The sequence below is a fragment of the Cannabis sativa genome, chromosome 6, assembly GCF_029168945.1.
Source record: "Cannabis sativa cultivar Pink pepper isolate KNU-18-1 chromosome 6, ASM2916894v1, whole genome shotgun sequence".
Lineage (NCBI taxonomy): Eukaryota > Viridiplantae > Streptophyta > Magnoliopsida > Rosales > Cannabaceae > Cannabis > Cannabis sativa.
Window position 1 is genome coordinate 31474389 of NC_083606.1, and position 141548 is coordinate 31615936.

Below are 141548 nucleotides of genomic sequence, written 5' to 3' on the forward strand. Positions count from 1 at the left end.
GTGAAGGCAAGGAAGGCTATATTGCGCTCAAATTAGATCTTAGTAAAGCTTATGATCGTGTGGAGTGGGGCTTTCTTCGAGCTATGATGCGAAAATGGGTTTTGACTTGTGTTTCATTGATCTTGTTATTGCTACAGTTAGCTCTGTGAGGTATAAAATAATTCATGGTGGTCATGAGCTGGGTCCGATTGTTCCTGAGAGGGGTATTAGACAAGGTGATCATCTATCACTTACTTATTGTTGGAATTTATTTTACAAGGATCTTAGATCTACTCACAAGTATGTTGTTTAACACCCTAAATATGAACTTTCTAAAGCGATAAATAAACACATATAAAGTTAAGAAAACCTTACATTGGTTGCAGCGGAATAATGTCTCCTTCCACTTAGATCTCTAACCCTTGTATCCTTTCTGTCGCAGAGTATTATCAAGATCTAAGCCCAAATGTCCTTCTCTTTGTGTGTGATCCTTCACAGTCTTCCGATCTATGATTGAGGTACCACTTGATGTGTGTGGGCACTACTCTATCACTGAGGGTTTCAAAATTATGAAGAGGAAAAGAGAGAGGGTTAAGTTCGGCTATAGAGATAGAGGGAAGGCTCAGTTTTCTGAAAAAGCAATTTTTGTTTTTCTGAGAAAAAGGTTGAAATACTTGTTATTTGACTGAGCCCTCACTTTCTATTTTTAGGCAACTCTAGGTTTAGGTTAGTAATTATTTGGCATTAAAATAATGAAAATATTAATTGGAAAATCTTGCTTAAGTGGCCGGCCAAGGTGTCTAATGGGCCTCACTTGGTTTTTGCAGTTTTCACAATTTTTATTTTTATTTTTTCAAAAACGCCAATTTTCCAATTCTAACCATTTAAATGCCAAAACTAATTATTTAATAACTAAAATAGATTATTAAATAATATTGTCATTTAATTTAATTATTAATTAGACATATAAAGTCTATTAATTAGTAAATAAACCTAGAATCTCTTTTCTTTACAATTTCACCCCTGCTTAGTGAAAATTCACAAATTAGACATAGTGTAACTTTAGAATTATAATTGATTAATCAAAAATCAATTATTGAGTCTTACAAGCAGTATAGTCTCAACTAGAATGGGGACCATGGATCTATATGCTGAACTTCCAATAAGTGAACCGAATTTACTAAGAAAATTCCTACTTATTAATTCTTCGTTGAATCCACTCTTAGAACTTAGAATTGCACTCTCAGACTTATATAGAGCATATTATATGTTCCACAATATAGATATGCTATCTCATTTAACAATTTTTATAATCTTATTGTGATCAAATATCCACTATATAGATGATTTACATCGAGATGGGATAATTTTACCGTTCTCACCCCTCAATGTATTTTGCCCCTTAAAACACTTAGCTACCTGTAAATGATGTTTAGTGATCTAAGAATTAGTCACTTAAACAAGAGCTCATCCATTTACTTCTATTTAGCTAAGCTCGAAGGGAATCATCACTTGACTTCTATACACTAGTAGAAGCTATAGATTCCATATTTATGTTCAGCACTCCCACTCAATCATACTATCATGTTCCCAAAATATACGTATCACCCTAACCCAAAAGTAGACTTAACTAATAAATCAAAGAACATGAATAGTACTCCTGAATTGAGCCTAAGCATATCAGGATTTAGATTCTTTTAATCTTAAGATCAACTACTAATATGGACTTGGAAAGATATGACGGTAAGTTTATAATATCTTAACTAAGTTCAATATCGGTCCAGTCTAATGTATACTCCATACATTCGAAACTAGTATACTTTACCAATGTCCTGGAAAGAACATAACACTTACTCCAAGTGTAAGTACACATCATCGCTGATTATCACATTAGTGTAAATCCAAAATACTGATGAAACAGGGACTTAGTCTTTTGATTCATATAATCACAATCACATTCCACTGTGTTGACGATACTGTAATTGTGAATAAACATATGATTTGGACTTAACAGATTTTGTGTGTAAATGTAATAAACATATTAAATCATTAGCATGTAAAATTCATGCAAACATAAATCACTTCAAATTTCTTATATTGACAACTAATCAGATTGTAAAGGGTTTTATTTAGGGCACAAAACCCAACAAACTCCCACTTGCACTAACATAAAACAAACTGTGCAAATAAATCAATCTGTTGTCTTAATCTTCAGATCAAGTGTAGTATATTTGAATCCAACCAAACTTTTGGAGACTAAACAGAAGACATATCTCTCATATTTTAAAATATAGAATTGAGATAATACAGTGTAGACTTTTCTTCAGTAAAATAACTTTCTGGTAATTTTGAATTTACAAAGTTATAAATCTTCTCTGGTAGAGCTTGAATTATTATAGTATAACTCCTCCACCCCAGAGTAACCACCATCTCAAAATTTGAATGAGTTGGGATAGATACAAGGATAACTGATATACAGTTCCTTAATATCTAACATATAGATCACTTTCATAAATCTTTCTTGAATATCTTCTAACGTTCCTTATTTGATTACATCTCAGATAGCTCCCACTCAATAGTAGATGTCTGGTTAAATAATACTTTTAACCTATTATTGTTTGGAGAGTTATCTAGTTGTGACTTATTGTATTAGTCTGAAACTATATGTTTATTTTAAGACTAAATCATCAACATAGCAGACTAGTATTTGAAGTGAAAAATACTTGCCAGAGATTAAGTAATCAAAATTAAGATACCATAAAATTTTATGAGGATTAAGAAATCTTGCCTCAAGTCATTTGAATAGATTGAACTAGAATTCTATTATCTTATTCTCATAATTCTGATAAGTTATATCTATCCACATGAATGGTTAGATTTGCTTTTCAATAGTGTTCTTAAGTTCCTATCAGTGTCAACCTAATGAAGATGGGTAAAGAATTTTAAAATTCTCCCACTCAATTAAGGTAGTGTGATACATTATCAAAGCACTTTTATAGGTATCATTATTTACTACAACAGTAAAACTAAATTGGAACATATAATCAAGATCAAGGATTTATACTGATAATAGCTAATTCATTATATTACTTCCATGTTTAAAGAAAATATGTATTACATAGGGTATTGTGGATAAATTCCACCCCTAAGTATATAGAGATTATGATCCACCCCTAAAGGTTATAAAGATCATGATTCTTTAAGTGTTATAGAGATTATGTGGAGTTGAATACAATCCAGAGTTCATTAGATATAAAAGATCGTTGAACTGCATAGTTTTCTTAACTTTTCTCCACCCCTATTAGATCAAAAGATCCTTTTATTAAAAAAATTCTCAATAATTGTATTAGAATTAACAATTAATAATAAACATAGAAATGATGTCTAGTGTTTATTTAATATAACTCTATGAAGAGTTGTACATATTATAGAATTTGTATCAATAATAAAAATACTTACACATACAAACATATAAATATAATGTGGTAATTGTAGTATAAGATAAAGTAAATGAAGCTCAATCTCATAAATTGCAATTTGTTTGAATAGAAAATAAAATAATATTAATAATAAAAAAAATGTATTGCAACAATATGAGAAAACAGGGATAAAAATCCCTAACTAAAATTCGAAATCCAAATCGTCTTTAAACTAAAACAATTAATTCAAAAATTGATAAATGAGCTTCATCTTCATCTTGGACGATCTTCACCCTTTGTCCAGCTTTCCGATCCAACTCACTAAGATAACATCTGAGTTCAAGGAGCTTGGCCTACAAGAAGAAGAAACAAATAAACAAAGTTAGTCCAGAATCAATAATCCAATTGGATAATAATTCACTAAAACTTTTAAAGTTTATAGAAAGAAATACCTTGTTTCTTTGCAAGAAGTTTAGGACATTGGGGTTTCCAATGACCTTTTTCATTGCAGTAGAAACACTTTCCTTTGAGTGCATCACCAGAAGCAGTAGCCTTTTTGTTTTTCATGGCTTTGGCACGCTTCTTGGTGTTTCTCCACTACTTCTTAGATTTTGGTTTAGAAGTAGAGGCAACATTTGCCTCAGGTTTGACCGTCCCATTACCATTGCCAGAATTTTGAGGTTTACCCCCTTTCTTCTTGGGGCCTCCAATCAAATTTTCATATGTCTGAAGGTCATTGACTAACTCATGAACGTCTACGTCTTTTTTATTCATGACATAATTTGATGTATAGGGCAGAAATGATGGAGTCAAACTATTCAAGATAAGGCTTACTTGAGTAGTGTGATCCATTTCAGCACCATGATCCTGGGCTTCTTGGAAATAACTTTCCATTAGGAGAGCATGATCACGCACATTTTGATGGGGTTCCATCCGTGCATTGATGTATTTCTGAGTCGCGTCAAAGCGAGACTGAAGAGATGCCCTACCGAATAGCTCAGTTAACTTCGTCATAACTTTAGCAGCCTTTTCGGTTTTAGAAAACCGAGTTTTAAGGGTGTCAACCATGCTGGAAAGCATGAAGTATAGAGCTTTGTCGTTAGCTTTCTACCAACGCTCATACTTTTCTTTCACAACTTTGGATGCATTGTCCCCCGGCACTTCAGGAGACGGCTCAGTTAACATAAACAAGGCACTTTCTCCTATGAGAGCAATATTGATGCTCTCATTCCATTTTGGAAAGTTAGATCCATTTAGCTTATTTTCGGTCAAGAGTGATAACCTGGAATTCATCATGGTTATACAGGATACTACAAAATAATAAATAGAAATCAATAATGGTTTAACACAAAATCCAATTCAGAAATTATAAGCACATAGCATGTAGGAATGATAAGAGAAAATACTAAAAAATACAATCCTAAATAATTTCTAAGGTTTTCAACAAACTGATATTAGTGTCCTGTTTAGGCGAGAGTCAAAGCTACCATCCATTGAATAGAGTTGTCAGCTCATCTAAAATGTTAAACATTCTAGCAACCTTTTATTCGATCAAGATTAGAATCCAGCGTTGTCCCGTTTAGGCGAGAGTCAATGCTATTCTTGTTGGGTTTTATGCCCTAAATAAAACTCATTTCAATATAATCAGATTTACTTATTAATATAGATCAGAAATAACATTTAATGTTGCATGGTTCACATGATTTATTTCATGATTATATGTATATAATGTATAAATTCATCTGAAACCCTTTTCACATACTTCATCCTGTTTATTGTGCCGTCAACACATTGGAAAGTAAACATGACTATGTGAATAAAGTTTCCTAGATTTACCAGACATAGGGTTTTACTGATATGATAATCTACAACAAGAGTTTACTTGCATTTGGAGAAATGCTATGTTCTTTCCAGAGCATTGGTTAAAGTAAAGCTCAGGTTGGATGCATGGAGTATGCATCGGAAGGGACCGATATTGAACTTTGACTTAGATTTATTAAACTTACCGTAATATCTATTCAAGTCAATATCGCCTAGTTGATTCTAGATCAAATGATCTAAATCCTGTTATAATTAGGCTCAATCTTGAAAAGCTATTCGTGTTCTTTGATTTGTTAGTTAAGCCTACTTTTAGGTCAGGGTGATACGTACATTTTCAGAACACAGTAGTGCAATTGAGTGGGAACGCTAGCATAAACATGGAATCTATAGCTTCTATATGGCGAATAGTAAGCAAAGGATGATCTCCTTCGGGCTTGACCAAACGAACATAAATGGTGGAGTACATATTTCACATAAGCTGAAATATCATTTATACGGGGTCGTGTTTTAAGGATAAAATACATTATAGGGTGTAACGGTAATTTAATCCCTTTACAGTGTAGATCATTCATATAGAGGATCATTGATCACATTAGGATTATAACAATGGATAACTAATGATGCGTCTATATGGCGGAACATATAGAGTATTCTATATACTGAGAGTGCAATTCTAAGTTCTATGCGTGGATTCAATGAAGAATTAATAAGTTAGTGAATTTTAGTGCTAAATTCTTGATCTACTTATTGGAAGCTCGGTTATATAGACCCATGGTCCCTGCACTAGTTGAGATAATATTGCTTGTAAGACTCATGTAATTGGTTTTGATTAATCAATTATAATTCTCAAATTAGACTATGTCTATTTGTGAATTTTTCACTAAGTAAGGGCAAAATTGTAAAGAAAGAGTTAATAGGGGCATATTTGTTAATTATGATACTTTGTATGGTTCAATTAATAAATATGATAAATGACAATATTATTTATTAATTATTTATAGTCATTAAATAGTTAGAATTGGCATTTTAAATGGTTGAATTAGAAAATTGGCGTTTTTGAGAAAATCAGATGCAGAAAAGATAAAACTGCAAAATTGCAAAAAGTGAGGCCCAAATCCACTAGTATAGGGCCGGCCACTTTTATAGGAATTTACCTCTGATATTTTCATTATTTTAATGCCAAATAATTCAAACCTAACCCTAGTGGAATGCTATAAATAGATAGTGAAGGCTTCAGGAAAATTACACTTTCTTCTGACACTTCTGATTCAGAAAAACCTGAGCCTTCTCTCTCCCTATCTTTAGCCGCCACCTTGCTCTCTTCCTTCTCTCTTCAATTTCGAAATTCTTAGTGTGAGAGTAGTGCCCACACACAGCAAGTGATACCTCAATCATAGTGAGGAAGATCGTGAAGAAAGACTTTCAGCAAGAAGGAGTTTCAGCATCAAAGATTCAGAGAAAGAGATCCAGGTTCAGATATTGATAATGCTCTACTACAGAAAGGAATCAAGGGCTAGATATTTGAACGGAAGGAGTCATTTAATTCCACTGCACCCAATGTAAGGTTTCCTAAACTTTATATGTGTTTATTTCATCGTTTTAGAAAGTTCATATTTAGGGTGTTAATCAACATACTTGTGAGTAGATCTAAATTCCTGGTAAAATAATTTCCGATAACTGGGCTCAGAGCCATGGTAATTGATTTACTTGCAAGAAATTTGGACTTTAAAACGATTGTTTGTTTGTTTTGGATGGTATCATGTTGTATTGAGTGTTATTTGATGATTGATTAATGTTTGTAAATTTTCATGAAAAATAATTGAATATCTGTTTCTGGAATTATTTTTATTGGATAGTATGGAAAAAATTAAGCAAGTTACTTTTTTACAGAACTCAATTTTGATTTAATTTGAATTAGTTATGATTTTTTGAAGATTCGAAAAAATCGGAGTTGTGCTGAAATTTTCTTGCGATCGCGAAAATTGTCCGTACAGCTCGTAATTTTTTCGTTTTTCTTCAATTTTTCATGCTTTTTCATGGAATTAACTTCCGACTTTTTGTGTAGTTCTGTATTTATACGATTTCTATTCCTAATTCAATTCTAATTATCATAATGAATTAATTTAATATTTTTTAAATTTAATTCAAGATATTAGTGTAATTTAAATTTAAAATAGTTAGTATCTATCTTTTTTGCTTAATAATCTATCTTATTTTTAAATTTGATTATATCTTATCTTATTTTTAAATTTAAGGTCAGATTTTAAATATTTTAAATTAATTTTTTTTTTAAATAATTTGACCTTATTTAAATTGAAAATAAGATAACTATAATCATGTAATTTTAAAAAAGTGTAAGATATTTTGCTAACTTTTAAATTTTGTTATTTTATTTATTTAAATTACATTTAAAATCTGAAAAAGATATTCATTTACCTTTTCTAATTTTTTATTTAATTTTTATTTATAAAATAACATTTAAATTTTAAAAGTAGTTAGCAAATTTTGAAATGATATTTAGGTTGGTTGAAACCTAATTATTCAAAATTGTAGGTTTAATTTTAAATTTAATTTTTTTTTAAATTTTCAAAAATTATTTTTTATTTAAGTAATTATTTCGAAATTAATAATTTAATTTAAAATTAAATAAATCCTACATCCAACTATCCAGCTAACCTTGTTGCAGGAGTATGTGTTTTAGCTTGTATGTAAGTTTTCAAAACCTATTATTACTTGATTGACAATAGCCATGGTTACCTTTTGCCAGATCTATTGATCTGATGGCTCCCTTGGTCAAGATAATAATTTGTCACGGGTAAATTTACAATCTTCTTTCATCTGTGTATGACCTAGCAACATGATAAGACCCATCCAAAGTGTGCCTGTGTGAGCCTATGTGTTTAATTTAATTATAGATGCATATAGGTTGCTGTTGCTAAATAAATTATCATAGTTCTTGATAGAATTTATTTAGGCCCATTTAGATTTTGGGCCTACTCAATTAATAACAGTTGTTCTTATCAAGGTTAAATTCCTCTCTTTTGGGCCTTGTGTGAGAGTTGGGAGCCATAGTAGTGGGTACGACATACTGAACCCAGCACCCCCTCACATGAACCACCCCAATTGTGAAGGTCCATTTGCCTGATTTGAATAACTGTACTAGGTTAATTAAACTAGTTTAACCTAATAACATTGATTAGCAACATAATTAATTTCATTTATTTTGAAGTTAATTTAAGAAAATTATAGTTTAAAGAATTCTTTATTCTAAGCTAAACTATATGTATTTTCTTGTATTTAATTAAATATAGAATTATAACCATCTAAATTCTTTCTGGAGCTTAATTTAAATTTTTCATTAAATATTCCTATTTAAGTTGATATTTAGTTATCTACAACTAACCAACATAAATCTGAATATCTTTTGAATTCAAATTTCAAAATTAAGTTGAGGAATTTTAGGCATTGGTTATTAAGATTCTTTAGATATTTTTTAAGTTAATATCTTTTCGAATATTAACTTAAAATGGAATATTTTAGATATTTTTTAAGTTAATATCTTTTCGAATATTAACTTAAAATGGAATATTTTTTAAATTAAGTGGTTACAACTTAATTTTTGATATTTAATTAAATTTAAATTTGAAAATATTTAAGTTCTAGATTTTTTCTAATACAACTTAAATTAGATATTTTTTTAAATTTTGAGGAAAAGATACTTAGTCTAATAAAATATTTTCTAGATAGTTATTTCTAGACTACTTATTATTTCTAATATTAAATAGGAAAATATTATACATTGTGAAATTAATTATTTATATAATTAATTTTGGTACAATTTTTTTTAAGTATATTTTTTCGTAGTATTAAACTAGAGATTAATAATTAAGCCTTCTCTACACTTAATTATTTATTTCTTGAATTTAATACATTTAATTAATTTGAAAATTAAATATCTAAGTTGATTTTTATCATGATACTTAAATATTTCTTTTTCATGACACTTAATTAAATAGAAAATTATTTTTAGTTGAAATTTATTTTTTCAACTAAATTTAAATAATTTTCAAAATATATTTTTTATTTATTAATCAAATTTCGAAATTGCATTTCTTAAATGCTGGAATTTCGAATTTTATTTGAAAAATAGATTAAAGTTGTAAATTATTTATTTTTAATTTTGGACCAACTTAAATCGATGATTTTTTCATTTAATGGTTAATTAAAATAAATGAAGTAAAGTATATTTTTCTTTATTTTATTAAACAATTTTCGAAATTGCATTTCATAATGCAAGATGATTTTGAATTTATCTTGAAAAATAGATTAAGTTGTAAATTAATTATTTATTTTAATTAATTCTTGGATCAACTTAAATCAATGATTTTTTTTCATTTATTGATTAATTTAAAATAAATTGAATTAAAGTATATTATTAGAAATTGAATTAATTAGTCAAAGGAAAATCTAGATAGATTTGGATCAACTTAAATCAATGATTTTTTTTCATTTATTGATTAATTTAAAATAAATTGAATTAAAGTATATTATTAGAAATTGAATTAATTAGTCAAAGGAAAATCTAGATAGATGATATTTTTGCTTGAAGTATTTTTCTAGTGTATTTAATTAAATAGAAAATTAATATTTAAGTTGATTTTCATCATCATACTTAAATATTTAAAATTTTTCTTATATATTTAATTAAATAGAAAAATTATATTTTTTGTTGTAAATTAATTTTGGGCCAACATTAAATTAGAATAATTTTTCTAGGATTAATTTTTTTTATTTTAATATGCATTTTCGAAAATTTTGTCCTTGAATACTTTAATTTTTCGAAATGCAATATATATTTATAGAAAATTAAATTTGAGTTGTAAATTAATTTAAACTAATTTTGTAACAACTTAAATTGAATATTTTTCTAAATATTTATTGGAAATTATTACTAAGATGGAAATAATTCATGTTATTTTCATATCCATCTAAGTAAAATTTATTAATATTAAATTAAAATTTATATTTAGAATTTTTCATTCTAAATTGGAAATTCTAAATAAATATATATTTAAAATAAATAGATTAAATAAAGAGAATCAAAGAAAATACAACTCACTTTAAATAATGAGCTTGATTATTATTAACATATTCGATCTCCATTGTTGGTCTTACAACAGTTAAATGTTTTCAATATAACCTCGAGACGCTAGACTTCGTCCCCCTATGGATGGTTATTCGTTGAACGCATTTAACACCGTAAGATCTCCTTTGATAAGTGTTCTGTAAGTTTTCGTCTCTATTAGACTCTCCCCTACGGTGACTACTTAGAGATAAACTTATAAAACATGAAACAATGGTGGAAGCTCATAAAATGAGAATAACCTTGACTCTCGCCTACCGGGACAACGTTGGATTCTTATTTTGATCGAATAAAAGGTTGCTAGAATGGTTTCTATTTTAGATGAGCTGACAACTCTATTCAATAAATGATACTTTGACTCTCGCCTACCGGGACACTGTATTAGTTTGTTGAAAACCTTGGAAATTATTTAGGATTGTATGTTTTAGTATTTTCACTTGTCATTCCTACTTGCTATATGTTTATAATTTCTGAATTGTGTATGAATTTATATTGAACCATGTTATTTTCTGTTATTAAGTTGTAGTTTAATTTCGAATCTTCATTGTTGGTCTAACATGTTTGTTTTTCTAATGAGATAAATCCCTAATGGATTTTCACCATTAGACATACATAATAGTGTAAGATCTCATAAGATAAATATTGTATATGCAACATCTAGCTGTTCATCAATTGATGACACCTTAGACTAGTATTTTTACAATATGAAACAAGAAGATTATATAAATAAGATTACTTTGACATTCGCTAATCGAAGCATCCTTGGATTCTTATTTATAAACAAAATTATCCTAATTCCTCTTAGCTTATTCATTTTGAATTAGCTTCAAAACATATCATTGGATGAATGGTCTATAAATCATTTCATGTCATTCTATATTTTCTCTTAAGAAATTAAATGACGCATATGATTATAATCCCGAAATTTTATTCCCAATTGATATAAATCCTCAATCTTAGCAATCTCCTACTTGTATGGGCAAATCAGACTTAGAATTAAATAGTAGTGGTGGTCCAAGATAGAATTACTCATTATATTTGGTATAAATTTTAAGTCTTTGACTTTAATTTTAGATTCCAAATAGAAATTTTCTTATATTTCTAATTCCAGATACAATAGAGTTACACTTTCTCAAGTGTTTAATATCCATCTTTTATTAATGGATTCAAACTGTATGGAATATGAGTTAGGTATTCTGTGACCAGGATCCACTTGCACTATTCTAAGAATTCTTTTATAAACCTAAGTCATCAAAAGACACTACCACATTTTTTTTAATCTATGGCATTTGTATCTTGTTCATAGTGGATTTGACAAGATCAATCTCTACAAAGAGTTAATATGCCTATATCCACTGAAAGTAGTTCATCTCATTTGCAGATGGATGTACATTCAGGGGTGGATATGAGTTTTTCGTTGTATTCTTAAAACGATCACTCTAGATTATACCTTATGCTAAGAAATTTGAAATGTTTGAAAATTTTCATTAATTTCTAGCAATGGGTAAAACCATCAAGGTAAGTGGTTAAAGATCTTGCGAACTGATAGGGGTGGAGAAATAGTTAGTAGATATGCAGTTCAAAGATCATTAAATTGAATTTTGAATTATATCCAAACTTACCTCCCCAGAAATTTCGATTTTCATATTGATGATTAGTTACTAGTCGTTGCCTAAATCCTTCTATGGTAATACAATTTCAGAATGATGTAATGGTTGTATACTTAATGTAAATCATTACTAGATTCATGGATGACCTAATCAAAATCTTAAGAAAAGCTAGAACTATTAACCATGGTTTGTTAGCTATTCTAAGTGATTAGGGGTGGACTATCCCATAGTCAATAGATAAGAAAGTGTTTGTTCAAACAAATACTACTTTTCTAAGATAATGACTAAGTCTGAAAACAAGTAGCAAATAAAGGAGATATTTTAATTCTTGATTCCAAAAGTGTTCTATCATCTTATTTGACATATGATGATCTCACTGCCTCTGTTGTCTTGTCACAACCAAAGAGGTTAATACCATTTAGTTTTCTTAGACATAATTCACGGTACCTTGTCATAATGGGAGAGTTTCTAGGAACTCACCTTCTTATGACTTGGGAGACACTAGTGATTAAAATCCATTGTGAGTTTAAACAAGTAATGGATTGTCAAGATAAGAAACTAAGAAGAAAGTCAAAAGAACTATGGTTTAATCCAGTCACATGGAATAACCTAAAGTTTTCTATTACAAGGACATAAAAGGAAATTTTCGTTTATAAGTCCATTCAATGGACTTAACAAAACTTCCTGTTCCTAGTATTATAGGTTTGAGTTTATCTAAACCTATGGCTTGTGGTATACCTGGTAATTACTTACTCTAATGCAAGCAGCTTACTTTAGTAAGATGCTGAAGCATTTTCTTTCTAATGGCAATCTATAGAAGCTTCACAACTTCTTAGGCATAAATTTTATTTATCTAAGGAAAAGTCTCAACTATTCCAGAAAAGATAAAGCCATGAAAGAATTTCTTATATCAGCAGTGAGAGGTCTTAGATATGCTTTTGTATGCCTTAGACCAGACACCTGCTATTGAGTGGGAGTAATGAGTAGGTATCAGATTAATCGAGGAGAAGAACATTGGAAGACAATCAAGTAAATCTTAAGATTAAGAAGAGGAACTATATGTTAGTCTATAAGGGTGTATTTAAAACTCTTAGACTACACCACATCAGATTTCGAAATTTGCCTTTGTGCTAGAAAATCTTTCTGATAAGATGGTGGTTACTCTGGGGTGGAATAGTGATTTTGGAGAAGTGTAAAAACCTATCTGAAGTCTCTAGGTCTACCAGAAAGGGACTGAATGTTAAAGTTGCAGGAAAGGTACTTATTCAGTCTAAGGAAAGTTCTATACATTTTTGGCACCATTCCAAATTGCCTAAACTACTAGTGTTAATTTCCTGATTAACCAAAAGTAGTTGCCAAAGGTATAGAATCCAGTATCCCAAGAGAGTAGACATATAGAGAAGAATTTCACATTATCTATGATTTTGTGATTAAGGAAGAGTAATAGTGGAGGAAAGGTTGTGGTTAATTCAACCTTTCAGATCCTATTACGAGGAGTTTACTACTACTACACTTGATTTATATATCAAGGTGTTAATGATTATTTGAAAGGCACATTTTGTTTTATATTAGTGCAAGTGGGAGTTTGTTAGGTTTTATGCCCTAAATAAAACTCATTTCAATATAATAAGATTTACTTATTAATATAGATAAGAAATAACATTTAATGTTGCATGGTTCACATGATTTATTTAATGATTATATGTATATAATGTATAAATTCATCTGAAACCCTTTTCACATACTTCATCCTGTTTATTGTGCCGTCAACACATTGGAAAGTAAACATGACTATGTGAATAAAGTTTCCTAGATTTATCAGACATAGGGTTTTACTGATATGATAATCTACAACAAGAGTTTATTTGCATTTGGAGAAATGCTATGTTCTTTCCAGAGCATTGGTTAAAGTAAAGCTCAGGTTGGATGCATGGAGTATGCATAGGAAGGGACCCATATTGAACTTTGACTTAGATTTATTAAACTTACCATAATATCTATTCAAGTCAACATCGCCTAGTTGATCCTAGATCAAATGATCTTAATCCTATTATGATTAGGCTCAATCTTGAAAGGCTATTCGTGTTCTTTGATTTGTTAGTTAAGCCTACTTTTAGGTCAGGGTGATACGTACATATTGGGAATACGGTAGTGCAATTGTGTGGGATCGCTAGCATAAACATGGAATCTATAGCTTCTATATAGCGAATAGTAAGCAAAGGATGATCTCCTTCGAGCTTGACCAAACGAACATAAATGGTGGAGTACTCATTCCACATAAACTGAAATATCATTTATACGAGATCAAGTGTTTTAAGGATAAAATACATTGTAGGGTGTAACAGTAATTTAATCCCTTTACAGTGTAGATCATTCATATAGAGGATCATTGATCAAATTAGGATTATAACAATGGATAACTAATGATGCGTCTACATGGTGGAACATATAGAGTATTCTATATACTGAGAGTGCAATTCTAAGTTCTATGCGTGGATTCAACGAAGAATTAATAAGTTAGTGAATTTTAGTGCTAAATTCTTGATCTACTTATTGGAAGCTCGGTATACAGACCCATGGTCCCCGCACTAGTTGAGATAATATTGCTTGTAAGACTCATGTAATTGGTTTTGATTAATCAATTATAATTCTCAAATTAGACTATGTCTATTTGTGAATTTTTCACTAAGTAAGGGCGAAATTGTAAAGAAAGAGTTAATAGGGGCATATTTGTTAATTATGATACTTTGTATGGTTCAATTAATAAATATGATAAATGACAATAATATTTAATAATTATTTATAGTAATTAAATAGTTAGAATTGGCATTTAAATGGTTGAATTAGAAAATTGGCGTTTTTGAGAAAATCAGATACAGAAAAGATAAAACTGCAAAATTGCAAAAAGTGAGGCCCAAATCTACTAGTATAGGGCCGGAAACTTTTATAGGAATTTACCTCTGATATTTTCATTATTTTAATGCCAAATAATTCAAACCTAACCCTAGTAGAATGCTATAAATAGATAGTGAAGGCTTCAGGAAAATTACACTTTCTTCTGACACTTCTGATTCAGAAAAACCTGAGCCTTCTCTCTCCCTATCTTTAGCCGCCACCTTGCTCTCTTCTATCTCTCTTCAATTTTGAAATTCTTAGTGTGAGAGTAGTGCCCACACACAGCAAGTGATACCTCAATCATAGTGAGAAAGATCGTGAAGAAAGACTTTCAGCAAGAAGGAGTTTTAGCATCAAAGATTCAGAGAAAGAGATCCAGGTTCAGATATTGATAATGCTCTGCTACAGAAAGGAATCAAGGGCTAGATATCTGAACGGAAGGAGTCATTTAATTCCGCTGCACCCAATGTAAGGTTTCCTAAACTTTATATGTGTTTATTTCATCGTTTTAGAAAGTTCATATTTAGGGTGTTATTCAACATACTTGTGAGTAGATCTAAGATCCTGGTAAAATAATTTCCAATAATTCAATCTTATGAGCTTCGACCATTGTTTCATATTTTGTAAGTCAAATACAGTCGCTACCATTAGGGTGATCCATACCATATAAAACACTTAGAAAGCTACTTATCTTTTGAGATTAAACGGTGCTAACTTGCTAATGAACGTTCCTCCATTAGGGAGGATTACTCACTAAAACAAAAGCTATATAAAACCAACAATGGGGATCGAAGATCATAATAATAATAAAGCTCATTCTTTAAAATGTATTTTCTTTATTATTTATAATAAAATATATTCATTAAATATCGAATTTAGAATTAAAATTCTAAATTAGAATTTAATTTAATATTTATAAAATTATACTTAGATGGTGATTGAAATAAATTGAATTATTTCCATCTTAGTAGTAATTTTTATATATAAATATTAAGAAAATTATTTAAGTTGTATTAATTTAAATTAATTTGCAACTCAAATTAAATTTTCATGAGAATATATTTATTTTATTTTGAAAAAGAAAGTATAAAAACTTTACTATTTTCGAAATACTAAATAATAATTACTTAGAAAAAATACTTCAAGCAAAAATAACACCTATCTAGATTTTCCTTTGACTAATTAATTCAATTTCTAATTATATACTTTAATTCATTTATTTTAAATTAATCAATAAATAAAAAAAAATCATTGATTTAAGTTGGTCCAAGAATTAATTAAAATAAATAATTAATTTACAACTTAATTTATTTTTCATGATAAATTCAAAAACATCTAGCATAATTAAATGCAATTAGAAATTGATTAATAAAATAAAGAAATATATATTTTGAAAATTATTTAAATTTAAGTTGAAAAAATAAATTTCAGCTAAAAATAATTTTCTATTTAATTAAGTGTCATGAAAAAGAAATATTTACGTATCATGATGAAAATTAACTTAGATATTTAATTTTCAATTTAATTAAATGTATTAAATTCAAGAAATAAATAATTTAGTGTAGAGAAGGCTTAATTATTAATCTCTAGTTTAATACTAGAAAAAAAAAATATACTTAAAATAAATTGTACCAAAATTAATTATTTAAATAATTAATTTCACAATGTATAATCTTTTCCTATTTAATTATTAGAAATAATAAGTAGTCTAAAAATAACTATCTAGAAAATATCTTATTTGACTAAGTATCTTTTCCACAAAAATTTGAAAAAATATCTAATTTAAGTTGTTATAGAAAAAATCTAGAACTTAAATATTTTCAAATTTAAATTTAATTAAATATCAAAAATTAAGTTGTAACCACTAAATTTGAAAAATATTCCATTTTAAGTTTAAAACTAACTTAAAAAATATCTTAAGAATCTTTAATAACTAATGCCTAGAATTTCTCAACTTAATTTTAAATTTAAATAAAATATTCAAATTTAAGTTAGATAAGAAAAATCAGTTAATAAAACTAATTTATAACTTAAATAGGAATATTTAATTAAATAAGCTTCAGAAAGAATCTAGTTAGTTAAAATTCTTTATTTAATTAAATACAAGAAAAATACAAATAGTTTGTCTAGAAATAATACCTAAAACTAAGAGTGTTTTTCTTAAAATTAACTTTAAAATATTAAAATGAAAATAAATTTCATATATTTTAAAAGTTAATTATGTTGCTAATCAATTTTATTAGGTTAAACTAATTTAATTAACCTAGCACAGTTATTCAAATCAGGCAAATAGGCCTTCACAATTGGGGTAGTTCATGTGAGGAGGAGCTGGGTTCAGTATGTCGTACCCACTTCTAATGACCCCCAACTCTCACACAAGGCCCAAATGAGAGGAATTTAACCTTAAAATAAATAACTGTTATTAATTGAATAGGTCCAAAAACTAAATGGACCTAAGTAAAATCTATCATGGTGTGAAATTTTATTTAGCAACAACCTATATGCATCTATATAATAAAATAAACATATAGGCTCACACAGACACACATTTGGATAGATCCTATCATGTTGCTAGGTCATACATAGATGAAAGAAGATTGCAAAATTTTACCTGTTACAAATTATTTACTTGACCTATCGTCAATTGAACCATGGGTTAAAATCAGATCATTGAATCTGTCAATAAGTTAACCGTGGCAATTTAGATCAAGCAATAATAAGTTTTATAAAACTTACACATAAGCTAAAACACATACTCCTGCAACAAGGTTAACTGGATAGTTAGATGTAGGATTTATTTAATTTTAAATAATTAAATTTCGAAAAAAAATAATTAAATAAAAAAATATAGTCATTTTTGAATTTTTTAAAAATAATAAAATAATATTTAAAATTAAACCTACAATTTTAAAAAAATTAGGTTTTAACTAACCTAAATATCATTTCAAAATTTGCTAACTACTTTTTAAAAAAAATTAATGTTGTTTTATAAATTAAATATTCAATAAAAAATAAAAAAATAAATAAATATTTTTTTTTTCAGATTTTATGATTTAATTTAAATATATAAAATAATAAAATTTAAAAGTTAGCAAAATATCTTATTTCTATTCAAAATATCATGATTATAGTTATCTTATTTTAAATTTAAATAAGGTCAAATTTTAAAAAAAAAATATTTAATTTAAAAAAAAATTAATATCTAACCTTGAATTTTTTTAAAAAAAAAGATAAGATACAATCAAATTTAAAAATAAGATAAAAAATCAAGCAAAAGATAGATTTTTACTTGTTTTCAAATTCAAATTACACTAATATCTAAGATTAATTTAAAAAAAAAATTCAAATTAATTTATTTCTGATATTAGATTTGAAAATTGAAAAATGAAAAATCTAAATACAAAACTACACAAAAAATCAGAAGTTAAATACATGAAATAGCATGAAAAATTGAAGAAAAACGAAAAAATACGAGTTGTACGGACAGTATGCTGTGCATACTGCCCGCGCGCGCAGGTGGGAGTGCACAGCCGAGAAAACTAGGCGTAGGGGGAATCTGCAGCACGTCAGCGCGCGGAGAAGGGGTTTCAGACACCCCTAGGCGTGTTGCTCGGACAAAATCTTGTCCGAACACGCGTATGACCGAGGATCACTCGGTTCCGTGCGCGTGGGTGAGTGCTTCATCCCGATATTTTTTTCGAAAATTCAAAAAATCATAACTAATTCAAATTAAATCGAAATGGAGTTCTGTTAAAAAGTAAATTTCTTAATTTTTTCCATACTATCTAACAAAAATAATTGCAGAAACAGAATTTCAATTATTTTTCACGAAAATTCACAAACATCAATCAATCATCATATAACACACAACACAACATGAAACCATCCAAATAACAAACAATCGTTTTAAAGTCCAAATTTCTTGCAAGCAAATCAATTACCATTGCTCTGATACCAGTTGTTGGAATTTATTTTACCAGGATCTTAGATCTACTCACAAGTATGTTGTTTAACACCCTAAATATGAACTTTCTAAAACGATAAATAAACACATATAAAGTTAAAAAAAACCTTACATTGGTTGCAGCGGAATAATGTCTCCTTCCACTCAGATCTCTAACCCTTGTATCCTTTCTGTCACAGAGTATTATCAAGATGTGAACCCGAATGTCCTTCTCTTTGTGTGTGATCCTTCACAATCTTCCAATCTATGATTGAGGTACCACTTGCTGTGTGTGGGCAGTAATCTATCACTGAGGGTTTCAAAATTATGAAGACGAAAAGAGAGAGGGTTAAGTTTAGCTATAGAGAGAGAGGGAAGGCTCAGTTTTCTGAAAAAGAATTTTTGTTTTTCTGAGAAAAAGGTTGAAAAACTTGTTACTTGACTGAGCCATCACTTTCTATTTATAGGAAACTACTAGGTTTAGATTAGTAATTATTTGGCATTAAAATAATGAAAATATTAATTGGAAAATCTTGATTAAGTGGCCGGCCAAGGTGTTTAATGGGCCTCACTTGGTTTTTGCAGTTTTCACAATTTTTATTTCTATTTTTTCAAAAACGTCAAATTTTCAATTCTAACCATTTAAATGCCAAAACTTATTATTTAATAACTAAAATAGATTATTAAATAATATTGTCATTTAATTTAATTATTAATTAGATATATAAAGTCTATTAATTAATAAATAAACCTAAAATCTCTTTTCTTTACAATTTCACCCCTGCTTAGGGAAAATTCACAAATTAGACATAGTCTAACTTTAGAATTATAATTGATTAATCACAAACAAATTATTGAGTCTTACAAGCAGTATAGTCTCAACTAGAATGGGGACCATGGATCTATATGCTGAGCTTCCAATAAGTGAATCGAATTTACTAAGTAAATTCCTACTTATTAAATCTTCGTTGAATCCACTCTTAGAACTTAGAATTGCACTCTCAGACTTATATAGAGCATATTATATGTTCCACGATATAGATATGCTATCTCCTTTAACCATTGTTATAATATTATTGTGATCAAAGATCCTCTATATAGATTATTTACATCGAGATGGGATAATTTTACCGTTCTCACCCCTCAATGTATTTTGCCCCTTAAAACACTTAGCTACCTGTAAATGATGTTTAGTGATCTAAGAATTATTCACTTAAACAAGAGCTCATCCATTTACTTCTATTTAGCTAAGCTCGAAGGGAATCATCACTTGACTTCTATACACTAGTAGAAGCTATAGATTCCATATTTATGTTCAGCACTCCCACTCAATCATACTATCATGTTCCCAAAATATACGTATCACCTGACCCAAAAGTAGGCTTAACTAATAAATCAAAGAACATGAATAGTACTCCTGAGTTGAGCCTAAGCATATCAGGATTTAGATTCTTTTAATCTTAAGATCAACTACTGATATTGACTTGGAAAGATATGACGGTAAGTTTATAATATCTTAACTAAGTTCAATATCGGTCCAGTTGAATGTATACTGCATACATTCGAAACTAGTATACTTTACCAATGTCCTGGAAAGAACATAACACTTACTCCAAGTGTAAGTACACATCATCGCTGATTATCACATTAGTGTAATTCCAAAACACTGATGAAACAGGGACTTAGTCTTTTGATTCATATAATCACAATCACATTCCACTGTGTTGACGATCCTGTAATTGTGAATAAACATATGATCTGGACTTAACAGATTTTGTGTGTAAATGTAATAAACATATTAAACCATTAGCATGTAAAATTCATGCAAACATAAATCACTTCAAATTTCTTATATTGAGAACTAATCAGATTGTAAAGGGTTTTATTTAGGGCACAAAACCCAACAAACTCCCACTTGCACTAACCTAAAACAAACTGTGCAAATAAATCAATCTGTTGTCTTAATCTTCAGATCAAGTTAATTTCAGTAAGTCCTCTGTCTTCTTCAGTACTAATGTGCCTAATGCTACTCGAGATCGATTGTGTGGGACCCTTAGAATGAGACCTGCTGATGAACATAGTACTTACCTTGGCCTCCCTTGTGTCATGGGATGAAATAAGGATGCCATCTTGGGGGTTTTGAAAGACAAAATGCAGAAGCGCATCCTGGGAGGGTCGTTTCTTGTCTACTGTTGGGCGTGAGATCCTAATAAAAACTGTAGCGCAAGCGTTGCCAAGTTTTGCTATGTCTGTGTTCTTATTGCCTCTGAAAACTTGTTCACATTTGGAAAGCCTTATGGCTAAGTATTTGTGGAGTTCGAGTGGTAGGAAAGGTGTCAGCTGGTTTAGTTGGAGGAAACTTTACAAAAATAAGAAATCTGGTGGGATGGGTTTTCAGAGTTTGCGTGAGTATAATCTTTCTTTGTTGGGTAAGCAATTTTGGCGGTTACTTCTGTACCAGGATTCCCTTGTGGGTCAGATATATAAGGCTTGATACTTTCCTAAATGTTCATTCTTGGAGGCCAAGTTAGGTGGCAATCCGAGCTTCATATGGCGCAGTGTTTTTGAGTCACAAACGCTGCTTAGGGATGGTGCCCGTAGGAGAATAGGACATGGTTCATCTACTGAGGTGCTAAACACACCTTGGCTTTTGTTTGAGGCTAACCCGTGTGTGGTATCTAATCATCCGGCACTGGTCAATTGTAAAGTGTCGCAACTCATGCAGCCAGGTAGTAGACAATGGGATCTGGAGCTTATTGAGGACTTGTTTGATACCTGTGATGTTGAGCTCATCAAACAGGTTCCTTTGAGTGTTAATCTTGGGAGTGATAGTTGGTTTTGGAATAAGGATCCAACTAGTTTTTTCACTGTCAAAAGCGCCTATGCTCACTTATAGTCGGTCAATGGTAGTTGGAACTCATCCATGGAGGAGGATGTTTGAATGATGCCGTGGAAGAATAAATCCCCTCCTAAGGTTTTACATTTTGCTTGGAAAGCTCTTTCGGATTGTTTGCCTACACGTACTCAACTTCATAGTAAACATGCTATTGTGGATTTACATTGTCTGTTATGCAACTATCGGGAAGAGTCAATTTTTCATGTGTTGGTTCAATGCTCCTTTGCTCATTCAATCCGATCAGCGTTAGGTGTTGGCAGTTTGCAGCAACCAAATTTTTTGACTAGTTTATGGAAGTGTTGGCAATAGGCAATATGGAATTGGTTGAAGAAGCTGTCATGGTTGGTTGGGCAATTTGGAAGGCTCGGAATGATATGCTTTGGAATGGCAAAAGTTGTAGTGCTGCTGATGTTGTTTGGCTGGCTCGTACCACTCTTCGACAATGGACGTGTGCTCAGGCTAAGAGGCTGAACTCAGTTTCCCTGGCTTCTAATCGATCTGACACAAGAGATCATTGGTCCAAACCGGCTGCTGGACAGTTAAAAATTAATGTGGATGGGGCAGTTTTTGAAGACACAAATGAGGTCGGGACTGGTTTTGTCGCACGTGGCTGTGATGGCCAATTAATTGAGGCATTTTCAACTATTTCTTCTGTCAGTTGCCGGCCCCAAATTGCAGAAATTTAAGTATCAAAGAGGCACTTATTTGGATAAAGAAGAATAACAAGTCGAATGTCATTTTAGAGACGGATTTCCTTTTAGTTGTTCAAGCTATTCTTAGTTCACTATCCATGCCTTCTATTTTTGGTCTATTTGTTCATGATTGTCAATTTATTTTATCTTCTTTAAGTAATGTTTCTATTGGTCATGTTAAACGGTTTGCTAACAAAATCGCGCACTGTATGGCACGTGGTGCTTGTTATTGGTCAGGTCGTCGTTTTACTGAGGGTGATGTTCCCATTGCTCTTCAGTCCATTGTGTTAGCGGATGTTTCTATCTAATAAAGATTATTTTCATTCAAAAAAATAAAAATAAATACACAATAGGAGTGTTCATAAAATAGTCGATCCAATCCAATCTGCACGATCCTATCCAATCCAATCTGCAAAGTGCAGATATCCGCACTTGTGCGGATTGGATTGGATTGGAAAATTTAAAATCCGCACTTGTGCAGATTGGATGTTGATTGACATGTAAAAGTAACCGATCCAATCCAATCCACACATATTTATAACAAAATTAAAAAAATATATGTACAAATAACATTTTTATATAAAGAAAATAGTAATTTAAAAGTCTAATACATATAATACAATTATATTGTAAAATTTAATCGATAAAATGTATATTCTATTCTTATATATATTTATTCCACATGGAATTTAAAATAAAATAAAATATTTTTTTACATATACAATTTTTTTTTCTTGCTTTAAATTTTTAATTTGTTGTTTTATTTATTTAATGTGTTGTTGGAGACTAAAATAACTATAATTTGTTTTATTTTGTTGCTAGTTATGTGAAAAAAAAAATATTTTTTTCATAAAAATTAAATAATTTATTATTAAAAAGTAACCAATCTAAAGTAACCGATCCAATCCGCACTTTTGCGGATTGGATTGGATTGGATTTGAGCTATTGTGTTGATTGGATTGGATCCAAAAAAATAAAATCCGCACTTAGTGCGGATTGGATGTTGTTTGACCAAAAAAGTGCGGATTGGATCGGATGAACAGCCCTAATACACAATACTAAATAACTACTATTGAAAATATACAATACAAAAGGGACTAGTATTCTTCTTTTTTCATTACTTCTTAACACAATTTTTGTCTTTTGCACACACTTAAGCCTCTTTTACAAAAGGGAAATGGAGATCCGCCGTTGCTCTTGTCAGAAACCCTCGCCGAAGGTTTAGACACGTCGCTGATCTCGTTAAGCGTTCCGAAGCTCAGAAGAAGAGGAAGAGTATCCAGGTTCAGTTCTTACTCTCTCTTTCTCTCTCTCATGAATGATTGTATTGTTGATTTTGTGTGATTGAGTATTGTTAGATCTGCAATTGTGTCCTCTTATAAAAAATTTGAGTTTCTTTTTCTTGTGTGGCTGAGAAAAAGCGGGAAAATCGAAAGCTAATAAAGCTTCCTTTGTTTTTGGCTATGGAAAAGATTATTTAATCTTTGTTAATTTAGCTTATAGGAGAATGACATCGATTCGAAATTGTTACCTAACAATTTTAGTAGTTTTGATGCTCTTTTGGCGTTTTCTTTTTGATTCTTACAGTAAGGAAAAAAACAATTGAGAAGATTTCTGTGCTCTCCTTTTTATTAGATCTGAGCTTTACATTCTTTATTATTTTCTCGGTACCCAAACAGTGAGGAAGGATAGTCTCTGATGATGAGTAAAAGTTTCTCTGTATTTTTTTGGGCGAGTTTCTTAAACTAGGAAAATCGTGAAATATAGCAGTAAATGGATGTTTGGCATTGAAAAAGTACGGAGAAAACTATGAAGTTTTTTCAAAGAATTTGTTGTTCGAAAATTTCTTATTTCTGTAAAGTTAATTTGTTATAATGGGATATATTGTAATCTTTTTGTTATTGGTTGTTCTATATTTGCGCCATTTTTATGGCTTTGGCGCCTTACAAGGCTATAGCGTCTATTATATGGCTGGACCCTAATTATTTAGGGTAGTTTGTTTAAAATTTTCACGGCTTCTTGTATTGAAAATATAATAAAATGTTCACACAATAAAATGGCAAAATAAACAAGTTATGCACTAGACAAATTTTACTAGTTGGAATATAAGGGTTATTTAAGTTAAGGTATGATGTAAAGAAAATTTTAAAATGATATTTTAAAAATATTTTCAAGTGAAATAAGGTTTAAAGAGGATTAAATTTAAACGATAATAGCTTTTAGCTATGGTTGGTTCATATTTTTAGGAATTATTAGCAAAAGGGAAAGTGGTGGAATTTAGTTTTCAGATTCTAATATTATTATTTAAAATTAATCAAGTAATTTAAAGAATAATAACTACGAAGATATTGTATTAAAAGGAGGTGGGAATACTAATTGTCAAATGCGAATTTATTGTATTCAGATATATTTGAGAAGTCAAATTTTATGGAATTTGGTTTGTAATCTATGTCGTATAGGAATGTATCATTATAAATGTTTTTATGGTAACTTAAAAGGATACAATTTTTGGAAGTTTTACAACTTTTCTATTGGAAATTAAAATAGGAATAATTATGTCATAATAATTAAATTGGATTATTTTAAGTAATTTCAATTCAATATAGATTGATTTGATTATAATAAAGTTTTACCATAAATAAATATGTATAAAAATTACTTTTTTGGGATAAGTACAATAAAGGAATTTGTAATATTTTAAAATGGGGACATTAATAATGAATTAATATGGTTGATTTCGTTTATTTAGGGAAAGATTATGGAATTAATGGGTCATTAATGCTTAATAATCAAGGTTATTTTGTTTCATTGTATTGAATTACACTAATCATTAATAATCAAGGTCATTGAAGTACATTATTCGGTGCTTACTTTATTATTGCGATAATTTTCAAAGTAAATTTTTGATATTCTATGGATGGGAGCATTGCAGGATTTTGTTATTACTAGATTACATATCAAAATCTTTAGGTTTTAGGGTCTTAGTAAGGGATAGTAATCCTAAGATAATGATGAAATAAAATACAAGAGTTAAGTTGCTACTAGCCAAAGGGTCTCCCTTTGGCTAGTTATAGTATTTTATATGGGGATCTAGTTTTTTCAATTTTTGAGTTTTGAGTTTTGATCGGATTGATTATTTTCTAATAAAAATTTTTGGTTTTTTGATTTGTTTTCAGTTTATTCATATTCGTTAGCTTTGGTGACGACTATCACCAATGGGGAGGTGTATTTCAACAAGTTAGGAGCGTTGTTTGAAGATGTTATAGCTTTATTGTCTAAATTTCCGGGGGCAGTTTTGTCCCATGTGGCCCGCTCTGAGAATTTAGCGGCCCATGGCTTGGCAAAGCATGTTCTGCGGTTAGACGATGAGCTATCCTGGTTCGAGGAGGTTCCAGCGCCGGTGGCGGACGTGGGCGTCGTAAATTCATGAGTGATTTTAATCACTTTGTCAAAAAAAAAAAAAAAAATTTGTATTATTTTTAACTGTGATTAAAATCACTAAAGAATGATAAAACATAAAATAATATATTTTGATAAAATACTAAATATATGTCAATAATAATATATTGTCTAATACTTCGAGTTAAAATAATATAATATTTAAAGCTAATAAATATGAATTTTCACAATTTTCAAACATATGTTTTATTTTTCAATAAAAATATAAATTTCATTCTATTGAGCATACATATTTTGTAATTAAATATTAATATCCTTAAGTATTTATTTATTTTTTATAGTTAATAATATAATATATATATGTTTAAATATTAGCGTTTAATTTTTATTTTGTTGCACAATATTATTTTTTTCTGAAATAAACAAATATTAATAACAACATCAATAATAAAATTAATGTATACATTTTATTTTAAACAAATTAATCATCAGCATAAAGCTTTGTTATCTAGTTATATTATATTTATTATAGATTCCATTTAGCATTTGTTTTTTTAGGGTGTGTATTATAAAATTGCCAAAACATTTAATAGGAAAGAACATATTTATTGTATTTGTTTAAACCGTTCCATTTGCAAATCTTGGCACACATAAATGAAAAAGTCTAAGGTTTCCATTAGATTTCCTCATTATTCGCCAATTATTTTTCTTTGATAACATTTTATCTCTTTTCTTATAGAAAAGTTTCTCAGTTCTGCTTTTTTTTTTTCCTCCTTCAACTTTCTTTTAAATCGATCTCATCAGGTATTTTGAGTTGCATTTATTCTATTTGTAGCTACAATTTTTTTTTTTTTTTGTGGTATATGCTATATGGCCTCAAAAGCATAACACACTAATTTGATCAACATTTTAATGTTGATTTGATTTTTTCTACAAACTTTTTCTTTTGAGGCATGATTTCTTTAACAGATAACATACGCTTGGCAACAATTGTGTCAAAGATTATGATACATTTGTCTCTTGAGATCTTATTTAACAATTATTGTTCATTTTATATAAAAATTAAGCCTTGTCTAATCTGTGAGAATGAAACCATTGGAAAAGATGAAGTATCAAAAGAAATTCAATTTGTATTGATGTTTCTAAATCTTCTTCTACATTTTTTTTTTTGATAAAAATTATGATTTCAAGGAAAGTAAATGCTGATGAATTATGATTCCCATTTTACGGGCCATCGTTTGTTAAAGTGGTATTAAATGCTATAATTTAGAATAGACCTATTAATTTGGAAGCTTCTGATTTCTATTTAGATTCTAAAATAGTTGCAGGAAAGAAATTAGTTACATATTGTGTATCATGTTATATACAAGAAGGACTAAAGTGGCATCTTGTTTCATGAACATTATTCTTAAACCTCTAACTGTTTTATTTGGTCTCATGTTTTAAACCAAGTATTCTACATTTAAGGAACAATGGTTATTGTTCTAATTTTCCTCTTAGGGAAGATTTTTGTATTTTCCTTTCAAAAGTTATACAAACATTTTATTTGTTTGGTAGTGCGTTACAAAACAGTACATATTTGGTTTTTCTGATATTTGTGTTAACGATCCAGAATGGGAAGTAAGAATGGAGATTCAAAAGAGCACATATTCTTGCACGGTGAGCTAGATTTTTGGATTTTAGAAGCTAAATCACTTCCAAACATGGATTTAGCTTCGGAAAGAATGAGACGATGTTTCACAATGTTTGGATCTTGTTCTTCTCCCCTTTCGAAAAAACCAAAGGTGCGTTCAACCAACCATTCAATCATTACGAGTGATCCTTATGTTTCTGTTTGCCTAGCAGGTGCAACTATTGGTCAAACTAGAGTAATATCAAACTGTGAGAATCCTTTGTGGGATGAGCATTTTTGTGTACCTGTGGCTCACCCTGCTACCAAAGTAGAATTTCATGTTAAAGACAATGATGTTGTAGGAGCTGAACATATAGGAGTAGTGGAGATATCTGTGGAAAAAATCATTTCAGGAAATAAAATCAATGATTGGTTTCCAATCATTGGTAATTCTAGGAATAAGAATAATTGTCGTAAGCCTTATCCTGAATTACACCTTTCTATTCAATTTAGAGGAGTTAGAGATAACCCTTTATATAAGGAGGGAGTTGGAGGTGGACCAGACTATGCTGGGGTTCCTAATACTTATTTTCCACTTCACAAAGGGGGAAATGTGACTCTTTATCAAGATGCTCATGTACCTGATGGAATGCTACCAGAGATTTCACTTGATGATGGTTCAATTTATCAGCACAGGAAATGTTGGGAAGATATATGTCATGCAATTTTGGAGGCTCACCATTTAATATATATTGTTGGATGGTCAGTTTATCATCGTGTGAAGCTTGTGAGGGAGCCTACAAAGCCATTACCTACTGGAGGAGAACTCACTCTTGGAGAGTTATTGAAGTTCAAGTCACAAGAAGGGGTTCGTGTAGTTTTGCTCATTTGGGATGATAAGACTTCACATGACAAGCTTTTGTTGAAAACGGTAGGTATATATAAATATATATATATTTTGATCAAGTGATTTTAACTAAAATTAGATGAGTACTAATGCTTGTTAATATACCAAATTTTGTCAAACTTTTTCACATTTTTGTTGTGTTATATGTGGGTTGAAGTTTAATTATCACTAGCAATGAACTTATGAATGTTATGATTAAATTAAATTAATTAGTTTGTTGACAAATATTTTAAAATCACTACAAATAATGAAATGCACCACACACACACACTAAAGGTGGTGGTGGTGTATATATTAAATTGGTCTATATTTACGGTACTAAAAACTGAGCATTCTACTGAGAAATCAGAGAGCATATTCCTACGTCCTTTGTATTGATTTCCTAGCCTATCATTGTAAATTCAAAACTTTGTCCTAACAAATAGTTCATTTAGTTCATGAGTTTTTTTGCCACTATATTGTAATTATGATGTCTTTAACTCTTATTTCAATTACTGGACATGTGGAAGTAGTTAACGATATACATGACAGTCGATATGTTAATATGAGTTCTATGATCATGCAAGTTCATTAATCAAAGAATTGTACAAATAGTAATACTATAGTCTCTTAGATAAACTTAAAACAAATAGAGTAGTGAACTCTTTTGATTATTGGTCACAATTCCAATGCAGGATGGAGTCATGCAGACTCATGATGAAGAAACCAAGAAGTTCTTTAAACATTCTAGCGTTCATTGTGTACTTTGTCCACGCTATGCAAGTAATAAACTCAGCATGTTTAAGCAGCAGGTAAGAAATTTGTGTTAAAATTGATTGATACTTCTTAATTTATTCTTGAATCTTTATTACCTCTTGTGATATAAGAAATTGATAGGCCAACAAGCTAACAGTTAGCTATTTGAGTTTGTTATGCCTTTTTACTTCTTCTCTGATTATTTGAATCGATTCCTCTAGTTCAGGTTGTGGGAACCCTATTTACACATCATCAAAAGTGTGTAGTTCTTGATAGTGCCGCAGCTGATGGAGCCAACCGAAAAATAACTGCATTTATTGGTGGTTTGGATTTGTGTGATGGAAGATATGATACTCCAGAACACAGACTTTTTCGTGATCTTGACACAGTCTTTGAAAACGATTGCCATAATCCCACTTGTCAAGTAAGTGGCTCCTGAAAAAATAATTTATTTTTATTTTAGAAAAAACATACCTAAAGAGAACATTTCCAAGTATTTAGGAACACAATTCTAAGTCCATTAATTGTATGTAACTAACCAATAAACAATACAATGTATAATATTGAGAGAAACAAAACAAACGTACATAATTATCAAACAAGTATTGCTATTGGGCACCAGTAGTCCCCAACATCTTTTATAAGTGGCATCCCACAGTTGGTTAACAATATTCTTAAAAAATTATTTTCTTAAGTTATATGGGACCGAATACTTAATTATACCAATAGTAATATGATACCGAGGAGGGTGGTAGGCACCAGTAATGTCTTTTACCAATTCTCTTATTAAACGGAGTACACATAGTTGTGCCACAATCATACCAATAAAAATAAACACAGTGGAAGGGGAAAAGTTGTAGAGAAAAAAAACTAGGACGATAGAATTCCTTGGAAACAGAGGGAGCTAGGAAGTAAAGCTTGCAAAAGCTTTAGAAGCAAGACAATTGAAAATTATGATTTTATTTTCTATCCTACAAATACAAAAGTACTAGAATTGCATGAATTTAAACAAATGCAAATAATTTAACCACACAATTACAAAAATATAGGGTACACTGATGAATTGGTACCTAGTAAGCAATGGGACAATATTGGTTAAGTTAGACTTCAACCAATGATAGTTTCAGTCAAATATAAATATGGCAGACTCAAACATATTCTCTAGCTCACAGTCTTGCTTCTTTGCATGAGGACCCAGTTAATCCACGTATAGTTCTCCTCAATATATGTCTTATTGTCTCTATGCCTCATATCTTGGTGATATGTCGTTTGATTGATTGAAAATAATGCTGATGAACAGCATCGTGATCAATCGAATTGGATTTTTGCTAGTGATGTTTTTTGTAATTCTCAAGAGTTGAATTGTGGTTGCTTTTAAACTATTAAATTGTAGATTTTCTTTTTAACTATTATACTTTATTTTTAGACAATATACTTTATTTTTAGATTAGTTATTAATTTTTCAGTTTAATTTTGCTTCGATGCAACTAGCGAATATCCCTTGCATCTACTTTGTTCTAGTAGCTACAAGATAATAGTCATTCTTATCATCTCTACTTTTTTGTTTTAAAGAATAATATTTAAGTGTAATACATACTTTTCATTTAAGAATACATGATTGTTCATTGTTGTAAAAATAAATAAATAAATGATATTTTACATGTGTAGGATAATGCTGAAGGTCCAAGACAACCTTGGCATGATTTACATTGTAAAATTGATGGTCATGCTGCATATGATATATTAAAAAATTTTGAACAAAGATGGAGGAAAGCAAAATGGCGTCTCTCTCGACTTAAAAAGATTACAACATGGCAGGAAGATGCATTATTAAAGTTGGATCGAGTTTCATGGATACTAAGTCCATCATCAAATCCTAGTGGTGATCAAAATTTATCCCTCTACAATGAAGACGATCCTGAAAGTTGGCATGTACAGGTTCGAAGAAAATGCTTCATTCCTTGTGTCCCTTAAAGTTTTCCAATTGTGTTTTGTATTAAAATTTCCTATAGATATTGTGCTTCGTGTTCATTTTCATTTGATAGGTATTTCGCTCAATCGATTCAGGATCAGTGAAGGGATTTCCAAAGGGCATGGCTGAAGCTGATGCTCAGGTTACAATCTACAATTTAAATTAAACGTATGCATTACTATTTATTTTTTTTTTTTTTTGGTCCTTTATTGATTGAAGCCATAGAGGCTTTAGCCTAGTTAGATGATTATTATTAATTAAGAGAGAGGAAAACCAAATAGTAAAAATGACATTACTTTGATTAATGGTAAAGTTGATGAACTAATTTATAGACATGGAAAACTTATATGTATTATATCTATTGTAAATGATAGGACTAGATGATCTCATCTGTAACTCCAGATTCACAATTAACAAAATAAGATAAATGTATTGTGTTGACGGTGAGAATTCGTCAACGAAATATTAAAGAGCAAATACAATATTAAAAATTTTAGTTAAAAAAAATCAAAGAAAATTCATAAACTCACTCCAAAAAACTACTCTTTTATTAATTTTTTTTCTTTCAAAAAAGTCTTCTTTACAAATACCTGAAAGGACCTATTTATAGTGTCTCTTACAATTTTGAATTCCATCTAGTCCATTAGTTTGAGAGTGTCAGGTCGTTTTCATATTAGGTAGACGCAGTACCTCAGATAGTCGGATGTCTCTGGCATTCTTTAATAGGACAAAAGCTCTCATCTCCACTTGTACTTCAGGTAAGGTAAGTTTTGTCTCCATTATTCATACTTATCATGTAGTCGTTATCTTGCCTGCGACATTCTTGTTTAAATGACCCTAGTCTCGGTCTTCTCTCCTCATCCCTTGTGTTCGCGAGGTTATGTTCACATTCAAGGTGTCCAGTTGAGTTTAAGTGCATGAACCATTTGTATGAGGGAAAGAAGTGTACAGGGGGGAAGAGGCTGGGCGCGCAGGGAGGGCTGCTCACGGGGAGGTTGGGTGTGTAGGGAGGCTTGGTGTGGGGAGGATGGGCACGCCGGCGTTGGCCTAGGGAGCTTAGGTACACGGGCGTGGGCGCGGGGAGCTTGACTAGTGCCTTCGATGCTCCTCATAGCAACACATATCCTCTTGTGCATTTGGAATTTACACTTGGTTAACTTTTGGGCATAACACTAATGACTCCAAAAATTACACTTTCCAATTTTTAGGGGTCAACACTTGCCTCCTAGTCTATAAGAATTCTTTCAATTGTTGGTAGACTAATTTTCGTGAGCTTTGTCTTCATCTCTTAGTCCCGAGACTGGTGCTGTGGGCTATTTGTAGGTCTTTAAGATTTAGTCTAATTGTTCTCAATCCCCTTATCATTGTATTAAGGTGTCGGTGTGCTTACGAATTTAGAAGTATGCACAACTAGCTAATGCACGACCAACGAAAGGACAACCAACCAGCTGTCAAATATCTAGTTGAGGTACAACCAATTGACAGGCACGACCATCTGGTGGACGGCCAGTTGACAAACAACAAGCTGAAGGAGGATCAACTAATGGACAATTGGCTGAGGGATGACTAGCTGAGGGATGACCAATTGGTGGAGGGCTAGCTGAGGGACAATTAGCTGAGGGACGATCAGTTGACTTGCCAGTTGTGGGACAATCAGCTTAGGGACGACCAGCTGAGGGATGACCAACTGACTGACGACTAGCTTATAGAGGGCCAGTTGAGTGACGACCAGCTGACAAAAGGCTAGCTTTTAGATGACTAGCTGAGGGATGGCCAGTTGAGGGACAACCAGCTGACGGAGAACCAGTTGAGGGACAATCATATAAGGGATGACTAGCTAACGGACGACCAATTAACAGAGGGCCGACTGAGGGACTTGTCATTTATCGTATATTCCTTTGGTTCTTCTCCCGCTATATCTCAAGCTCATAATGTGGCACTAGCCTATAAGAATTATTTTAAGCGTTCTTGTAGACTAAGTTTGGTGAGCTTCATCTTTACGACTTATAAAGAGATCGTCTCGAAATTCTTCATCATATCCTCTTTAAATTTATTGATCAGATCCTCATTATTTCGTATGTAGATGAGATCATCAACGTATAAAGAGACAATAAGTGTTTCATTCATACCTTGAGTCTTGATGTAGAGTGTTGGCTCACTCTTGCTCCTCTTAAATCCTTGCTTCGTTAAATAGTTGTCAAATCAACTTCACCAGGCTCCCAGAGCTTTTCGTTAGGCCATATAAAGAAGTTTTTAATCTAATAATTATCTTTTTGTTCTTGCACCACTAACCCTTGAGGTTACTCCACATAGATTTCTTCTTCAAGATAGACACTGAGAAATGTCGAATTTACATCGAGTTGAAAAACCTTCCATTTCTTTTGTGCGACTAGAGCAATCAATGCCCTGATTGTGTCAAGGCAAGAAACTGGAGCAATTTTTTTATTTTAGTTGACTCCCCATTGTTGCGTATCCTTTTGCAACTAATTTTGCTTTGTGTTTTTAGATAGAGCTATCTACGTCGAGCATTGTCTTATAGACCTACTTGACTCCTAAAATGTCTTTGTCTAGTGGTCGATCTACAAGCTCTTAGGTCTCATTCTTCTCAATCATCTTTATCTCATCATTCATAGAATTTCTCCATACTTCTTACTTTTGTGCAACTTCAAAGCTTTCTGGTTCCATAATCACTACGTTGCATGTCTCATAGATCTCAGCTAGTGATCTTGTTCGCCTTACTGTGGGGAGTGAAAAACATGTGTTGGTTCGATATGGTTGCCTAAGTTGAAACTTCATTTTGATTAGGTTGTTATCTTGGCGGTAGAGGAATATTGATTGTCTTTCTTTCAACTTCTTCTTTCTCCCAATTGTATATATGTAACATCTTTATCAAATTTTACATCTTGGTTGATTATAAGCTTATTTGATTCTAAGTTGTAGACTCAATAACCTTTTGATTGATTATTATAGCCAAAGAAAATTCTTTTCTTGGTTTTTTGGTCAAGCTTGCCTCTTTTCTCTTTTGGAATGTGAGTGTAGCACATGAAGCCGAAGTCTATAAGATGTTTTGTTGAAGGCTTACATCCTCTCCAAGCATCAATCAACATCTTATTCTACACAGCTTTGGTTGGGCATCTATTGAGCAAGTAGACTGCAATGCTAATTGCTTTTGCCCAAAATCTTTTTGGGTCGCTTCATCATGGTCTTGTTTTTTCTCTTAGATACATCATTTTTTCCTGGTGTGTATTCAACCGTGAGTTGGTACTCCATGCCTTTATTTTCACAAAACTTGTTGAATTCATTAGAAGTGTATTATTTTCCTCTATCACTTCTAATTGTCTTGATGTAGTGGCTTCTTTGTTTTTTGACACGGGTTTTAAATTTTTTAAAAATATCAAAGACGTGCAATTTTTGTTGCATAAAATAAAAATATGTCATTCTAGAAAAGTCATTGATGAAGAGAATGAAGTACTTGTTTTGATCATGTAATGGAGTGCGCATTGCTCTGCAAATGTCTCTATGAATGAGCTCCAGTGGCTTTTTGGCTCACCAAGCTTTGTCGCATGGAAAAGGTTGTTGATATTGATTCTTGAGCATGCATCCCTCTCAGACTGTGTTAATCTCCTTAATTGCTGGAAGGTCTCACATCATATTCTTCTCCTTGAGGATCTTTAGCCCATGGAAGTTAAAGTGACCAAAACTTCTATGCCATAGCCATGACTTGTATGTTTTCGCTTGCATTGCCACACTGCTTGCGTATCTCCATAATATAGGAAATCATCTATTTTCTCTCCTTTTTACCTATAAAATTTGAAAGAATTTATCTTGCTTATTATAGATTGTGCAAGAATCTCCTTCAAAATTCAAAGAGTACCCTTTTTTAATCATTTGACCTACACTGAGTAAGTTTTGATCAATGTTTGCTACCAAGAGTGATGTATCTCTTACCTTTTAAAGTGTCAATGTCAATGGTTCCTTTATCGATTTCTTCCATGAAGTCACCATTACCAATTTTGACTTTAGTCTTGGTTTTAACAAGACTACAAAATATGCTTTCATTTCTTGTAATGTGGTTACTGTAAATACTATCAAGATACCAAGTATCTTTAACTTCTTCTATTGTAGTTGAGCAGACAAAATATATTATTCCCATATTCTTCTCTTTAGTAAAATTAGCTTCATGAGATTTCTTTAAACTATAATTTTTTTCTTTGTGCCTAAATTTTTACAATTTTGGCATTGTGATTTTCCTATAAACCAAAACTCTTTCTCCAAGTGACTTTTTCTTTTTCAAGTTCCACATCGAGAATACTTGTCATTATTTTTCTTTTTTCTTTTTTTTTTTCCTGTTTTTCTTGTGTCTTTTTCCCATCAGTTTTTTGTTTTTGAGACCACGAATTTATTTTAGAGTAAAAGACATTTTTCTGTTTCATTTTCATTATGCCTTTCTCGTCTACTTTTGTATGCTTCAAGAGAACCCATTAGTTCAATTAATGATAGAGTTTTTGAGTCTTTCGTTTTCTCTATCACAAAAACTATTGAATCATATTTTTTGTGCAAGAAATTAGTATTATTTTGTAGTATATTCTTGAAAAAAATTATTTCCCCATAGGCTCCTTGTGAGAGTCAGAGTCACGTGATCCTGAAGGGAAAATACCGGGAGTTGTGCAATCCCACATCGCCTAGGAGTTAAATGTGATGATTCAAAGACTGTGTAGATATGAGATTTCACAGTTGTAGAGAGTTTCAATGAATTGATTGATATTGCCTATATCAATAAAATTCATCTTCTTTTTGGTAGTCCATCATTAAAGAACTCTAAAGTTAAGTGTACTTGACCTGAGGTAATTTCAGGATGGTCGACCTCTTGGAATGTTTTCTCAAGAAGTGAGCGAGTGAGGACAATCCACGCTAAAAATACTCTTGTTGGTCTGTAGGGCCAGTCATCATTCCATGCAGCAGCCAAGAGGGACATATCCGTGTATAAGAGTCATTAATCGTGAAAAAAGGCCCAATGGAGGCTTGAAGCGGGGACGTTACACTCTCATTTGATTTACTATCTCTTTAATTCTAGAATAGTAATCTTTTGCGGTCTCATTATCTTTCATTCTAAGATTTTCAAAGTCCCTTTTAAGTTTTTGTAATCTAACTGTGTGTACACTGTTCCTTGGAACTCCTCCTACAACGTGTCCTATGCTTCTTCCATCGTTGTTGCGCTCATAATTCGTGGAAAAAGATTGTTTGTCATAGCTTGCTGCAAGCAGTGTAATGCATGAGAATCTTTTTATTGAGTATCCTTTATTGCCTTCTTCTAATCTTCCGAATAGGATGTAATGTCATCTAGAGTAGTGACTCCCTCTTCAATAGTTTTCTAAAGATTTTGTGATTAAAAATAGCTACTAATTTTAATTAACCAAAAATCATAGTTTTATCCATAAAAAATTAGAAGAGGTAAAGAAGAGCGGTTGGATTCGGAACTCATAGTGATGATGAGTAGCAAATATTATGCCCATTAATGATCGAACAGAGGTCTGATACCACTGATGGTTTGAGAATTAATTTTTATTAGTTTAATTAGTTTAGAATATATGAATATGTAGGATAATGTGTTTAATGATTGTTGTGGTAATGTGTTGTAGTTTTGATATTGATGAGTAGTTATTGATTTAGTATATGAGAATTATTTGGCTTAGAAGACAGAATTGTATGTAGAAAATAATAAGCTTTATTAAGAGTTTGTAGTTGTTTGGTTTGGATGTTGGTTACAATTTTGAATCCTAACTTGATGGTATTTATAGTAGCTCACATATTTATTCTAGATCTTTATTCTATTAAAAAGAACTTTATCCATACAAATGTCTTATTTCTAAAATACAAACTAGAATTTTCTACAATATTAATTTTTAGAAATGTTTATAAGAAATTCTTGAATAAATTTTTTTACACGTACCTAAATAATTTTTGAGTAAACTTTTTCTTCAAATGTGTAGAAATTTCTAAATTAAAGTATTGTAGAAATGTGTAGCACATTTTGAATAGAACGAAAGGGGCAAATACAGAAATCAACTAAAGAAAAGACAGTTGACAAGGGAATGTATCAGCTATTAGTGGGAGAGCTGATCTACTTATTCCACAGAAGACTTGCATTTGTTCCCAACAACATGGATAGTTTTACATGCATATATCATTAGAGGAAAAATTGGAGTTTGTGTATAGAGTACATTACATAAAGGGAATACTTTAAAATGGATAAATATTCCTCAAGAAAGAAAAAAGAGGGATTGAGGCTTTTACAGATGCAGATTATTGGGCAGGTTTAGTGTGATTAAATTTAGAAGTGTTTGGTTAAGGTGCATGAGGTTTCATCTGATCAAAATCAATTAACAATGAAAGGAGTAGTCCATTTATCTTATATATGACATTTTATTTTTTCAAATGAAAAATGTGGGACAAACTCTAATACACACTCCTCTCGTTTAGGCCTAAAATGTGTGAGTATAACGAACGACTTTAAAGAGACTATAGGGCCAAATGTGACATTTGAAAGAAATTCACAAGGCCAAATCAAGTTCTCAAATGGTGGTTGAAGGGAAGAGAGCAGAGGTTTTTTTTTTTTTTTGGCTCTGATAGTATGTTAGAATTTAGGAATATATGGTAAGGGATATAGTGTTCAATCATCTCAAAAATAATTAGCAATAAGAGGAGTTGTCTATTCATTTTATGTATGATATTTTATTTCCACACATTAACAATGTAGGAGTAACTCTAATAATTTGTAAGAACATCAACAACTGGATTTTGTACTCATGTATTAGGGAGCTTAGTCACATGGAGAAGCAAATCAAAAAAAAAATCTGTGGTAACTCACAATAGTGTTGAAGCTAGCATAACTGAGGGCTCTTGCTTAGAGAGTATGAACTGTTATGGATTAGAGGAACATATGAATAATTAAAGCTTCAACGAATTGGGCCTTTAGAGTTGTACTGTGACAATAAGTATGCAATCGACGTAGCACATAATCTAGTTTATCATGATTAAACATGTTTGAAGTATTCAAACATTTTATCAAAGGAATGATTGGAAAGGAGTTATAAGTGTGTATATTCCTAGCAAATGTTAACCGAAGGCAAAAGGAGTACTGTTTAACTAGCTAGTTTGCAAGCTGGGCATGTGGAAATATTTATGCACCAGCTTGAGTGAGGATGTAGAAAATATTTTATATGTAGCATTTATTCGGTGTTATTATTATAAAGAAACCTAGCTGTATAAATTTAGAAATTATTGTAATTAGATTATACTGTTAGGGCTCGTTTGGAACGCCGTATTAGGTCGTATTGTATTGTATTGTATTATATTGAATTGTATTTTATGCAATATTTTTATGTAAAACTATATGTGCTATTGACTTTTATGGACACCTAACTATATAATATTTTAGTATAAATTAAAGCTTAACATAGTATTATATAAAAATATGATATATAATCAAATTCAATATAATACAATACAATACGACCTAATACAACGTTCCAAACGAGCTCTTAAAGGTTAGAACATCTGTAATTACTTTTGTATATTTTGTATTAAGTACTAGAATTTAGGGCTGTACAAAGAATTGCTAAACTACTAAGCATGTTTTGTTCATGACTAAGAGTTAATTGACCTTTCTTAGAAGCCCAATACCGTATTGTGTTACTTTTGTTTAGGGAAATTTATATGGTATGTTAACTTTTGTCATTTTTTCACAAAAATACTGTCAAGCAGTATATTTAACTTTTTTACTGTGTTTTTTTATAAGTTTCATACTGCAGTATACAGTGTTAAGTTTTCACTTGTGTTCTACAGGTATTTTTTAGTTGTTCTACTGTTGTTTTGAATTGTTATGTTTTGTATTTTACTAGTGTTTTATAAAAACACAATATTTTTGAAAAATTTTCCGATAGTATTTTTGTAAAAGTTAACCCAAATTCCAATATTTTTATAAATTTTCCTTTGTTTATTGTTGTACGGCAACTGGCCACGAGTTGTTTGTTTGGTTTCTAATCATCGCTCGGAGCTATCTCAGCATTGAATTGTCATTTTTATTATTATTATTATTATTTATTTTTATAGAACCTTATGGGAGGAAAGAATTTGAAAGTGGATAAAAGTATCCATACAGCTTATGTTAAGGCGATAAGATCAGCTCAACACTTCATATACATAGAGAATCAATATTTTCTTGGATCTTCATACTTTTGGCCATCATACAGAAAAGCAGGTGGATGACACTTTATATTGTTAAGTTCCCTTGACTCTTATAAATCATGCTAATATTATTATTTACTACTTTATCGTTCGATCAATTATTGTTGTTTTTATTTTGTTTCAAATTTTTCATAAACCAGATCAGTGAAAAAAATATAAAAGTAAACAACTTTGTTAGGAATAGACTATTATGTGTAGTGGTGTGGGGAAAGTCATCCGATTCAATTACAATTCATTGATTCAATCCTAACCGATTTAATGGATTCGAATATCCATTCGTAATTGGATCGGATTGGATATAAATTTTAAAAATCTAATCGGATCGAATCGGTTGTTGGATGGAACATCCAATATAACCGAACCGAACCGATTTAATTATCATCCAGTATTAGTCATCCAATTATATTTATATATTTTTAAAATGCATTTATAATTTTATATATTTTATTTTAAAAATACATTAATTAATTTAATATATATTTTACACATAAAATTAAAGAAAAAAAAAAACTTTAGATCTAAAATATTAACTTTCATCTTCCTAAACGCTAATAAAATTATGAATGTGTATTGAATAAATTAATTTTTTGACAATTTTATTATGGGATCATAAAAATTAGGTTTGACTAAACTAGTTTATTATGTATGTTGGATTATTAGGTTTTAAATTATGTTTTTTTATATATATATTTTTCTTTTTAGTGAAATTAATTTAAATGGTAGCTAAAATAGATTAGATGGATCCAATCCAATCCAATAGAAAATCAGTTAATGCATCTAATGGTTGGAACCGACCCAATCCAATACATCTAATGAATCAGATCAGATCAGATGACTTAATTCGATTGGATTGGATCGGGTGACAAAATCAAATATCCAATAAATAATTGGATTGAATTGTTGGGTCCAAATCTATTGGATATGATCCAATGAACACCCCCGTAAACTTATTAACTAATTTTATGTCTCAATATTCCAACAATAAAAATACTAATGTTATGACACAGACTAGTTGCTTTAAGCTTAAGGCTAATTAGTAATTTTTCCCCTTGAACTTTGACATGTAGTAAACTGTGCCCCTAAACTTTTTTGGCCGTTAAAAATTCTCCCCAAACTATTGAGATTGTTAAATTTAAGGACTTTTGTCTATTTCATTCAATTATATTGTTTTAGTGATTGTTTATGTACAAAACTATGCTCCCCAAACTTTGATATCTACCAAATCATGCTCCTCAAACTTTGATATGTACTAAATCATGTCCCTTGAACTTTCATCCATGTTAGAATTTTTTTACTAAAATTAGACAAAAGTCCTTAAATTTAATAATCTCAATAGTTCGAGTAGAATTTTTAACGACCAAAAAAGTTCAGGGGGCACGATTAGTATATGTCAAAATTCAGGGGAAAAAATTACTAATTAGCCAACTCATTATATTCCATGCATTTGAATATATTGTAAAATCTAACTAATGTGATCATGACTATGACTAGAATAATCGTTAAATAAATTGAATAAGTTGGTCCCAATAAATGTGATTATAGACATTGTCTAGTGGTTCCAAACTTCTCCTCACAAAGAGAAAGTTCTAAGTTCCATTCCCACCTCTCTAAAGTCAAAAAAAATTTGTCCCAACGAATTCAAAAGCATATGAACTCATTTGAAATTCAAATAATCTGTTATAGAGAGTTTGCAAAACATACCTTTAGAGAGCAATCTAGGAATTTAAATATTAATTTTTCTTATTTTTGATGATAGTATTTATTGTAGCCATAGCAATTGTTTTGCTAATTTACTTAATTTATTTATATGTGCTGAAAATAACTTATTCAACTTCATTTTAATAATTGAATAAATATAATTTTTTTGATTAAATTTATAAAAAAGAAAACAACTTATATTCAACCCTCATTAGTGCATAGTAATTAATTGACTATAATAAATACTATCATAATTTATATATTCTTTTCGTGAAAACAAAATTTAAATGTCTTCATTAAAGTCAATCCCTGCAGTAAAAGGCCAATTTTTGCCCACTCCACAATAAAACTCTCATGTATAAGTGTATAAAATTTCAATGTAGAAAAGATCTCTCATAAATCTTATGCTCCAATCTAAAGCTCGGTACCTTAAGGTTAAAGTTGGGATATGATAGCTTTTATTCTCTATTAATTTACTTCATTTTTTTTTTTTTTTTGTCGGAGTAACCGATAAAGGTTAAGATAACAACGGTAACAAAAGTTACACGGAAGGAAAGGGATTTCTTCCATCCAAGAAAGTTCATTTTCTATCCTAAGGGCATGCTTAGCCAATCTATGAGTCTCAACATTAAAGTTGCGGCTAACATGAGAAAGAGATGCCCCAGGAAAACTAGACAATAGGACTTTAATATCAGAAAAGATAACCCCCAGTTCATCTAAATATACAGTCTGGCCCTCCAAAGCTGAGACCAAAGAAAGTGAATCAGAAAAAACTTTCTCCACGGGAAGTCCCACATCTTGAGCCCAACGCAATCCTACTAATAAAGCAACGGCTTCTGCCTGGAAAACTGAAAAGGAACCTGCGAATGAGATAGTTAAACCAATAAGTTCATTTAAATATAATTATTTGGAAAATTATATTTAAATGAACTTATTGGTTTACTATTAATTTACTTTTGGAAAATTATTTGGAAATTGGAATTAGATATAATTAGAGGTAATTACATAGTTTAGCGTTTTTATTTGATCAAATAATTACACGGTAACTATGTAACTAGAGGTAATTGGGAAACCTCAGTTACTCTCCTCGATCATACTGTCAGGATGAGCTCTAGGCTATGGTAGATATGTAATATCCATAATTTTAGTAGTCAAAGATCACACTTTAACAATTGTTGAAAGATAATACTTGCAAATAATCTTTTAATTTATACTACGAAATCATATCAAATACATATTTAAAATAATACTCATAAATTAAATAGAACATAATTTTAATAAAATAAGACAATTCGTTAATATATACAGAACAATAATATCCCCACAATTATATAGTCACTAAATGATAGATTTAATAATAATTTGTAAAACACTGAAATAATACTAAGCATCCATCATATTCCTCATTATTAACTGCTAATAGCTATGTAAATGATACAAACAATCCATTGATAATTAGATACATATTCAACTTTTAAAAGAAGAGTTAATTAATTATTAAGATATGACTACGCTATCTTATCGTTCTCCATCAACGATTCTCTCTTATGCACAAGTACCAAACTGAGTTCTTGAAAGGGGAAATATTGGGGGTGAACTTATAAAATCCAATTAAAACCCTACACGGTTAGCTTCTTAAAAAACGAGACAAAACATATTATCTACATCATAATGTGTAAATATAATGAAGAGAGAGAAACTACCCGTGCATATCACACTGTTCACTAGACTCCTAACTCTCAATAACAATCATAGAAAATGACATCCTAAAGCGGGTAATCGTGCCTGCTAACCACCATGATACCATAGCTTAGATTCAATTCACTTCCTATACATTTAGGTCTTTCACCTACAGGTGGGTAAGAGTGTTCATTGAATCACATGCAATTGATTTGGACCCAAACGATCCAATTCAATTATTTATTGGATATTGGATTTTGTCACCCGATCTAATCCAGTTGAATTGAATCATCCGATCCGATTCAATAAATGTATTAGATTGGATCGGCTCCAACCATTGGATGCATTAACTAGTTTTCTATTGGATCGGTTCCAATCCATTTTAGCTATCATTTAAGCTGATTTCACTAAAAAATATAATTTAAAACTTAATAATCTACCATACATAATAAACATTAGTTTAGTCCAACCTAATTCTCATGATCCTATAATAAAATTGCAAAAAAAAAAAAAAAAAAAAAACTTATTCAATTTTATTCATATTTAGAAAGATGAGAATTAATATTTTAGACTAAATGTTTTTTTTTCTTTAATCTCATGTATGCATGTGAATAAGAATAAAATCAATTAAGATATTTTTTTAAATAAAATATTTTTAATATATGAAATTATAAATATATTTTAAAAGTATATAAATATAATTGGATGACCATTGGATGATAATTGGATTTTGGATTGGTCCGGTTATCTATTGGATCGGATGTCTCATCCAACAACTGATTCAATCCGATTAAATTTTCAAAATTTACACCCGATCCGATCTAATTATGATTGGATATCCAATTCTATTGGATAGGTCGGTTGTAATTAGATTGAATGACTTTCTGGACACCCGAACAGGTGGGTGCACACCTGATTTACCTATGATGATAGGGGGACTAGGTCGTGAAACAACAATTTGCACAAATCATGATCACATGATTCTCATCAGTAATGATCAATATAACTAAAAGCAGGTAAATAAGAATAACAAAAGCCATATTCCTTTTTTATTTTAGAAAATACAATAGCATAACGATTATAATTTGAATAAACTCAAAAATCATAACCTGCATAAATAATTGTACACAAATATATTTGACACTCAGTGCCCCAGAACAGTTCATAAAAATATGTAGATTAAGTTTTAAATTTCTTTCAGCATTTATAAATCATAAAAAAATGGGAATGTGTCTAATGCTATTCAACACATATACAATCAAGTCCAATAATCAAGTTAAGTTCCTAACAATCACTGATGAGTGGATCATAGATACAACTTGTTATATCAAAATAACCATTGATCCCCTCGAAAAATGCTTCCAAAGAGCGTCGACACCAAAAATTTTATCACAGAAAAGTTCTAAGTTGACCAAAATGACTTAGTAGGTGATGTTCTCCTCATGACGGTGATTCCAACGGTACCAACCATTCATCAAATGGTCGCTGGAGTTTGTCACACTATCGACTCAAAGTTTCGACGTCAAAACTTAACACCACTATATGAGTGCATCTTAGCTCTAATTTCCACCAAACATGAGGTGTGAGATTACCACTGTTCGATGGTCGTGCAGCTCCGCTGCATTTCGAAAATGGCAGTCCAAATGGTTGTAGATCTAAGCTTGGTTGTGGTGGTTTGGTTGTGCATCGTCGATAAGGAAAAGAAAAGAAGAGGACGTCGAGGACAAGAGAAAGAAAGGAGAGGAATAAGAGTCATTTGTGCGTCCCACCAAATAAATTATATATATTATTTATTTTTTTCTTTTGCTGTTTTTCCATTGATTCTCACAATCTTCCCATTCAAAGAAATTTTGTCCTAAAATCTTTCTTTGTGAGGATATTTCATATACATCCTTGACTCTAATTACCAACTAGCCTACTATTTTTTTGTGGTTCTACCACAAGACCTTGACTACGGAAATCTCTCGATTCCTTAACACCTTTTATTTTCTTGCTAAGATTCATACATGTTGTTCTTTACAGGTGAGGAATGGCCTCATACTCATTAATGATATGTGATGGATTCAGAGTATATTTGTAACGTTCCCGCTTCAAGCCTCTATTGGGTCCTTACACCCACGGAATGAATGGCTCTTATACACGAGTACGTAACTCTGGCTGCTTCATGGACTGATGACTGGCCCTACAGATTAACACGAGAGTTTCCAGCGTGCTTTGTCCTCACTCGCACGCTTCCTGAGAAAACTTCCTAGGAGGTCACCCATCTTGAAATTGCTCCAAGCCAAGCACGATTAACTGTGGAGTTCTTTCATGATAGGCTACCGAAAAACAAGATACACCTTGTTGATATAGGTAGTACAAATCAATCCATTTAAGCCCTTCTTTAACTGTGTAGTCCCATACCTACACAGTCTCAGAATCATCACACTTGACCTACCCTAGGCGGTGTGGGATTGTACAGCTTACCCGGTATTTCTCCTTACGGATCACGGGACTACTGACTGTTACAATATTTCCTCAACATAAACACATAAAACACATTATAAACATGTCCTTACAACACTGATAACTTTAATTGATAAGTGACCTCCCCAACTCTCTCAATAACCTGGAAAGGTCTAACATATCTGGGGCTAACTTATCCTTAACTCCAAATCTTCTCACACCTTTTATAAGGGTAAGTTTTAAGAAGACATAGTCATCTAGTAGGGGTGAGCAAAAAATCTAAGAAACTGACAAAACTGAGTACACCGACCGTCCGAACATCAAAAAAACCAACACCGAAAAAATTGAAAACCGAAAAAATTGTCTTTGGTTAAAACTGTCTTTGCACGGTCAGTTTTAGTGTCAATGGCAAACCGATTGATTAAACCGAGAACCGACCGAACATATATATTATACACTATACATATGTATTATAATTTTTTTTTTGTACATATTTAATATACAATTTTATTAAATTAGTTTTACTTATCTTTTTTATTTAAAGTCTCAATTATTCAATGTTTTACTTTATTATAATTTGATATATTTACGTATTCTATACACACATTCATAAATTAATACGAGTTTTTTAATATAACTCATTACTATATTAGTAGTACAAGTAATTTGAACAAATTTAAAAAAGTTTATTTTACATTATTTATTTAACTAAGAAAGTTTAAGAAAGTTTTTGTTCTTAAATAATATGATATTTGATACAATACTCTAATTTTTTTAGTTTTTAAATAATTATAGCAAATTAAAAGATTTTTTTCAAAAAAAATGAAGCTCGGTTTGGTCGGTTTAAATCGCCCAAACTGTGGATTAAAACGGTTGGTTTTTTTTTTTTACATTTTTATCAAGGTCAGTTGGTTTTCAGATTATAACCATGAAAACCAAAAACTGAATTTTGGATTTTTTTTGTATAAAAAATCGACTAAACTGACCGTTTCTCACCCCTATCATCTAGTTTAGCCCAACACAATGGTGATCTGCATGGTTTCTTAAATAAATCCTCATGGGGTCATGCCTATACTGGCTTAGTAATTGTTATAAGTGAATTTCCATCAATGACATGTGTTCTTCCCAACCACCTCTAAAATACAAAACGTAAGAACAAAACATGCTATATCATCTTCAATTGTTTATTTATCTGAACATGATGAGCGAGAAGTGAAACTTAGTTTTTAAAGCTTGTTCAAGTCTTTCCAAAATTTTGTCTTAAACTAAAGATCTACATCAAAAATAAGGGTTGAAGGTGTTGTGGACATTGTCCCACATAGAATAAATGGTAGAGAATTGAGCCATATATAAGAACATGGGCTACTCCACTCATTGCCAATTGATTTTGAGATGGAACCCCATGATTATCAACATTGTATCAGAGCCATATCCCTTGCGAGCAAGTGATCCTATCCGATCCGCACCTATACAGATAGTGACCATGTCCACTCTGATACGGTTCAAGATTGATGAGCAAAAAATAACCATCATCTTGAGGGGGAATGTTGTGGACATTGTCCCACATAGAATAAATGGTAGAGAATTGAGCCATATATAAGAACATAGACTACTCCACTCATTGCCAATTGGTTTTGAGATGGAACCCCATGATTCTCAACAGAAGGTACCTCAAAAAACTATGTTGTCCACATAAAGTCAACTAGCCTATTAAGTTTTTAAACAAAATAAAATGAGCAGACTTACTCAAGTGATCAATAATCACCTAGACAATCGCATGTCCTAAGGGCGTGTCAATGGTAACCCAGTTACAAAGTTTATAGTGATCTTATCCCATTTCTACTCTAGTATAGGTATAGGTAGAAGCAAACCTAAAGATCTTTGGTGCTCAACAATAACCTACTGACAAACCATACTCCTAGCAACAAAGCTAGCCACATCTTGCTTCATACCATCCCATTAGTATTTTCCCCTCGTGTCCTGGTGCATCTTTGCACTACCACAATGTACAATAAACTTGGAGCTACATGCCTCGATCATAATAGACTTTCTAAGATTACAGGTATTTACAATAATCAATCTTCTCTTGTGGTATAAGTACCCCATAGCGTTAACTGTCTATCTATCTAAATGTTCTTCATCATGGATTTGATTCTAGATAAGTCTTATTTTCTCATCTTGCCACTAACGATGCTTAACTTGTTAAAGAGACACTAATGTAGCAACTACATTAGAGGCACAATCTATCTCTTCTCCTTCATATGATTGCAAATCATGATCACCCATTGTAATTGTCCCTTTCTAGTCTTCAGGAGCTGAACATACAAACGTACCGTGAGATTTCCTACATAGTGCATCTACTACTACATTAGCCCTTCTAAGATAATATTGTGAAGTGAAATCATAATCTTTCATATACTAAATCCATCTTTGTTGCCTCAAATTCAAGTCACTATGTATAGAGATACTTTAAGCTCTTATGATTTGAATATGACTTCATCTTTGCATCATACAAATAACATCTCCAGATCTTTAAGTCATGAGTGGGGTAATTTTCCTTATGCAACGTGCATATTTTTTCTCAAGACCCGTAGGAAAAAACCTTGTTATTTTTCACAAATACATCCTAAACTTGTATCTATAACATCGACAAATACCACATATGCCTCCTTATTATTTGAATCACTGAAAATGAGTGTCACGGTTAATCTTCGCTTTAATTTATGAATGCTTCTTCACAACTTTCATTTCACACAAATTTTACTTTCTTCCATGTCAAATTTGTCGAAGGCATAACAATTGGAGAGAAAAATCCTCTACATAATGACAATAGTAGCCTACTAACCCAAGAAAACTTGAAATATCGATCTTATTATTTGGTATTTTTCATTGTATAATAGAGTCAACCTTCGAAGGATCTATAATGATGCGATTTTGAGATGTTACATGTCCTAAGAATTTGACCACATTCCTTCAGAAGTCACACTTCTCTTCGTTAGCATATGAATGATGATCCCTTAAGGTTCGTATACCATAAATTAATATCACCACCAACTTATCCAAGTAGGATCCTAAGACTATTCACGAGATCCATAAATGAAGGTACCTTCGTTAATCCAATAGCATCTAAAATTGTCCATTAGGTGTCTTTGGAGAAATCTTAAGGACATCTTCTTCCCTAGTCCTCAACTGATAATAGCCTGACTTCAATTCAATCTTTCAAAAGAATTTGAAACCTTCAAGTTGATCAAACAACTCATCTATCATCAACTAGGGTACTTTTTCTTAGCTGCATACTTTCCTTGTTTCTCTTCCCTTTGTATGCGCCTCCTCCTCCTACATTTTGCCTTAAATGTATTTTCTTTGCTCTTTGTATCAAAAGCTAACAAGTTAGTGATGAATAGATTCTCTTTATATTTAAGCTTTAATATACCAAAAATACAATGATTAATTTATTATTATTATTTGAAGAAAATCTTATCAATTTGGTGATACACTCTGAGATTTTGAACCCGGTGCTTTGATACAACTTCTGTCACGACCTAAGCCTTAGGTTGTGGTAGATACAAATAATCCTTTAATTTATACGAAATCATATCAAATATATATTTAAAATAATTGAATAACTCATATATTAAATAGAACATAATTGTAATAAAATAAGACCATTCGTTATTATATATAGAACAATAATATTCCCACAATTATGTAGTTACCAAATAATTAGATTTAATAATTTTTAAAACACCGAAATAATACTAAGCATCCATCATATTCCACATCCCTAACTGCTCATATCTATTTAAGCGATATAGACCATCCATTAATAATTATATACATATTAAACCTTTAAAAGAAAAGATAATTATTAAGATATGACCAAGCAAATCTCACCGTTCTCCATCAATGATTCTCTCTTATTCACAAGTACCAAGATGAGTTCATGGAAAGGAAAATACAGTGAGTGAGCTTATGAACCTAGTAGGAAATGAATTAATATTAAAGGACCAATAGTTTAATAAAAACCTTGCATGGTTAGCATTTTTAAGAAAAAAACGAGATGAAACCTATCATCCTCATCGTCATGTATAAACAAAATAGAGAGGCCCTAAATAATCACAAGAGACAAGCTATCCATGCATATCACATGTCCACTAGACCACTAGCTCTCAATACCAATCATAGAAAATGACATCCTAAATCGAGTAGTCGCGCCTAATAACTACCATAATACTGAGGCTTAAACTCATTTCACTTTTTGTACAAATTCTAGGTCTTTCACTTATAGATGAATGTGCATAGTGGTGGATGTAAATTTTGTTGTGCTGGTTTAATTTTGTCCTATCGATAAGGAAAAGAGAAGAAGAGGATGTTGAGGAGAGAGACAAAGGAAGGAGAAGAATAAGTCATTTGTGGGTCCCACCAAATAAATTATATATATTTTATTTATTTATTTATTCTTTGACATTTTGTTTTAGATCAAATCTCACACACACCACGAAAATTGGGTGTAATTACATACTAAAAATAATTTTAATTATTTCGTTGATACAATAATTATTTAATATGATTTAGGTTTTTATTTTTATTTTTTTCTCATATATATATATAATTTTAATTTTTGTCCTATTAAGATGTTATTTGATAACTTTTTAGTGTGCTATATTTCTTGTATTGTTTGTAAATAAATAACAACAAAAAAAAAAGAAAGAAATTAATATGCAAATATATGATATTTTATTTTTTTAACATTATTTATGATGTAGCATAAATTTTGATTGATGAATTATATATCTAATGGATTTATTTATGATGTAGCATAAATTTTGATTGATGAAATATTTAATTTGTTTTATTATTAAATTTTATTCAACTTGACAAATGTTTAAACTTCTAAGACTGTAAAATCATACAAAGAAAAATAAAAAAGCTGCAAATACCCAAGCTTTTCAAATCCAACATTCTAAACAAATCCCTTCTCTTATGATTTACAACATTTGATGCTGAATTTGCAAAAAAAATCATCTTCTTCTTGAAGCTTCCATCCAGGTTTTCTCTGGTATAGTGAACGAGCATCTCCGTCTCGTCTTCTCCCCCCTAAATCTCACCTTTCAACCTCTTGTCTGCATTAAATTGCCCTATGTCATCCTTAATCATTGCAAAAAGCCTCCGAATTTTTCGTGCTCAGTCCATATTTAATGCTCTCCTCCTCTCTCAGTTACATTTAATTCTGACGGCACCCTCTTTTGGGCATTTAATGTTTGCCCAGACTTTCTCTCTTCTTCTCTTTCTTCTCCAGCCCCCTAAATCAACCCACACCATCTTATCCATCGTCTCAAGCATTTACTCCTTTGCAATCATTCCTCCTCCGCCTCTGCAGATAGCCGTCCCAGCAATCGAAGCGATGGTTCAGAGCCACTCCCCTCCCTCGACGCGCCTTTCCATCTCCAGGTATCTTCTTTCTCCTACCCTTACTTACTCTGTCTATTTAATCCCCCACACTTTATGTTGCTCGACACCTCCACCCTCTGTTATCACCATTGCTGCTCTGTTTCCTTCCACTACCTCAATGGCGTCCTCTTCCACCAACCCTAACATCCTCACTCCTCTCTCTGAAGAAGAAAGCCTCATCTATGACTTCGATCACATCTCCCTCTCTTCATCCTCCGACCCCAACTCTTTCTGCCTTATTTTCAAAACTTTATCGCCTCGCACCGCTAAGCCCGCTTGGATTGAAAAGGCAATGTCTGAAGCCTGGACCCTCCGCTTCCCTGTCCAAATCTCCGAGTACCATTCTGGCCTCTTCTTAGCCACCTTCCAATGCGATGGGGACCGTCGACGAGTCCTGGAGGAACAGCCATGGCATTTTGACAAATTCCTTATTGTCTTCACTCATCCTGATGTTTCTCCCACTCCCACCCCTGAAAGTATAAGATATACCCCTTTCTGGATCCAAGTTCACCGAATTCCTTTTGGTAGAAGGAGCCTTCAGCTGGCCCAGTTCATAGCTGATGAACTGGGTGACCTCATTGAAACCTATCCCCTCTCTCTCCTTGAGAATTCTGGCCCCTTTCTCAGGATTCGTGTTCTGTTGGACATCACCAAACCCTTGCGTAGAGGTATGACAATTCGTTTCAGATCCATCCCTGAGCCAAGATGGATTAGCTTCAAATATGAAAGCCTTCCCAACTTCTGCTACTTTTGTGGCCTCCTTGATCATACTTATAACCGCTGCACCCGCTACCTCCTTCGTTGTGATAACTTCCCTTCCCCCCCTCTCTTAGAATATCGTGATACTCTTCGTGCTCCGACCCCGTCCCTGTTCAAGAAGAATCCTTTCGAAATCTCCAACGCTACCCCTTTTGAGGAATTCCTTCCTCCTATCTCCTCATCTGACCAAAGCCTCCAACATGCTGTCAATCAATTTCTGCGAGTTCACTCGCCCCCCCGTACTATCACCAACACTACCACCATTCCATCTACTCCAACATCTCCTCATTCCCAGACTTTCCCCACCACCATTCCTCCTCCGATTATGACAACTTCCACTGTTACCCACACTGCAAAAGGTAAAGGTGTTGCTTTACCATCAACTACTCCCCCTCGTACTCGACCTATTGGTTTGGTTATTAATGACTCCAATCCCCAGCCCTCACCTATCTCTTCTGCTGGCACCAGGACTCATTTCACTCGCCAGACTACCCAAGTGGGGGATTCCGTCAGAAGCATGTTGAAGCGTGCTCGTGCGGCCCCTACTGATGATGCCATTGTTCCCTCCCTCTCTGATGACGAACCAACGGCGGGTGCCGCATCGCGGCCCCGCCGAGAAAAATGAGTGTTTGCAGCTGGAACGCTCGAGGTTTAGGGAGTCCTCGAGCGTTCCGTCACCTCTCCCTGTTGGTCAAGCAGCATCAACCAATTATGCTTTTTGTGATGGAGACTAAGCTGCCTGCTGGCCGTGGACCTGCCTTGAAGTACAAGCTTCATTTTGATAATGTTTTAGAGGTTCCTAGGCAAGGTTTAGGGGGGGGTCTTTTGCTTTTTTGGAACAATTGTATTGATATTACCGTTGTCTCTTACTCCCTCAATCATGTAGATTGTTTTATAAATAATTTTAATGATAGACAATGGCACTTTACTGGTTTCTATGGTTCCCCTTACATTGATTCAAAAATTTTTACTTGGACACTTTTAAATCGATTATATGACACTGCTCCGCTTTTGCCTTGGCTGGTTATTGGAGATTTTAATGACTACTTATCTATTAGTGATCGTAACTCCACCACTTCTCCCCCCTCCCATGCTATGCACCAGTTTCATAATTTTTTACGTACTCGGAACATGTCCCCCCTTCCTTACTTGGGACATAAGTTCACTTGGCGTCATGGTACTATTTTTGAGCGTCTCGATTGGTGCACTTCCACCCCCTCCTGGAATAGCCTTTTTCCCCATGCTTCACTCACTCATTTGGGGTTTTATGGATCGGATCACCGAGCCTTAAAACTCCTTTTTGAGGACACTGCTTCTAAGTCCCACAAACATTCTCGTTTTCACTTCGAAAATTTTCTACTTAATGACCCTTCTTTTCCTGCTATGGTTCAGGACTCCTGGTGTCTCTCTCCCTCGTCCTCTCCCTCCCCCTTACATTTCTTTCTGGACAAGCAATCTTCCACTCTCTCCAATATCAAGCGTTGGCAATCCTCTCAGCCTTCCCTTAAACTCCAAATTGCAGGAACTCAGGCTGAGCTTAATCATTTACTGAATGATAGTTTGCCCACTCCTGCCTCTTCTCAACGTATCTCCCATCTTCACTCTAAGCTTAACAATCTTCTTCTTAAAGAAGAAATCTTCTGGAAGCAACGATCTAGGGTCAACTGGCTTCGGGCTGGGGACAAAAATACTCGGTTCTTTCATCAGAGAGCCTCAACCCGAAAGCGTCTTAACCACATTCGTGGTTTAACCCTCCCTGATGGCTCCATCACTCATGACTCCCAAACCATTTTCTCCCAGTTTCTTTCTTTCTACACTGACCTTTTCTCCTCCCAAGGTACCTCCCCCTCTGCAATATCTTCCATTCTCCAAGGTGTTACTAATACCCTATCTCGTGCCCAATATGATTATCTTGATGAGGCTTTCACCACTGCTGAGATTAAAGATGCTATGTTCAGCCTATCTGGTGACAAGTCCCCTGGTCCTGATGGGTTAAATTCTCTTTTCTATCAGAAAAATTGGGACACTATTGGACCTGATCTGTGCCAGGGCCTTCTACATATCCTTAACAATCAGGGTGACCTCACTCCTATCAACAACACAATTCTGGTCCTTATCCCTAAGAAGAAAAATTCCAAAACTGTAAGAGACTTTCGTCCCATTAGCCTCTGTAACACCTTGTACAAATGTGTGGCAAAAGTTTTGGCCAATCGTCTCAAATCGGTCCTTCACTCGATTATTAGCCCCAACCAAAGTGCGTTTTTAACTGGTAGGCAAATCTCTGATAATATTGTTATTGCTAATGAAATTATCCATGCCATTCATACCAGGAAATCTGGAAAAATTGGTTGGGCCGCTATCAAACTAGATATGGAAAAGGCTTTTGATAGAGTCGAATGGTCCTTTATCTCCTGTTTCCTCCACCATATAGGAGCTCCTTCCACTTTTATCTCTCTTATAACTAAATGCCTCTCCACTGTCACCTACCAGCTTTCCTTAAATGGTCAACTCTCAACTGTTTTCTCTTCTTCCCGTGGCATCCGTCAGGGTGACCCCCTCTCTCCCTATCTCTTCTTACTTGTGGCTGAAGGTTTATCTGCAGCCATCCGTATTCATGAGGATGCTGCTCTGTTCTCAGGCCTCAAAATTTGCCGAGGTGCACCCTCAATCTCTCACCTTCTTTTTGCCGATGACAGTATGATTTTTGCCCCAGTCACCTCTCACTCCACTGAAGCCATAAACAGAATTTTGCTTCTTTACTTCCAAGCTTCGGGCCAATCTGTTAATCGTGATAAATCCTCAATTCTCTTTTCTCCTAATACCAATCCTGCTTCTCAAGGCCAATTTCGAACTTCTCTTTTGCTTAATGGTGAAGGTTTCATTAGCAAATACCTTGGGGTCCCCCATTGCATTGGCAGAGTTAAAAACTCTATTTTTCATTACCTCATCCAAAAGGTTTCCTCTAGGTTAAATGCTTGGAATGGAAAGCTTTTCTCCAGGGCGGGCAAAGAAACTCTCATCAAATCGGTTATTCAAGCAATTCCTTCTTTTGCTATGTCCTGTTTTAGACTCCCTAAATCCACTTGTGCATCTATTCAAAGTTTATCCGCAAAATTCTGGTGGGGTTCCAACACTAATCGCAGCAAAATTCACTGGAAAAGCTGGTCTGCCATCTCTGCTTCTAAGTTTTTTGGGGGCCTTGGTTTTCGATCCCTCACTTCCCACAACCAGGCTCTTCTGGCTAAACAGGCTTGGAGGATATGGTCTCATCCGGATTCCCTTCTTCATTCCCTCCTGAAGGCCCGTTACTTTAAGACCACTGATTTTCTCCATGCTCCAATTGGCCACAATCCATCTTACACCTGGAGAAGTCTCCAGTGGGGCTCTCAGCTTCTTAAAACAGGGCTTACCTGGAAAATCTGTACAGGTAGTAATATTCCTATAACTGCTCCCAACTGGATTCCTCAAATTTCCCATCCTACTCTTCTTCACCCTATTGACTCTTCCCTGGCCAATGTCTCTCTTTTTGTTAACCAAGATAGATCCTGGAATGCTGATCAACTGTATCACTTTCTCCCCTCTTATCAAGCCAAAGCAGTCCTAAACATTCCTATAGCTCTTGGTCATTCTGACTCTCTCATTTGGGGTCATCACCCCACGGGAATTCTCACTGTCAAATCTGCCTACCATCTTGCCCAATCCATTGTCAATAATTCTGCCCCTTCCTCTTCAAATCCTAACCCCTTTAAGGATTGGTGGAAATTTCTTTGGACTCTGAAAATCCCTCCCAAAATTAAGCATTTCACCTGGAAAGCTTTTAACCACCTTCTCCCTTGTGCTCTCAACCTTTTCCATAAGCATGCTATTCCCAGTGCTTGTTGCTCTCGTTGTGGGGGTGGAATTGAGACGGTTTCCCATGCTCTTATACACTGCCCCAGAGTGAAGACCATCTGGCATCAGTCTCAGTTTAAACAATTTTTTGCTGACAACAGTAGGCTTGATATCAGAGACTTTTACATTCTCAGCCTTGATTCAGTTCCTAAGGATCAACTTCCCTTATTCATTGGAATCATCTGGCAAATATGGAATACCAGAAATGCTCATATCTTTCAAAGGCAAAACTTATGTACCAATGTCCAAGATTATGTTTCCAGTTTTTTGCAGGATTATCAAGCGGCGCAACTTTCCCCCATTGTTTCCAATGCCTCTAGAAGCTCTTGTTCTGCAGCTCCAGATCAGATTTTAACTCAGTCAACCACTGCTCTTTTTGTTGATGCTGCCCTCAATCAAACTGCTTCAATCACTGGTTTTGGCTTAGTCTTCATGAATGGTGTCTCCCACATTTCTCAATCTGCAAGTTTCACTAAGTCAGGGACACCTTCCCCTATTTTTGCTGAAGCTCAAGCCCTTGCTGAAGGAATACAGTGGTGTTTAGCCTTAAATTTGAAGCCCCACTACATTTTCTCTGACTGTCTCAACCTTGTTACAAAGGTAAATGGAAATTGGCAAGACAATTCTCCTTTGTCGTCTCTCGTTCATCAGATCAGAACCTTCCTCTCCAGATTCCCTGAAGCTTCTTTGCTGCATACCCCACGCCAACACAATGCTCAAGCGCATTCCCTTGCAAAGCAAGCCCTCAGGTTGCGAGATGAAGATTAGGGACTGTTCTTTTTCAGTCCTCCTAGGCTGGCTGTTTTTTCGGTTGTTTTTTTTCTTATCAGCCTCTTTTACTCAAAAAAAAAAAAAAAAAAAAAAAAAAAAAGACTGTAAAATCATACACCAAATGGAATAGCTCAAGATGTATAGAACGTAACAAAATCTTTTTTTTTCTTTTGAGAGCAGAATGCAAGAGCAATTAAATAGGCTTAATACATAAAAATTATTTTAAATATTTGTTACAAAATTGTTATGAAATTTAAGTTTGTTTTAGGAAGATATTTTATTTATTTTAAATATTATTAAAGCAAAATTTATTTTAAATATTTGTTATAAAATAATATATTAAATATTACATTATATTAATTTATTGTGTGGTTATCAATTTTACAATAAAAATTTACAAGTAATAATCACTTCGCATCTAAAAATATAGTATATGGGGTAATTTTCTAAAAAAATATGTTGTATTTTAAAATAAAATGAAACTATTCTATAATAATTACATAAAATATATTGTATTTTAAAATAAAATAAAATTACTTCATAGTGATTATTATATTCTATACTAATTAGACAGTTACTTTCAACCACATTATTATCATTGACTAGGTACTAGGTAGTCAACAATACCATTGTCTGTGGTCACAAAATTCGTATCCTCCGGAACATTCTTTCTTCTTCAGATTTTCCTCTGTAATTACATTGTTTTTTCGCTTTTATACAGATAATGGCTACTAGTCTTTTTCTACTGTTAGTTTCGTGTTTGGTTTTGCCATTCTCTTCCAATGCTTTTTCTAGTGATCATTGCATTTAAAAATCATTGTGTTTTTGGTTCTTTAATAAATAGGTGCTGATAACCTAGTGCCCATGGAGTTGGCTTTGAAAATTGCCAACAAAATCAAAGCCAATGAGCGTTTCAGTGTGTACATAGTAATACCAATGTGGCCAGAGGGTTCTCCAACTAGTGCTGCCGTTCAAGAGATTCTTTTCTGGCAGGTACTATTTTTTCATTTTGTAACAATAGTTCCATAAAAGTTCTTTATATTGAGATGAGATGTTTAACTTAGTTAAGTCATTCATAATTCACATGCTTTTTTACTTTAAAGTTTCTCCACAAAAGTTTGAATAGAGTTCATTCTCGAAAACTAGCTTATATCTGAGATAGAGTTTTGATGTGTCATCCTTAAAACAATACTACTTCAGAAACACTACTATGCCACTTCTCTTGGTTTAATATACACCTTTTGTGACCTTGTAGAAGATGCCCCTTACCATGACATTCATTTCACAAGGTTGTGCTAAAAATTACTCGCACAATCACATAGACTAGTAGTTTATTATATGAGGATGGTGTCAAAGTGGAATTACCATTTAGGTTGATAGTTTGTCAATGTATAATCCTAACAGGTTACCCATAAGGAGAATTTTTTCTCTTGGTTCTTTTTCACTTAATTAACACATGCAACATTATTTTTTAGTCCTAAAAATTATGTTGGTATGATGGAATATTGAAATAACTTTGGATTATGGATGGTTGAGCCAATTTCATTTATTTATGACCACAGGGACAAACTATGGCTATGATGTACAGTGTAATTGCTCAAGCTATTAAGAATGCTGGCCTTTCTGATCAGCATCATCCACAAGATTATTTGAACTTCTTTTGCCTTGGGAAGCGCGAGGTTTCATCATCTCGCAGAAGTAAGCCAACTGAGAACAGTGTGTTGGTATGACACCCTTCTTCATATAGTACTCTGAAAGAATACATTTATGATTATATATCAAATATTTGAGTTAATATAGTGTATGCGTTGACTAAATTGAAATTATTTATTTGAAGAATATAGTGAGTACTACCTCGTTCATTCTTTCTCAATTTACTCTTGTCAAAGTTTAGTTGCAACTTTTAATATCAAGACTGAGTTAGTTAGGTTAGGCAGTTAGCCTGACTCATAGTACACTGAGTTATATAAACTCCTTTTTTGTCCCTTTTTCCAAATTAATTAATGCAGAGTATTCATTCTCAATTTTCTCTCTTCGGCAAATAATATGGTATTGGAGCAAGTTCTCTGAGTAAATTCCAATACTTCTTTTTTCTTTTCTTCACCATGGCTGGAGGTGATGGTGTCCAATCGATTCTCTGTTTTGGACTCCAATGTTCGATCCTACTCTAATGAAGCTCGAAATCCTTGTTTTTTGTCCAACAATTATCATCCTGGAGCTAGTTTAGTTCCAAAAATTCTCATAGGTTGTGAGAATTATAGCTCATGGCGTCGAGCTATGATAGTGGCTCTTGTTTTGAGAAACAAGCTCAAGTTCTTCAGTGGAAAGCTTCGTACTCTTTATGAAGATGATCTCAACTTTGAGTTGTTGAATCGTTATAACAATAGTGTGATCTCATGGATTTTCTATACCATTTCTAGTGATATTGCTGAAAGTATCATGTATATGGACAATGCTACACATATTTTGTCTAATCTTGAGGAAAGATTCAACCAGAAGAATGCTCCTGGTGTTTTTGAAGCCATACGAACAAAAAAATCTATGGCTCAAGGATCAAATACTATTACAAATTACTTTACTCGACTCAAGGCCTTTTGGGATCTGATCCAAGAATATCGTCCACAACCTACGTGTACTTGTGGTGGTACGAAGACGATTCAAGAATATCACGAAGTAGATCGTGTTCTAGAGTTTCTGGTTGGGTTGAATGAGTCATATAGTGGTACTCAATCTCAGATCATGATGCAAGATCCTCTTCTTACATCAACAAGGCTTATGCCTCTGCTATTCAAGAGGACAACCAAAGGTGTTTGTCGAATGTTCCTACAAACAATGATAAAGAAGGATTTAGATTAGGTTTAAACTTTGGCAATTTACTGGAAGTGTCTAACCACATCACCCAAAAATGGTATGCTCTCAGTTTCCTTTTCCTTTCTTTTTTTTTTCCTATCGGTTTCCTTTCCTTTTCTTTCATTTTTTTCAAGACAACAAATTAGCAAGTTCGAAATTCTAGCTCCTTAATGCACAAGGAAAGCAAAAGGAAACCCAATTAAACAAGCTTTGTGAAACAATTTGGGAAACAAAAAAGAAACAAAAAAAAAAGGAAACAAATTTGTGACACAAATAGGGAAACAAAGAATTCAGCAATAACAAATTAGAGTTTTTTTTTTTAAAAAAAAATTGAATTTTAATAAACAAAAGCGAAACTAATGACAAAGTAAAATTCAAATACAAGAAATCAGCAAAAATCAAATTATGGCTCTAGAATTTTAATTTCAGAATTAGTTTTTTTTGTTTAAATTTTGGATTTTTAAGAAGAAAAAAAAGGAAGAAAAAATTAAGGGAAACTGACACACCAAAGAGACGATTTTGACACAAGAGAATTATCAAAATCAATTGGTGGTTCTAACAATTTCGGATTTCACAAAGAGAAACAGAGAATTTGAACACGAATTGACAGGAATATAGAACACAAAGTTAAACAAGATTATAGAACATGAATTGAATAGAAAAACACAAAAGAAGATTAGGCCAAACCCAATGATCCTATGCTCTGATACCAAATGATACGAACCACACCAACAATTGTGATGAAACCCGACACCAAATATGGTAGCCTCCAAGAATTCACGAATTTGGGATGTGGAACCACAACCCAATGCTTAGTTAAGCATGAACCTTGGTATAAAGGAGGACGCAACAAATGGAGATGGAAAACCGTTTAATAAGTGAGGTTGAACGCCACAAGAAATACTCCTTGATAAGTTCGAATAGTTTTTTCAAGAACTGAAGAAGAAAATCTCTCAAAATTTTATTGAAAATAATCTGATTTTTCAAAGTGTTCACAAGGCTTTATATAGCCAACTTACAACCAAGAAAAAAGAAAACTAAAAGAAAGACAATTTTTCAAATAAAACAAAGATAGAATAAAGAACACAAAATTAAAAAAGAAAGCTGCCAATAGCCTTGAAAAAGTGATCAACCACAAAAATACTTCTAAATTGAGTCTAACTTGAGTCTACTTTGAAGAGAAGCACAAATTTATGTTCTCTTTCCGTGTTGACCACAATCTCCTCTTGTTTTAGAATTATTTGGACTAGGATGTTAACTTCCTCTTTGAATCTTTTGGCTCGCGCCCTTGTCACCGGACTAACTAGAACTTGACTTGTATCTTTAGCCTTAGTGTCCTCATCATGTGTATTTTTTCAAACAGAGGGTACTAATTGATCATTATATAAAATAGAGGGTACCAAGTGTGTATTTTAACAAAACACAAGGAACCAATTAAGTATCTTTCCCCACATATCTTCGTACTTGCTAGACACGGTAATATCCCTATTTTCATGGGATAAATATGCAGTATCAAAGAAGAAAAGGCAACCGGCCTAGTTTTCTATACGCTCATTGTAATTATAGAAACCAAATAGTTTTCACAGTTTACTTCTTATTAATTTGGGAAATTAATTGATGTAATTAATCCCTATAAATAGTGGTCATCTCACTATTCAGGGACACGAAATTCATTCAGATTAAACACACGAGAGAAATCAAAGATTCAAGAGTAAAATTTTCAGAGATCATTGTAAGAGCTTTCGAGAGAGATCAAGGCCTTATTGCTTATGTACTCTTAAGTTAATACAAACTAAAGGAGACTAGACTATTACCATTATCAAGGGGCTGAATCTCTATAATTCTAGTATTTTCCTTACTTAATATTAATTCATATTTATTGCTTAATTATTCTTGATCGCTTTAATTTGACTTACTGTTGTTAACTAAAATCGAGGTCAACAATAGATTTATAAGATTAAGTACAATGCAAATGGATCAGTAGAAAGATCTAAAGCCAGATTTGTTGCTAAAGGCTATAATAAACTTGAAGGCATAGACTATCATACACTTTTGCTCCTATCACTAAATTAGTCTTTGTAAAGCTTGTTTTGGCCTTAGCTACAGTTCATAGGTTGTTCTTACATCAACTCGATGTTAGCAATGCCTTTTTTCATCTAGGGTACAATCCTAAAGAGGAGAATTCGCTACCACCAAATACAGTTTGCAAGCTTGAAAAGTCATTGTATTGGTTAAACTAGGCTTTTTGACAATGGTTTGAAAAATTCTCTACATCTCTCATAGAGGAAGGATTCTCTCACTCCACAACAAACCATTCAATGTATGAAACATTCTTCTAGCAGTCTCATCATCTTACTAGTTTATGTAGATGATGTATCCCTTGCAAGTAATAACAACCTCAAAGAATTAGAAATTTTGAAACTCAGGTTGAATGATAGATTCAAACTCAAATATTTGGGAGATTTGAAATATTTCTTAGGCCTTGAAGTAGCATGATCCAACAAAGGGATTTTTGTATCCCAAAGGCCATATGCTCTCCAACTTCTTGAAGACCTTGAATATTTAAGGAGCAAACTAGTCAACAATCCTATGAAAGCTAATCTAAAGTTGTCGCAAGATGAAAATGATACTTTAGCTGACCGAACCTTGTATAGGAAAATAATTGGAAAACTGTAGTATTTAGTCATCACAAGGCTAGACATTGCCTACTGAGTTAATGAACTAAGCCAATTCCTCACTACTCCTAGGACAAAGTATTTAATTGCTGCACAAAGTATTTTACAATACAATAAATCTTGTTCGGGCCAAGTAATACTATTTTCTACATCATCTGATATTCAACTACGAGCCTATACAGATGCAGATTGGGCAGCATGTATGGATACAAGGAGGTCTACGACAAGTTTTGAATATTTCTTGGAGACTTATCATTTCATGGAAGAGCAAAAAGCAGCATACTGTCTCGAGATCTTCAACATAGGCTAAATATCGAGCAATGGCAAACACTATCAGTGAGTTAATTTGGAAACTATCATTGCTTTAGGAATTTAAAATTGGCACTGTAGAAAATAGTGATTCGGATTATGTGTCTATTTCATAGAATGGTACATATTTATGTACAAAGTTAGGAGACTAAATATCTACTAAATATCTACTAAATATCTAATTCTTTTACAGCTAATATATAACCAATATCTAACACTCCCCCTCAAGCTGGAGCATAGATGTTAATCATGCCCAGCTTGTTACAAAGATAATCAACCCGCACTCCATTCAAAGCCTTTGTAAAAATATCTCCTAGTTGTTCTCCGGTCTTCACATATCCTGTGGAGATCAGACCTTGTTGAATTTTCTCACGAACAAAATGACAATCAATCTCAATGTGCTTAGTTCGCTCGTGGAATACGGGATTTGAGGCAATATGAAGAGCAGCTTGATTATCACACCATAATTTTGCTGGAATAGAAGTCTTAAACCCGAATTCAGTCAAAAGCTGATAAATCCATATTACCTCACACACAGACTGGGCCATAGCTCTATATTCTGATTCAGCACTGGATCTAGATACAACATTTTATTTCTTACTCTTCCAAGAGACCAGATTGCCCCCAACAAATACACAATATCCTGAAGTAGATCGTCTATCTACTTTGGAGCCTGCCCAATCTGCATCAGAAAAACACTCAATCTGGGTATGTCCATAATCTTTGTAAATTATACCTCGTCCTGGTGCTCCTTTCAAGTAACATAAAATTTGCTCTAATGCTGCCCAATGATGAATTGTTGGAGAAGACATAAACTGACTTATGACACTAACCGGGAATGCAATATCTGGACGAGTCCTAGTTAGATAATTCAACTTTCCAACTAACCTGCGATATTTCTCAGGATCTTCAAATGGTTTCCCATCACGTGTAAGTTGCACAGCTGGATTCATCGGAGCATTACAAGGTTTCGCTCCCAATTTTCCTGTCTCAGTTAACAAATCAAGTACATACTTTCTTTGAGACAGAAAAATACCTTGTTTACTCCGAGTAACTTCAATACCCAAGAAATACTTAAGCTCCCCTAAATCTTTCGTGTTAAACTGGGTGTGAATGAAAGACTTAAGGGATGAGATGCCTTCAGTATCATTTCCAGTAATAACGACGTCATCAACATACACCACTAACAAAATGATACCAGCAGTTGATCTTTTATAAAACACAGAATGATCTGACTTACTTTTTAACAAACCAAACTTCTCAACAGCCTGACTAAATTTACCAAACCAAGCACGAGGGCTTTGTTTCAATCCATATAAAGATTTGCGAAGATGACAAACTCGCCCTAACTCCCCCTGAGCAACAAACCCAGGAGGTTGCTCCATATATACTTCTTCCTCAAGATCTCCATGAAGAAAAGCATTTTTAATTTCAAGCTGATGCAAAGGCCAATGATGAGTAGCTGCCATGGAAATGAACAGTCAAACAGATGTGAGTTTAGCAACAGGAGAAAAAGTATCACAATAGTCCACTCCATAGGTTTGAGCATAACCCTTGGCAACAAGACGGGCCTTTAAGCGAGCAATTGTGCCGTCTGGATTGAATTTAACCGTGAACACCCATTTGCACCCGATGGCCTGTTTTCCGGAAGGTAAATCAACCAAGACCCAAGTACCATTCGCAACCAAAGCATTCATCTCTTCTGTCATTGCAGCAAGCCAACCAGGATGAGACATCGCTTCTCGAACAGTTTTAGGAATAGTGATAGAATCAAGAGAAGAAATAAAAGAGCAAGAAGAAGAGGAGAGATGATTATAAGATACAAAAGAAGAAAGAGGAAAAGTACATTGGCGTTTACCTTTACGTAGTTCAATGGGAAGATCATCTGGGATTTCCGGATCTGATGACGAAGATGCAGGTGCAGGACATGAAACAGGAGGTGGAGGAGGGGGGCACCTGGTGTACACTATAGGAGGCCGAGGGAGTGGTGGAGGTGGTAGAGGTGGTGGAGGTGGTGGAGGTGGTGGAGGTGTAGACATTGTGGGGGTGACGACTGAGGCAGGTGAAGGAACAAGAGACCCGCCAGAACATGAAACCGGCGCATAGGATGTGACAGAATAAACCAACAAATCATCATCCTCCTCCTAACTAGTAGAAGTAGTGGAAGATGAAAAATAAGGTGTATTTTCTACAAAGGTAACATCAATAGAAACAAGATATTTGTTGAGATCAGGACAATAACACCTATACCCTTTCTGAAGACGAGAATAACCAAGAAAAACACATTTTAGGGCCTTAGGGTCTAATTTGGTGACAGATGGGCGGACATCGCGAGCGAAACAAACACTGCCAAATACTCACGGAGCAACTGGAAATAATGACTTATTAGGAAAAAGAATTTTAAATGGAATTGCACCATTAAGAACAGAGGATGGCATGCGATTAATAAGAAAGCATGCCGTGGAAACTGCATCGGCCCAAAAAGGTTTAGGAACTTTCATTTGAAACAAGAGGGCACGTGCAGTTTCAAGAAGATGTCTGTTTTTACGTTCTGCATTACCATTTTGAGGTGCCGTATCAACACAAGAAGTTTCATGAAGCATGCCATTAGAGGTCATATAAGATTGAAATTGAGCAGACGTGTACTCTTTGGCATTATCACTTCTCAAAGTACGAATAGATACATTAAATTGAGTTTGAATCTCAGCACAAAAAGCACAGAATATAGAAAACAACTCAGAACGATTTTTTTTCATTAAATATAACCAAGTTACACGAGAATAATCATCCACAAAAGTAACAAAATACCTGAATCCAGGTTGAGACAAAATAGGAGAAGGACCCCAAACATCAGAATGAACTAACTCAAAAGGAACACTAGCACGTTTATTGACGCAAGGACTCAAACTAACACGATGATGTTTGGCAAACTGACATGACTCACAATCTAATGAAGATAAACTACTATATTGAGGACACAGTTTCTTGAGCAAAGGAAGGGATGAATGACCTAAACGACAATGAGCCTCAAAAACGGAAGCAACACTCGAACAAGCAATAGAGGTTGGCAGAAGTGGGTCAAGAACATACAAGCCACCAGATTCATGTCCTTTTCCAATAATCTTCTTCGTCGTAAGATCCTGAAACAAACAATGATGAGGAAAGAATGAGATGCAAGAATTTAAATTACGAGTGAGTTGACTAACAGAAAGCAAATTAAAGGACAAATCACGTAAATGTAAGACTGATGACAAAGATAGCATAGGTGTAGGAACAATAGTGCCAGATCCAAGAACAGAAGTTGTTGACCCATCAGCTAAGGTGACAATAGAAGTGGGACTATGAGACTGAAAAGTGAAAAAGAGACGGGAATTACCTGTCATATGATCTGTGGCACCATAAACAATGGCCCATTTTGAGGATTTGGAAAGAAGGCATGTATTAGAGTTACCTGAATCAACAATCGCAGTGACAGAAGAAGATGAAGACTTAAGTGTTTCCTGATACCTTGAGAACTTGGCAAATTCATCAGCAGAAATAAGGACCGATTTGTCAGATGCATCACTAGTGCTTGCAATATGGGCAGAGTGTTGTTGTCGATTCTTAAACTGTAACTTCCTACACTCAAACTTGGTGTGGCCTGGTTTCTTACAATAGTTGCACATGATGCTTCCAGAATTTGGTGTTCGATTATCAGGTCCTTGTGAATTGCCTCCTTTGAAACCACTTGGAGTAGAGTTTTTTTTCTGGTGCAGAAGTATGACGACTCACCAAGGCGCTATTAAGAGGAGTTGAAGAGGTTGTCTCTGTGCGAAAAACACGAGTAAACACATCTTGTAAAGAGGAGACATCAGAACCAGAGAGAACTTGTGACTTTGCAGAGTCAAATTCAGACGAGAGTCCTGCAAGAAAACTCATAACAGCCATCTGTTCTCGTTGGCGCTGTTGAACTTTGACATCAGGACTAAAGGGTAATAGCACATTAAGTTCTTCATACGTTTTCTTGAAAGCCATAAAATAATTCATAAGAGACTTATCTTGTTTCTCTGCGCGATAAAAGGCTTTGCAAACATCATATATGCGAGATATGTTGTCTTTGCCAGAGTACAAAAACTCTAAGTAATCCATTAGTTCTTTAACCAATTCACAATGATTAATCAAACTAATTACCTCATTATCAATAGAATTTCGAATTTGAAGGAACAAACGAGCATCCTCACGGAGCCATATTTTCCTTGAATCGTTTGTTTCTTCAGGAGGATCGTCAGTCAAGTGATCATCTTTGTCAATACTCCTCAAATACAGTCGAATTGTCTTACTCCATTCCAAATAATTCGAACCAATCAACTTATGGTCCGTGATTTTAGACATCACGGGAACCGCATCAGAAACAACTGATTTTGAATTTGATTTTATCTCTGCCATAATCTCAAAAGCAAACACAATTGACAGAGAAAAGGAACAAAAACAACACCAAAGAATGAACACCCAAACACGAAGAAGGCAAATAAATACCGAATTACAACCTTGAACAGAGGCGAGTGGGTTTAGAAGAACCCAGTAGAGAACCGGCAAAACAACGCCGTCGAAGATGCCGTCTCACACGTGAGCCCCACGCACGAGGAATCCGGTGACCGGACTTTGGGGTTCCGTAGATCGGCGGCTGGGCAACACTCCTGAGTGGGCGGTGAGAATAGATTCGCACTCCAAAAAAGATTTTTGAAAAAGAACCCTAAACTCAAACCCTAAGTGTTTTTTTTTTTTTTAATGAAACCTAATTTCGAATTTCGAATTTCGGATCACAATGCTCTGATACCATGTAGAAAATAGTGATTCGAATTATGTGTCTATTTCATAAAATGGTACATATTTATATGCAAAGTTAGGAGACTAAATATCTACTAAATATCTAATTCTTTTACAGCTAATATATAACTAATATCTAACAGGCACAAAGGACCTACCTTGATGTAATGTGACAGCAAAGTTGCCCAACATATTGCAGCAAACTGAGTGTTTATGAAAGAACGAAATACATAGACATTGATTGTCATCTTATAAGAGAAAAAGTTTAAGGGTTTGATCAAAACTGTCCATGTTTGCACCAAAGATCAACTAGTTGACAATATGACCAATGAACTCTTTCCTAACTATTTTAAAGCTCTCAAACACAAGAATGGATTGGTTGATATATATCATCCATCTTGAGGGGGAGTGTCAAGATAGAGTTAGCTAGGTTAGGTAGGAGTTAGTTACAGTTAGTTGTTAGTGTAGCATTACAATTAGTTTTGTAACTTGACTCATTGTACAGTGAGCTATATAAGCTCCTCTTTTGTACCTTTTCTAAATTAATGAATACATAGTATTCATTCTGAAGTTTCTCTCTTACTCCCGCAACTAATATTTAATTATATGTGGAGTGAAATTTATCAAACTAACCATGTGAAATACTAAAATTTTCAAAATAAACTCTATTTACTCTTTGTAAATTTATGGTTTTTTTCATTCATAATGGTCGTTTATAGTCCCACAGTGTAATTAACGGTCGTTTCTCTCATTATACAAGATTATTTTGTCAAATTTTTTGTAACGTTATTTTGTTAATAAAATTTTTCATAATGGCTATTTTTACAAAACATTCTGTACACGATGAATAAATGTAATTTAGAAAGGATTTTTTTTTTTTTTTTTGAAAGCATTTTATGAAAATCTGCTTGACTAAAGAAAAATTATAACTGATATCAAATCTACGTTTAAAATAGTTTCACATATGTATTAATCATTTTCATAGGCATCGGTCCAGAAGTTCCAAAGATTTATGATTTATGTCCATGCCAAAGGAATGATTGTTGATGATGAATATGTAATCTTGGGATCGGCAAACATCAACCAAAGATCTTTGGATGGTTCAAGAGACACAGAAATCGCTATGGGTGCCTACCAACCAACACATACATGGGCAGCAACCACTAATTCTCATCCTCGTGGACAGGTTTGAAAATACTTCACTGGTTCCCATTCCTCAATTCAATGATATACAACAATATACCTGATAGTTTTACCCAATTTCTATCTTTAATGATTGCCCATATTTATATATGATTCTTAACTTCTTTTTTTTTTTTTTAAAAAAATAATAAATAACAAAGAGGAAAGTTTCCAGTAACTCTTAACTTGCATCCCTTAATGTTGTTATGATATTATTATTGGATTCAGGTGTATGGTTATAGAATGTCTCTGTGGGCTGAACACCTTGGAGAGCTCGAAGATTGTTTTCGTGAACCACAGAGCCTAGAATGCATTAAGCGTGTTAATAAGATTGCAAAAAGTAATTGGAAAGCTTATGTTGCTGAAAAATACAAGAAGAAGATGATTGGTCATTTGATGCAATACCCCATTGAGATTAATAAGGATGGCAATGTTAGTTCATTGCAACATTATGAATCATTCCCAGATGTTGGAGGCAAAGTTTTGGGAACACCTACCAATCTTCCTGATGCTTTAACCACATAACCAATCAATATTTGTATACTACAAACCATAATTCTCCTGTTTCTTGATATGAGTTTGAGTATGAGCATATACTCTTCTATAAATATATATATATGTAAATGTACTGAAAAATTATCGGGTACTATTAGTGATTACTTTTAAATATTTCCTATAAATTTTTAAGAAATTTTCTATAGTTTAAATTGTGGAAACCAGAATTCCACCAACTTGTTGCACGTATACTTATTTGCATATTTATATTGCCGCACTGGCGTGAAACACACTTCTAGTGTTTAAAACTTTATTTCGACATCCTAAATTTTCCTCTCTTTTTTCTTTAGTTTAAACCGTATTTAAAAAAAGTAGTTACAAATATATGGAGGTAGAAATTATCATATAGCTATTAGCTAATCTTATTGCTGCACTAGTGATTAAAAATAGAATTAATACATTGTCAAATTTATTGTACTTCATATTGTTATTAGCTAATCCTATAGTTCTATTATTGATAGCAATGTTCAAGCTCATTATTCTTCAATCTTTTTGTCACATCTCAAAGCTTAGGTCATGGCATATTTGTAATATTCATAATTAGAAAGTCAAAAATTTATGGGGTTTGACTGAAATTAATTTATTTATCTATATTTATTAAGTTGCAATTTATTTTTAAGTAATTATTAATTGTGAGAAAATGAGTTTTGGTGGCCAAGTTTTGAGAGTCTTGGTGACTAAGTTTTAAAGAGTCTTTGTGTCCAAGTTTTGGGACTCTATAAATATGTTTTGTGTGTTTGAGAGAGGTGTGTCTGGAGAAAAAAAGTGAGTTGTGAAAGGAAAAGTGAATGTGAGTTTGTTGTGTGGTGCGATTGAGTACAAAGCAAATGGTATATTGGGATTTGAGTAGAGAGTATATATAATTTTGACGTGATAAGAGAAATATATATCTCTTTACGGGTTTGGTAGTATTGGCCTTACTTTTAACCAACGACAATGATCAAATTAAAGCGATTTAAGGATAATTAAAATATATAATGAATATAGATATTATAGAGTAAAGAAAATACCAGATTTATAGAGGTTCGACCTTTTATTGTTGGTAATAGCCTACTCCCATTTAGTTGTATTGACTTGTGAAAAGATGAACAAGAATGCCTTGATCTCTCTTAAAAGCTCTTACAATGATCTCTGAGTGTGTCACTCTTGAATCTAAGTCTCTCTCCTGCGTTGTCTCTAAATGAATTCCTGTCCCTAATTAATTACATCAAATTGGTTTCCAAATTCAATAAGGAATAGAATAGGAAATCTATCTATATTATAATTACAATTAGCATAATAGGAAACTAGGTAAGTTTCCTTTCTTCTTCAATACTACGAGTCTATCTCATGAATTTAGGGATAGTGCCATGTCTTCCAATCTTGTAGATATATGAGATATATCTCTGAAATTGTCTAACTCACATTTTCTGGTCAATGCATGCAAACTACCTGCTTGATGGAAGCTGCTTGGATGTCTTTACATGCTTTGTTTGTATGTCACAACTCCTTTCAATGACCTTGAGTATCAAATCTTCTTGTACGACTCATTAGGAGGAGAATCTTCCGTCTAGGTTATGAATTCTATCACGTGCAACCCAAGTAGATCCCATGTCACTATTGGAACATATTTTACGAGGACCTACATTTACTAACATGTATCTTGATAATATGATTATATTCTAACATCCTAAATATGAATTTCTTAAAATAATAAAATAAATACTGTTATTCCAAATTTGGCACTCTGACGTGGCATCACGAGAATGGTGACACCTGGACTCTACTTAGAGCATCTGATCGGATCAACATGCCGAGCAGGATGCCTCGCTGGCATGTCCAGAATGGAATACTCAACGAGCCGTGCAGAATGAGCAACACTTAGCGAATTCAACTAAATGCATCGTGAGTCACCAGCTCAATCCCTATAACTCAGGGATCAACTTGCGTGGATGTGGAATACACACGATCCCACTATCGGTGTATTCTGCCTCAATCCCACGATCCTTGCATTCAGCATTGATCACACGATCTTTCTGTTTATGCGCATTGTAACGAGAGAGGAAACTCTTCCTCCTCAAGTTTCCTGCCCTATAAATAGTGAGGAATGTTCACTAGGCAAAGGATCGAAAAACTGTAAACGGAGAAATTGTACGCCGAAACGCTATAAGCTAAGGCTATCTAAGAATTATATATTCAGAGATATTATTGTAAGAGCTATAAGAAAATGAATCTTCTTCCTTATTCTTAAGTCAATACAAATAACGAGGATTAGGCTATTACCGAACTGCTCGGGGCTGAACCTCTATAAAAGTTCTGTGTCTTATTATTGCTTTACTACATATTCTTATTACGACATATCGTTTATCGCTTATCAAAAAGACTCATTGTCGTTGGCTAAAAGCGAAGTCAATATTTTGGTGCTTTCATTGAGAGAAGAATCACAGATCGCTCTTTCGACACGATGGTGCAAACTCGTAGAGGCCTGTCCAACACAGCAAACTCACAGACGCTGGATCTGACGTTGCAGGACCCAGGGAGTTCGAGGGTTCCACCCGCTGTCAATCCTGGACAGACGGGAGGTGTGGTGAATGATGGGACAACTCCTATTACTGAAACTGCGCCTGGTGTGCAAGAGACCGGAAAGAACGGTTCCGCACACAGCCAGGACGTTCATAACATGACTGTTCCACCAGGAATCAACGCCCAGACGACCATCGGAGACGCAACCGAATTGCAAAACCTCCGCGCTGCGCTTGGACTCATGCAGGGTCACAACAATACCCTGCGTCACGATCAAGATGAATTACGTGCCGCAGTAAACCTCGCGTTTGACGAACAAAGGCGTATGTTCACCGAGTGGAGGGACAAAGAGATGGAGGCATTAAGGGCTCACCATGCAGAACTCGAAGATCGTAGTCGGCAAGCCATTGTGCTGATACGAAGAGCCTATCAGACTGTAGGCCAGCAAACGCCGAGCGTCATTCCCCTAGGAGAAACCGTAGATGACCCAACGGTGCATGCTTCCCAGACAACCAACGGTCAGCCGTCCAATCCCCGGTCACGAGTTCCACTCGCGGGCCAAGAGGTAGGCGGACAGACCTTGTCCGAGAATTCATCAGGAGGAGTCATGCTCGACGGATCCACGTAAAATAATGGAGCCATTCCACCTACCAACCAAGCAAACCAATCACTAAGGCAGCCAGGTTCTTTTGTGTTCAATAGGTTGGGAACAACCCATGACCTAAGGGACGACCTAAACAGAAGAAGGGGAACAAACGAGCAAAATACTACAACAAACGTGCAATCCGGAGCCCATACTCAAATCCCCGCTCAAAAAGACGCTGAAGTAATCCAACCCGACCAGAATGCCAATCAAGTCAACCCAGCCGTACAGGCCCAACTCGACGAACTGAAGAATATGTTTCATGGCATGGCCAGGCAGCGTAACAACGATCTTGAGTTAGACCGTGCACGCGGAACTCCCTTCTCACCAGAGATCAATCTCCTGCCACTACCTCACAAGTTCAAGATGCCAACGTGGAAGATGTACACTGAGAGAGAAGATCCTCTCTCCCATCTCAAGTATTTTGAGATGCAAATGGATTTACAAGGGGTACGAGGAGACGTATGTTGCAGAATCTTCCCCGCTACTCTGTCAGAGGCCGCACAACAATGGTATTTCAAGTTGACTCCATAAAAGTTTAGTTCATGGAAAACCTTCTCTTCAGAATTCCATGCACAATTCTCTTCCTCACGCCAACTCCCATTGCATCTGGGAGATTTGGTCAAAGTAAAACAGTGACCAGGCGAGCCACTCCGGGCATACATCAGCAGATTCATGACGGAAGCGACCAAGGTATCACAGGTAACCGAGGATGGAAAGTTATCCGCGATACTGGGGGCATTGAAGTCCTTGGTGAACTGTGGAAGGACATAAGGAAAAACGGACCGGTCGACTCAATGAGTGATTTCCTTGACCGGGTCGAAGGTTTCATCAAGCTCGAAGAAGCCATTCAACGAGCAGAAGGTGAGCAAAAGCCGAACAAAACGAAGGTTCCTTCTACTGGAACGTCCGCCAAGATTCCCCAATATTCCAGCAATACAAGTGGCAAGCGTTCAGGCAACAACCACAAGCAAGGAAACGGGAAGAAGGGAAAGTTCACCGAAAAACTCGGACAGACTCCCCGTGATCGCGCCAAACACACTGCATTCACTATCTTAACTGAAGATATAGAAAGTGTGTATATAGCGACTCAATCGCTAATTCCGTACAAGAAGCCCGGGCCTATGAAGAAAGATACCAGCAAAAGGGACATGACAAAGTTTTGTCGATTCCATGGAGACTACAGCCACGACACCAACAAAGGCTACAACTTGAAGCGGGAAATAGAACTTCTGATCAAGAAAAACAACCCGCACTTACAGAAGTACGTCAAGGCCAACCAAGGTCAGAATAACTAGGATCTGATGCCTCCGCCAATAGATGGACACCTGGAAGTCATCATTGGAGGCCCGCACATCGCTAGAGACACTGCAAAGCTCGAGAACGATATGCCCGCACAGCTCAATACGAGCAAGAAGAAGTCATCCTGGCCGTGGAAGAAAGGAAGCCCAAAGTTCCACGAGCAGGAGAGCCAACCATAACATTCAACGACGAAGATGCTGTCCAGATAAGATTTCCGCACAACGGCCCGCTAGTCGTGGAAGTCCAGATAGCAAACAAAATGGTGTCCAGAACCATGATCGATAATGGGGCTTCTTCAAACATTTTGTTTAAGACTGCTTACGAGAGGATGGGGATCCAGCTCAAGGATTTAACTCCATGCCTTCAGCCCGTCTATGGTTTCTCCAGCCAAGGAGTTGCGCCTCTGGGACAAATCCGGCTACCCCTCACAGTTGGACAAGCTCCAACGAGCATAACTATCATGGCACAATTCCTGATATTGGATGTTCCTTCAGCCTTTAACATAATGCTAGGTCGACAAGCCCTGTATGACTGAAAAGCTGTCACATCAATATTCCACTCGTGCCTGAAGTTTCCAACCAAAAACGGGGTAGGGTGTCTTAGAGGGAATCAACAATCTGCTCGGGAATGTTACAACCTTGCAGTGGCCAAGGCTAAGAAGGAAGTATCCTCCAACCAGAGCCCGGACAAGGGAATAAATATTCCTAAGTAGGAAACTTCCCAAGGCGAGGATGAAGATGTGGATCCTCGACTTGGGGACCCAAGCAGCAATGTTGGACCTGTGGAAGAATTAGAAGAGATCGAGATCGATTTAGCTATCTCGGCCAGAAAGCTGAAAATCGAAAAGGGTTTGTTGCTCGAAGTAAAATCGGAATTGATAAAATTTCTAAGAGCAAACCTAGATGTTCTCGCCTGGTCACATGCGGATATGGTCGGAATCGATCCTTCCATTATTTTGCACGTCCTGAATATCGATCCTAACATCCGGCCAGTTCAACAAAAACGAAGATTGCTGGATAAAGAACGAGCAGTAGCCCTAAAAGACGAAGTTGAAAAGCTGCGCAACAACAACTTCATCATTGAAGCCTTTTACCCGGCTTGGGTTGCGAACACCGTACTCGTGCCTAAGTCGAACAAGAAATGGCGAGTCTGTATTGACTTCACAGAACTCAACAAAGCGTGCCCTAAAGACTGTTTCCCACTTCCAAGAATCGATCAGCTCGTCGATGCAACAGTCGGACACGAAATATTAAGCTTCATGGATGCTTATTCGGGCTACAATCAAATCAAGATGCATCCACCAGACCAAGAACATACAAGTTTCCGGACAGATATGGGTCTCTCCTGCTTCAAAGTCATGTCGTTTGGTCTTAAAAATGCCAGAGCTACATACCAAAGATTGGTCAACAAAATGTTTAAAGATCAGATCGACAGAAACATGGAAGTGTATGTAGATGATATGCTCGTCAAATCTAGAAAGGCTGGGGGGCACATAGACGACCTGGACGAATGTTTCAAAGTCCTCAAAAAATACAACATGAAACTAAATCCCTTAAAATGCTCCTTCGGGGTCAGCTCGGGAAAGTGTCTAGGCTTTGTCATCAATGCTCGAGGAATTGAAGCCAATCCAAAAAAAATCCATGCCCTCCTGGATATGAACTCGCCAACAAAAACCAAAGAGGTACAAAGCCTAACTGGTCGAATCGCCGCACTTAGCAGATTCGTCTCAAAATCAACGGATAAATGTGTCCCATTCTTCAACATCCTGGGAGGAAACAAAAAGTTCGAATGGACAGAAGAATGTGAAAGAGCTTTTCAAGACCTAAAGGCACAGCTCGCAAAACCTCCCGTCCTCTATAAACCTCTGGACGGTGAGGAACTGGGGATATACCTAGCAGTAACGGAGCATGACATAAGCGTCGTACTAATCAGAGAAGAAGATGGCATGCAACATCCAGTCTATTAGATCAGTAAAAGACTCATCGAGGCCGAAGGCCGATATCCATTGATAGAAAAGCTCGCCTACTGCCTCATCTTAGCAACAAGAAAGCTAAGACCTTACTTTCAAGCTCATCCTGTTCGGGAGTACACCGACCAACCACTACGACAAGTACTGCAAAAGCCAGATGCCTCTGGACGATTACTCAAGTGGGCGGTGGAATTGGGGCAGTACGAAATCAACTTCCAACCCCAAACAGCTATCAAAGGCCAAGCCTTGGCCGACTTTGTGGTGGAATGCACAGGAAAAACTGAAAGCATCCCAGAAGGCGATCTCAAGTCAACACCACAGACGAGCAACACTGAAAACAAGCCGACCTGGAAGCTGCATGTGGATGGGTCGGCCACAAATCAGTTATCCGGCGCAGGAATTGCCCTTGTCACACCTGGGGGCAACACCTGCATGCAGCGGTCAAATTCGGATTCAAAGCCTCCAACAACGAGGCCGAATACGAAGCCCTAATCGCTGGACTCAAACTAGCGAAGGAGATGAAGTCCGAGCACATCGAGATCTGTAGTGACTCACAGCTAGTGGTAAATCATGTATCTGGCGAATACGAGGCTCGGGGAGAAAAAATGATAGCATATCTGAGCAAAATACATGATCTGCTCGCACAATTTAAGAGCTACAGCCTCAGGCAAATTCCAAGAGAAGAAAATACAACGAGAGATGCGCTAGCCCGACTGGCGAGCAGCATTATAAGTGACAAGGCAAACTTGGTCCCGATCCATTTTCTTAAAGAACCTAGCATCACCGGCACGGAAGAAATCGAAATGATCGACACATCTCCGAACTGGATGACGCTAATAGAAGCCTACCTCAACTCTGGGGAACTCCCAGATAACCGAAATGAAGCTCAAAAAATGAGAAGAAAGGCAGCACGGTACATCATCGTAGACGGGATCATGTACAGAAGAGGATTCTCAATGCCATTACTCAGATGCGTCACACAAAATGAAGCTGCACGACTTCTATATGAAGTTCACGACGGATTCTGTGGAAATCATGCAGCCGGACAGAGCTTATCAAAGAAAATTCTAAGGCAAGGCTACTTCTGGCCGACGATGATTGAAGATTTGAAAGCTTAAGTCAAGAAGTGCGACAAATGCCAGAGATTTTCAAAAATACCAAGAGCTCCGCCCAACGAGCTGACACAAATGCAAAGTCCGTGGCCCCTTGCCATTTGGGGAATTGACCTAATCGGACAGTTACCTAAAGGTAAAGGCGGAGTGCAGTACGCAGTGGTAGCAGTCGACTACTTTACCAAGTGGACTGAAGCCGAACCACTCACAACTATCACATCAAAGAAGGTTCAAGACTTTATAATGAAGAACATCATATGCCGGTTCGGACTACCATACAAAATAGATTCAGACAACGGCAAGCAGTTCGACAGTCAATCTTTCACTGATTTCTGTGCGAACCATGGCATCATCAAAAGCTTCTCCGCAGTGGCACATCCCCAAGGAAACGGTCAAGTTGAAGTAGTCAACAAGACCTTGAAGGATACACTACAGAAGAAACTTGAAGATGCCAAAGCAAATTGGCCGGAAGAACTCCCCAAAGTTCTATGGTCATACCGTACAACGGAAAAAACAGCAACCGGTCAGACACCATTCTCAATGGCGTACAGTTAAGAAGCTATGCTGCCCGTCGAACTCGAGCCACCATCCCACAAAAGATTGACGTACGATCAAGGTACCAATCACATACTCCTCGCTGAATCACTTGATGAAATCGAAGAAAAACGAGCAACTACAAACTTAAAGTTCATAGCTCATCAACAAAAAGTAGCTCGGTATTTCAACAAACAAGTGAAAGCTCGGAAATTCTTTGTGGGAGATATGGTCCTAAGAAGGGTATTCCTGAACACCAAAGACAGCAAGTCAGGCGTACTAGGACCCAACTGGGAAGGACCATACCAAGTGGTCGATGTTCTCGACTCCGGAGCATACAAACTGGGTAAGTAGGACGAAAAAATGCAACTCATTCTAGTACCACGATATGGGAATGGAGAACATTTAAGGAAATACTACCAATGAGTACTCAGGTCGGGTAGACAACTTCAAAGTATTCAGGTCAAATAGACCATTTCAAAGTTCCCAGGTCGGGTAGACCACATTAAAGTACTATTGAACATTCGCTTCTAAGTGAATGGCCTGTTGGGCGGACTACGCGCAAAGGCTTCAGAAACAAAGTACTCAGGTCAGGTAGACCACTTTAAAGTACAGTTTCTTATTTGTTTTATGTCATGTTAAGCTAAAAAGATCATATTAGATCACTAGATCTGATGTAAGTTACTATGGTAACAAATATATTTTCGATCAATAAAAGAATAAAGATAGTATTTCCAATTCTATTGAGTCGAAAAAATCAGCATGATTATAATTTACCTAAAGTGCATACAAAAGGTTTGGTCAACCCAAAACACCGAACAGAAAAGCAATATATTTGCAAAAGACAAGTGACCAAGAGTCATACATCTGCTCGGTCACTTGGGGGGCACCTATACCTGTACAAAGCATTTGGTAAACATAAAACAACGACAATTGCACTGCAATCATAAACAGAGAATGAAATTCATTAAGGATAACAAGAGCATATAGTACCAGGATTAAAAGCTGCTCGATCAGCACGTTGTCCAAAAAATGAAAAATAATTCCAAGTTTAAAGACCGCTTGGTCGGTCATGATGTCTTAAAGGCCTTGAGGCCGTATATAATATATATATATATAAACAGGAGAGATAAAAAGATCAATGTTCAAACAGCTGGAGTCCCAGGCTCTGGGTTCGGTTCTTCTGAGCCAACTGGAGCAGGAGGATCTATTGTTCGAGCAGGAGAAGCATCAACAGCCTGGTCAGAAGCTTGGCTGGAGGTTGAAGCAGCCACCTCTTTCCCACCATAGGCAACTTGGGCCGCGCAGTACTCGAGGTACATGTCCTTGGCGTCGCCCAAGTAGTCGAAGTTAGCAAAAACCAGCAGAAAATACAAAGCATGAAAATTAAGAAGTTGAAAAAGAAGTAAAGCGCAGAGTAACTGCCCTCCCAGAAAGTCCGAAGTCCATCATCACCTGATATCTCAGCCATAACAGCCTTCCCTTTTCCAGCATAGGGATGAGATGGCCGAACAGGTGAAATGGGCTCCCTTATGCGAATGGCATGTTCAACGGGCCTGGGCGTGGCCGGGAGTTTCTTCTTCCTTTTCAAAGGAGTCACCTGCTCAGCCTCAGCCTCAACCTCAGCTTCATCTTCAGGATTCATAAGCTCCTGAGCATACTGCTTTGCCCGAGCACCTCCCTTCAACTTAGCTTCACGCTTAAGTTGAATGAGCTCATCCTCCTTATTAGCTCGTTCAGGCCGGGCAGCAGCAGATTTTCCCTTCTTCCCCGTCACGGACTTAGAAGAAAAGTTCTCTGGGTAAAGCCCATACTGCACCAAATTTTCATCGAAAGTCAACTGGATGATATCCCTGTCTTCCCCCGGCAACCGGGCAAGTTTTTGAGCCCTATCCCTAAGAGTAAGGGTGAGGGGAGGACGGTGATATGTCGGGATCTGCTGAAACCGAGTCCGGGTGATGCTCGGATCCTTCACCATGAAGTACTCATCAACAAAATGCCCTATTTTGTTGTTGGCCTTGTGATCTGTCCCGCTTAACCACTTGAAGCCTGGCTGAGAGAAGTAAAAATACCCCGACCTGCCTTGCTTGGGGGTAGACTTCAGGTCGAAGAACCAAGCAACCTTGTGGGGAGAAGGAGCATCCCATCTTTGAGAAGCGTAATGGACGAAGAGAGCGGACAAATACTTAATGCCCTTGGGAGTAATCTGGGCCGGGCAGAGGCCGAATAAGTCCGCCACATCCCGGAAGTACTTATGCAAGGGCATCAGCGCCCCTTGCTGGCCGTAAGCCCCCGACCAGGCGCACATCCCCTTATCAGGGTTTGTGGCACGATTGTCGTGGGCGGGAATGTAGCAGTCCAGCTCGCCCAGGTATCCATCCTGGTCAAGAGTACGGAGGTGTGCCTCTGAAATCTTGGACGGAGGACTTACCCACCTGGCGCCCAAGGCACCCTGCCTCCTATGAGGAACCGCCTCAGCAAGCTCCTCACTGATGTAATCAACGACCTCAACCAGGACGTCCCCGTCAGCATCAACTGGTTGCCCAGCCTCGTTGTACTCCCCATAGTTAGGGGGTTCAATCTCTTCTTCTCCCTCAGCAACGAGAGGGCTTCCCAGACGCGCCTCGTCCAGTTCCTCAACCTCCTGGACTTCGGTGTCCCCCTCACGGTCCTCCTTCATTGGGACCGCCAAATCCTGTTCGGCGTCGGGCAGAGTGGAAAGCCGAGTCACCTGGGGATAAGAAGCTTCAGCAAGACGCGTAGTTTTCTTCGTACGAGCCATCATCCTATGACTGGGAATGGAATCAGAAGGAGAATTAGCACGAAGACGAGGGTGGACTTCGTGCAGAAGTTGAAGCAGATCCTGGTCAATTTGATGCTCGGGCTCCCAAGACTCACCTGGGTTCATCTACAAAAGACAACACGCAAGATGAGTGTTGGACGGAGTATCAAACGAAAAAACAAGCAAATATGCCAACCAGGAGTACCCAACAGATTAAAGAACGACCATGTTCAAAGAAAAGTCTAAACTCAAGAAGTCAGAAAGTTTTTCTTGAGTTAGGGCAAAAAAGTTCATGAAGCTTGGAAAAAGCAGAATGGAAAACAGACGCAATGTAGTTCTAAAATATGACTTACGGCTGAAAGCTAACACAAGGACATCGAAAAGAAGATTCGTAGAAGTTTCAAACCCTAGGGTTTCCTAAAATGTTCTTTCTACAGCGAAGTTACATTCAAAGCATAAGCATGGAAAGGAAAAGCATAAAGGGAATCAGAAACTTACTCAAAGATTCGAGTGTCTGGGTTCAAGCAAGCCAGAAATCGTCTGTAAGCTCTTCAGCAACTTTGAAGCCTAAAAGTTCTCTCTTTTCGCTCTCAAGTTTGCTTAACAACGAAGGGTGATGAAATGAGGTAATGTGCCAGTACTCCAAGTATTTATAGGCAAAAGGGTAATTGTACGTAGAGGAACCTTAGACGCCTCGACTACCCGCCTTGAAAGCAAATATGGGAAATCAAAATAATCGAGTGCAACCGTCAGCCGTGGAGAGAGAATTCGAATTTTCAAAATATTAATTGTAAGAGCATTAATTAGCTGAAAACCAAAAGGATGCCCAGTCAGCTTCACATCGAGTCTCGAACGGTCATGCTCGACATGTGTCCCCCTACAAAGGCAAAACCAGCTCGGAATAAGTCTACACGCAACCTCAGAGGTCCCGTGCAATCTTGGGGGGCAAATGTTATCTCAAATTTGGCACTCTGACGTGGCATCACGAGAATGGTGACACGTGGACTCTACTTAGAGAATCTGATCGGATCAACATGTCGAGTAGGATGCCTCGCTGGCAACGAGCCGTGCAGAATGAGCAACACTTAGCGAATTCAACTAAACGCATCGTGAGTCACCAGCTCAATCCCTATAACTCAGGGATCAACTTGCGTGGATGTGGCATACACCCGATCCCACTATCAGCGTATTTAGCCTCAATCCCACGATCCTTGCATTCAGCATTGATCACACGATCATTCTGTTTATGCGCATTGTGACGAGAGAGGAAACTCTTCCTCCTCAAGTTTCCTACCCTATAAATAGTGAGGAATGTTCACTGGGCAAAGGATCGAAAAACTATAAACAGAGAAATGGTACGCCGAAACACTATAAGCTAAGGCTATTTAAGAATTATATATTCAGAGATATTATTGTAAGAGCTATAAGAAAAGGAATTTTCTTCCTTATTCTTAAGTCAATACAACTAACGAGGATTAGGTTATTACCGAACTGCTCGGGGCTGAACCTCTATAAAATTTCTGTGTCTTATTATTGCTTTACTACATATTCTTATTACGACATATCGTTTATCGCTTATCAAAAAGACTCATTGTCGTTGGCTAAAAGGGAAGTCAACAAATACATATAAAGTTGTAGAAAGCCTTACATTGGTGGCAATGGAATATAATGGCTCCTTTCGTTTAGGTCTCTAACTCTTGTTCCTTTCTGTCGCATTGTATTACAAAGATTTGAACCTACACTACTACAAAATACACAATTTGCGTCGGTCAATGCTTCTAACTAAAATGGTTGACCGACACAATAAATAAGCAGTAATTTTATGCTTCAAATAATAACTGAAGCTACTAGAATCTAATTAGCGTCGGTTATATCTCCAATGCTAAAAGTGGAACCGAGGAAAAAAGGACTAAAGTTTTAAAAATGTTTTTACATTTTGCTTCGGTTAAAAAAAGATGCAAATTTCTGAAGGGAAAAAAGATTGGCGACTGTTATCCACCGAAGCAAAAAGAGTGAATTTTCGCTAACCCCCTTTGATAAAGGAATCTTTTCATTTCATCTTCTTCATTTTTGACCCTAGCACAACCGCAATTCCACTCTCTCCCGAAGGCCAGCGATGCACCAAACCACCACCTATAAAAGTGAGTGGATTGCCCAATATACCCGCACCCTCCACTTAAGTTTAGTACATATTTTACATTAACCTAATGGGTATAATGAGGATATCATCTATAAAAGTGGGCATATCCTAAAGAATATAGAAATAAAAGCAAAACTTAAAATAGATAAAATAAAGTAGGTATACAATGTAATTTTTTCATTTTTTTTTTTTTGAGTTGGAATCAAACCTACATTAAAAAGTTACTCGACCATGTTAATTGGGTAGTTGCAAAATTATTAGGTCATTTTAAAAAATATATATATAGTATTTTCAAAAATTAGCAAAAAGAATATGTGTATTTTAATGAGAATTGTTAAAAGACATTATTGAAGCTTAGCACCTTGCTTGGTATCTGTTAGGTTATTTTTAGTATTAAATTTAGATTAATTTTAGCATATTTTTTTATTTAGTTTAAATCATGTTTGGAGCATTTTTACGCTTTTTATCTTTTAATTTTGCAGATTTGAAATAGATGAAGAGTTGGAAAATATCAATAGAAAAAGATAGAATATCGCATAAAAAATATCAAGGTGGAAAAAATTAAATTCAAGCCCAGAAAAAGATAAATCACGTGGAATATGGAGCAGTGGAGCACATGGGCCCCAGCCCAGCTTTAGTGTGTCGCGGCCCGCTTACGTGGACAATCAAAAAAATTATCTCAGGAAGGTCACACGGGCCGCGGCATGAAGAAAGCTGTGCTGCAGCGCGCCTCCTTTAAAAAAACTCAATCAGCGAAATTTTTTGCCATTCACCACAATTTTTTCAGAAACAAATTTTTCCAATTCTTTTTCTCTCCTTCTATAGCTATGACCAGAAGCCCTATAAACCCAAAATTTTCCAATTTTTACAATTTTCCTACCAAATTCCTTCATCAAATTTGATTCTAATAAGCCACAAACATAACCCATTCACCTATTTCATCAATAGCCACCCACATTACTCCAATTCAACCCAAAAATTTTAGAAAAACCTAAACTCTAATATTTATTGTGTTCATCATTTTTTTGGGATTCTTGGTGCAACAACGCTTCTATCATACAAGTAAGTATTTTTCTCTTCATTCAAGTTTTGTGATTTAAGAGTAATTAGTTGTCGATTGTGTGATATTAGAATATTATTGTTTGTGGAGAGTGGATATTGGTTATTTCTATTGGTAGAAATTATTGGGAGTGAGTTTGTGCTTCAAAAATTAGTTTGGGGCAAAGTGAAAAATATAGGGGAGGTGCTGCCCAATTTTTTTTACACCAAAAATTAGAATTTTAGCTAGTTGAATGGTATGGCGACTAGAAGAACCAAAACCCGAGCAAATCGCCATATGCAAGGATCATCGTCACATTCTCCTAATCCCCAAGAAGACCAATCTCAACAGATAAATAGGAGTATATATAATTCGGGAGAGGGGTTTTGAATTTCAAGATGCACCTTTTGAAAGGAACCAGGGGTATGAAATCATTAGAGGAGAGATTGCATAAAGGCAATGGTAGAGATTATGTGCTGAGTAGCACGTGGGAGATGCCAATCAAAATGTGGTGTGTGAATTCTATGCAAATTACCCATACAGAGGAAGCAACAATGAAGTCTATGTTCGAGGAGTGAATGTGCCAGTCACTGTGGAAGCTATAAATAACTCCTTTAGCCTTCCTACCTTGAGAGAGGATCAAGATGGAAGAAGAATAGCACTGGGTAGGGAGATCCTCACTGATGAGGCCATTGCAATAGAGTTGGGGCAAGAGGAGACTAGATTCCAGGTTGAAGGAAACCAAAACCAAAAGTTTATCTACCGATGGCAACTCAACTCGGAAGCCAGAGCCTGGACATATTTTGTAAACTCCTGAATAATGTCGACGTCGCATACTTCATCACTAGACTATGAGCGTTGCGTCATAGTTTATGCTATCATGGCCAGAATGACATTCGACATTGGATGGGTTATCTTGAGAAACATCAACCACTTCTCTGAGATGAAAACCACAGCAGGTCCGGTACGTAGTGCCTTAATTACCGCATTGTGCTCGCGACAGGGTGTGCCTATGATTGAAGGAGACGTCCTAAAATCACCCATGTAGTCCATCTCACGCTGGCATTACTATGACTTTCCCCCTGCATCATTAGCACCTCCAGAAGAAAACGCCAAAAGGATGATATTGATGTCGAGGAGGAGGGGCCAGCAGACGTTGGTCCCAGTGAGACAGTGTCACACCTATTCCCCAAACTGAACCCCCACTGGACTCCTGTACGCAGGGCACTTACGATAGACTGGATCACCTTATCAAGAAAAATCATTATCTTGTTCAGTCCAACCAGTACCTTGTCTAGGCCCACCAGGCCAAAGCTGCTTATTATAACTCATATCTCCAGCAGCAACATGATTTTGCTCAAAGGCAAGTCCACGAGTTAAATTTTGCTTTCTCGTTGTGGAGACTGGACTCAGATGCTCCTGACCACGTCTCACAGCCAGCACCGTGGCATCCATACAAGCCACCACCACCACCGCCATACTGATGTGGTGCTCAGGTAAGTTCCATTTTCTCTTTCTTTAATGTCACATTGGGGACAATGTGTCACTTTAGTTTGGGGGATTGAACTTAAACTTTTATTTTGTTTTTAGTTTTAAGTTTCAATTTTTTTAGTTTTTTGTTTTTTTAGTCAATTTTCTTAATGTGAGTCAATTTGAAAATAGGTAAATAGCATGGTTTGAAAAGTTCTTTTATTTTTCGAAGAATCTGTGTGCTTGGTGTGATATTACATTCTTGACTAAAAGAACATGGAATCATATTAAGTAATTTTCTAGTAATTAAATTGGTTTATGTATGCTAATTCGGATATGTGGAAAGTTGCTTGGAAAATTCTAGAACTTGCTTGCTTGCTATTTGAGGCGAAATAATAAATTATGCATGACTAGGAAAGTGATTTAGGCAAATTTTTTTGATTGATTGTGTCTTTCAAGTCATCCCTGTAATTTTATCCTAGTTACCCTTTTTGAGCCTTAACCTATTCTTTGTTCTCCACATTTTGAGCCTAAAAAGATAAACTCATGAATATCCAAAGATTTAACCCTAATTATACCATAAATAGATCTTTAATTTGGGGGAATTTTGATGAGAAGTTTTTTGTATGTGTGTGGAAAAAGTGTGAAAATTGAGAGAATATAAAAAATTTGATTGGCAACAACTTGGAAGAAAAAAAAAAAGAAAAGAAAGAAAAATCTCACAATCAATGTCAAATCTAGGAAAAAAAAAAGATAAACATAAAGTTGTTGCAATCTTGTTGAAAAAAAAAATATCTCACATGCAATTAGAAAAGGGGGTATTAGGATTGTGTGAAAAATATTTTGGGTGACATGATTGGAGAAGCTTATGTTATAGTAAAGTCTAAAAGACCATTTCAACTACCTTTACCCTAAGCCTAACATTACAAGCCTAGAAAGACCTTTTGATTCTTAGTTGTGCATTAATCTATATTAGTGGAGAATAGTAAGTATTGCAAGCATATGGAATTTTGGGTTAGTAGATTGATGATTGTAATTGGCATGCATAAAGTGGTTTCATTGTTAGTTAATTGTATTCTATGATTTCATAAGCTAAAAGAAAATAAATTAAAATCTATCAAGGGTGTAATTGATCTGACATTCTGGATTATATGCATAAGTGAAACTTTTTCAATCATGTTATTGATACTACTTGAAAATTACTCATATTTTGGATATTGACTTGTTTAATGTTTAGTTAGTGTTTTACTCGAGGACGAGTAAAAGTTTAGTTTGGGAGAATTTGTTAGGTTATTTTTAGTATAAAATTGAGATTAATTTTAGCATATTTTTTATTAACTGTTAATTATTTGCTTCTTACTAGTTTTCTTATTTTAAATTTCTTTCTTAATTTGTATTTCTCTAAATAGAAGTAAAAGTTTAATTTTAACGTACTTAACTACAATCCCTGTGGGATCGACCTCACACCTGGTGAGTTTACTACTTGTTAACGATACGTACACTTGCGTGTGCAAAATATCACAACAGTATCATACCGTACGTCATTGGTGTAATTAAGTATCGGGCTTCAAATAACTTAAGAAAAGGGAAATTTTTAAAAATACCTTTTTTTATGTTTTATTTACAATTTTATAGCCTAATTTTTTTTATTATAAAAATAGACTTTGCTAAGGAAAAGTAAAAAATCAACTAAAAAATAACAATAAATCAACCTCAGGACAACTATAAATTAACTATAAATAAATTATAAAACAACTAAAAATAACTAGAAAAATAATCTTATGACAACTATAATGCAACTACAAATAAACTATAAAACAATCAAAAATAGTTTATTATTTTTACTGAAAATGTACTTTTGTAAAAAAAAATATTCAAAGAGTAAAAACGAAAATTTTTCTGTGTTGACGTATTTTCGTAATTTTTTTAAATTTTTAATCTATTATGTAATTTCTTTTTAAGAAAATAGCTTTTAGGAAATATCTCTAACCAATTGTGAGACGCCAAGGTGCCTGAACAACACTGGTGCCCAATAACAGTACTTATTTTTAAAATGAAATTATTTTTGGACCCCTAAATTGTGTGGGCCCTAAGCCTGTGCGTAACCGGCCTTAGCCCAACTCAATCCTCCTTCTAATTTTTAGCGACTTTTTTGAGGAAATTACATTGTATACCTACTTAACCTGTTTTAATTTTTACCTTCATTTTCATATTCTTTAAGATATACCCACTTTTATAGATGATATCCCCATTAGAACCCTTAAGTTAATGTAAATTATTTGCTACACTTAAGTAAAAAGTAACTGTATATTACTTACTCCTAAAAGTATGTGTATTTTAATAAAATATAATATGAAGATATTTTTGATTAATGAATACAACAAAAAAAATATTCCTCAACTTATCCCACTTTTTTTTCACCCAAATTTGGTCCCATTTGGATTGTGTAGGTGTGTCATATGTGTAATAGTGGATGTTGGTGTGCATGTAGAAGAAATGTTTCCCCAGTTGATTGTCTATTCTATACTTTGGTGTAACTGTAACCTGTATGACAGTTTTGTGAAGAATGAGAGTTTAAATTATTATATCTTTGTATCAATCCATATATCATCCATTTTTCCAACAAAACCCCGTTTTGATTCTCGTTTAAAGTGTAAAACATATTTTCTAGAAACAAAGTAAGTAATAAAGTAAAATTCATCACTTATCACAACAAGGGATGATAAAGATTGTAATGTAACAGTAAATTTCGATCGACTGCCTACATGATCCAATGCAAGGCCATTACCACAACCCCTCCAAAAATGGCTTTCCATGCACACTTCTCTTGACCAGTGCTTGAATGTAATCCTTTGCCTTGCTCGTTTATGGAACCACCAGCTATACCAGGAATCAAAAGTCATCTTTAGTAAGTCATTAGTGTGTGTATATATATACATATATGATATATAAATTTATATATTTATACAACTTTTACTGGGCTATCAATAAATGTCTTGGCGCCATAGAATATCTCTAGATTTAAGTATTGTTTTTTCATCTTTTTTATGAAAATGTTTATTGTAGTTATAATATATCCTTGCGAAATTTGAAAAAATTCCGATACTATATTGTGATTAAATTGATATACAATTTTTTAAAATCACAATTTAGATACGATAAATTATCTAAAAATTTATAAAAAATTAATAGATGGTCAACTATAACTATAATCAATATAATAAAAATAGAAGTGACTCAGTTTAAACACAGTTTCCATATCAGTAGAATTTTGAAAGCAAAGTGCATGCATAGTACCAGTAGGACTTGGAGCAGGACCATTGGCAGTTTTAGTAGAGTTCTTGCCTTCCAACTGATAGAACACTTGAGCTTCAGATGAATGAGGATCCATGTTCAGAAGCTCTGCTTTCATCCAAGAATAAAATACATTATTTTAAATGTAATTAGTAATAATCATAATTAGTAACAAATCGTATTTCATGGAACTGTATAGGGGTTATTTTTCAAAGTATCCTCTGTTTATTTTTCTCTTTCCTATCTCCCCTATGTTTCTCCTACCTCAATAGATTTTTCAAACAATTCATCTCGCTAAAGAATACTAAACAAGGCAGTATATAGTACAAAAGTAAAGTAAGAATAAAAAATAATGTTAAATAGGCTGGAGAATAGGTACCGGGGCATTTGGAGACATTAGCAGGGGCATTACAAACTGATGGCAAAGTCAAAGCAAGTGTAACATTGATCTCAAGGCCCAAGTTTGGGTCATTACGATCTCTAATGATGACACACAAGCACTTCTTCTTGATCTTCAGAACCTGTTTTAGACCACTGCAGCAGTCAGGAGTTGGGGACTTGGCTTGCCCACTAACGTAAGACAAACAAGTGGCCAGCCCAGTCAACTGATCCATACAGTCCTCTCTATCTTTGGCTGGATCACTCATTACACTGCTTATTCCCATTTCTGAGAAGAAAATTAGAAGCAATGCTACTGTGGCAGTGAAACTTGGGAAGCTAAATTTTTGTGCCATTTTGGGTAAGAACAGACTAGAACAGAAGAATGAGCGTTTGACTTTGGGTGTGTTTTCTGTGGTGTTCAATTTGGCTTATAGCCTTAAATTATATATAAGCTTCTGCTGTACCTTTTCTTTTTCAGTTTGTTTCGGAAATTATATAATTATACCCACGATTGTGAGAAAAAGGGTCCACACTGATCAGCACTATGGAAGGAAATCGTAGTTTGATGAAGAAAGTTTCACAATCAAATGATGAGAGAGAGGAAAATAGTGGTGGGATGAGATTCGTGAGCTGAGCAGTATACTAATATAAAAAGAAAATTGAAATTGTTTTTTTTTTTATAAGAAAGAAAAGAATGTGAAAGTAATTGTTCATAAGTAAGAAAATGATTGTGGAATGTTATGTATATGGAAGGAAAAAGCTAGTATGGCCAAGTGTTCTTTCTCTTTTCTTTCTTTTGGATGAAAAGTATGGGCAGGTGTTCTTTTTCTTTTTTGGATGAAAAGTATGGCTAAGTGTTGGTAATATGAAGAGTTGAGATAGAGAGTAAATAAGTGGATCACTAAGCGCACTACTTCACCAAACCCACCGAGCCGACAAGAACAAAACCATTGACAAAATGATTTCCGTTTGGGATGGTCATCAAATGGTGACATGACATCATGCTAACATATTTATGTCCAAGCTAAGTATACAGTTTTCATTTGCAATTTAATTCAAATCCACTGTTCAATAAGGTTTATTAACAATTTCATCCTAAAACTATTTTTGCATAGAAGTTTTATTTATCTTCATTTCTTATTCATGTATTAGTGAACTTCTTTATTTGTAGTAGTTATCATGTAGTTTGTTTATTGTTGAGAAAGAGGAATTGAATATTGAAACAGGAAAGAATGAAATTCAGTTAGAACAAACAAGGAAGAGGCAAGTCTTTTATAGCTTGGACCTCAGTACATATCAGACCTAAGAAAATAGGACTTAACTTTTAACAGATAAAACAGAATAAACCGACTCCTATCCTGACATTTGTAACAACAACTAACTGAATTAACAGAATAAACATAAAATGACTAAAGACCCATAAACACCAATAAACACTGAAGATGGAGAGTGTATGTCGTATACTGACATCTTGGAGATATGTGAAGTGAGAATTGGTGACGACAGGGGTTTGGTGAATGCATCAGCTAGTTGAAGTGTAGTGGAAATGGGGATGAGTCTGATGGAGCAGTTGGTGATCTTATCTCCGATGAAATGGCAATCCAGCTCAATGTGTTTCGTTCGTTCGTGGAAGGTTGGATTGTTTGCAATGTGTATAGCAGAGTTGTTGTCACAGTAGATGAATGCAGGGTGTGGTTGAGGTATGTGGAAGTCATTTAAGAGGTACTGCAGCCAAGTGACTTCACTTGTGGTGGCAGCCAATGCTCGATATTCAGCTTTAGTTGAACTTTTCAAGATAGTTGGTTGTTTCTTCGTGCGCCAAGAGATGAGGCAATCTCCTAGGAATATGTAGAACCCGGTTGTTGATCGTCTTGTTATGGGGCAAGATGCCCAATCTAAGTCGGAGAATCCACGGAGATGCAGCGAAGAACTCCTGGAATAGAGGAGCCCTTGTCCAGGGTTCCCTTTGATGTATCTGAGGAGGTGATGAACGACTTGTAGATGAGTAGTACGAGGATTTGCCATGAATTGGCTGAGTGTGTTTACGACATATGTAATATCTGGTCTAGACAAGGTGAGGTAGAGAAGCGTTCCAACAAGTTGTCTATAATGAGATGTGTTGTCCAAAGTTTCTCCTTCTTCGTTGTTAAGCTTTTGTTTAGGGTCCATGGGTGTCTTGCTGGGCTTGTTGCCTATGAAACTAGAATCTTCAAGTAATTGGAGAGTGTATTTTTTTGGCATATAAATTACCCTTCCTTTGCAGGGAAATCTCAAAACCGAGGAAATACTTGAGGTCTCCAAGAGCTTTGAATTTGAATTTTTGATGTAGTGATGTCTGGAGCTGGTGTAGATTGGTAACATTAGGACCTGTAATGATAATATCGTCAACGTACACAAGAAGAGCTATGAAATTATCATCGGATCCTTTAGTGAACAAGGTGTAATCAGCTTGAGATTTCTTGAATCCTTCTTGGAGAAGAGCATCGGACAATTTCTTGTACTATTGTCTGGAGGATTGTTTTAGTCTATAGATAGATTTGTGTAATTTGCACACGAGATTTTTTCCTGCATTAAGAGAAGAAGGCAGGGCAAGACCTTGTGGAAGAGACATGTAAACTTCTTCGTTAAGATCTCCATTTAGAAAGGCGTTATTAACATCGAGCTGTAAAATGTGCCCGTTCTTAATGGTAGATATAGCAAGAAGTAATTTCAGTGTAACCATCTTGGCAACCGGGGAAAAAGTATCAAAGAAATCTAGCCCTTCTTGTTGCGTGTAACCTTGTGCAGCAAGACGAGCCTTTAGTCATTCTATGCTGCCATCACTATTGTATTTAATTTTGTAAATCCATCAATATCCTATAGCTCTTTTGTTGGTTGGAAGAGGAACGATGGACCAGGTTTTGTTATCTAAAAGGGCCTTTAATTTGCATTGCATGGCTTTCAACCAAGCTAAGGTTTGTATGGCTTCAAAATACGTTCCTGGTTCTTTGATGGAAGAAACTGCGAAAATGAACGCTTTGTGAGATTCAGATAAGTTAGAGTAGGAAATGAATTTATTAATGTTATGTGGAGTGGAAGAATAATCCTGGATGAGTGAATAGCACTCAAAATCCTTAGATAGCTCGGTGGTTTTGATTGTCTACTCGATCTTCTTGGAGGATCCTGGGTTGTCTATTGTGTTGGAGCTTCTGGTGGAACAGCAGGGGTAGAATCTCCCTGTGTTTTATTGACATTGGTACTTGTTTCATTTATCTGAATAGAGGGATTTGGTGCATTACTAGGACCTGTAGGATACTCACAGACAGGGGTGTTAGTTATCATAGAATGAGGGAGCACAATATGAGTAAAAGGATCCATGTTAGCATCCTCATTATTAAGTTTCTGAAATGGGAAAATGTTTTCATGAAACACTACATTTTGAGATACAAACATGTGTCTATTGTTGATCTCATATAGTTTATACTCTTTGATACCTTAAGGGTATCCCATGAGAACACAAGTTCGAGCTCTTGGGGAGAATTTGCTTCTCTGATTTGACAAAGTGGATGCAAAAACCAAACACCTGAATGAGCGAAGATGTTGATAATCAGGCAACTTATCAAAAAAAAATTCGTAGGGTGTTTTGTTATCTAATAAAGGAGTAGGAATTCTGTTTATTAGATATGCTGCTGCCAATACACATTCATTCTAGAACTTTATGGGAACTCTTGACTGAAAATAAAGAGATCGAGCGACATTGAGTAAGTGTTGATGCTTCCTTTCAGCAATGGCATTTTGCTCATGTGTTTCGACACAAGAGAACTCATGCACAATGCTGTGTTTAGAAAACAGTTCCTTAAACACCAGTTCTGGTGCATTATCAGAACGAAAAACCTTAAAAATCTACTTGAATTGAGTCTGTATGTCAGGAATTGAGGTACAATGAAGCTAACATCAAACTTATGCTGCATTAAAAAAAAAATCCATGTGAATCTAGAAAAATTATCAACTAAAGTCAAGAAATATATGTGGTTCGTGTGTGACACAATATGATATGGTCCCCAAACATCACCATGAACAATATCAAAGATTTATTAGAAACAGTATTGCTATTTGGAAAAGGAAGTTGTCTTTGTTTAGAAATTGGACAAACATAACAAGGTGTACTTTTGTGTAAATCAGAAATTTTACAATTCAAAGTATCTTTAAGTAAATTCAAACGTTCATTGGATAAATTTCCAAGACGTGAGTGGCAAATCTCAGCCGAGACAGAGAAGACATGACTTGGATTTGGCGTAGTATCAAGAATGTACAGATCTTTGACAGTACTACCTCTTCCAATCGTCCTCTGGCTGACATTGTCCTGCATTGTAAATCCATTAGTAGTGAAATGAAAGGAGACGGGAGAATTCTTAGTAAGGTAACTTACTGAGACTATGTTGTATTTGAAAAGTGGAGCATATAAAACATTGGTTAAGGTAATATTGTTCCCTAATTCGACTGTTCCACTTTGATTTACAGTTAGACAATCATTATTGGGGAGAATTAGTTTAGTTGATGGGATCTTACATTTGCATTGAAACATCTTGACATTAGAACAAATGTGTCTAGTGGCTCCTATGTCAACTATCCATGAATCATGTAATGGGGAAACAAAATTGTGGGATAGGATGATACCTATATTACCCATGGAAGTACTAGGATCATTACAATTCATACCACTTGTTTGAGAGGCCTGTAAGTTCAGCAGTTGCTGATATTGAGCCGAGGAAAGCTGAGGGAGAACAGCATGACTCTCATTCGAAGCAGGGTTATTTTCTTCCCCAGTGTGTACCTGGTTTGTTGAAGCATCCTTGGGTATGTTTTGTCTATTGAAACCTGGGGGATATCCATGGATTTCGTAGCATTTTTTGATGGTGTGACCATCGATGTTGCAGTGAGTACAGAAGGGACAATTTCTTCTGGGAGGATGAGATTTTCCTGATTGATTATCATCCTTTTGGTTTCCTCTTTTGTCCCCTTGAAAGGCAAAGGTCATGGCTGAGTTGTTGCTGTTGAGATTTGAAGCAGTGCCTCTTTGGTGTTCTTCTTGAGTTACAAGGTGAAACACACAGTTCACTTCGGGCAAAGGATCCATGAGAAGAATGCTTTCTCTAACTTGAGAGTATGAGTCCGAGAGTCCCATCAAGAATGACATGATGTACTCCATATGATAATGGTCTTGGAGTCTTTTGACTCCTCCACATGTGCAACCATTACAAGTACATGAAGGCTTGTAATTTGTTAGTTATTCCCATATAGTTTTAAGTCTAGTAAAATAAATGCTTATGGTCTAATTTTCTTGTTTAAGATTCATGAGATCTTTCCTCAAATTGTATATATGAGGACCATTTTTCTGATGAAAACGAGTCTTTAGATCATTCCAAATACCCGAGGCACATTCATCATAAAGAATACTTGATGAGATTTCTTTAGAAACATAATTCAAGATCCAAGAGATTACAATGTTATTATTACGATACCAAGCATTATAAAGACTTTGTTCAGAAATAGAAGCTTTAGGAATTGAACCGTCGAGGAATTTGATTTTGTTTTTGACTAAAATCGCGAGCTGCATTGCCCTGCCCCACGAGACATAATTGTCCTTTCCAGTAAGGGGTTGAGACATCAATGCATTTCCTGGATTGTCCCCATGGTGCAGAAAGAATGGACTGGCTGGATCCTCCAATGGATTCTTGATGAAAGTAATTTGAAGACCTTGATTAGTTTGAGTGGAAGGATTGCCAAGATCGGTAACAGGACCAGGAATACTGGTTTGATCTTCATCTATAGCCATTTTGCGGAATCAATGAACAGAAAGAAGGAAGCTCGGAGAAGATGATCGAGAAACACACAGCAACACCGGAGAAAGGAGACACGATAGCTGAAAGGATCAGACGGGAAAGCCTATCTTTCCCGCTCTGATACCATGATGAGAAAGAGGAATTGAATATTGAAGCAGGAAAGAATGAAATTCAATTAGAACAAACAGGGGAGAGGCAAGCCTTTTATAGCTTGGACCTCAGTACATATCAGACCCAAGAAAATAGGACGACATTGTTTTAACAGATAAAACAAAATAAACCGACTCCTATGCTGACATTTGTAACAACAACTAACTGAATTAACAGAATAAACATAAAATGACTAAAGACTCATAAACACCAATTAACACTGAAGAATGTATACAGAACCAGTAAACTTAATATTTATTGGTGAACTTCTTAATTTAATTGTTAATATTATAATAAAAACATTAAATGCAATAAATAATTTATTTATTTTTTTCATGCAAAAAATTGTAGATGTTATTCAATAAACAACATTAATTTTTATGAAAAAAAATATTTAATTGAAATGCTATTTGTAAAAAATAAAAAAAAATAAAAAACTTAATAGTATTTAAAAAATAAAATAAATAAAAAAATATAGTGTTCTAAGATAATTTAAAGGAATTATTACATAAAAAATATAAATTGACACTTTATTTACAAAAATATACATTCGTAAGGTGTGGACAATATTTATACTTTTTATCTGACTTTAATTACAAAAAATACCACTTACACTATCACTTACACAATCAGACCATAGTTGCAAGGTGGTTGTTGCATGGTTGCGCGGTAGTTGCATCAGACGAAGGTTTCAATCCGACGATGGTTGCAGGGTGGTTGCTGAGTGGCTGGCCAAAGGTTGCATTAGACAAAAGTTTCTATCAGACAAAAGTTTGTGGGTGGTTACTGGGTGGTTGGCCAAAGGTTGCATTAGACGAAGGTTTCAATCAGACAAAATAACTGGTAGTAAAATATTTATACAATTGTAATGCAACTGTTGTAACACATTAAAAATTAGAATAGTGTTTCCACGTACGTAACTCTATCTACATGTCTCTTTATGATTTAATATGAACAAATTCACCATTAAAAATTTGGAAAATAACAAAAGTACACTAGGATAAATATTTTACAATAGTATTGATGTAATTTTTTTTGGATTATACTTTAGTTGGATTGTTTAGGAACTCCAGTTTAATTTTTTGAGATTAGCCTTTCATGGATCTGAAAATTGAAGTCATTAGTTTTATGCAAATTAAACTGGATTTCCCGTTGAATTTTAGTTTCGTAGTAGTTTTTCTACACTTTTTTTTATGAATTCGAAACAGCCCATGGTGGTTCTCTTTCTGGTTGAATTTTGTTTCGGTTGTGTTGGATTGCTGCGTGGTTGGACGATAGTTGTCCAGGAAGCATGGATCATGGGTTGAAGGTGTGAGGGTTGGGTTTTATGCCCTAAATAAAACTCCATTTCAATGTAATCTTTATTCTTTAAATATCAATAAAGAAGGAGAAGTATTTTTCATTCATTTGTGTGTTATTTGGTTCATGTTATCAATTACTTGTCTATTTGATTTATAAATTCATCCAAACTCTTTTCACATTTATATTCTTGTTTATTGTGTCGTCAGCACAATGGAAAGTAATCAAGATTATGTGATTAAAGATATATTCCTAGATTTATCAGTACACATAGAGTTTAACTGATATGACAATCTACAACATAGTTTACTTGCATCTTGGATAAATGTTATGTTCTTTCCAGAGCATTGGTCAAAGTAAAGCTTGGATTGGATGCATGGAGTATGCATTAGAAGGGACCAATATTGAACTTTGATTCAGATATATTAAACTTACCGTAATATCTGTTAAATTCAATATCACCTAGTTGATCCTAGACCAAATGATCTTAATCCTGATATGATTAGGTTCAATCTCAGGAGTATTACACATGTTCTTTGATTTGTTCGTTAAGCCTACTTTTGGGTCAGGGTGATACGTACATTTTGGGAACATGGTAGTGCAATTGAGTGGGAGTGCTAAACATAGATATGGAATCTATAGCTTCTATCTGGCAAATAGAAAGTGAAATGATGATTTCCTTCGAGCTTGGCTAAACAGAGATAAATGGTTGAGTACTCATTTCACTTCGCTGAAATATCATTTATACGGGGCTAAGTGTTTTAAGGATAAAATACATTGAAGGGTGTAACGGTAATCTAATCCCTATACAATGTAGATCATCTATATAGAGGAACATTGATCAAATTAGGATTATAACAATGGATAATTAATAGTGTGTCTATATGGTGGAACATATAGAGAGTTCTATATAACTGAGAGTGCAATTCTGAGTTCTATCCGTGGATGCAACAAAGAATTAGTAAGTCAGTGAATTTACTTGGTAAGTTCTTTGTCTGCTTATTGGAAGCTCAGATATATAGGCCCATGGTCCCCATACTAGTTGAGACAATACTACTTGTAAGACTCAGTTAATTGATTTTGATTAATCAATTATAATTTTAAAATTAGACTATGTCTAGTTTGTGAATTTTTCACTAAGCAAGGGCAAAATTGTAAAGAAAGAGTTTCTAGGGTACATTTGTTAATTAAGAGACTTTGGTTAGTCTAATTAATAAATATATTAAATGACAATATTATTTAATAATTAATTTTAGTTATTAAATAGTTGAAATTGGCATTTAAATGGTTGAATTTGAAAATTAGTATTTTCGAGAAAATGAGATGTAGAAATGATAAAACAGCAAAATTGCAAAAGTGGGGCCCAATATCCAAAGCCCAGGCCGACCACTATTGTAGGCTTTTATCATTTATTTTTGTGAAAATTACATGAAATATGAGATTTTGTAAAAAAGTTACAAAAATATGGCATTTATAGGTTTGCCACTCTTTTATGGTATTTTTTCACATTTAAGACTTTTTATGGTATTTGATATGCCATATTTTTGTAAACCTATTATCCAAACCCATATTTCATTTTTTTGTTTTTAACTTAATTAATTTTATTTTTTTTTAGTTTATTTTACATTTACATTTTAGGGTTTCTTTCTATTTGAAAAATTTACACCAAATACTATTTTTTTTTCAAACATTACATTTATAATTTGACAAAGAAATTTTTACATTTATACTTTTCTTAATTTTTTTTCTTTTTTACTGCTTTTTACTTATTAAAGTTTCAAAAAGCTTTTTTTTTTTTTTGTCTTTTTTATATATTTTTTAGTCAATTTTGGCTCTTTTTTTTCTTTTTCATTTTTTAAGTCAGTTGTTGATTTTTTCTTTCTCTCTCTCTCTCTCTCTAATTTTCTTTTTTATTTTTTTTTTCTAATTTCTCTTTGTGTCTTTCTTTTTTTTTAAAATTTTTTTTTTCTCTTTGTATCTATAACCTATATAAAAGTGTCAATATTGTTGGGCTTTCTCACATTGAATTACTCATATACCCTTTTAGAATATATATTACTTTATAATACAAATAAATTAGATGCAAATGATAATATTTTAAAAAGTGTGGGCTTTTAGATATTGAATTACACATATGCCAATATATATTATACCATAATAACCTAAATAAAAGTGTTAATTTTTTGGGCTTTTTGATATTGAATTACACATATATTACTTCACAATACAAATAAATTACATGCAAATGATAATATTTTGGGTTTTATTTTTGTATTTCTTTTTTCTATTACACATATAATCTTTTAAATTAGTATAGCTTGTAAATATATTCTTATCCTAACATTTTTTCTCTATCATTTTCAAAAATAATTATATAGTAAATTTACAAAGTATTTTTTAGTATAACCAATGATTAAAATTAAATGGAGATTAAAAACAAAGTAAACTTTAAGAATTTATAATTTTAATATTAAAAAAATAATATAACATGGTGTGAGGACATACAACTTTTCTTCTTCTGGAGCCTTCTAGCATGTTGTTCATCCTCTCAACTGAGATTTTGGTCCCTCTCATGGGGAAATCAGTCCACCCTTCCATGTTTAGTGGTGGTTTCAGGTGTTTCTCTCCTATTTGTAAATCATTTCCTTCTGTTTCTCTCTCCTTTTTGAGCATTTATTACTCTGGGGGATATTATTACATCCCTTCCCATCTCATTAAACTCCCTCAGAGCATTAATTGCTCACACCTTAAAATTTCGTCATCTCTCTCCCTCTTTAATCATCTTCTCTTGTCTTCTCCTCATTTATTACAGATTCTTCAAATCCTCCCTCTGCAAAACACCCTTGAAGATCGTAAGATGGAGGCGGGCGACTGGACTTCCGAAGCTCCTCAGCTTCTCTTCATCATTGCTTCTTCAATGGATGGGACTAGGGATGTGACTAGGGCGGCGATGAGGAAAATTCTCAGGGGATTATGGTTTTTCCTATATATATCCAAACCAAGGTACCATTTTTATCACCTCTTTCTGCCTGATTTTCTTTTTTTAGCCTTTGTTTTTGAAGTGCTTTTGTCTGTCAGTATGGATGAGTTCTTAAGCTCTGTGTCTAATGCTTTAGCCCTCCCCCCTGATGAGTCCACTGTCTTCACTTGTGAGGTTGGTTCTTCGAGTTCCTCCTCTGCTCCTATAAGCCTTATCCTTAAGCTCCATACCATTAGGCCATATAATCGACCCTCTCTAATGAAAACTCTGTCTAGTATGTGGTCATCGCTCTGTCGATTCCCTATTTTTGTCTCTGAGCATGCCGATGGTATGTTTCTTGTCACCTTTGGCTGTAAAGGTGATAAGGGTCGAGTCTTGGATGGTCAGCCCTGGCATTTTGCTCAGAGCATCACCATATTTGCTGCTACTGATAGCAGTTTTCCCCTTACCCCTGATAACCTACATTATGTTCCCTTTTGGGTGCAAGTATATGGTATCCCTTTTATGTGTAAGTCTCATGATCTTGCTAGGTTTATAGCTATGGAAGTGGGTGATCTTATAGAGGTTGACAAAGACACCATTAAGGAGGGTACTGGTTCCTACATGCGTATTCGCATCCTCCTTGATGTCAATCTGCCATTAAGGAGGGGAATGAATATCAAATTCATCCGTATGGGTAGGGAATTTGTTAAATGGCTTGATTTTAAGTTTGAAAGATTTCCTGATTTCTATTTTTTCTGTGGAAAGCTTGATCACACTAAGAGATACTGTGTTGCTTTTCTTCAAAAGTGTGATGAACTTTACTCTGAACCTCTGTGCCCTTATACCATTCTCCTTCGTGGTAAGGAAAAAATCACTGACAAGTCTCAACCTTTCCAATACCCTCATCCCCCTACCATAACTATGATGAACTATCAACCTGTAAACCTCAACTTACCTCCCCAAAATTTTACTGGTCAAGCCATTAAGTTTCCTTCTTTCTTGAGTCTCAATGATAACTTTACTGGACCCTATGCTCCTCAACCATCTAATGCGGTTGTCATGATGCCTACACCCTTAAATCCCAACCTCTCAAATGTTGCACATCCTTATAACAGTTCCACCTTTGATATCTCTTTAAGACCTTCAGCTTTCACTTCTTATTCTATTGACTCTGTCATTGTGGCTTCTAGCCAATCTGTCCCTGGTCCTGCTCTGTCTATTGGTCTTTCTTCCCCAGAGGTTGCTAGTCATGTTAGCTCAGCAGCTGCTTTGTCTCATGCCACTGCTGACAATGCTAACATGGACCCCAACCTCCATCGGGAACAACCTGATTCTGATGTACATGGAAAAGGCCTAGCATCTGCTTCTGGTGTTAAGAGGCCCTCAATCCAACCTTACTTTGCTGTTGTTGGAAGTTCTGTGCGGTCTCAGCTTAAACCTGCTCGATCAGGTGCGAGGGAGAATGAGGCTTCTGTGGATCCTACTCAAGATGAACAGGCGGGTGATGCTACGCACACCCTCCTAGAAAAATGAGCCTTTTAAGCTGGAATGATGGTGAAAGAGCAGCAGCCTGAGGTGGTTTTTTTGATGGAAACTCGGTTGCCTACTAAGGCTATTGATCGAGTTCGAGTTGCTTTGGGGTTTGACCATGGTCTAGAGGTCCCTAGGAAGTATTTTGGGGGGGCCTTATCCTTTTGTGGAAAGCAACTATTTATGTAAATATTTTATCTTTCTCTAGTAACCATTTTGATTGTAATATAAACTTTAAGGATAATGCTATGTTTCATTTTACCTGCTATTATGGTTCTCCTTCCTCTTCTGCACGTTTTGTTACTTGGGAGTTGTTAGACAAACTTTTTTATTCTTTCCCTAATCTGCCATGGCTCATTAGGGGTGACTTTAATAGTTTTTTGGACTTTGATGATAAAACTGGTAGTAACTATTATAATTTTTCTGATATGGATCCTTTTGCTCAATTTATCCATAAGTTTAGTCTTTCTCCTCTTAATTTTGTAGGTAGTAAATATACTTGGCATAATAATACTGTTTATGAGCGTCTTGATTGGGTGATTTGTTCTGAGTCTTGGATGGTGTTATTCCCTAATGCTACTTTGCATCATTTGCCCTTTTATGGTTCGGATCATCGAGCTATTAAGGTTGTCCTGCACCCTGACTCAAATCCTAGTCGACCCCATAAATCTAAAAAGCGTTTTCAATTTGAAAATATTTGGCTGGACAACCCTAGTTTTTATACTACAGTTCAGGATTCTTGGAATAATTCTTCCCACTTTTCTGATAACCAAGATGCTCTTGGCATTTTTTTAGCTAGGCAAAATTCTTGTGTCTCTGCTTTGACTTCTTGGCATAAGTCTGTTATGCCACTTTTCCAGCCTCGTATTCAGGATGTTCAAAGAGAAATAGCTAGGATTCAATCTTTAGGCACTGATTCTAGAGAGCATAAGCTTCATCTTAAGAATCTCCAATCTCAGCTTGATGCTCTTCTTTACAAAGAAGAGATTTATCGGAAGCAGAGATCCCGTGTGTCCTGGCTTAAGGCTGGGGACCGAAACACAAAGTTTTTTCATAGATTTGCCTCCCACAGGAAAAAGAATAATACCATTCGATACCTCAAGGATGATGCTGGTAATTCAACTAGTGATCCTGAGGCTATGTTTGATATTATCTCTTCTTTTTTCTCTAGCCTTTTTTCTACTGATGGTTGTGATGCTGAGGCAACTAGTCATATTCTAGATTGTTTGGGGGCTCCCCTTGATGATTTGGATTATGAGTTTTTGGCTTAGCCTTTCACTGCCCAAGAGGTAAAAAAGGCTGTCTTTAGCATCTCTGGTGATAAGGCTCCTGGACTTGATGGTCTTAATGCCTATTTCTATCAAAAGAATTGGGCTACTTTTGGACATGAGCTGGTTTCTGTGGTGTTGAATTGTTTAAATGGTCATGTTGATTTCTCTGTTATTAACAACACTTTGATTGTTTTGATTCCTAAAAAGCAACATGCTAATGCAATGAAAGATTTTTGACCTATTAGTTTGTGTTCCACACTTTACAAAATCATTTCTAAGGCTATTGCTAACCGGTTAAAGGTCATTCTTGACAAAGTTATTTCCCCTTTTCAAAGTGCTTTTGTTTCTAAGCGTGTTATTTTTGATAATATACTTATAGCCCATGAGCTTATTCATGCCATTAATTCTCAAAAAGTTGGTAAAAGGGGTTGGGCTGCGTTGAAGCTTGATATGGCCAAAGCTTTTGATCGAGTGGAATGGCATTTTCTGGAAAGTGTCATGTACCATTTTAACTTTCCTGTTGGCTTTGTTAATCTCATCATGAAATGTATAGCTACTACCACTCTTTCTTTTCTTATCAATGGGTAGGTTAAAGGCTCTCTTAAACCTTCTCGTGGTCTTAGACAAGGGGACCCTTTATCCCCTTAACTTTTCATTCTATGTGCTGAGGGGTTGTCTGCTCTCCTCCGAGCTAGGGAAGATGCTCAGTTTCTTAAAGGTATTTCTATTTCTAGACATGCTCCCTTGATTTCTCATTTATTATTTGCTGATGATAGTCTTCTTTTTTGCTCTGCGGATAGAGAGTCCTGTTTAGCTCTTCAAGAGGTTTTTAATATCTATTCTAGGGCCTCGGGTCAAGCCATTAATTTTTCCAAATCTTCTATTCTCTTTTCTCCTAATACTGTTCACGAGATTCGTACTATGTTCTTTGATACTCTTAATTTAGAAGATAAGCCTTTTGTTTCTAAATATTTAGGTCTTCCTCAATGTTTGTCTCGTTCAAAGTTTCATTCTTTTTCTTTTCTTAAGGATAAAGTTGCCTCGGTCCTTAGAACTTGGTCTTCTAAATGTTTTTCTAGAGCTGGCAAAGAGGTTCTTTTGAAAGCTGTAATTCAGGCTATCCCTGCTTATGCGATGGGTTGTTTTAGGCTTCCTGCTAAGCTTTGTAAGGGAATTGAGACGGCGATGGCCAGATTCTGGTGGGGTTCTAATGGAGAGTCTAGGAAAATTCATTGGAAATTCTGGAAGGCCCTTTGTAAATCAAAATTCTGTGGTGGTTTGGGTTTTCGCTCTCTTGTTCATTTTAACCAGGCTATGTTAGCTAAACAAGCTTGGCGTATTATGGACAATCCTAACTCTCTTCTTAGTAGGATCCTTAAAGCTCGCTATTTTTCCCATTCTTCTATTCTTGCTGCTACCCCTGGTCATAACCCTTCTTTCACTTGGAGAAGCATTTTATGGGGTCGGGATTTGTTGGCTTCGGGACTTATCTGGAAAATTGGGAGTGGGAATGATATTCATACCATATCTGACCATTGGCTTCCTAATCATAAATATAAATCCTTCTCTAATCATATCCATCCTCCTTCACAGTTTTTATCCTACTTTATCTCTGCCTCGGGGACTTTGTTAGATTTTATTTTACCAGGATCTTAGATCTACTCACAAGTATGTTTATTAACATCCTAAATATGAACTTTCTAAAACGATAAATTAAACACATATAAAGTTTAAGAAACCTTACATTGGGTGCAGCGGAATAATATGACTCCTTCCGTTCAGATATCTAGCCCTTGATTCCTTTCTGTAGCAGAGCATTATCAATATCTGAACCTGGATCTCTTTCTCTGAATCTTTGATGCTGAATCTCCTTTGCTGATGATCTTTCTTCACGATCTTCCTCACTATGATTGAGGTATCACTTGATGTGTGTGGGCACTACTCTAATCACTAAGAGAGGTTCGAAATATTGAGGAAGAAAAGAGAGAGAGAGTGGCGGCTAGAGAAGAGAGTGGAGGCTCAGGTTTTTCTGATTCAGAAAGTGTGTTATTTTCCTGAAGCCTTCACTATCTATTTATAGCATTCCTCTAGGGTTTGATTTGAATTATATGGCATTAAAATAATGAAAAAATCATTTAAAAAAGCTACAAAGGTGGCCGACCATACACTTAATGGATTGGGCCTTGGGCTTTGCAATTTTGCAATTTTAACACCTTTTGTATCTGATTTTCTCAAAAATGCCAATTTCCTAATTCAATCATTTAAATGCCAATTCTAACTATTTAATAACTATAAATAATTATTAAATAATATTGTCATTTATCATATTTATTAATTGAACCATACAAAGTATCATAATTAACAAATATGCCCCTATAAACTCTTTCTCTACAATTTCGCCCTTACTTAGTGAAAATTTCACAAATAGACATAGTCTAATTCGTGAATTATAATTGATTAATCAAAACCAATTACATGAGTCTTACAAGCAATATTATCTCAACTAGTGGGGGGACCATGGGTCTATATAACCGAGCTTCCAATAAGTAGATCAAGAATTTAGCACTAAAATTCACTAACTTATTAATTCTTCGTTGAATCCACGCATAGAACTCAGAATTGCACTCTCAGTATATAGAATGCTCTATATGTTCCACCATATAGACACATCATTAGTTATCCATTGTTATAATCCTAATGTGATCAATGATCCTCTATATGAATGATCTACACTGTAAAGGGATTAAATTACCGTTACACCCTACAATGTATTTATTCCTTAAAACACTTGACCCCGTATAAATGATATTTCGGCTAATGTGAAATGAGTACTCCACCATTTATGTTCGTTTGGTCAAGCTCGAAGGAGATCATCCTTTGCTTACTATTCGCCAGATAGAAGCTATAGATTCCATGTTTATGCTAGCGCTCCCACTCAATTGCACTACCGTGTTCCCAAAATGTACGTATCACCCTGACCTAAAAGTAGGCTTAACTAACAAATCAAAGAACACGAATAGCCTTTCAAGATTGAGCCTAATCATATCAGGATTAAGATCATTTGATCTAGGATCAACTTAGGCGATATTGACTTGAATAGATATTACGGTAAGTTTAATAAATCTAAGTCAAAGTTCAATATCGGTCCCTTCCGATGCATACTCCATGCATCCAACCTGAGCTTTACTTTAACCAATGTTCTGGAAAGAACATAGTATTTCTCCAAATACAAGTAAACTCTGTTGTAGATTATCATATCGGTAAAACCCCGTGTCCGATAAATCTAGGAAACTTTATTCACATAGTCATGTTTACTTTCCAATGTGTTGACGGCACAATAAACGGGATCAAGTATGTGAAAAGGGTTTCGTATGAATTTATACATTATGTACATATAATCATGAAATAAATCATGTGAACCATGCAACATTAAATGTTATTTACGATCTATATTAATAAGTAAATCGATTATATTGAAATGAGTTTTATTTAGGGCATAAAACCCAACAAACTCCCACTTGCACTAATATAAAACAAAAAGTGCGTTTCAAATAATCTCAACACCTTGATATACAAATCAAGTGTAGTAGTAGTAAACTCCTCGTAATAGGATCTGAAAGGTTGAATTAACCACAACCTTTTCTCCACCATTACTCTTCCTTAATCACAAAATCATTGATAATGTGAAATTCCTCTCTATATGTCTACTCTCTTGGGATACTGGATTCTATACCTTTGGCAACTACTTTTGGTTAATCAGGAAATTAACACTAGTAGTTTAAGGCAATTTGGAATGGTGCCAAAGATGTATAGAACTTTCCTTAGACTGAATAAGTACCTTTCCTGCAGCCTTTAACATTCGGTCTCTCTGGTAGACCTAGAGACTTCAGATAGGTTTTTACACTTCTCCGAAATCACTATTCCACCCCCAGAGTAATCACCATCTTATCAGAAATATTTACTAGCACATAGGCAAATTTCGAAATCTGATATGGTGTAGTCTAAGAGTTTTAATCACACCCTTATAGACTAACATATAGTTCCTCTTCTTAATCTTAAAATTTACTTGATTGTCTTCCAATGTTCTTCTCCTGGATTAATCTGATACCTACTCATTACTCCCACTCAACAACAGTGTGTACGGTCTAAGGCATACAAAAGCATATCTAAGACCTCTCACTTGTTGATATAAGAAATTCTTTCATGGCTTTATCTTTTCTGGAATAGTTGAGACTTTTCCTTAGATAAATAAAATCTATGCCTAAGAAGTTGTGAAGCTTCTATAGATTGCCATTAGAAAGAAAATGCTTCAGCATCTTACTAAAGTAAGTTGCTTGCATTAGAGTAAGTAATTACCAGGTATACCACAAGCCATAGGTTTAGATAAACTCAAACCTATAATACTAGGAACAGGAAGTTCGTTAAGTCCATTGAATAGACTTATTAACTAAAATTTCCTTTTATGTCCTTGTGATAGAAAACTTTAGGTTATTCCATGTGACTGGATTAAACCATAGTTCTTTTGGCTTTCTTCTTAGTTTCTTATCTTGACAATCCATTACTTGTTTAAACTCACAATGGATTTTTAATCACTAGTGTCTCCCAAGTCATTAGAAGGTGAGTTCCTAGAAACTCTCCCACTACGACGAGGTACCGTGAATTATGTCGAAGAAAACTAAATGGTATTAACCTCTTTGGTTGTGACAAGACAACAGAGGCAGTGGGATCATCATATATTATATAAGATGATAGAACACTTTTGGAATCAAGAATTAAATATCTCCTTTATTTGCTACTTGTTTTCAGACTTAGTCATTTTCTTAGAAAAGTAGTATTTGTTTGAACAAACACTTTCTTATCTATTGACAATGGGATGGTCCACCCCTAATCACTTAGAATAGCTAAGAAACCATGGTTAACAGTTCTAGCTTTTCTTAAGATTTTGATTAGGTCATCCATGAATCTAGTAATGATTTACATTAAGTATACAACCATTACATCATTCTGAAATTGTATTACCATAGAAGGATTTAGGCAACGACTAGTAACTAATCATCAACATGCAACTCGAAATTTCTGGGGAGGTAAGTTTGGATATAATTCAAAAATCAATTTAATGATCTTTGAACTGCATATCTACTAACTATTTCTCCACCCCTATCAGTTCGCAAGATCTTTAACCACTTACCTTAATGGTTTTAACCATTGCTAGAAATTAATGAAATTTTTCAAACATTTCAAATTTCTTTGCATAAGGTATAATCTAGAGTTATCGTTTTAAGAATACAACGAAAAACTCATATCCACCCCTGAATGTACATCCATCTGCGAATGAGATGAACTACTTTCAGTGGATATAGGCATATTAACTCTTTGCAGAGATTGATCTTGTCAAATCCATTATGAACAAGATACAAATGCCATAGATTAAAAAAATGTGGTAGTGTCTATTGATGATATAGGTTTAGTTACATCAAAGAGTTCTTAGAATAGTGCAAGTGGATCCTGGTCACAGAATACCTAACTCATATTTCATACAGTTTGAATCCATTAATAAAAGATGGATATTAAACACTTGAGAAAGTGTAACTGTATTGTATCTGGAATTAGAAATATAAGAAAATTTCTATTTGGATTCTAAAATTAAAGTCAAAGACTTAAATTCAACCAAATATAATGAGTAATTCTTTCTTGGACCACCACTACTAATACAAACTCTAAGTCAGATTTGCCCATACAAGTAGGAGATTTTTAAGATTGAGGATTTATATCAATTGGGAATAGAATTTCGGGATTATAATCATATGCGTCATATAAAATGACATGAAATGATTTATAGACCATTCATCCAATGATATGTTTTTAAAGCTAATTCGAAATGAATAAGCTAAGAGGAATTAGGATAATTTCGTTTAAAATAAGAATCCAACGATGCTTCGATTAGCGAAAGTCAAAGTAATCTTATTTATATAATCTTCTTGTTTCATATCGTAAAAATACTAGTCTAAGGTGTCATCAATTGATGAACAGCTAGATGTCGCATGTACAATATTTATCTTTCGAAATCTAACACTATTATGTATGTCTAATGGTGAAAATCCACTAGGGATTTATCTCATTAGATAAACAAGCCAAGTTAGACCAACAATGAAGATTCGAAATTAAACTACAACTTAATAACAGAAAATAACATGGTTCAATATAAATTCATACACAATTCAGAAATTATAAGCATATAGCAAGTAGGAATGACAAGTGAAAATACTAAAACTTACAATCCTAAATAATTTCCAAGGTTTTCAACAAACTGATATCAGTGTCCCGTTTAGGCGAGAGTCAAAGCTACCATTCATTGAATAGAGTTGTCAGCTCGTCTAAAATGTTAAACATTCTAGCAACCTTTTATTCGATCAAGATTGGAATTCAGCGTTGTCCCGTTTAGGCGAGAGTCAAGGCAATTCTATCTTATGAGCTTCCACCATTGTTTCATAATTTGCAAGTCAAGTATGGTCGCCACCATTAGGGTGATCCATACCATACAAAACACTTACAAACTACTTATCATGCGAGGTTAAACGGTGCGAAATTGCTAATGAACGTTCCTCCATTAGGGAGGATTACTCACTAAAACAAACGCGGTGTAAAACCCACAATGGAGATCGAATGCCTCTATAATAAAGCTCATTATTTAAAAAGAGTTGTATTTTCTTTTAGTCTCTTTATTTATTCTATTTATTTTAAATATATATTTATTTAATTAAAATTTCCAATTTAGAATGAAAAATTCTAAATATAAATTTTAATTTAATATTTATAAATTTTACTTAGATGGATATGAAAATAATATGAATTATTTCCATCTTAGTAATAATTTCCAATAAATATTTAGAAAAAATATTTAAGTTGTTACAAAATTAATTTAAATTAATTTACAACTCAAATTTAATTTTCTATAAATATATATTGCATTTCGAAAAATTAAAGTATATAAGAATACAATTTTCGAAAAATGCATATTAAAATAAAAAATAAATCCTGGAAAAATTATTCTAATTTAATGTTGGCCCAAAATTAATTAATAAAATTAATTTACAACAAAAAATATAATTTTCCTATTTAATTAAATATATAAGAAAAATTTCAAATATTTAAGTATGATGATGAAAATCAACTTAAATATTAATTTTCTATTTAATTAAATACACTAAAAAAAATACTTCAAGCAAAAATATCACCTATCTAGATTTTCCTTTGACTAATTAATTCAATTTCTAATAATATACTTTAATTCAATTTATTTTAAATTAATCAATAAATGAAAAAATCATTGATTTAAGTTGATCCAAGAATTAATTAAAATAATTAATTTACAACTTAATCTATTTTTCAAGATAAAATTCGAAATTCTAGCATTTAAGAAATGCAATTTCGAAAATTGATTAATAAAATAAAGAAAAAATATATTTTGAAAATTATTTAAATTTAGTTGAAAAATTAAATTTCAACTAAAAATAATTTTCTATTTAATTAAATGTCATGAAAAAGAAATATTTAAGTATGATGATAAAAATCAACTTAGATATTTAATTTTCAAATTAATTAAATGTATTAAATTCAAGAAATAAATAATTAAGTGTAGAGAAGGCTTAATTATTAATCTCTAGTTTAATACTAGGAAAAAATATATTTAAAATAAATTGTACCAAAATTAATTAATAAATAATTAATTTCACAATTTATAATATTTTCCTATTTAATATTAGAAATAATAAGTAGTCTAGAAATAACTATCTAGAAAATATCTTATTTGACTAAGTATCTTTTCCACAAAATTTGAAAAAATATCTAATTTAAGTTGTACTAGAAAAAATCTAGAACTTAAATATTTTCAAATTTAAATTTAATTAAATATCAAAAATTAAGTTGTAACCACTTAATTTGAAAATATTCCATTTTAAGTTAATATTTGAAAAGATATTAACTTAAAAAAAATATCTAAAGAATCTTAATAACCAATGCCTAAAATTCCTCAACTTAATTTTGAAATTTTGAATTCAAAAGATATTCAGATTTAAGTTGGTTAGTTGAAGATAACTAAATATCAACTTAAATAGGAATATTTAATGAAAAATTTAAATTAAGTTCCAGAAAGAATCTAGATGGTTATAATTCTATATTTAATTAAATACAAGAAAAATACATATAGTTTAGCTTAGAATATAAAATTCCTTAAACTATATTTTTCTTAAATTAATTTCAAAATAAATGAAATTAATTATGTTGCTAATCAATTTTATTAGGTTAAACTAGTTTAATTAACCTAGTACAGTCATTCAAATCGAGCAAATGGGCCTTCACAATTGGGGTGGTTTGTGTGAGGGGTGCCGGGTTCAAGATGTCGTACCCACTTCTATGGCTCCCAACTCTCACACAAGGCCCAAAAGAGAGGAATTTAACCTTAATAAGAACAACTGTTATTAATTGAATAAGCCCAAAACTAAATGGGCCTAAATAAAATCTATCAATGACTATGACATTTTATTTAGCAACATTAACCTATATGCATCTATAATAAAATTAAACACATAGGCTCACACAGGCACACTTTGGATGGGTCCTATCATGTTGCTAGGTCATACACAGATGAAAGAAGATTGTAAAATTTACTCGTTACAAATTATTAACTTGACCAAGGGAGCCATCAGATCATTAGATCTGGCAAAAAGTAACCATGGCTATTTGCAATCAAGTAATAATAGGTTTTAAAAACTTACACATAAGCTAAAACACATACTCCTGCAACAAGGTTAGTTGGATAGTTGGATGTAGGATTTATTTAATTTTAAATTAAATATTTAATTTCGAAAATAATTAATTAAATAAAAAATAATTTTTCGAAAAATTTAAAAAAAAATTTGAAAAATTCGAAAATTTTTTTTTTTTTTTAAAAAAATTAAAATTTAAAATTAAACCTACAATTTTTGAAAAATTAGGTTTCAACCAACCTAAATATCATTTCAAAAAAAATTTGCTAACTACTTTTAAATTTTAAATGTTATTTTATAAATAAAAATTAAATAAAAAATTAGAAAAGATAAATAAATATCTTTTTCAAATTTTAAATTTAATTTAAATAAATAAAATAACAAAATTTAAAAAAAAATTAGCAAAATATCTTATTTCATTTAAAAATTACATAATTATAAATATCTTATTTTTAAATTTAAAATAAGATAAGATATAATCAAATTTTAAAATAAGATAGATTTTTAAGCAAAAAGATAAATACTAATTCTATTCGAATTCAAATTACACTAATATCTTGAATTAATTTAAAAAAAAATTAAATTAATTCAAAATGATAATTAGAATTGAATTAGGAATAGTAATAGTATATATACAAAACCATACAAAAAATTGGAAGTTAATTCCATGAAAAAGTATGAAAAATTGAAGAAAATTGAAAAAATTCGAAACTGTACGGACAGTTCTGCATGATCGTGCGAAACTATCAAGACAAATTTCCGATTTTGTCAAATCTTCAAAAAATCATAACTAATTCAAATAAAATCCAAATTGAGTTCTGTAAAAGGCTAACTTGCTTAATTTTTTCCATACTATCCAATAAAAATAATGCCAGAACCGAAATAACAATTATTTTCACGAAAATTTCACAATCATCAATCAATCATCAAATAACACTCAATACAACATGATACCATCCAAAGAACATACAAACAATCGTTTTAAAGTCCAAATTACATGTAAGTAAATCAATTACCATGGCTCTGAGGCCAGTTGTTGGAAATTATTTTACCAGGATCTTAGATCTACTCACAAGTATGTTTATTAACATCCTAAATATGAACTTTCTAAAACGATAAATTAAACACATATAAAGTTTAAGAAACCTTACATTGGGTGCAGCGGAATAATATGACTCCTTCCGTTCAGATATCTAGCCCTTGATTCCTTTCTGTAGCAGAGCATTATCAATATCTGAACCTGGATCTCTTTCTCTGAATCTTTGATGCTGAATCTCCTTTGCTGATGATCTTTCTTCACGATCTTCCTCACTATGATTGAGGTATCACTTGATGTGTGTGGGCACTACTCTAATCACTAAGAGAGGTTCGAAATATTGAGGAAGAAAAGAGAGAGAGAGTGGCGGCTAGAGAAGAGAGTGGAGGCTCAGGTTTTTCTGATTCAGAAAGTGTGTTATTTTCCTGAAGCCTTCACTATCTATTTATAGCATTCCTCTAGGGTTTGATTTGAATTATATGGCATTAAAATAATGAAAAAATCATTTAAAAAAGCTACAAAGGTGGCCGACCATACACTTAATGGATTGGGCCTTGGGCTTTGCAATTTTGCAATTTTAACACCTTTTGTATCTGATTTTCTCAAAAATGCCAATTTCCTAATTCAATCATTTAAATGCCAATTCTAACTATTTAATAACTATAAATAATTATTAAATAATATTGTCATTTATCATATTTATTAATTGAACCATACAAAGTATCATAATTAACAAATATGCCCCTATAAACTCTTTCTCTACAATTTCGCCCTTACTTAGTGAAAATTTCACAAATAGACATAGTCTAATTCGTGAATTATAATTGATTAATCAAAACCAATTACATGAGTCTTACAAGCAATATTATCTCAACTAGTGGGGGGACCATGGGTCTATATAACCGAGCTTCCAATAAGTAGATCAAGAATTTAGCACTAAAATTCACTAACTTATTAATTCTTCGTTGAATCCACGCATAGAACTCGTAATTGCACTCTCCGTATATAGAATGCTCTATATGTTCCACCATATAGACACATCATTAGTTATCCATTGTTATAATCCTAATGTGATCAATGATCCTCTATATGAATGATCTACACTGTAAAGGGATTAAATTACCGTTACACCCTACAATGTATTTATTCCTTAAAACACTTGACCCCGTATAAATGATATTTCAGCTAATGTGAAATGAGTACTCCACCATTTATGTTCGTTTGGTCAAGCTCGAAGGAGATCATCCTTTGCTTACTATTCGCCAGATAGAAGCTATAGATTCCATGTTTATGCTAGCGCTCCCACTCAATTGCACTACCGTGTTCCCAAAATGTACGTATCACCCTGACCTAAAAGTAGGCTTAACTAACAAATCAAAGAACACGAATAGCCTTTCAAGATTGAGCCTAATCATATCAGGATTAAGATCATTTGATCTAGGATCAACTTAGGCGATATTGACTTGAATAGATATTACGGTAAGTTTAATAAATCTAAGTCAAAGTTCAATATCGGTCCCTTCCGATGCATACTCCATGCATCCAACCTGAGCTTTACTTTAACCAATGTTCTGGAAAGAACATAGTATTTCTCCAAATACAAGTAAACTCTGTTGTAGATTATCATATCAGTAAAACCCTGTGTCTGATAAATCTAGGAAACTTTATTCACATAGTCATGTTTACTTTCCAATGTGTTGACGGCACAATAAACAGGATCAAGTATGTGAAAAGGGTTTCAGATGAATTTATACATTATGTACATATAATCATGAAATAAATCATGTGAACCATGCAACATTAAATGTTATTTCTGATCTATATTAATAAGTAAATCTGATTATATTGAAATGAGTTTTATTTAGGGCATAAAACCCAACAGACTTGGGATGTTAATAGGTTGAGTGCTTATTTTGATAATTCTATCATTAATGATATTCTTGAAGTGCCAGTTGCAGGGTGTTATGGTAGGGACTCTCTGATTTGGGAGAAGACAAGTTTAGGTGTTTTATCTGTTAAATCTGCCTATCATATTGCTTCCTCCTCCCTGGATATTCCTTCTTCTTCCTCTTTCATTTCTTCTAAAAAGTTTTGGTCTCGTGTGTGGTCTCCTACTATTCCTCCCAAGATTAAATTATTTATCTGGAGAATGACATCGAATGTTCTACCCGTTGCAACTTCTCTTTTTTCTCGGAAAGTTCTTGATTCTCCTCTATGTCCTATTTGTAAACTTGCCCATGAGAGTATCAAACATGCTATGCAAGACTGCTTCAGATCCAGAAAGGCATGGAGATCTTCCAGGTTTGTTTCTTATTATGATATTAATAAACACATGGATCTAAATGATTTTTTTATGGGATTGGTTGTTGATCAAGATAAAGATTCTCTTGGTATTTTATATTGTTTTTTGTGGGCGTTATGGAATCAAAGGAATAATGTCTTACACAAACAGTTTTCTATTCCTCCTAAAGATATTTTTGATTGGAGTCTTGCATATTTTTTCCAACATTTGGATGCGCAGCTAAGACAGGTGCCAAGATCAGGTCCATGTTGTAACTCAGTCTCTGCAAGGTTTCAACCATTTGGTTCCAATGGTTTCAAACTTTTCACAGATGCAGCCACTGATTCTCAAAGGGAAAGACATAGTATTGGCGTGGTTCTTTTGGATGGTTGTAATAGAGTGAAGGCAGGTTTCTCTACCCCTTTTTCTGGACTTGTTCCTCCTGCTGTTGCAGAAGCTAAAGCCGTTCATCAACCTATCCAATGGGCTCAACTGCTTCGATTTCCAGTGGACGTCTTGATGACAGATTGTAAATCTATAGTAGATAAACTTAATACTTGTAATTGGATTAATAGTGTATTTGGTGATGTAATTTGTAGCATTAAGAACTTGTTATCGTTCAGTCCAAGTCTAACCATTTCTCATGTTGGTAGGGATTTTAATCTTTTAGCTCATAAGATAGCTAGGATGGGCCTTGGACTAGATAATGAGTTAATTTGGAATGGTTCTCTACCTTCCTTTTAGGTGTGTTGTAACACATGTTTCTTTCAAAAAAAAATATTAAAAAAATATTATGATAACTAACTTTTTTTTTTTTTTCAAGGAAGAATAATATAGATTTTTTCAAAGGAAAATGACATAGAAAATTTAAACACACAAAGTTATAAATTTTTTTAACTTATGTAAGAGAAGAAAATTAACTAAGTTGAAAGGGAAATTATTTTCCCATAAAAAATAAATACATATACATTATATTTTTGAAAAAAAAAATATATCACTACTACAAAAACCCCCTTTAGAGGCAGTTTTTAAGCCCTTTCAGCGTCGGTTTTCGCGAAATTCGCTACCGACGCTGATCAGGGCGACGCTAAAGGGTTTATATGAACCGACGCCATATGTACCCCTATGGCGTCGGTTATTAGCTGGGAACCGACGCCATAGGGGTACATATGGCGTCGGTTCCTAGCCAATAACCGACGCCATATGTGGCGTAGCAACCAACGCCATATGTACGCGAATTTCAGTTTTTTCATTTTTTTTAATTTAATTATATAATTTTAATTATATATTTATTAATTTATATATTATTTGATTTAATTTAAATTACATATTTATTTAAATTTTAAATTACATATTTATTTAATTTAATTATATATTAATTACATTTTAAATTAAATATTATTTAAATTTGAGTAAAAACATAATTTGATTTCATAAAAGTAATTAAATATTACACAAACACTAATGTAAAATTAGTTAAAAATATTAATAAGTTAATAAATCTAACTACAAGTTAATCTATAAAAGTTACATAATGAAGAAAAATTCTTCGACCTTTCAACCTCAATCGTCACCGTGAATCACCGCCATCAATTGTTCGATCCACTTTCGCTGTAGTGGTAACAATTCTGTTTTTGGATCGTATTGCTTCTTACCCCCAAACTGTTAAATAAATTAAAAATTTATATTAGTTTATGTATATGTATATTATATATTTGTTATTATAGAATTTATATACTATAATCAATAATTAAAACTTACAGCTTTTTGATCTTGTATGTAACGGCTGGGGTTGGCACGTGCGACGATGTCAGTGATATATTTCAAAACATAAAAACCGCATTCTTGGCTTTTAGGTTGTCTTGGACAGTTTGCTTGGTTAATTCCTTGCCACGGGCCAAGATAGTCATGTGCGTTCCCTATATACATGAATGCCCTATTTGGGAAAATTATATTAGCATTTCAATTTGTTAGTTAATTTAAATTCGTTACATAAGAAGTCATTAAATTATTACCTTCCGATCATTTGTTCTATTACTTCGGGAATTGGGCGGCCACTTATAGGGTTTAAATGGATAATTTTCCTTGGCGTAACCACCACTAGCGTCCAATGCATCCTAGAAAATTATATTGGAATATAAGTAAGATAGTATAAAAATAATTTGAAGACATAATATAGAAATGAACAATTAGCACTAAAGAATTTAATAAAGTTTACCCGATATTCCAAGGAATAAAGAACATTTGGTGGTTGTTGTTCATTAATGATAACCAATTAGCCAATCGTCTTGTCTCATCGTCAAAAGACTGACTCTGTTCTTCATCGTTGATCCCATGCACTGTGAGAAGCTCTGGGTCGTAAAACTTGAAAATTTTTCTCAGACCGTTGATGCTCTCCCATATGTGCCTGCCAAAAAAATTGTTAGTGCCTTATAATAATTTAACTATAATTTGATATAAGGTTAATTAGATTAAAGAAGAGTATACATCATTCCAAACAGCATTCCCTGGTTGCCGATGTAGTCACACGTAGCAACCTGCTGCAAATCCTCTCCAGATAACGTGATCTGGGTACGCGATGCAATGAATCCTCGGGGGACAGGAATTTTGATTATATCACGTTTATCTTTGAGCCTTAGGAATTCATGAATCATCCATTTTAGCGAATTAGGGATCAACGCCATCTTCTCTTCCGTGAACAAGTCATCTTCCCGTGCACCACGACCTTGTGGAGAAAGCATCGGAGCTTTCCCCTTTGACGCATCACGTCTTGAGGGCGGTTGAGCGAGTGGACCCTAAACAAAACAGAACATAATATATATATATATCAAATTTTATCCAAATTCTACCGAAATTTCGGCAGCATAACAGTTGTAATTGAATGACCCCAAAAATTTTGAACATGGCTGTATAACGACAAATAACACACTGTCACCATTGTCCCTTTCCCCCTTAATCCTCTATCAACATCATCTGGGTCAGTTCTTGGTTTGCTAATTCCTATTGCCTCAACTCCAGCCATGTACTCTGAACAAAATTCCACAGCCTCTTCAGATATGTAGCACTCAACCATACATGCTTCTGGCCGATAGTGGTTACGCACATAACTTTTAAGTACCTTCATATTTCTTTCAAATGGATACATCCATCTCGCCCACACCGGCCCACACAGCCTTGCTTCTCTTACTAGATGAACCATTAAATGGATCATGATGTCGAAAAAAGATGGCGGAAAAAACTTTTCCAGGTTGCACAATGTTTTGACTACATGTTCATGTAATGCATCTAACTTATCCAATTCTAATTCCTTCCCGCACAGCCTATTAAAGAAAATGCAAACATGTGTCAAACACTCTCGAACATTTTTTGGCAAGACTGATCTAATGGCAATTGGAAGTAGATGTTGCATTAACGCATGACAATCATGTGATTTCATACCCATTAGTTTCAATTCAATCTCATTCACCAAGTTTTTGATGTTAGACGAGTAACCATCGGGTACTTTCATATTTGCAAGTGATTTGCAAACTGTTTGTTTCTCTTTTTTGGACAAAGTGAAACAAGCAGAAGGCAAATATAAACGTTCACCTTTCTTCTCAGGTGCCAGAGATTGTCTTATACCCATTTCAACGAGATCTAAACGACTATTTAGACCGTCCTTAGTTTTGCCGGGAATATCAAGTAAGGTACCAATAATAATCTCACACACATTTTTTTCAATATGCATGACATCCAAACAATGTCGAACTAGTAGACTTTTCCAATATGGAAGACGAAAGAAGATTGACTTTCTTTGAAAACAACCATTAGTTTTTTTATTTTTTTGCGTCTTTCCATACTTAAAATCTACAAGTTGAACTTGTTGGAGAATTTTTTCCCCAGACAGTGGCAAAGGAGCCATATAACACATCTTGTGTCCATTTGCCAAGCGACGAGCCGATGTGTTAGTGCAACAAATCGGACAACCTTCGTAACCTTTTGTGCTTAAGCCTGATAAATTACTGTAAGCAGGGAAATCACTGACAGTCCACAACAACACAGCTTTCAGATTAAAAAATTCTTTTTTAAAACCATCATAGACCTGAACCCCATTCTCATAGAATTCTATTAAATCGTCAATCAATGGTTCCAAATATACATCGATATTATGTCCAGGTTGTTGCGGGCCTGATATCATTAAAGAAAGCATGTTAAATTTCCTCTTCATCACTAACCAGGGAGGAAGATTGTACATAACTAGGAAGACAGGCCATGAACTATGACGACTACTTAGAGATCTATGTGGATTTACTCCATCCGCAGACAGACCGAGACGAATGTGTCTTGGTTCAGATTTGAATTCAGGATTTATGTAGTTCACTTTTTTCCAAGCTTGGGAATCTGCAGGATGTCTGAGTTTTCCATCTTTCACTCTCTTGGTCTCATGCCAAATCAAATTTTCAGAATGTTCTGCACTACGATATAATCATTTCAGTCGCGGAATCAAAGGCATGTACCACATCACCTTTTGGGGGATAAGTTTCCTATTCTCCTTACTCTTGTTTACTTTATGGAGGGATAAACCGCAAGTCGGGCAATAATTCATGTCTGCATATTCCTTACGATATAAAATGCAATCGTTCGGACATGCATGAATTTTTTCATACTTCAATCCTATAGAATTTAACGTTTTTTTCACTTCATAAGTAGATTCCGGGAAGCAGTTGGCAAATGGTAAGATATCTTTAAAAGCAGCTAAAAATTGAGTAAAACATTTATCGCTCACTCCATTTTCTGCTTTTATGTTGTAAAACTTTACCATTGTTGGTAATCTTAGTTTTTTACAACCATCGAACAGAGGTTTATCAGCATCACTAAGAAAATTATCGAATTTCTTCGGATCATTAAGAAATTCCTCCTGTGCTTCGTTAAGCAAGTCCAATGGATAATCATCGAAATCATTACCCTCGATATCATCTACCCCCCGCTTTCCTAATGGATATGGATCATTAGGTAAATGTTCGCCATGGTAATACCAATTAGTATAACTTCTATTGAAACCTCGTAAATACACATGGTCCTTAATCATTGTAATATTCCCTTTAGATACATTACAACAATCTACACACGGACAATGAATACGATCGTGATTTTTAGAATTCTTTAAGGCAAACTCTAAAAATGCATCGAACCCTACTTGAAATCGTAGTGTGTCTCTCTCCTCACGCATCCATGATTTATCCATAACAAAAATCCTATCCAAAAAAATTCAGTATTTAGTAACTAATTATAGCTACTTACTAATTACACAATGTAACTAACTAAGTTTCTCACAATTTATTCATATTAATTTATAAATTACTCAAATTCTCGTTTTAGATTAGTTCATATTATTAGGTTGTTTTGTTGATTAGAATGTTGGTAAAATGTTAAATATTTTTAATAAAAAAAGTTGAGGGGAAATGTTTTTGGTAAAGCAATAAGGGTATTAACTAATATTTTCCCCTTTTAATTAACTTTTGCTCTTTATTGAAAAATAAAAATCCACATTGAACCTCTCAAATGAAAGAAAAAAAAAATAAAAAAAGAAGGATTTTATATGTTTATTTTGTTAATGTATTTAGTAACTAATTATAGCTAGTTACTAATTACACAATGTAACTAACTAAGTTTCTCACACAATTTATTCATATTAATTTATAAATTACTCAAATTTTCGTTTTAGATTAGTTCATGTTATTAGGTTGTTTAGTTGATTAGAATGTTGGTAAAATTAAAAAGTTTACATAAATGTGAATATTATTATTTTTTATGTGACCTAACTTCTTATCACTATGTTATAATTAACTAGTTATTTGTATTATGTAAATATTATGAATGGTTTTAGTAAGATTTATCCTAATTCTACCGAAATTTCGGCAGCATAACGGCTGTAATTGGACGTTCCCAAAAATTTTACAAGTGCCTAAAATAACAAACAAAACAGATAAACAATACAAAATTAATCCACCCATCCGACCGCAGTACATGTATTCGCAGAACCTACTTCACTACGGATGAATATTTAAGATATTCAAACTCAACTAACATGCATTGATAATTAATTATATAATAAGAAAAAGTTAGTTAAAGTATATACCTATAATTGCAAGCCCAAATACGCTACACACAAAATTATGCCGAACCCCTACAATATAAAGAAATACAACGAAATTACAAAATTAATTATTTCATTACTTATAACTAGTTATAAAAAATTGTAACAAGTTCCTTAGTTACTAAATTATACATACATATATATAATCAATTATATCTCACACTATTATCTCAAAAAAATAAAATTATATCACACACTAATTCAATTTTAAAATTTTTATTTCTAAACTAATGAAATCCCTCCAATGTCATTTTATTCACAATAAATATATATTACAAAAAATACATAAAATACAATTACAAAATTTATTTCCATAAAAAAATATACACACACTATATACACACAATATATACACACATTATATACAAATATTCAATAAAATATACAAATACATATATATACTATACATTGAGGTATAAATTATTACCTAATAACCGCAATCCGACGACCACCGTAAAAAATCCCGACACTATACACATAAAACACAATAATATTACTAATAAAATAAAAAAACTCAAATAATAATTTACAAAAACAAAAAATAAAACAATATACATAATACAAAAAGAATAGAAGCAATATTTATACCTTAAACGAGGTTGAGATTGAACAATTTCTCAAGAAAAATGGGTGGCCGGATTTCAAACCCAAAGTTTACTATTTGGGTTCGGATGACACTTAAAGAGGCTAAAAAATCAAAACTATTTAGGTGTATGTTATTAAGTAAGTATCGAAAATGGAGGATTTTAAAAAAAAATGGGCTAAAAAGGTTAAGAAATGGGGGAGATATGGTGGTGAGGAGGGGGCTGCGGCGAGGGTTTTTCTGGGTTAGAAGCTCTCTGGTTTGCTGGTTGCTGAGTGAAGTGGGAAGGAAGAAGAAAGGTCGAAGAGTATATACTCTGATCGACCCTATGGCGTCGGTTCCTTCATAGGAACCGACGGCATAGGGTACACGTGTCGACGGTATGTACCCTATGCGTCGGTTCCTATGCAGGAACCGACGCCATATGGTAGTTCAGAAAAAAAAAATAATTAATTTCCAACCGCCTCTAAATGGTATAATGCAATTTTATACCTACGGTTTTTATCAAAAAACCGCCTCTAAATTTCAATTTCGAACATAGCGGGTATTTTCACACCCTTTAGCTTCCCTTTTTATAAATGGGGTTGAAAAAACTGCCTCTAAAAGCTAATATTGTAGTAGTGTATTAATTTAATTAATTAGGTCTTAAGTTTTGTAAAAAATATTCTCATAAAATCAGTAAAATATTAAAAAGTAAATTTAATTAATATAATATATAATTTATATACTAAACACGTGCAGAGCACGTGCAACTTACTAGTATATATAAATATATATTTATAATTAGTGTACATTTTTGTATCTCATTTTTTTACAGAAATTAAACTTGTTTTTTTTTTTTTATTTAAACTACTATTTGTTTTTTTGTTAAAAACAACAGGAAAAAAAAACCTGTTTCATCAACATCATCATGAAAAAAAAAAACAATGTAAAAAATCATAATCTAAAAAGAATACACTTTAAAAACTAGTTTCATCAACATTGAAAGAAACTAATAATTTCATTAAGAGAATAAAAAAAAATATTTCATTAACAAGATAATGAAAAAAAAATTACAATCTAAAAATGATACTAACTTTAAAAATCAATTTCATTAATATTAAAATAAACTAATTATTTCATTAAAAGAGGCAAAAAAAAAAATAGTTTCATCAATAACATAGTGAAAAAATACACAATGCCTAATAACTAAACTTTTACAAACGATACTAAATTTAAAAACCAGTTTTGAACTTATAAATTTTATATCAATACCTTATAACCAAACTTCTAACTTCATTCTTTATTTTGACATTTAATTTTTATTTGCTTGCTCAAAAAATAGAATTGATTTAAACATATATTATGTAGCAAATATAACAAAGAGAAACAAAAATTAAAATCAAAGAGAAAAAAAGAAACAAACAAAATTAAAGATACAAAAAGGCAATAAAACTATAAAAGAATAACAAAAGAAACAGTGGAATGTGAGAAACCAGTTAGTAAAACAACCAAAATAAAAATAAATAAATAAAAACTAGTTTCTTAAAACTCAATTATGAATAACAATAAAAAAACCAGTTATGAAAACTAGTTACTTTAAAAAAACCAGTTATGAAAATAATAAAATAATATGTATGTCAGAAACTGATTATTTAAATTAAAATAAAAATTGTTGTTCAAATATCATACAATAATAAAACTGGTTTTATACAAACTAAAAAAAATACAATAATATCATAAAAATAGAGCAACCCATTACAGAACAGTTAAAACCTGTGAAACCAGTTTCGACACTATAAAAAAATCATAACAAAATAATATGTATGTCAGAAACTGATTATTTAAATTAAAATAAAAATTGTTGTTCAAATATCATACAATAATAAAACTGGTTTTATACAAACTAAAAAAAATACAATAATATCATAAAAATAGAGCAACCCATTACAGAACAGTTAAAACCTGTGAAACCAGTTTCAACACTATAAAAAAATCATAACAAAATATAAATGTTAATTATAAAGTTAACTAATACCAGTTTCATCAGACAATCAAATAAAAAAAAACACACACACACACAAAAATACCAAAAAAAAAATACTAATCACAAATATAATCAAAACAACACACTATGCATAGCAATATTAAAAAAAAAATATAAGTGTAAGTTTCGAACCTAGAAACAAAATAATAAAAAAGTAACTTTAAATAAAAAATTTGTAATAACATAATGAAACTATTAATTTTTTATTCTTTTAATGAAATTATTAGTTTCTTTCAATGCTGATGAAACTGATTTTTAAAGTTTGTATTATTTTTAGATTATATTTTTTTATATTATTTTTTTTTCAGGATGATGTTGATGAAACTGGTTCTTTTTCTGCTGCTTTTAATGAAATAATTAGTATTTAACAAAAAAACAAAGAAAAAAAAACAAAGAGTAGTTTAAATAAAAAAGAACAAGTTTAATTTCTGTAAAAAAAAATAATATCTACAGTTGAGATCATTTTTTATTTATTTTAATGTTTTATTTTAAAAAAAAAGAAAAAATAAATAAAAAGAAACACAAATTTAAAGTTTTTTATGGCATTCCTCATGACTTTTTTCCATATTTGTAAATTTTTTTAAAAAAATGTCATATTTAGGGTAATTAAGTTTTTATGCCATATATATCAAAACATATCTTCATTTTCCCATATTTTTGTAAATAGCCCTTTATTTTTTTATTCTTTTAATGCCAAATAATTCTCACCTTATCCTATGTGGCATACTATAAATAGGTAGTAATGGCTTCAGAAAAAGATGATGCATCTTATTCCTTCAGAGAAAAATCTGAGTGCCTTCTACCTAAACCTAGCCGCCACCCTTCCTCTCTCTTCTTCACTATTGAAACCGAACCCCTTGAGTGATAGAATGAGTGCCCACACACATCAAGTGGTACCTCAATCATAGTGTGGAAGATCGTGAAGAATCCAGTTTCAACAGAAGGACATTCGGGCTCAGATCTTGGTGATACTCTGCGACAGAAAGGATACAAGGGTTAGGGATCTGAGTGGAAGGAGACATTATATTTCGCTGCAACCACTGTAAGGTTTCTCATACTTTATATGTGTTTATTTATAATCGTTTTAGAAGTTCATATTTAGGATGTTAAACAACATACTTGTTAGTAAATCTAAGATCCTGGTAAAATATTTTCAATAGTGAGTAAGTGGTATTTGTGTAATTTTTTTCATTTAGGCTGTATATTTGTTTATTTGGCCAGGTGAAAGTATTTTTGTAATATTGTTACTTTTTTTTGGTTAAAACTGAAAAAAAAACCCCGAAATTAAATAAGATCCAAAATAATTACTATGATAAACATCAAAAGCAATAATATTAGGACTATTTACAAAAATTTGGGAAAATGAAGATAAATTTTGATATGTATGACATAAATACTTAATTACACTAAATATGACATTTTTTTTAAGAAAACTTACAAATATGGGAAAAATTCACGAGGAATGTCATAAAAAATTTTAAATTTGTGTTTCTTTTTATTTTTTTTTTCTTTTTTAAAAAATAAAACACTAAAATAAATAACAAATGATCTCAACTGTAGATGCTTTTTTTTTAAAGAAATTAAACCTGATTTTATTTAAACTACTGTTTGTTTTTTCTTTTGTTAAAAACTAATTATTTCATTAAAAGCAGCATGAAAAAAAATCAGTTTCATCAACATCATTCTGAAAAAAAAACAATATAAAAAATTATAATCTAAAAATAATACAAACTTCAAAAATCAGTTTCATCAATATTGAAAGAAACTAATAATTTCATTAAAAGAATAAAAAAAATTATAATCTAAACACGATACTAACTTTAAAAACTAATTTTATTAACATTATAAGAAACTAATTATTTAATTAAAAGAGGGAAAAAAAATAATTTCATTAATAACATAATGAAAAAATACACAATGTCTCATAACTAAACTTTTACAAACGATACTAAATTTAAAAACCAGTTTCGAACATATAAATTTTATATCAATACGTAATAACTAAATTTCGAACTTCATTCTTTATTTTGGCATTTAATTTTTTATTTACTTGCTCAAAAACTAGAGTTGATTTAAGCATACAATATGCAGCAAATATAACAAAGAGAATCAGAAATTAAAATCAAAGAGAAAAAAAGAAACAAAGAAAATTAAAGAGACAAAAATACAATAAAAACTATAAAAGAATAACAAAAAATACAGTGGAAGAATGTGAGAAACCAGATAGTAAAACTATCAAAATAAAAATAAACAAATAAAAACCAGTTTCGTAAAATAATCAAATAAAAAAATTGAAACTTAAAACTCAATTATGAACAACAATAAAAAAAACCAGTTATGAAAACTACTTACTTAAAAAAATAAATTATAAAAATAATAAAATAATATGTGTGTGAGAAACATATTATTTAAAATAAAATAAAAATTGTTATTTAAATATCATACAATAATAAAACTGATTTTATACAAAATAAAAAATATACAATAACATCATAAAAATGGAGCAACCCCATTACAGAACAGTTAAAACCTGTGAAACCAGTTCCGACCCAATGAAACCTCTTTTGACGCTATAAAAATCATAAAAAATAATAAATGTTAAATAATAAAGTCACTGAAACCAATTTCATCGGACAATCAAATAAAAAAAAAAAAACACATACAAAAATACAAAAAAAATATTAATCACAAATATAATCAAAACAACACACAATGCATACCAATAATTTGAAAATAAAATATAAGTATAAGTTTCTCCTAGAAATAAAATAATAAAAAAGTAACTTAAAATAGAAAATTTGTAATAACATTATAAAATAGAGCAACCCCATTACAGAACTCTCAAAATATGTAAACCAGTTTCGAACAATAATTTAGAAAAAAAATACTAACAATAATAATAGAAAACAACACATAACAATAATTTAAAAACATAACATATATGCGAAAACCAATTTCAAATTAGAAAAAAAATAATAATATAAAGAAACTTAAAATTAAAAAAAAAAAAATCATAAAATGAAGCAGTCCCATTAAAAAACTTTCAAAATCTGTGAATCCAGTTTCGACCCTATAAGAAAACCATATAAAATTTATGAAACGAATCTTGACCCTATAAAAAAAAAATTATCTGTTGGATTTTGTGCCGTAAATAAAACACATTTCAATATAATCAGATTTACTTACTAATAAAGATCAGAAATAACATTTTATGTTGCATGGTTCACATGATTTCTTTCATGATTATATATGCATATAATGTAACACCCTAACTAACATAGGCGTATTACGTGATTTTTAAACATGCTGTGCAGCTCGTTGCTAATCAACGAGATTTATGGAAAACGTGATTAATTAAAGTTTTTTTGCTTTTTAATTAAACTTATAAAATAATATTACAAAAGACTCGGGATCCCGATTACAAAATTATTTACAAAAAGATTTAACTGTTTATAAAAAATAATTGTCGCCTAGCGACTAGTTACAAAATCAGCCTCGTTGTCCCGAGGATCGTACTCTCCAGGCCTAACCGCCCCGACATGTACAACCTTCATAAGCTAGCTCACGGTCCATCAGCTTTAGCCTTGCCTTTACCTACACATAAACGTAGAACTGTGAGTCGATAGACTCAGTAAGAAAAGCATAATAATACTCATACATAAATCCCAGTCATGATCAGACGCCCATACCCCTGATCATAACCCTAACTGCCGTGTCCAACACGATACTGAGTCCCGCTACTGCCGTGTCCAACACGCATCGAGTCACTACCGTCGTGTCCAACACGGTGCATCGAGTTCGAACGTTCATAGGGACGGTACTATTGACACGTAACAGCCTGATCGGTCGAACCGGTCATACTCCGCCGTTGGTCATACTCCACTGTACCGACGTGATACTATATCCACACGATCGGCCGAACCGGTCATACTCCGCCGTCGGTCATACTCCACTGTACCGACGTGTTACTATATCCACCGATCGGTCGAACCGGTCATACTCCGCCGCCGGTCATACTCCACTGTACCGACGGATACGTCAATAGTACGGAACCACCAACCAAGTGTCAGCCTGATCGGTCGAACCGGTCATACTCCGCTCCGGTCATACTCCACTCGTACCGACGTGACAGGGTTGGATGGTTCGAAGCCAACATACATAACTAATGTAATCTAACAGGCTTCCTACATGCACGCTAAACATGTAATCTACATATGCATACTGTTATACTAATCTTACCTGGATTCCGAATTCAGGTGTGCCAGTCAACCTGACTGGAACTTTAACTGCGCGGCGGATTACAGGCTCCTAAACCATAAAAATCACAACACTATAAGTGACACGCTAAATCACTTCCCGAGGACTTAAACTAGGAACTAAAAGTTTCCCTATCGATAAAAAGCATGGCAATACCCCTTAAAACGTAAAATCGAGAAAATCTAGGGTTTCAGAATTTTCCCCAACCGGCAGACCGGTTGCCCAACCGGAATTCCGGTTCTGGGAAAATTCAGAACCCCATCCGGAATTCCGGATGCACAACCGGAATTCCGGTTCCTCGCAGGCAGCAAACATAAAAATCCATATCTTGCTCAAATCAACTCCAAATCAAATGAAACCTTCCAGACCTGTTCTATATAACCCCTAGAACATTTCTAAAGCTTCAAAACCACCCAGAAAGCACAAAAGCAAAAATCACCATTAAAGCTCAAGCTTTGAGTTCTAAACTCAAACTTGAGCAAATCTAGCTAACATGCAATCAAACCAGCTTGAATCTACTTAAACATGCTTAAAATAGCTTCTGAAATCAATAACAAACATCAACAACATCACAGCAACAGATTCAATCATTTCTCTTTGAAAACCATATTTTTGAGCTAAAAATTCCAAACTTGAGCAAAGCAATTAACATTCATTACTAACAACCTAAATAACTTCAAATTAACATGCTTAAATCTCAGAAACAACAACAAGATCACAGCAGCAACAATATCAAAATTTCATGCATGCATCAACTATTTTCATCATAAATTTCAAGAAAACAAGATAAGAAACTAAACAAAGAAATACCTCAATGAGAATCACTTTGATCTTGCTAAAACCACTTGAATCAACCAAGAAAAACCCAGCCCTTTGCACAGCCACAACCAGCCGAGAGAGAGAGAGGAAAAGAGAGAGAAAAGCTTTTCCAATTTTTTCTATTTTTAAACTTTGTAATTTTTTGAATGAAATGAAAATAATAGTCATTACCCCCCATGTAATCAGCCAACAAATAAATAAAATAAACACTTAATTTTTCAATTAATAAACTCACTAGAAGACAAAATACTAATGGGGCGAAAAGACCATTTTGCCCCTCCACACTAAAACCACATAATTCACACTAAAGGGGTATTTTTGGGAAATTCTAAATTCCCGGCCATTCCCAACATTCCCAATGTCTAAAAAACCGTCCCAAACTACTAACATACTAAGTTGTGATTTCTACTGAGCCAAACACCGAGTTCCAAAATACCGGGCACCGGAAATGCAAAATATGAAAACTACTGAATGACATAGCAATGCATTTCTGAATTCAATAATAACAGCATAATAAATTATTTAAATAGCTATAAATAATTTTCATAAATAATCATGATTAACTGCTAATTTCCAAATTAAACTAAGCGGTCTTTACATATAATATATGAATTCTATTTAAGTCCAGAACATATGAATTTGTTTATGATTATAGTGTTATCAGCACAGTGGAATATAATCTTAATTATATGTTCGAAAGTTTATTCCCTGATTTGTCAGTTCACTGGATTTAGACTGGCATGATATAATCAGTGATAGGTATTCTTACACCTTGGATAAGTGTTATGTCCTTTCCAGGGTATTGGCAAAGTTTACCAGTATCGGATGTATGGAGTATACATCGGAAGGGACCGATATTGAACTTTGATTAGATTTGTTAAATTTACCGTAATATCTATTCAATTCAATATCACCTGTTGATCCTAGATCAAATGATCTTAATCCTGATATGGTTAGGTTCGATCTCAAGAGTATTATACATGTTCTTTGATTTGTTAGTTAAGCCTACTTTTGGGTCAGGGTGATACGTACATTTTGGGAACATGATAGTATAATTGAGTGGGAGCGCTAACATAAATATGGAGTCTATAACTTCTATAGGAATTTAGAAGTGAAAAGATGATATCCTTCGAGCTTGGCTAAACAGAGATAAAGGGTGGAGATCTCATTTCACTTCGCTGAAATATCATTTATACGGAGCTAAGTGTTTTAAGGATAAAATACATTGAAGGTGTAACGGTAATTTAGTGCCTATTCAATGTAGATCATCTATTAGAGGGTCATTGATCAAATTAGGATTATAACAATAGATAACTAATAGCGTATCTATATCGTGGAACATTTAGAGCGTTCTATATGACTGAGAGTGCAATTTCAAGTTCTAAGTGTGGATTCAATAAGGAATTAATAAGTTAGGGAATTTACTTGGTAAATTCGGTTCGACTTATTGGAAGCTCGGTTATATAGGCCCATAGTCCCCATACTAGTTGAGACCATTCTGCTTGTAAGACTCAGTTAATTGATTTTAATTAATCAACTATAATTCTAAAGTTAGACTATGTCTAGTTTATGAATTTTCACTAAGCAAGGGCGAAATCGTAAAGAAAAGAGATTCTAGGTTTATTTATTAATTAAGAGACTTTATATGTCTAAATTAATAAATATATTAAATGGAAATATTATTTAATAATTAATTTTTAGTTATTAAATAATTAGAATTAATATTTAAATGGTTAAATTGAAAAATTGGCATTTTTTAGAAAATGGGATTGAAAAATAACAAAATGGCAAAATTGCAAAGTGAGGCTCATTATCCCTTATATGGCCAGCCACTTTGTATAGGGTTTACCATTTATATTTTTCATTATTTTAATGCCATACAATTCTAACCTAAACCTAGATGACATTCTCTAAATAGAAAGTGATGGCTTCAGGAAACTATGCACAAGCATCTCATTCCTTTCAGAGAAAACTTTCTAGCCACCACTTCCCTTCTCTTTTCCTTTTTCAATTTCGAACCCTAGTGATAGAGTAGTGCCCACACACATCAAGTGGTATCTCAATCATAGTGTGGAAGATTGTGTAGAATCCAATCAAGAAGGAGAATCAGCATCAAAGGAAGGAGAGAAAGAGATCCAAGTTCAGATCTTGATTATGTTCTGCTACAGAAAGGAATCAAGGGCTAGAGATCTGAACTGAAGGATTCATTCTGTTCCGCTGCACCCAATGTAAGGTTTTCTAAACTTTATATGTGTTTATTTCATTATTTTAGAATTCATATTAGGATGTTAATGAAACATAGATGGTAGTAAATCTAGATCCTGGTAAAATATTTCCAACATTATCTACACCCCAAAAATTTTAAAGACACCCCATTTTAATAATTTTATTTTATATAAAATTTATATATTTAATTATACTAATTTTTTTTAACTTTTTTTTTATTTCATATTCTTAAAAATAATACCTATGAAAATAAAAAAAAAAATTATATTTTAAATATTATGACAGAAAATTATATAAAATTTTCTTAGAAAAATAAAAAATATATGTATACATGATTTAGAAAAAAAAAATATGAAAATAAAATAAAAATAAGTATTGAAATTAACATAAAATAATACAAGGAAAAGATTTGAAAAATATATTAAGAGTAATTTTTAAAATTATATAAGTATTTTCTAATAGGGTGTACTTATCATTTTATAGGGTGCAAATAGAACTCATAAAAATCTATAAATTTAGTTTTGACTCTATAAAAAAAATAATATGCAAACTTAAAATAAAATAAAAAAAGACAAAACACAACAAAAAAATGAAGCAACCCTAGTACAGGAAAACAGAGATGTTCAAAAAAACACAAAAATCAAACTAAGGATTGTAATTATAATATTCAATCTCATATTATAGAAAATCTTATTATAAATTGAAAGAAATATATCAAGACATCAATCTTGTTAAAATATACAAATTATACATAGATTAATTCTAAATAAACTACAAAACTTCTAGAGAAAAATATATTACTTTTATTATTCATGTAAAAGATAGAAAAATAAAGGAGAAGTGCTTTTAATTTTTTTCGTAAGAGAGAACAAGAGTGTTAAAAAAATGAGATATAAAAATGTACACTTATTATATATATATTTATATACACTAGTTGAGAAAAAACCTTTCCATAAATTTTAAAAAAAGAAGCAATTAGAGGCATGAAATTAACATAGTAAAATTAATTTAATTGTTCAATAAAAATGCTCATTAATTAAAAATATTTGACAACTCTAAAAAATGACCTAATATTAATGTATATATCAAAATGTTGAACTCTTTATTAATAATCATAAATTTTTTTACAAGTTTTTCAAAGCATAAACCCTTACATTACATATTATGTATTAGAATTAAATTTCAAATAGTAATATCCAAAACAATAAAGAAAGAGGTCTAAGGTGCTCATTTGTGATAATTAAGTTCTCATCAACAAAACACTTAATTTGCTAGAAACCCTAAAGGGTAATTAGGAGAAATAAACTTTTGGACAAAGATAGTATACCTTGTTCAAATCATGGTAATCCCGACTAATCTACACTCCATATTTTATGAGTGATTGTTGTTATATTATTTATAATAATATAATATATAGATTAAATATGTGTAATAAACTAATAATATGTAACATATGACTATATTAGTTGTCATCTTTTTGTAACATTTGGGGAGTTGTTACTATGAGTAACCTCCACCGTTATCAACAACATTAAGAGTGTAAAAGATGTTACACACCTTTATTTGAAATTCTTAATGCTATAGGAGTTATAGTGTGTGTAGGAGTTACATTTGAGTCCATAACATCTATGGGGTTATGAGTTTGAATTTCAAATGGTGATGATATCATAAACACTACATAAAGAGGTCTAAGGTGCTCATTTTGGTGATGAAGTTTTCTATCAAAAAAAGCACATTGCTAGAAAACCCTAAGGCTTGATAATTCCCAAAGCTATTTCCTAGAGAGTTCCCTTAGTGCTTAGAGTTAGGGGGAAATAAGCTTTTGGACAAAGGTGTAATACCTTGTTCAAGTCATGGTGATCCCCACTAATCTACACTCAAGGTTGTGAGTGAGTGTTTATATATATATATATTATTCTCTTGTTATATATACATATATTATATTACATGTGTTCATATCTTCTTCTACATTTCTTATATATAATATATATAGTGTATATATATTGTATATTATGTTGTAACATTTATTTAATCTCTTTGTTGGTCCCTGTATTGTATTACAATAGAGTTGTAATATTTTGATTTTCTTCCATTGTAATAATATCTCTAACAATTGTTTATCTTCTTCTTTGTAGATTATATTATATGTGTTATATAGTATTGTGTAATATTTTCATTTTTTACTTTTTTTTTATATAAATATATATATTGATGGAGGGAGAAAATAATAAGTTTGGGAGTAAAAAAGTAAATATATAAAATAAAAAGTTTTAGGAGAGCAACAACCCTTATGTTATAATATGGCTCCGTCAGTGTATATAAATTGTAATTTATTTAATGATTAATCTCTTCTATTATTGGTTCTTGTATTTTATATTTGTTATAAAATAATATAAAATAATATAAAGTAGATGAGAGGAAAGAAGAAGAAGATGAAGAGAGAAAGAGAAAGTGAATGAGAATTTCTAAGTTGTTTATTCCAATGGGGTGAACCCCTATTTATACAAATACAAGAGTGAGATATTAAGAAACTAAGAAAAAGGGAAACTAAGGAAAAGAGGAATGTTGATTACAATTCATGGTAATAAATAAAAGATTTGGACATCCACATAATTATTAATATTTATAACACTCCCCCTTGGATGTCCATAATAGCTGCCTTATTAAAAATCTTGCTGAAAACTTGGCCAAAGGAAAAAGAGTATAGTGTAAACTAACTCCCTCCCCCTCATTTAGGCATTTGTGGAGATCTTCTAATCAACGAATTTCGATTTTGTCTGCCGTCTTCTCAAATGTTGATGTTGGTAATAACTTTGTGAATAAGTTTGTAAGATTGACACTTGATTGAATATGTTGAACACCAATATGCATTTTCTTGAAGCGTATAAAGAAGAATTTCGTGAAATGTGTTCTAACTCTATCTTCGTCAATGTACCTCATTTTAGTTGAACGATGCAAGCAGTATTATCCATAGAGAATTGCTTGGGTTGATACTTCTTTATTGAGTGCAATCCATATGTTTCCCGAATATGCTATGCCAATGATCTCACTCACACACATTCTCTACTTGCTTCATAAAATGCAAGTATGTTAACATGATTTATAGTTGCCTCGTTAAAAACCTTGCCAGAAAAACCCAGTGGGACAAAATCTGAGCTAGGGAAAAAAGTACAATATACATTTCATATTCATAATTATTTGCAAGTTGCCTCGTTAAAAACCTTGCCAGGAAAACCCATTGGGACAAAACCTGAACTAAGGGAAAAAGAGTGCAACATGAATATGTCTCCCCCTCATGCACATATGATCCATAATTCTTTTGGTGATAATATATCTCATAAGATTATTGTTATCACTTTTAAAATATCACCATATATAATCTTTGATCATATATTTTCTATAACTCTTCCAGAGTATGCATGGACTTCTAAATTATAGATGAGGGGTTCGTGGAACATTAGTCTTTATCCAACTAATTGTATCATTCATGTGTGTACACAACTTTGTTCATACGAAAATTTAAAATTTCAAGTAGATATGAACATAACACATTAATGGTACTACAAATTTTCATTTGTGACAATGATGGTACTCCAAGACTATATATTTATTCCATCTTGTTTTATGATCTTAATTTCCATATCAAATGATCATATACCTATAATTCTTGATACATATGAAGTACTTCAGGACTTCAATACTAATGAACAAACTTTATACATTAATATTTCTCGAAATACAAAAGAAATAAAAGTTTGTTCTTCAATTAATCAAAAACTCTTCAAGAGTCTATCACAACGTATAATTTACGTATTTATATTGCATAGACAACCATAGGTATTTTTCAAATAATAATTTACTTACATGTCTTTATTTCATACAAAGATCTTTGTCATATAGTGCGCGCGACTTTGAATTTATATCACTTAAGACATGTATTAAATTCTTCTAGAATTTTTAGATAAGGCTTATTTCAAATTCTCACTATATTAGGAGCTCCAAATAAATATCATTTTGTTGCAACATTTATGTGACGCTTATAAATCCTCATAAAATATATTCCAGGCTATAATCAAATCATGATTATATTTTCTCAGTATTTAAGCCTTACTTCAATCAATCTCATGTCTATGCAAACTTTGTACAACAATTCATTATGTACAAATACATATATGCAAATTTCTCATTAGAAATATTTATTTGCACACCCTACAGGTCTTACTTCACTTTATGTGAGTAAATTTGCTTGGATTGCGTCATAATATTTTGGCCAAAAATCAAAATGTATGTCGATGATTCTCGACAAATCTAATACCATGATCCTTGCTATCTCATGTTAGTTTATTGCATATGCAAACATTCAATATTTATTGTCGATAAAAATTTCAATAAATGATAATTTCCTCCCATATTGACATAACTTATAGAGATCTCTTTAAATTACATATTTTTCAAATATGTTTATCATTTATAGGTACCTTTATAGAATCACTTCAGGGATTCAATTATGATCAAATGTTTTATGTCTAACTTCTCTTGGGAGTCTTTTCGAGTACAGTTTTCATCACGATTATCATTTTAATACTTTATAACATTAAGGTATCTCCATGAGTACTCCTAGATTTAACAACTTCAGGGCAAATCAAATGAACATTTATTAATAATTTCTACATTGTTCATTTACGCTTCAGGCGTTTTCAACTCATTCTATCTCAACTTTGAATAATATTGATTTGCAGTTGGTATATATCATTTTGAACTATATTGTTCTTATATACTTTGTGCAAGGATCACTTTTCAAAAATTATCATCGATCCTAACTGCTTCTCTCCCCCTGATCGAGATAATTTTTAAAAATTGTGATATCTAATAATATTAATATACCTGTAGGGATTTCAGTATATCACAATGAATCAATATTTGTTTAAACTCATATATACTATATGACATTGAACTTCAGGTTCAATAAACTTCAGTTTCAAGTTCAATCCTTATGAACTTAATTCATTTCTAAGAATGAGTCATACGTGTATAATTTGAAATACATAAATTTACACATTTTGTAAATGCATGATTATATAATCTTATCACATCGATAAGAAACTATGCAATAAAAATCTAACAATGGCTCAAGATTGTTAAGAAAATATAATTTAAATATTTTCTATGTGCAAATATATGCACATTCTTCTTTTGAGCCTTATAAATAACAATGAGAAGAATCTTCTGGTTCTTCAACAAAATTTAGTCAAATTCTTTGACAATTTATTGCATATGATTGATCATGTCAAAATAATTGAATTCATGAACTGCAGGTTCACTATAATTTGTATTTCAATGAAACTTTCACAAGGTAATGTAAAATCACTACAACATATAAGTAATCATAAAAAGTTTCATTTTTATATACACGAACAATATAATTATATTATTCTCCAAAACATATACACTCTTCAGGAATCACTATCATCAATTCAATGATGTGTATAATTTAAAAGATACATGACAACTTCATCATGTTATTGTAATGGTCAAATAGATATAACCATAACATATCATTCATTTTTCCTGATATCTTTTTAACAACTCGTCTAATTTATTAATAGACTATTCATCAGTCTAATTATCATGACTTGATATATTATATATTTAAATGTACAACACGTACATATAATAAGTTATTTATTATCACTTTCATAACTAGATAAAAATTACACATCTAGGTACATACAAAGACATTTTACTACTCAAAGTAGCAATTGTATGTAAGACTTCTTCAGGAAGCTTTTCAAATAATCATTTTGTGATTCTTTATCACTTTGATTATATTAAATCACTAACGAATATTAGTAAATTATATATCCACTTTTGGGAATATGCAAACTGAATTAAATAGTAACTATATATACATATTATGTACCAACAATAGTTTGAAACTATTGATTTTAAGAAATAATAAAATATGTATATATTAATTTGCTTTTGGCATTACCAATATATGTAAAATCTATATTCTTTGAAATAGAATTTCATGCCTATTCATTCTCTTTAGGTAATGATATTTAAATATTCTAAATGTACAATAAGTTTGTACAATTCACAATTCATGCCATTGATTATTTAAAATTATTACATTCACTTCGGGGAATGACGTTAAACAAGTAGAACATTATTATAAATTTCTTAAAAATTTATTACTTGTTCATATATAGAAAGAAATTACTCAGCAATTTCTTTAACAATATTTCAAAGAATATATGAATGAAATTTTTGCATAGTCTCCAAGATGTATGTAAAATTTAATCTTTAAAATATGTCAGATTCAATAATTTCCAACATTGCAAGTAATAACAATGTATAATAACATGACTAATACGAGTAATCTTTAAAAGTAATTGAATTCAATTCGTATCATTCTCTGCAGGGAATGATGAACAATAAATACATATCTCATGTATTTAAATAACATTAGTCATGCTCATTGTTATTCTTATACTTTGATGTTTCAATGCAATTTTCTTAACATTTTTTTTAGGTATTCAAAACCCACTATAAAATTGCATCAATAATAATCATTTTTAATGATTCTTTAGTTGTATTTACATAAATACAATCATTTTTTTTTTACAAATATAAAACATTTACTTCAGGAAATGTTTGTCAAAATCTATATCGATATTAGATTACTTTTCATTGTCCTCAAAGAATACAAGAACATATATATAAATATGTATTCATCTCTTTCATTATATATCCATCAACTATATAATGAATATTACGTTTGCATAATCTTCAGGATATATGCAAGATTTTATTGAGGACGCATAATCATCAAGATATATGCAATATTTTATCGAGGATGCATAATCTTCGGGATATATACAATTTTTTATCGATGATGCATAATCTTCAGGATATATGCAATATTTTATCGATGATGCATAATCTTCAGGATATATGCAATATTTTATCGATGATGCATAATCTTCAGGATATATGCAATATTTTATCGATAATACATAATCTTTTGGATATATGTATAATTTTTATAGATTTTCTCTATCATATTATAGGCATACATATATTGTAAATATTATGAATGATAAGAACATAATATATATATATATGAAATTAATAATAAATATATAAAAACATATACATACATATATAATATATAGATATATAGATAAAAAGAAAAAGGAAACCAAATGATTCTTGAAATTGTTTCGGTCAGATGAGTATATATATAAATATATATTTAGTGTATCGTGACTTTGAAACAATTCAAGAACTTTAACAAAATACTTACATTGGGTCTTAGGCAGAGATTCATGCTTGAAGCTTGGGCAGAGACTCGTGCTGATAACGTGTTATAAAATAATATAAAATAATATAAAGTAGATGAGAGGAAAGAAGAAGAAGATGAAGAGAGAAAGAGAAAGTGAATGAGAATTTCTAAGTTGTTTATTCCAATGGGGTGAACCCCCTATTTATACAAATACAAGAGTGAGATATTAAGAAACTAAGAAAAAAGGAAACTAAGGAAAAGAGGAATGTTGATTACAATTCATGGTAATAAATAAAAGATTTGGACATGCACATAATTATTAATATTTATAACAATATTACAATTGATTTGTAATTTATCTTTGTAATCTTCAATTGATATAGTAAAATCTCTAACACTAAACATGAAAAATAATATTAGATGTCATATCAGCTTTGATTGATAACTATGAAAAAAGGTTTTGTTAGTAGTGATTGTATAACTATTATGATGTGAATATTAATTAACAAACTTATCTTACTATATTTACAATTAAATTTCATTAATTAGATTAATTTTATCGGAAAGCTAGATATAATTTTTCTTTGGCGTCAACAAAAGAATAGATAATAAGGATGATTATAAGAAAGAAATTATAACGTAATTAAGTTTTGAAAATATGTACCTCCATTCATTTAATTCATAAATATAATAATTTTAGGCATCCAGAAAAAAATTTGTTTCGGCATCCAGAAAAAAATTTTAGTCTAATTTTTTTTATATTCATATACGTTATAGCTATTTAAGATAACCTACAAAATTTTGAAAAATTCCGAATAATTTATAATATATAATACAATGTTCAAACAGTTTATTTTACACGAGTATAAAATAAAATAGTCACGTGTGCAATACACTGTTTGAACGTAATTTTTGGCGTGTTAAATTTTTTCAAATTTCTTAAAATTTTGCAGGATGTCTTAAATAACTATAACGTACATGACCATGAGAAAAAAATTGACTAAAAAATTATTTCGAGTGCTAAAACAGATAGGAGTGCATCAATGTATCCATTTTGAAGGGGTGTATTGAAGAATTTCCCATAATTTTATGTTATCACTAAAAAAAATTAAATATATAAATTAACCAAAAAAAAAGCAAAAAAATAGAAATATATAGTAAATGTTATAAATATTAATAATTATGTGGATGTCCAAATCTTTTATTTATTACCATTAATTGTAATCAATATTCTTCTTTTTCTTAGTTTCTCTTTTTCTTAGTTTCTCTTTTTCTTAGTTTCTTAATATCTCACTCTTGTATTTGTATAAATAGGGGTTCACCCCATTGGAATAAACAACTCAGAAATTCTCATTCACTTTCTCTTTCTCTCTTCATCTTCTTCTTCTTTCCTCTCATCTACTTTATATTATTTTATAACACGTTATCAGCACGAGTCTCTGCCCAAGCTTCAAGCATGAGTCTCTACCCAAGTCCTAATGTAAGTATCTTGTTAAAGTTCTTGAATTGTTTCAAAATCAAAATACACTAAATATATATTTATATATATACTCCTCTGACTGAAACAATTTCAAGAATCATTTGTTTTTTTTTTCTTTTTATCTATATATCTATATATTATATATGTATGTATATATTTTTATATATTTATTATTGATTTCATATATATATAATGTTCTTATCATTCATAATATTTACAATATATGTGTGCCTATGATATGATAGAGAAAATCTATATAAATTATACATATATCCAGAAGATTATGTATCATCGATAAAATATTGCATATATCCTGAAGATTATGCATCATCGATAAAATATTACATATATCCTGAAGATTATGCATGATCGATAAAATATTGCATATATCCTGAAGATTATGCATCCTCGATAAAATATTGCATAAATTCTGATGATTATGTGTCCTCAATAAAATCTTGCATATATCCTAAAGATTATGCAAACGTAATATTCATTATATAGTTGATGGATATATAATGAAAGAGATGAATACATATTTATATATATGTTCTTGTATTCTTTGAGGACAATGAAAAGTAATCTAATATCGATATACATTTTGACAAACATTTCCTGAAGTAAATGTTTTATATTTGTCAAAAAAAAATGATTGTATTTATGTGAATACAACTAAAGAATCATTAAAAATGATTATTATTGATGCAATTTTATAGTGGGTTTTGAATACCTAAAAAGAATATTAAGAAAATTGCATTGAAACATCAAAGTATAAGAATAACAGCGAGCATGACTAATATTATTTAAATACATGAGACATGTATTTATTGTTCATCATTCCCTGGAGAGAATGATACGAATTGAATTCAACTACTTTTAAAGATTGTTTGTATTAGTCATGTTACTATACATTGTTATTACTTGCAATGTTGGAAATTATTGCATGTGACATATATTAAAGATTAAATTTTGCATACATCTTGGAGATTATGCAAAAATTGTCTTCATATATTCTTTGAAATATTGTTAAAGAAATTGTTGAGTAATTTCTTTTTATATATGAACAAGTAATAAATTTTTAAGAAATTTATAATAATGTTCTACTTGTTCAACGTCATTCCCCGAAGTGAATGTAATGATTTTAAATAATCAATGGCATTGTTTGCTACTCAAATATTTCCAGAAGAAATTGGAAACAACCAAAAGATGAAATACCACACACAATCAAAGTGCATGAAATCTATATATCATGTGTGGGATTGAATAATAGTAGTCGCGTACCTGTAGTACGGACACACTTATAATCAAGATAAAAGTATATTTGATTATTGAATAAGTGTGAATTGTACAAATTGATTGTACATTTAGAATATTTAAATATCATTCCCTGAAGAGAATGAATAGACATGAAATTCTATTTCGAAGAATATAAATTTCACATACATTGGTAATGCCAGAAGCAAATTAATATATGCATATTTTATTATTTCTTGAAATCAATAGTTTCAAACTATTGTTAGTACAGGATATGTATATATATAGTTACTATATAATTCAGTTTGCATATTCCTGAAAGTGGATATATAATTTACTAATATTTGTTAGTGATCCAATATAATCAAAGTGATAAAGAATCACAAAATGATTATTTGAAAAGCTTCCTGAAGAAGTACTCTTACATACAATTGCTACTTTGAGTAGCAAAATATCTTTGTATGTACCTAGATGTATAACTTTTATCTAGTTATGAAAGTAATAAGAGATGACTTATTATATGTACTGGTTGTACATTTAAATATATAATATATCAAGTCATGATAATTAGACTGATGAATAGTCTAAATAAATTAGACGACTTGTTAAAAAGATACCAGGAAAAATGAATGATACATTATGGTTATATCTATTTGACCATTATAACAACATGATGAAGTTGTTATGTACATTTTATATAATACACATCATTAAATTGATGATAGTGATTCCTGAAGAAATATAAAATTTGATAAACATAATAGTGACTCCTGAAGAGTGTATATGTTTTGGAGAATAATATAATTATATTATTCATGTATATAAAAATGAAACTTATAATGATTATGTTGTAATAAATTTACATTACCTTTGAAAGTTTCATTGAAATACAAATTATAGTGAACCTGAAGTTCATTAATTGAATTATTTTGACATGATAAATCATATGCAATAAATTGTCAAAGGATTTGACTAAATTTTGTTGAAGAACCAAAAGATTCTTCTCATTGTTAATTTATAAGGCTCAAAAGAAGAATGTGCATATATTTGCACATAGAAAATATTTAAATTATATTTCTTTAACAATCTTGAGCCATTGTTAGATTTTCATTGCATAGTTTCTTATCGATGTGATAAGATTATATGATCATGCATTTACAAAATGTGTAAATTTATGTATTTCTAATTATACACGTATGACTCATTCTTAGAAATGAATTAAGTTCATAAGTATTGAACTTGAAACTGAAGTTATGGAACCTGAAGTTCAATGTCATATAATATATATATGAGTTTAAATAGATATTGATTCATTGTGATATATTGAAATCCCTACAGGTGTATTAATATTATTAGATATCACAATTTCTTAAAATTCTCTCGATCAGTGGGAGAGAAGTAGTTGGGATCGATGATAATTTTTGAAAAATGATCCTTGCACAAAGTATATAAGAACGATATAGTTCAAAATGATATATACCAACTACAAATCAATATTACTCAAAGTTGAGATAGAATGAGTTAAAAACGCCTGAAGCGTAAATGAACAATATAGAAATTATTAGTAAATGTTCATTTGATTTGCCCTGAAGTTGTTAAATCTAGAGGTACTCATGGAGATATCTTAATGTTATAAAGTATTAAAATGACAACCGTGATGAAAACGGTACTCGAAGAGACTCCCAAGAGAAGTTAGACATAACACATTTAATCATAATTGAATCCTTGAAGTGATTCGTTATAGGTACCTATAAATGATAAACATATTTGAAAATATGTAATTTAAAGAGATCTCTATAAGTTATGTCAATATGGGAGGAAATTATCATTTATTGAAATTTTTTCGACAATAAATATTGAATGTGTTCATATGCAATAAACTAAAATGAGATAGCAAGGATCATTGTATTAGATTTGTCGAGAATTATCGACATACATTTTGATTTTTGGCCAAAATATTATGACGCAGTCCAGGCAAATTTACTCACATAAAGTGAAGTAAGACCTGTAGGGTGTGCAAATAAATATTTCTAATGAGAAATTTACATATATGTATTTGTACATAATGAATTGTTGTACAAAGTTTGCATAGACATGAGATTGATTGAAGTAAGGCTTAAATATTGAGAAAATATAATCATGATTTGATTATAGCCTGGAATATATTTTATGAGGATTTATAAGCGTCACATAAAAGTTGCAACAAAAGATTATTTATTTGGAGCTCCTAATATAGTGAGAATTCGAAATAAGCCTTATCTAAAAATTCTAGAAGAATTTAATACATGTCTTGAGTGATATAAATTCTAAGTCGCGCGCACTATATGACAAAGATCTTTGTACGAAATAAAGACATGTAAGTAAATTATTGTTTGAAAAATACGTATGGTTGTCTATGCAGTATAAATACATAAATTATACGTTGTGATAGACTCTTGAAGAGTTTTTGATTAATTGCAAAACAAACTTTTATTTCTTTTGTATATCGAGAAATATTAAATGTATAAAGTTTGTTCATTAGTATTGAAGTCCTAAAGTACTTCATATGTATTAAGAATTATAGATATATGATCATTTGATATGAAAATTAAGATCATACAACAAGATGGAACAAATATATGGTCTTGGAGTACCATCATTGTCACAAACGAAAATTTATATTATCATTAATGTGTTATGTTCAAATCTACTTGAAATGTTAAATTTTAGTATGAACAAGATTGTATATACACATGAATGATACAATTAGTTGGATAAAGATTAATGTTCCACGAACCCCTCATCTATAATTTAGAAGTCCATACATACTCTGGAAGAGTTATAGAAAATATATGATCAAAGATTGTATATTGT

At 33.0% G+C, this 141548-nt stretch overlaps 3 protein-coding genes across 3 annotated transcripts; 1 reads left to right on the top strand and 2 right to left on the bottom strand.

The window, feature by feature from the left end:
• Positions 1-26652: 26652 nt before the first annotated feature.
• LOC115724592 (phospholipase D delta) lies at positions 26653-68718 on the top strand. The gene is made up of 10 exons (XM_030653908.2): positions 26653-28340; positions 28991-29107; positions 29278-29475; positions 30720-30989; positions 31097-31165; positions 39136-39283; positions 56810-56958; positions 57528-57689; positions 67591-67791; positions 68016-68718. Exons 1-10 carry the CDS (start codon positions 27411-27413, stop codon positions 68310-68312), a joined length of 2541 nt encoding a protein of 846 aa, XP_030509768.1. The 5' UTR covers positions 26653-27410; the 3' UTR covers positions 68313-68718.
• A 17672-nt stretch (positions 68719-86390) lies between these two features.
• Positions 86391-88344, bottom strand: LOC115724566 (non-specific lipid transfer protein GPI-anchored 14). The gene is made up of 3 exons (XM_030653869.2): positions 87509-88344; positions 87133-87237; positions 86391-86715 (listed from the first exon to the last, which is right to left on the bottom strand). The coding sequence occupies exons 1-3, from the start codon at positions 87861-87863 to the stop codon at positions 86597-86599; spliced, it is 579 nt and encodes a 192-aa protein (XP_030509729.1). The 5' UTR covers positions 87864-88344; the 3' UTR covers positions 86391-86596.
• A 25581-nt stretch (positions 88345-113925) lies between these two features.
• On the bottom strand, positions 113926-119463 carry LOC133038833 (uncharacterized). The gene is made up of 7 exons (XM_061117213.1): positions 119190-119463; positions 118745-118792; positions 115114-115421; positions 114845-115033; positions 114642-114743; positions 114388-114562; positions 113926-114288 (listed from the first exon to the last, which is right to left on the bottom strand). Exons 3-7 carry the CDS (start codon positions 115365-115367, stop codon positions 114190-114192), a joined length of 819 nt encoding a protein of 272 aa, XP_060973196.1. The 5' UTR covers positions 115368-115421; positions 118745-118792; positions 119190-119463; the 3' UTR covers positions 113926-114189.
• Between the last annotated feature and the right edge of the window lie 22085 nt (positions 119464-141548).

Coding starts and splice junctions, on each gene's coding strand:
- LOC115724592 (XM_030653908.2), top strand. CDS start 27,411: ATGGGAAGTAAGAATGGAGATTCAAAAGAGCACATATTCTTGCACGGT. Junction 28,341..28,990: donor ACAAGCTTTTGTTGAAAACG/GTAGGTATATAT, acceptor ATTCCAATGCAG/GATGGAGTCATGCAGACTCA. Junction 30,990..31,096: donor CTGAAAGTTGGCATGTACAG/GTTCGAAGAAAA, acceptor TTCATTTGATAG/GTATTTCGCTCAATCGATTC.
- LOC115724566 (XM_030653869.2), bottom strand. CDS start 87,863: ATGGCACAAAAATTTAGCTTCCCAAGTTTCACTGCCACAGTAGCATTG. Junction 87,238..87,508: donor TAATGTCTCCAAATGCCCCG/GTACCTATTCTC, acceptor GGATGAAAGCAG/AGCTTCTGAACATGGATCCT. Junction 86,716..87,132: donor TCCTGCTCCAAGTCCTACTG/GTACTATGCATG, acceptor TTCCTGGTATAG/CTGGTGGTTCCATAAACGAG.
- LOC133038833 (XM_061117213.1), bottom strand. CDS start 115,367: ATGCTTTCTCCACAAGGTCGTGGTGCACGGGAAGATGACTTGTTCACG. Junction 114,744..114,844: donor TTTATTCCTTGGAATATCGG/GTAAACTTTATT, acceptor ATAATTTTCTAG/GATGCATTGGACGCTAGTGG. Junction 114,563..114,641: donor ATAGAACAAATGATCGGAAG/GTAATAATTTAA, acceptor TTTCCCAAATAG/GGCATTCATGTATATAGGGA.